Source organism: Lissotriton vulgaris, unplaced genomic scaffold, assembly GCF_964263255.1.
Source record: "Lissotriton vulgaris unplaced genomic scaffold, aLisVul1.2 SCAFFOLD_1366, whole genome shotgun sequence".
Lineage (NCBI taxonomy): Eukaryota > Metazoa > Chordata > Amphibia > Caudata > Salamandridae > Lissotriton > Lissotriton vulgaris.
The window spans coordinates 479,011-623,189 of record NW_028249016.1 but is presented as its reverse complement, the minus strand read 5'-3'; the positions used below and the strand labels follow the sequence as shown (position 1 = coordinate 623,189).

Here is a 144,179-nt window from a genome sequence, read left to right as displayed (position 1 = left end):
GCATGGTGAATTTATATGTGCTTGGGTTTTGACACAGTGATTAGATAAGGACATGGTACAGGCTGGATGATTGGAGGAGTGCACAGAGAGTGACAGTGTGATTTCTGGACTGCATGGGGACTACCTAGATAATTGGAGGAGTGAATCAGTACTGAGGTGGTGGTTAGGGGACTGCATGCATAGTGCAGGAGTCATTGCATAAATGCATGGGTAGTGCTTGCATACTAACTGGGTGATTGTATAATATAGAATCAGTAAATCATTTCTCATGTACTTATAAAATCACATATTCACTACCTTTTCAATCCTGTAATGAGTCAAATCAAATCAAAAAGCTTTATTTGGTACATTTCATATGACCATAAAAGCATGCGAAAAACATGTATAAAAAAGAGATATATATTGTTTTCACGTTCACTATTAATATACAAATACTGTCCATACATCGATAGAGATTCAAGAAAAACAATTAACTCATCAAAATCCTGTAAATTCATAAATCTTAAAAATTATCTCACATGGTACATTAAAGTGCATTCAATTATCCAAATCACACGCATTCAATAATGTGCATTATATTTTCCTTTTTTCAGTTCTCATAGTATTCAAAGTTTTTAAAGCCTCCAAATGAGAATAGGTCTTTCTTTTCCGAATAGACATTTGAGTGAAAATACAAGCAGCAGTCCTAGTTGTTTCATCCTCCAAGCTACATATAACATTAAAAGCTTGTTTATCATGATAGTATGTATTTACTTTGTAAAGAGGTTTCACCGTGAATTTACGAATGTGCCTATAAAAATCACAAAATAATAAAAATGCAGCATGGTTTGGGGATATTTTCCATTACATGGATAATTTGGTATTAAATGGTACTTTCTCCTAGTCTTTGGGAACGCGACTAGATAATGGAGAGTACCAAGTCTTAGTCTAATCAGAAAGAAACTGTGCTGGACGTTTCTTACTGTAACAAGGTAGGGTTGTATGCCCATAAAAAATGGGTGTTTTTAATAAGAAATAATACTTTGTACTATATTCACCCTCCAATACTAAGTCCATGGCGTAGAAAACATTGTTTTCAGTTCTTTCTTGCCATATTCTTGAATGGACATAGGTTCCCTTGGATCTAGATTTAGATTGCAGCTTTTTAATAGAGTTTGTATATGTTTAAGCCACAAGGTTGTCCTACTATTATCTAGAGCCAAGCACCCAAGTATTATATAATGTTAGCCCAGCTGTTTTTATAAAATTGCCAATATACGGGACAGACAATTCTCTGTGAACTAAACAATTTGATGTAGATCTTGGGACTGCTTACAAACGTTTTAAGAATGTATTCTCTTGTGTTTGGGGAATTGCAATATTATCCCTCCCCCATAATGCTGCACCATAACATGCAGTAGAAATCGCTTTACTTCTATAAAGGGTGAGCATTTCCCTTATAGGTTTATTTCCGATTTTTTTTGAGAATCTTAATATGCCCTCTATACATTGTCAGAATTTTAAATTTGATAAGTTGATATGTGAGCCCCATGTACCCTGTTCATTAAACAGTAAACCCAAATAGGTGAAACGTGTAATTCTCTCGATTGCTGTACCATCCACATAATGCTATAGTCCCTTTTCTAATATTGCCACAAGTCATGACAACATTTTTAAATCCTTTGCAGTCTTAAAATGAGAAAACTTTTTCAATCAGGCATTGCATGCCGTTTGCCGTCCTTGAAATAAGGACGGCACTGGTGTTAAGCAAAGTTCTACTTTCGGTGCATCAACTTTTAGATTCTATAGGCAGTAGTCAACATTATTTATATATAGTGAGAATAAGAGGGGTGCTAAAACGCACCCCTGTCTTATCCCACGAGTTACCCTAAAATCAGGCGTGCATTCTCCTTTGAGACCGAAACGAACTCTGGTCAGCAGAAAAGTGTAAATCTGGGACAAATAAACTACAGTATCCTTGGGGGCACCTATCTCAATCAGTGTTTGCCACAATGTTCCATGGTTTACCAGAATAAAAGCACTGGTGAGATCCACAAAACAAAGGTGAAAGACCCCCACAATACCTCTCCAAACCCATACTGGGCCTCTGAGAGAATGTTATTCTCAGATGCCCAGGCCTCTAATCTTCCCAATAAAACTCTCCCCATTAGTTTTGATGTAGAGTCAAGGAGTGATATGGGACGATAACACTTAGCATTTCTTCTATCCACTTTTTTGAATATGGGCAGTATGATACTTTCAACCCAAGATGTAGGCAGTTTTCCATCGAGGGTTGCATTAAGGAAATTCAAAAGTATAGGTGACCAGAATTCAATGTCATGCTTAAATACGTCAATTGGGACCCCACCGGCTGCAAAATTCTTTACTTTGAGCGCCATGAAGCCCTTGGGTGTCCGTGCGCTTTAGAAGTTGTTATTTACATGACATAACATAACATCAGGGCCAGCGGCTTTACCACTGGCACTTTTCTTAAGCGCTTCTTTAATTTCTTCTAAAGTAATCGAGGATAACCCTACGGGTTCAACTGTTGTAACATTACTCCTTTCCATTTGAGGGGTATTTATCCCTCCTGGATTAAAAATACCTCCAAAATGAGTTATCCACTCCTTCATTGGCAGTCGGACATCTATTTATACTGCAGTAATGTCCATAAAAAACGAATAATTAATTGTTTCCTAAAATACAGTAGTATCTCGGGTTGTAGCAGCTTGAGTTAATTTATCCCAGGCCTCTTCTTTTTTTTTTATTCAATTTCCTATTCAGACTTGAACATTCCTGATTAAACCATCTAGGTTATGGACTTTATTCTTCTGTTTTATTTGTAAGTCATGAGATATGTTGGTGATTATATTAGAAAAAGCATCAATAATATCTGAGTTAGTTGATGAGCTATCTAGACAGGTGTCAATATTGTATTGTCTTTTTCCTGTAAGAATTTCCATAAACAAAGAGGGATTCACTCCTGACAATGTTAAGAAGACCCCATTATTACCTTTGGTCAAGATACTTTCATTGGCTACCTTCCCTCTTTTATTCCTGGATGTATTTATCTTTAAAGTCAGCACTAGAGGGTAATGGTCGCTAAATAAGCTTGCACAAACTATAAGGGAGCCCACTTAATCCCCATGTTGTGCTATTGCAATAAAATTGTCAATGGTCGAGGACAATCTTGCACCCATATATGTTAGGGTGGGCGATTGCTCATCTACATCATTTATTTTCAAGATTACTAAAACATATTTGTAGATGATAGAATTTATAGCTTCTCTTAATTTATCATGGGGAAAATGTGAAATTTGATCTCCATAATTATTTACATGACCACATTGTTCCCCAGCCAAAATTCCACATTTTTCAGTGTTAAAATCACCGGCCCATATAAGCATGAAGTCACCCCCTGTCCCTAACAGGAAACCATCAAGATCCTTTTCTAGAGAATTGATTACCTTGGATCTTTTTTTTATCAAAAATATTATTATAGGAATGTATTAAAACAATGGGCGGTTTCCCCTCGAAAAAAAAGTAAATGCTAAAATTGCGATCCAGTGAGTGATTTTTTCAATCAACAAGGGAAGAAGATAATGAAATTGCAACTCTAGGGCCACCTTTTGCACGTCCCATTCTAGATGGTGTGGCATTAGTGCATATAGTTTAATAGCCATTTATAAAAAATGGTTCAGTATGCCACGTTTCTTGAAACATAATTAGGGTAAAGTTCTCACATTTTTTTAGCCATTCTTCATTATTTAATTTCGCTTTTACCCCTGCCACATTCCATGATATTATATTTAAATTATCTTATAAAAGTTGGCATACATCAACCTCTTGTTTAGTGCTCATTTCTTCCCTTTCACAAGCTAAAAGCCACTATTACCGGGGTATCTTTCTTACACAGTCCTCTTCGGTGGACATCCTACTCTCTTTTTCGTGATACGTCTTATTATACTTAGAATTTGCTTCCTGGTCACCTATTTGCCCCTCGGTGACTTCTATTTCTTGTCAATCTATATCACTACAGAGACTTAGTGGGTTAAATCTATTTGGTGTGGGGGTAATTCCCCTTACTTTGAATGTTCCTAGATTGTTAATTTCACTGTAGCAATGCTCATTTATTGGCCTGTAGAAGTATCAGAAAGCAACAGTGGTAATATGACCTGAGCATACAAAGGGTTCTACTATATGATTGTTTAAAAAATTTAACACATTACTGACCAAATCCCTACTACGGAAATTCACTACCACACAGTCTCCTTGACAAGTTTTCCTTAAAATCCCCGCCCAGCTTACTCTTCTCAACATTATAATGTTTTGCTGTATTAGGTTAGTATTAAATAATGATTTATTAGAGATCCAGTGAACCACCTGATTTTTTAGGGTATCATGTAATTCTTTCTTAGCCCCCCTCACTTTGGGAACATTTTTCAAGATTATCACATGTAACACTTCAGCCGAGTTATTTGTTATTGGTTTTTGACCAACTGCCATATCTGAGTTTTTAACTTCGGCTGTGGGTTTGAGGCTGTCTCTATCCGTTCTTGATTGGTGACCTAGTAAAGTTTCAGATTGTTTTGGTGGTACTTGAGGTATGGAACTTCGTATTGCAGTAGTTGGCTTTGTTGTTAATGTTTTTTCCAATGTATTGGGCAATGATAAATCTGAGACCAATTCCTGGAGATAGGTAACATCCTTCTAGATCTATTTCAGACATCAGTCTATGTTCGATGCTGTCCATTTTCTCATGAAGTTTTTTTAAAGGTTTTGCAAATTTAATAATTTTTCATTTGATATACCACCTTCAATTTTTGCTCCTTTATTAGCTTTAGGTTTAGATGTTATCTTTTTTTACTGATTTGATATCAATATTTCTTTTACTTTAGAATGTTGTTGTTTCAGTTTTTTAGCTGGTAGAGAAACCATTTCCAGGGAATCGGACAGTACAGAGATTTAAAGTGGAGTTGTCAATCTGCAGGCATTGGCCAACCCTCTAGTACTCGCCTTAGTACTTTCACAATGATTAAGGGATATAGGTTCGGCCACGGAAGCCTTTTCACTTCCCTTATCAACATCCTTTATTGTATTTTGCGGGAAGACGGGTAGCATACTTCCTGCTTCTAGATGCAACTTTTTATTTTTTACTGCTTCTAGGGCATCTTTCGTGGATGCAAGTTCTTCTTCAACCTGTGTTATTTCACTGTTAATTATCCCCACAGCACTGTTCAGGAAGTCTGTTATAGGCATATTTTTTGTACTGGCCTACCATTATTTAGCACTATTTTCCTTTTGCCCATGATCTGATATTGTACTTCGTAATTCTAATAAATGGCTACTTCTTACCTGTATATTGTTACTCCTAGGGCTAAGGGGGGTAGCCCAGCCCAGCCTTGGTCTGCCACAGACAGGCGCAGATGGGCCCGCCCTTGGTTCAGGATTTGTCCGGGCACGTCCTGTGCATGTCCCGCGTTGCAGGAGTTCTCATTGGCCTTTATGCGCCTCCCGGCGCCGGTCAATGACATCGCGACAATGCGCCCATAGAGCGGGAATAGCTGTGGCAAAATGATGTGGCAAAACAATGTGGATGAAATGAGAACCCGCCAGAATAATATCTGATAACATGTGTAAAAAAAAAGCTCAGTGGTATGTTTCTGTCGCAAGATACTTATTAGCAGCTGATGATCTGTGAGGAGTCAGCATCCTAAAGTGTAATCTTGACGGTCCCAGGCAATTTCCCTGGCTCTGCTCCTCCTCCGTTCCTTGCTATAATGAGTCAAGCACCTCTCAATAATTCAATAAATATACATACAACTATATAAATATCATCTGAACACATAAATGAGTCATTACATACTATCTAGTTAAGTAGATAACTACAACATAGCAGAAAGAGTAACATGTGCTAATTTTCTTTTGATCTACATCTTGACCATTAAATCTAGAAATATGTGACATCATCAAACTATAACTCTCAACAGACTTAAGGAAGAAGACTAATAAACAACACCTTTTATGAACATTTCTAAAACCACACTTTTATTATACATCTTCAGGATTAAATCTAAAATTATGTGACATCATTCAATTATACCTTAGCTCAAACTACAAAAAGAAGACTAATAAACAACACCTTATTTCACCATTCTATCCCAAAAAATATGGCATCATTTACATTTACCTTCGGTACAAACTAATAACAGAAATGTAATTATTAACACCTTAGATGATCATGTTTCAAACAGCACAGTTGTGCTACATTTTACCAAGCTATCTATAGATTATGCAGTATCATTAAACTATACCTTTGTAGAAAGAAGAAAAAAGTATGCCTAATAAACTACACCTTATATAATCATCATTGAAAATACACGTTCAACCAACTATCTAAAAATAAGAAGCATCATTCAGCTATACCTTTGAACAGACTTAAAAATATATATTTATTACTGTACAAACTGTTTGTTAAACAAACTTCAAGTACAATAAACATAATCCCAATATACATCTCTACATTTAATAATATATTTCAAACAATACAGTTTTAGAATAATGTCTAATCTATTTTAAATAAACCTCAAAAATATATAACTCACCTTTTAAATAAATCTGTTGAATAAATAAAAAATCTCGAATACTCAGACAGGATTTTCTTTTACACAAGATTTCTCTCTATTTGGCCACACAAATACACATAAGCAACAAATCACATAGCTTCCCAGAAATTTTCAAACTGAAAAAACACATTTCCATTGGTCATATATAATAACACTTTTCAACTGACTTCTTCACCCCTTCTGCTTAATGCCAGTTTCCATATCAACAATTTATGCAACATTTAACTTAACTGTTAGGTCACATGTTCATCACAGAATGTTGCAAATAAGAACAAGAAGCATGCCCTTATCCTTTCTGCTGTACCTTTCAAACATTGTTAACTAACCCTAGGAAATTTGCTTTTTAAACAAAGTAAAATGTACCCTATTTTTGAATGTATAATCTTCTTAAACAGCCTATCAAATCTCTACTTTCTTAAAAACAGCATCTTCTCCACCATTTTAGATATCTCTTATTCTACTAAATGACTTCCTCAGCTACAAACGTCTTTTGAGTACCTACAGAGATCCCTTAAAGTTGCTTTCAGTGTGGATTTTTGGCCAAAGCTATGTATTATTTTGCAAAAGGTATGCTGAAAGAAGAGGTATTGACAAAGACCTACTTTTGCAAAATGTAGACATTAAACGGATTGGACAGAGAGGATTAAAGTGGCACCAATTGATGCCTTTGGTTAAAAACATTTTGCATCTCCAACCCCATGAGCTCATGATTGTGCACTGTGATGGCAATGACCTAGACAGATTGACTTGGGTCGGTCCGGAAATGCTAATGAAGGACACCTTTGCAGAATTGATGTTGCTTTTCCCCAAAACTGCCTTTGTATACTCTAACATATGCCAAAGACAAAAATGGAAGTGGTCCAAAGATCTGGGTTTAATCCATCAACGTTCTTTAGCCCACTCTGCCACCCCAATTCAGACATGGCTATATGCAAATCAGTCTGACCCTGTGCCTCATGGGAACAGTCCAACCCGAACTGCGAAGCCATGTCTTCCCTGGACCGGAAACAAGCTTCCGAGGACCGGTTTCTGGCATTCCAGCCGTCTTCAGCCGGGCTTGCTTGAATCCAGTGGCAAAGTGAGCAAGGGACTCACGTCTGAGCATACACTGCCACACTTATGGCAGCCAAAAGTGGTAAAAAAGGGGGTGGTGATGGATGGAGCATCTGAATCAATCAAACACTCACACCCAGTAAAAAGATCTGGGTTTAATCCATCACCATTCTTTAGCCCACTCTGCCACCCCAGTTCAGACATGGCTATATGCAAATCAGTCTGACCCTGTGCCTCATGGGAACAGTCCAGCCCGAACTGCCAAGCCATGTCTTCCCTGGACCGGAAACAAGCTTCCGAGGACCAGTTTCTGGCATTCCAGCCGTCTTCAGCCGGGCTTGCTTGAATCCAGTGGCAAAGTGAGCAAGGGACTCAGCATAGGGACTGAGCATACGCTGCCACACTTATGGCAGCCAAAAGCGGTAAAAAAGGGGGTGGTGATGGATGGAGCATCTGAATCAATCAAACACTCACACCCAGTCAAAAGATCTGGGTTTAATCCATCACCGTTCTTTAGCCCACTCTGCACCCCCAGTTCAGATATGGCCCTATGTCAAAACTTCATCAATGAGGCCCATTATTTACACTTTCTTGGAGTATAGAACTTTTGTGGAACACTAAAGAAAATAATACAAAGTAGAAATAAAGCAGATGAGTAGGAGATTAATATTGGTCTTGGACATTATAGAACCTTTGACAAGTAAGTGGACATTGACCACCATACTAGACATTGACCGCCATATTAGTCCTGAAACTGGATGAGTCAGTTCCGTTTTGTTAAATCCTGGGCAACATTTAATTTAAAAGAATACATCAAGAACAATTGATGGACAGAATGTTGAAAAATGCCAAACATTCATCCCAGTAAGGATATATGGGTCTACATCTATTGTTTGTTAGCTCCCCATGCCATTCCAGGTTAGACTCAGCCATATGCAAATCAGCCTCAACCCTGCTATCTATAGGAACAGTCCAGCCCAAACTGCCAGGCCAGGTCCTCCTTGGACTGGAAGCAACCATCCTAGGACCGGTTTTGGGGTTTCACCCCTCATCAGCCTGGCTAGCTTGTTTCCAGTGGCATGGAGTATACAGGAACCACGTCTGGGTTAACTTGATCCACTCGGTTGACAAATGCAAAAAATGTTGAACAATGTCAAGCATTCAACACAATTTAGAGATCTGGGCTTAAATCCATAGTTTGCTCCCCCTGCCATTTCCATTTAGACCCAGCCATATGCAGCCTGAACTGCCAGGCCAGGTCCTCCCTGGACTGGAAACAAGCATCCTAGGATCTGTTTTGGGGTTTCAACACTTAACAGTCAGTCTAGCTTGACTCCAGTGTCATGGAGAGTACTGGGCCCATGTGTGGTCATACCTGTTGCACTGGTGGCGACAAATGCAAATGCAAAAAAACAATGAATAGACAGAATGTTGAACAATGTCAATTATTCAACCCAGTACAGAGACCTGGACTTAATTCCATACTTTTTTTTTGCATGTGCTCCCCATGTCATTCCAGTTTATAGCAAGTCATATGCAAATAAGTATTTTCTCCATATGGGAACAAACCAGCCCACACTGCCATGCCAGGTAATCCGGGGGCCTGGAAACAAGCATCCTAGGATCAGTTGTAGTGTGGTTCTTATATTCCCAATAGGCTCTGTGCATTGGAATAATATATCCTATAGATGTGACGTAGGACTTATGTCTACTGGGTCTCTATCGAAGTATATTAAACTTAATTGTGACTGCCAGCTAGCTCAGAGGTCACTAGAAACTTTCTCGAATTCACAAGAAGGGATTTAGATTCGGACAACCTCATAAACATGGCAACTTTGTTTCGCAAAGATAAAACTGATCTTCAGAGTGGTGGAAACAATGAATAGATATTTCACTCAGTCAATTGTGCATGCTTCGTTTCACCACATGTGCAGAGAGCTAGATAGATGGGCGTTTTCAATAAAAGGATTTATTGAACAGTCTTCTTTCTCAAGCCTAAGAAATGAACTGCTACAATCGTAAAACTGGTTGCAAAATATAATGCATACAGTAGAAAGAGTAGAATAAAATAATACTGTAAGAGCATTGTATGGTTCCTAAACCATAGATAAATACATACATAAATAACAGAGGCTAAAAGTACTCAACTGGTGCTTCTTAAATATGCCTACCCCAATGTACCTAACCAAAGTTTAGTATGAGGGAATAAGTAAGTGAGGTGAAGCATAAATGTAGTATACTTTGCCAAGAATCTGTCCAATATTTCTCTTAGGGTCTAATCAGATCCGTACCTTGATTTGGAACGAAGAAGGTCAGGCTCAGGACCTGATTTCCCAACAACCCGCAAGGGTGGCTTGGAAACACTGGAGCTGGATTTCTCGGCAGTAGAAAAGACAGCATCTCTCTCAGTGCGTCTGCTGGAGGGTCGGCTTCCTTCGGCACTTGCAGTAGCAGGGCGCGTCGGGCAAGTAGATGCTCCAAACCACCGTGTGTTTGCTATGGCAACTGTGGGCATATTTATACCTTGAAGGTGCCGAGATTGACGTACAGGTGGACACCATAACGTCATCAAAGAGTCTCAGTTCTTTGAAAACTTCATGAGCTCTTGGACAAGTCAGTGTTCGAGCAAGGGGAAGTCCCTAGCTGCTGAAGCCGAGTTTTCCAAGAAATCGTTGTAGATTTTCCGAACTAGTGGAAGTAGCCCTGCCGTATTTGGACTGCATGATCTATGTCTAAATATTGTTATGATTCTTATGCCTATATAAGGATATGGTGAATTATACCTATATAAGGGCATGAATCGGGAAATTTACAATAGGGTCCTAAAATGTTACACAGCACCGTTCTGTGTTGTACCAGCTGGTGTGTTTAGTGGGTCTGCCAACACACAGTCCCTACCAGCGAGGAGGGCAATCCATCAGAGGACCAGTGCCCAAGTCGAGTCGTGCACATTGAAGAAAGCACATACTCCATGCACCGGAAAAACACGGAACAAGTTGAAAATAAAACATTGGGCCAGATTTACAAAGCAATTTCTTTTATGACAGCAAATATGAAATTGCAAATAAGGATTTCCTATTTGCACTTTGTAATGCACTTGTACAAAGCATTTCCTAAATGTGATTTGAGCATTTCGGAAATGCAATAAGGCAATTACCATTGACTCAAAGTTGATTATAACCATGTGCAAATTTTCAAAAAGCCCTCCAAAATGCTTTTCTTACAGTATAATAAAGGGCACACATGCCCCTAGAGCATGTGCACCCTTCACCTGTGCACCACTTTTCTTCGGGGTGCAGAGAGGGGGGCTTAGGCAAAATCTTTTGTACCTCCATGCCCATATGAACAAATTCTTTGGTATTAACGTAGTAGGGATTTCCTAATAATGATTTCTACTCTGTAGAAATGGCTATAGGGGAATCTCTATATTTGTGCATACCATTTTACAATCCTAAATCGCGATTTCTTTTGGAGTTGCTATTTAGGAAACACAGTATAAGTATTTCCTACATCTGTCCATTAGTGGCATGAAGTGCCAGATTATTTGTCACAAATTTCACAACCTTTCAATGATGCTTTAGACGACAAGGAAAATTTAGAGTTTCTATAGAAACAATGCTCTTCCTTGGAAGGGTTCTCCAGCCAGTGTCTTCAACAGGTCTTTGTGATTGAGGGGATTAAGGGAGTATTGCCCACATGCATCAATATCGGCTTTTGCGATTTCTAAATTGCAAAAAGTAGCGATTCGCAATTTAGAAATCGCAAAAGCCTATGCATGATTATTTTTTAATTTTTTATGCAATTCGGTAAAAATCGCAATTTTTACCGAATCGCATAAAAAATGTGAATTTCAAATTGCGAATTCGCAATTCCCATTCATTCCTATGGGCTAAAATGCCCATAGGAATGAACGGGAATTGCGAATTCGCAATTTGAAATCGCAATTCATCAATCCATTTCAAGGGTGGAGAGGGGGGTCCAAATGACCCCCCCCGCACCCATGAAATGCACTTTTACCTATAAGTTACATATACACATGTCCTAAGGACATGTGTGTCTGTAACTTAACAGTTTAAAAAATGCATTTTTGTGCATTTTTAAACAATTTCGCAAATTACCACGAGGTTCAACCTCGTGGTAATTTGCACTTGCAATCTTTAAAATCGCAAATTTTTTAAGAATGATGCATTGCATTTAAGGAATCGCAAAATTGTGATTCCTTAAATGCAATTGCATTTTAGAAAATCGCAAAATTAGCGATTTTCAACAGAAACAAATGATGCATCTCAAAAAGCATTTTTGGAATCGCAAACGGCCGATTTTAAGGAATCGCACTGTTTGCGACTCCAAAAATGCTTGATGCATGTGGGCATATTTGTGCTCAGATGGATGAGATTTAATGAGTCAAGCTCCGAAAGAGGCAGATAGTCATCTGACCTATCAAGATTTACAAGGTAATAAGTGGTATATTCTTTCATGAACAAACTCTTACTGTCTTGTCTACACTCACTTTTGACATTCCCCATTCTCTTCTCCACAATGGAGAAAGGAGGATCCAAACCTCTGGTGACAATTTGAAAGTATTTCAACCCTGTGAGTATACTTGTTCTCTCACAAGGAAGATCACATACAAAAATCATTTTCAGGGCACAATCGAGAATGACAAAATCCAGTCTAGATCGAGGTTCATAATTCAATTCATACTCTTTTATTCGGGTGTAATATACAACCATATAAGCATTACATATAATCTTCAGGAAAGCAATAAAAAATAAAACATAATAAAATACAAAACAGGCAACATATACCAACAGGTGAGAGACAATGGAAATACGTAGATCGACAAACAAGATAATACATTTACAATGTTGTTAAAAAGAATGGGGAAAAGTGCATTGTGAAATTAAAATTTCCAGTTTTCCATTGTTTAAACAGTACTATATATGCTAAATGTTAAAGTAAAATGCATCGTGCCGTTTACATTAGTGATGCCGTAACATTTTCCATATTAATGATCAATGGTTTAGGAGCGGTTAGCTGTACCCTCTCAGTTGTCAGACTACAATAGATTTCCTGATAGCAATAGAATGTAATAGATAAAATGCTACATGGAAACATAATCCTGGGTTGTCCAAAGAGATTAACAAGTTCATTGCAGTTGTTGTTGATCTTACATTATGCTTTAAAATGATAGGTTTTAAGTAAAATTTCCTTAAAAAAAGAATTTGCAGAATAATAGAAAATGGCAGCAACTTTGTCGTGATGTATTGTTACAAGGACAGATGGCATAAGAGGCACACATTTATTAACCTTTCATGCATCTTAATGCAAAGCAGTGCAGCGAGGCAACCTGCTCTGCCTTGTTGGGAGAGCAGGAAAGTACCAAACCTCCTATGTTCTTGCAATGCTGCGTTGCGTGGCAGGGAGAGCAGGAATGTACCAAACCTCCTATTATTTGCAATGCTGCGTTGCGCTGCAGGGAGAGCAGGAATGTACCAAACCCCCTGTGGTCTGCAATGCTGCATTGCGCGGCAAGGAGAGCAGGAATGTACCAAACCTCCTATGGTCTGCAATGCTCCGTTGCGCAGTAGGGAGAGCAGGAATGGACCTAACCTCCTATGATCTCCAACGCTGTGTTGCGTAGCGGGAATGTACCAAACCTCCTATGATCTGCAATGTTGCGTTGCGCGGCAGGGAGAGCAGGAATGTACCAAACCTCCTATGGTCTGTAATGCTACGTTGCACGGCAGGGAGAGCAGTAATGTACCAAACCTCCTATGGTCTGCAATGCTGCGTTGTGCGGCAGGGAGAGCAGGAATGTACCAAACCTCCTATGGTCTGCAATGCTTCCTCTCTCCTTGTGCTAGCGGACTTCATGCAGCTACCACCAAACTAGGTACCCTTACGCTTTGGTGCAACAGTACTTCCATTATAAGCTGGATTGACGTTGTACAGGAAGGAACACCTTCCTACACAAAAACAATCCTTCGAGGCATATTCCTCTCAACACATGGGAAGAGGAAGGCACAAGGAGAATTTAAGATATGTATCCTTGTTGTACCTCTCTCGGGTTGGCATACCATTTTGTCCCAAGCCCCTGTGTAGATATATGGGACTACCCATGCTTCACTGATTTGATGCCTACCTGATGCAGTGTAATGCAAAACAAGGAACTGCGATATGTTACTTGTTATTACAGGATGATTCAAGGTGCTGCAAATCAGCCCTAATGTGGCTTTATAAATCTAGACTGGGATTTTTTGATCAAGGCTGCGTCAAAAGTGTTCCACAACCATGATGCAAAACGGTAGCAAATGTGGGTTTTCTGTATGGCTCTCCCAATGTAAAGCAATAGCCTCAGACTGGATACCACAGTCTCACTTCCTTACAACGGAGTCAGCAAGGTCCAGTTGGCACCTATAAGGTGCCTGTAAGAAAGTGTCCTTTTTGTATGGTCACCCTGCAATTTTCTGTCCCAATGCCGCAGGTTATAATTCTGAAAGTGCATTTGAACTTGCTGCCCAAGACCTGTGCCAGTGGTCTCCAACTAAAACAATGTAAGTAAATTGGTAAAACAATTGGCAAGGACTTGAACCCCCTTTTAAGTCTCTAGTAAATTGTACCAGGAGTACCCAGGGCCTGAAGCAATGTCTGTGCCACAGTAAGTGACCCAAGTAAACAGATGAAATTAGGCCTGCCACTGCAGACTGCAGGAGCAGTGCAAACTGCTCCAACTTGAGTTTGCCCTCATCATAAGTGATAAAGTCAAAGAATGTGTTAATAAATGCCAGTCACCCATAAGGTAGGTCTCCTGACTCCTGAGCCCAGAGGGCAGGGTGCATTATATTGAAGTTCTCCCTATGGTAGATTATTTTCATTAAGGGATATTATAAACCATCAAAGGATTGTAGGATAACATGGGATGACACCCAGAGCCCCTAAGGTTGCCAGATCCATTACGGTCTCCCTAAAATATGTCATGTTTGATATCAACCAACATGATTCCCATGTCACAGTTGATGCGGCATGCACCCAAGTGAAGACCTTAGAGGTTGCCTTTCCTGTGCACTAGCTGACAGCCAACAGCTGCTGTCACCAAGACAGTAATCTTACCCACTGCTGGGTGGTGTGAACACTTCCAGGAGTCAGAAACAAAAGCCAGCCTGGGAAGGAGATAACACTTCTCTCCCTGACAGGATGGCGTGTGCAGTGGTACATCAAGCTGCTGAGATTCAAAGCATGCACCACCTCTGCTATGCAATCAGGCTGCCTCCCAATGGAGTAAGCAGCCCCAAGCTTATTTTCACCTGGGCAGGTGGGTACATTGGATAGTCAGAAGGTGCACACCCCTAGAAGTCTAGCCAAACCCTAGGGTGGGCTACCTGGTCTGTGCAGCTAAGGAAGGTTTCTGCCATTTTTAAAAGGGACAGAATAAAGGGTTTTAGGTAGAAAATGTGACACACATTCACCAGATGTATTCAACTCAGTGGTGGATTTTCGCTGTGGCGATCTGTCTATTGGCTACTTGCACCCACACCCCTAACACCCATAAATCTAGATTTTAAGAGGCACTCCTGGCAACAGAACCTTAGATCTGTGATGACTGCAACAAAGGACGAAGAGGAGACCCGAGTCTGCAACTTCAGGACCGGCACAGAGCAAATGTGTGATAATATGTAGCTGTGGTAATCATCCTTTAACTGCACAACTACAGGTTCTACTGGACCAAAGACAGGTTCCTCAAGATAGAGGGAGCCCTTTGAAAGTCAAAGGCAGCCCCGGACTCCCATGTACTAGTGCCTTGCAAGAGCGGGTAAAACACGCTCCCTGTACCAAAGAATCACTGAACATAAGGCCCTCTGAGGGATCACCCCAAAGGTAAATGGCCAAGGCATTCTGGAAAATGTAGTTCTGACCTCCAGCAAGTTTAATGAGGCTAGAATTTTCCATTGGAACATTGAAGTCAAATTAACTTCATGCTGACCTTACCGTTGCCTAGGCTTGTTGGTGGTTAAACCTGGCTAGTACTCCACAACGTCTTCGACCGACCTCAACAGTGGCCCTGTTAACAACTTTGTACATCTGTTTCCTCAGCACCATTGTCTAAGCTGTATACCAGCTTCCTTGTGGTACCCAATTCAGCACCAAGGACAACAAGACCATCTCAGCACCCTGGCTCCTCAAGCCAAGTAAAATTGAACTGAGTGTAGTGGCTTGGTCCTGGGACCCGCATCACCTTAACTCCTAGTGGGTTCCATTCAACTTGACCTACAAGTGACTGATTGCCACTTTTTCTCACTGACCGCAATGTTAAAGTTTTGCAGTAGTGAAACGCAATGATTTATTTTTCCTTCTAAAATCCATAACTCCCTTTATACTTATTCGAGGTTGTTCATTTTGATGTCTAAAGTTATAAAAAATCTGATTTATTTTGATAAATTGGTGTTGGATTTCCTTAAAGTTGTGTCAATTATGTGTCACCCATGTTGTTACTCTGAAATGATTAACACATGTTTCTCTAGTAAAGTCTGACTACTCTTGCATATTACCAGGACTGACCTAAGGATTAATTATTGTAAATGGAATGGAAAGGAATAGGATTTATAGAGCGCGTGGCTACCCATGGGCGTCCCAGGGCTAATCCAAAGTACTTATCTTTGGCGTACTGCTCAGGAAGGGCTAACCAACATCACTGCATGGTTTTCAGCCACTACATCTACATTTTCAGTAGAACAGTCACTTGTTGACATATGGACAAGTGAGTTTTGTTATTTCCTGAAACCCCTAAACAGGTCTTAAAACTGGAATGGCATGTTAAGCAAAAGGAAAAACAATGGATTTAGGCCCAGATCTCTCTACTGCGGTGAATGTATGACATTGTTCTGCATTCTGTCCATCAATTGTTCTTTTTGCATTTGTCACCCCGAGTGGGACGGGTAGGTTCAGACGTGGGTCCCGTGCTCTCCATGCTACTGGAGTCAAGCTATCCTGGCTGATGAGTGGTGAATCCCTGAAACCAGTCCTAGGATGCTTGTTTCCAGTCCAGGGAGGTCCTGGCCTGGCAGTTTGGGCTGGACTGTTCCCATGAGGCACAGAGGTGGTCAAACATGCTCTAGAGGTTAATCTCCCTATTGCAGGTACCCTGGCAGGGAGCCATGTCAGAGTATACTGACTGCTCCACTGAGACCTCTCGGTCCTCCAGACCATCAGTGTTAGACACCATCTTTGTTTGTGGCCTGCCTACAACTTCCAAGTGACTTTTGCTATCAGCATTACTGTTAGACCTGTCAGCCCTAGGGTGGTCTTTGCCTGTTTTTTTTCGCCTTTGCCTTATTTTTTCCACCGTCATTTTGTTGGCCTTAGGTCTCTGGGCACCTTCCCATTGCTAATCAATGCTAAGGTACAGGTGCTCTCTTTCCCCAACATGGCTGCCACTGACCCCTGCTACCGCAACGTGGTCTTGTTAGACAAACTATAGTAGCCAGGAACTGGCTGAAACCCCTAAACATTGTACCAATGCCAGCCTGCCTGCCGATAGCTAGAGTGAGGGAGCTCCTGGAACTTTACAGAATAGGGGTGTGGTCACCAACTGCCAACTGCCACTATAAAAGAAAAGGGAAGGAAACTTTCTAGTCAGTTGAGGCATCATTGACCTGGGGGACCCTACGCAGGAGATTTAGGCGGTAGGACCTAGTCAGGAACCTATACCACTGGGGGTGACAGGGTTTAGGCACTGCCCACCAAGCTGTGTGAGGAACACTGAACTAGCCCAATGATCTGGCCCGGCGGGAGGGGAACCCAGGGAACATCTGAAGTGACCTGCTGAGGAAAGCCTTCAACTCAAAACCCCCCTCCTCAGGAAACCAATATTCTACTGCACAAGGGCGCAGTAACCATCTAGCGCCAAAGAAGAAAGCCACCTGACTGCCACAGGACTACTAGGGATCAACCAGGTACAGGGCTGTGTCCACTTTGCACCCCTCTACTTCAGCCTGGGCCCCTGCACTGTCCTGTATCATCCCCTCTACCGAACTGCCTTGACTATACTGCCTGAACTGTGAAGCGCTCGGACTCTAGAGACAGTGGCTGCCCCAAAGCGCTTTACTCCTGAAGCGCCATTGCTGCGAAGAGCTGTGAGTCCAGAGCCCCTTGCTGCCCTGAATCACGATGTCCTGAAGCGCTGAGGTGCTAGATATTATTGTGCCCTGAAGAGCTGTGGCCCCAAGCGCTATCTCTGGTAAGCCCTGGCTCCCGGTATCTTGATGCCGCTGAAGCGGTATTGCCCTTCGAGCGCTCTGCTCCTCACGGCACTACAATCATCAGCCTGTTGCCAGTGCCGCGCTGTGGTGGATCTCGGAACCTTGCAATTCCCACCCCGCGCTATGCATGAAGAGCGCTAGCGGCTCCACTCACCGCCGCGGCCCTTGCCGCCTCACCGGAGCCCCAAAGGCTGGTTGTGGCCGCTTCTGAAGCGCCGACCTCATCACCTCCCTCAGCGGGCCCGGAGTGGGCTGAAGAGTGAGATAAACCCCCGGGGAGGAGGGCGGAAGGCCCAGAGTTCGCCCCTCCCTGGGGAAGACTTAAGACTGGGCCCGTTGGCCCTTTTTGGCCCCTCTGGAGTGCTGGACCGGGGCCAGGGCCCCTAGACACTATGAGGGACCTATGGGAAAAGAGTTAACCCCTGCCTAGAGTACAGTTAAGTGCCAGTCACGTTAGCCTTTTGCATAACTTAGTTTGAATAAGATGAAATGCTCAACTCTGCTGGATGCCTTGATTATCATAAAAGGTTTACTGAAGGGTAAAGCAGCATTTATCCTTACCTGCTGCGCTGGTTATTACTGATGTGATGTTCTCCGTGGTTAAAGAGATGTTTACCCTGGCCTGAGGAAGTGCTGAGCTCTACTCAAAGTGATTACTGAGAGGTTTACTGCTAATTAATGAACCGTTTTACTCCAGCCACATAAAAGGTTAAGTTCTTGTTTAATAACCTGCGGATTTCTGACACAAGAAAATGTGTATTGCTAAGCAATGAAATGCTATTACATAATTAAATATTTTGATCCTGTCTAATGCAGTATTATCTGAAGGGCCTACAGTTATTTACTATTTAATATTCATTTATTTATGTATTTATGGCCAAGTAATGAAAAACATGCGCTTTTAAGGAAAGGTAATGAGTTATTACTACTGTGATTTTTGATTGCCCTGATCTTGATTTTAGATAAAACTTATTTATTTGAATCAAGCATATTGGTGTGGTCTCAGTCTTTGCGTGCATTTATCGTCTTAGCGGATGTGTGTGCTGTGTAGTCACTTAACACCTAAGCTTCGGGTGCCTTCCTGCTCGGGCCAAGCTACCCCTAGAGGTCCTAGTGAACCCAGTTCCTACAATTACCAATATATTTATAAAAAACAATAGCTGTTAAATGCAACTCTGAGTAAGTTGATTTGATTCATAATCTTGAGTATGCTTTTTATTTGTATATTTTCTTCTCAATTATCCTTCCTTCTAAAATAAACATCTTAAATATATTCATTTAACTCTGTCTCAGAGACCACAAGGAGGGTCACGTTGGTTATGGTGTGTTTCACGCCAGTTTAATGGAGAACCGGTCATCCAGGGAGGGAGTTGCTCTTTGCCAACTGGTGGGCTGCCAGGTGGAAGTGACCTGCTCTGGATTCTCCTTTGCTTTGAAAAAGCACACTTCCAAGCCATGGGTGTGTTAGTAACAAGGAAAAGACAAGAGTTCCTTACACACATGAGGCTTTCTACACGCATTTCAGGGACTCTATAAAATGCCCTTTCCAAGACCTCTATGTCTTGCATGGTGGCCCTGAACAGGATAAAATAGTGATGGCTACCATGCCCTGCGGCAGGGTGACAGCAACTGTAATTAGGCAGTGTCTTGATGGACAAACCACTGGCTCAAAGGTTTCAGATGTCATTTGTATGTGTTTATTTGGGGAGTTAAGCTATTCTAAACTATACAGCAAAAACGTACTTTGTGTGGCACAGTCAAGAGAAGAACAAATTTGATCCATTTTAGTTAGAAACAATACTTTTCGTGAAATGTCCTATTTCTCAAATTTTGGGGCAAACATGGCAAAAGCTGCAGCCATAGAATTCCCTAATCCCACAAACATGTCATGCAATGTTAAACTAAACATTCAAAACATAAATATTCAAGCAGAGCCCATAGTTAGCTGTGCTTTGAAGAAAGATTGTTTTCAAGTTATGCACCCCAAAATAAATATGTGATACTAAAAACACATTACAGATGATGCTTGATATGATGCTATTGAGGGGGTAGTCTGCTCCAATTTACAAACCACTCTGTTTTGACCTTGAGGTTTATAATTTCTTGAGCAACACCCAATATGAGCTGCAAGTGGTTAAGACTGCAGCACAGAAGATGCAGTTTTTCACCTGGGTAATCAGGTTTGCTGGTGTGGACATCAGACGTCCTTGCAAATAATACACAGAGATGCAATATTTAGCAGACATTGCAGCTAATGTGAATATAGATACTGAGGAGAGTAGCGCTCAAGGCCAAGCGTTGAGGCACCCAGGAATTCAATGCGAAGTTGCCTCTGAGTAGCATCTCTGATCAAGCACTTGAAAGGTCCTACTTTCAAGAAAAGATGTTAGCCATTTTACCATTCTCTCTTCTCTACACTCTTATGAGATTCTCCGGATAAGTACTGCAAGGTCAACAGTGTCAAAGGTGGCAGTGAAATCCCAAAGGATAATTTCTGTGGAGCCTTATTGATATTAGAGCCATCTAAGTTCCTCCACCACCGCGGACAGTGCCATTTCAGTACTGTGCTGCAGACCAAACTCCATTTGGGTAGGATGGAGGATTTTGTTTAACTCTAAAAAAGAGGAAAGGTCTTCCTTTCCATGATTCTCCAGGAGTTTAGACACTCCCTGCAACAGTGAGATGGGCCTGGATTTTTTTTTATTCTCTTTAGTCAAGATTTGCAGTTGTATTAAGCACTACAATGGATATCTGATGCAATGGCAGCAGGTCGGATGATCACACTGCCCCTGCGTACAGCCTTAAGTTTATTCATCACATATGTGCCATTGTATAATCACAGCTAAATCAGCCAATCAGAGGTTCTTCTGCAAATATCAATATTTGTGCACGGTATACCATTTTTAATCCTGTAAGCTAAACAAAAAAAGAAAACGGGAACGCGCCATGTTAACCAATCCAGAGGGAAATAGGAAGGTCATAGGGGAAAGCAAGGGAGGGTAGTTATTCAGGTTCATCAAGTTAGGGACTGGATGTCAGTCCCATTGGTGCCCGCGGCAGGTGTATATTGTGTTATTCCTGGACATCTGGGATCTGGGATTATGAGGCCTCCTTGCCTATTGCATGCAACCTCTTGTAGAGTTGCAGCGGGCCGAATACATCTTTAGTTCAGGACTGTGTGGGCATTAGGTCCCTATATGCGGACAGCTGTTCCTGACAAAATGTTGCATCTCTAAGCCATGCCTCTTGTGGGCTACCCTATATTGGGCAGACACAACAGCCAATCAAAGCGAGGATAGGTCAACACCGGAGTGGGATTAGGAAATCAGTCCAGACAGAGGAGGTGACATCTCGTAGATTTTACAACGTAAAGAATGTCACTGGATCGATAGACTTGATTCTATTAATCATGATGTAAACTCGGCTGATGAATGGAGAGGATATGTGGCAAATATGAGCAACTAACTTGTTCCCTACAGAATCAACATCATACAGACATAATCTGCTTGTAAATACCAATAGAGTCATTATGTAAAATGGATTTCTCATAATAGGTGGGACATAATCTATAATGTATTGACTGCAACAATGTATACTGTACATTATATGTGTTACTTTATACATTATACTGATTTTCATCTGTTGAATATATATGTTTTTGTTTTAATGAGATGATAAAGCAGTGGCATGACCATTGATACAACTACATTGTAGACACAATTTCATAAAGAAAATGCTCTGTAAATTATGATCGCCACTATTATAAGCTGTAATTTCAATGAACTGTACGGGAAGTCATTGTTTATATAAATAATCCTTGGTATGCCCGTAATTGTTATAACGAATGCCTAACTCGGGAAAGTCTCCAATGCTACGGGCGTAAACGACTAGGCATTAGTATCGGTCTCTGCAATTGATTATGAGACCTGACGGTGATCGAGTTCTCTTGACTCTCACGGCCAGGTCTGCTAAGATTCGATATACCGGAAGGGCGGGGAAAGGCTCTAACACACGGATTGAGACGACTGTGAGACGCTATCGGGCTCCACGTAACACAGGTAACACAGGTAACCCTGGGCGTAGAGGGCGTAGTGGGGCTTCGCGGAGCTACGTGAAGTGGGCGAGAAACTATGCCCACCTCCGCACTCCGCGTAGCCCCACTACGCACCGCAGGCCTCCCTCCCGCCCTCCCTAAATACTTTGAATTAAATGTGTAAAAGAATTAAAAGGCACTTACCTTGCCCGCCACTGCCCGCCGCGTCTCCGGGGCACCCTCTCTTAATCGCCTCCGTCTTGGGTACTAATGCGCATGCGCGGGCGGCCGCACATGCGCATTTCTCGTGAGAAATGCGCATGCGCGGCCGCCCGAGCATGCGCATTAGTACCCAAGACGGCAGCGATGAAGAGAGCGAGCCCCGGGGACGCGGCGGGCAGCGGCGGGCAAGGTAAGTGCCTTTTAATTCGTTCACACATTTAAATTAAAGTATTTAGGGAGGGCGGGAGGGAGGCGGGTGGCGGCCAGCTACGCACCGTCTGCGGAGCGTGCGTAGTGCCGAATTCTACGCCTGCTACGCAAAATGCGTAGAAGCCGGCACTATGCACAATCCGTGCACGGAGCGTAGCTGCCCGCCCACCCTTAAACACAGGTAAATGTTTACAATACGGATAACTTAAAGGTTCTCCGATTCATTCTTGGGCGAAAAACGCGCTTTGACACCGTTAATGACGCGTTCCTTTCCTTTTTTAAACAGGCATCGTCCTACAAATATATCGTATTCATTCCGATTTAAGACGCTGATACAATTTAGACTATCCGGCGCAAACTCCTATGGGCTCAGGTAAAACTCCAAACAGAGACTAAAACATTGCAAGATTTTGACTTGAGAAATCAATGTGAATGTAGGCAGTCTACAACGCCGTGCTTTTGTCAACGTTATTATTTTTTAACAGGCATTGTCCTGTGGAAACAATGAAAGTGCCACTGTATGCACACAATTCATCATTGTTCCTTGACCACTACATGTGGTAAGTACCATACCTGGGCAAAATATGGTGCAAAGTCACATATAGAAATAAGACTACGTGATGATAGCAAAAACTCTCAGTCTCACTTAATTAATTTTTCTTCTGCCACTTTTTCTCCTTTTCCACAACAGTACCCGGCTGGGTTACCTGTAAGTGAGTGTTTATTTCTCACCATGCATGGGTGAATACGAGATAATATTCAGGTATTATTGGTCCCTTGTCCACACATTTACAGAATGGTGTTTTTAAAAAATAGTTGTCATACATTATACTCACTTCCACTTCGTCCTTTTAATTATAGATGTCCCTCATTGTCCTGTCCTGACGAGACCCATATCTCTGAGGGTCGAAACGCCATCGACGCAACAAGGAATTGAACCATTAAAATAGTGTCTACGACCGTGTAGAATCACCTTAATAATTAATTATGTCCTCCATGGTCCTTTTCCTTTCTTTATGTATCCAATAAGAAACCATTGCACCCCTATGTAATCTATTTTGTATGTAATGTTATTTTGGTTTCACATGTACACATAGGACACTGTGCACCATTTTATGTGCTTGTATGCACATAATTGTGTGACAATTCAAATATAGTGCTAATACCAATTGCTATTAAGCTACATATCAAATTTATATTATTAGTATTATACCACAGGAACCGTTGTTCTTTGATATAATTGTTGGCCCTGGTTCCTATGTGAGTAGGGTTTCCCTTGTTTTCCTTGAAGCCTCCTAAAAAGAAGGCAAATGGGGAGTTAGCCAAAAAGTCAAGCTTCAAAGGAGAGGCTGATGTTAATGGCCAAATGATAAACACACTTGAGGTGGGCTGCTCTTTAGTTCAGGAAGACAGGCTTGAATCATGGAGAGAGAGAGTTAAACACTGACAAAACTGGCTTTGCAGTGGGCCTGTGGCCCACAGGTAGCCACGCCTCCAGGGTGGGCTACTGAGCTTTTCAGGATGAGTGAGGGGTTCTGTCATCATAACAGAACAGAGTCTTATGGCCTTGCAGATGCCATACTTCACAGGCTCCCCCACTGACCTGATCCCTGCAAAAATGATTTCCCCCTTGGTCGAATCATTAGGCCCCACTATTCGGAAACTTATAAATCTTTCCTTTGCCGAGGGACAACTTCCACAACCTTGGAAAGAGGCGGTAGTGAACCCTATACGAAAAAACACCACTCTTCCCTGGTCTGAACTCTCTAACCTTCGCCCTATCTCCCTTCTCCCGTTTATTAGCAAGCTGGCTGAGAAACACGTCAATACCATCCTTTCCAAATTTATCGAGGCGACAGGGGGCCTGGACCAATCACAATCTGGGTTCAGGCCCAACCACAGCACTGAATCAGCCCTCCTATCTGTGACTGATAACATCAAAATGTCACAGGATAGAGGAGAGTCTATGATATTAGTGCTGTTGGACCTGTCTGCGGCCTTCGATACCGTGTCCCATAATATCCTTCTCAGCCGCTTGCAGGGAGTGGGAATTGGAGGCTCAGCACTGTCTTGGCTGGAGAGTTTCCTTTCCGGGAGATCGCAATCTGTCAGCTTGGGCCCCTACTGTTCCACCTCGAAGGCGCTCACAAAGGGGGTGCCACAAGGCTCATGTCTCAGCCCTACATTGTTTAATGTATATGTGGCCCCCCTTGCTGAGATTGTACGGAAGTATGGGTTCACACCAGTTTCCTACGCTGATGACACCCAGCTCCTCTACCCTTTCAGCTCCCTTGATCCTATGGTCAAGGCAAATTTCGCTGAGGGTATGAGGGCAGTGTCACATTGGATGGCCGCAAATTGCCTCCAATGTAACGTTGCAAAAACTGAAGTTATGCTCTTCGGCAGAGCGAGTCTTCTCTGGTCCCCTGAATGGTGGCCGCTGGACTTGGGTCCAGTCCCCACACCTAAGCCTCATGTCAAAAATCTTGGGGTTAAGATTGACCAAAAACTGACGCTCAAGGAGCATACCAACCATATTGCAGGACTATGCTTTTATACCATTGGCCTCCTAAGACGAGTATTTCCTTATCTTCCTGATACTTACAGGAAGACACTCGTGCAGGCTCTGGTTACCAGCCGCCTAGACTACTGCAACGGCCTGCTGACGCTAGCAAACGCTGACGCAGTAGGTCGCTTGCAGGTGGTCCAGAATACGGCGGCTAGGCTGGTTATGGGTGTGCCAGCTAGAACTCCTTCCAAGCCTTTGTTGATGGAGCTACACTGGCTCCCGATACGGCAGCGTATCAGTTTCAAAATATGCTGCACGGTCCACAAATGCGTATACGGGGATGGCCCTAAATATCTCTCCCAATCTGTTGAACCATACCAACCTAGCCGCTCACTTCGTTCAAGCAACCAAGCACTCCTGAAACCCCCTGCAACAAAAAGAGCGAGACAGGGAGACCGAGCATTTTCGTCGGTTGGGCCTGCCCTATGGAATAAACTTCCCACAGAAATGAGGCTGAACACCAATCATCTGGCCTTTAGAAAGGCCCTGAAAACACTCCTCTTTCAGGAAGCTTTTCAGTCCCATTAATACATCTGAAGATTACGACAATGTTCTGGCTAGCAAAGCGCGGAGATACCCTCATGGGATTGATTCCTGCGCGATATAAGAAATTAAAATAAAATAAATAAAAATATGTTGTCTTCAGATAAGAGGGACCCTAGTAGAAGAGCAAATGTATGAAGTTACAACACATACATTTAAAACTCATGCCTTTACAACACAGTTTTTACATCGCAACATCCTTAACAAAGCGTACATTTACATTGCATGCCAGTACAACACATTTTTTAAAACTACATTTTCAATGCATTCCATTACATTGCATTATAACTTTACAACCCATACCATTACATTGCATTTACAGTAGGGTAAGTGTTGGATAGTGTAGGGGAAAAAACTACTTATCTAGCTCCAGGGGGTGCAACAGTAGGGTAAGTGTTGGATAGGGTATGGCTAAAAATTACTATTCTGAACTGGAGTGGTGGGGTGAGCAGCAAATAAACTATGGATATAGGTCCAGATCTCTGTACTGGGGTGAATGTATGACATTGTTCTGCATTCTGTCCATCAACTGTTATTTTTGCATGAAGAAGTTAGGGCATATTAACAAGAACAGGGAAAATTATTGCCAAGGGTGCTTAGCGTTAATTTTGTTACCGCCCGATATCGCTGGATAATATTGCCTGGTTATCGCATTATTAACAACGCTAACCACCTAGGCAATAAAAAATCCAGCCATAGTGGCATTTTGGGAGGTTATCGCTGATAATTGTAGCGATAAAACTACAAGGATATGGTTATCCTTGCTGGTAGCCCACGGTGGATTTAGCCATGTAATCCACCTCCCTTTGGATTACATGGCTAAATCTGAAAATTAGACGACGTAAAAAAGCAGCATTAACCATGGTTAGCTTAGCGCTGCTTTGTTTGTCTCTAACAAGGTTAGCGTGAAGCTTGATAATATGAGAAATGTCACTTAGCGACATTTCTCCTATTATTTTGCTCCGGAACGCCCACTTTGCATCTTATTAGAGATGGAAAGGGAATCATAGTGAAAAAGGGTGCTAACATGCGATTTTGAATATTAGCACCCTGTTGTTGATAGGGCGATATTTTTATCTCCGCTTCTTTGGCTTTTAAATGCAAAAAAGTCGTGATAAAGCCCTTGTTAATGTTCCCCGTAGTCCCGAAAGCCCAGCTGGAAGCACAGACTATCTAAAGAAGCCTCTCTAGCGTAATGGTGCCCAGATTGCTATATCACCTCCCATCACTGCTTTGCAGCCCAAGCGATTGTGAATCAATGCTCAAAGGGCCACCAGTGTCTGCTGGATCGGGAAAAGTCATCGGAGTGAAGCTTAGTAACCCAGAAGGAGAGCTATTGTCAAAAGAAGCCGGACTACTGGTAGCCCAGAGGCACCCAACTTCTGCTGACCCAGAGGAGACTTAGTGGCGTTTCGATCCCTGTGGTCAGAATCACCTCTCTAGGAAGGTGGATTGAGGGGTAGCACCAGGAAGACCCCCATCAACTCCATATCATCTTTAGCATCCTTGAGCATATTCTGCATCCTGTATCCCTTACAGTGGGACCACTACAAAAAGGTGCATGTCAAGGAGCCACTGGCATCAATGGCTGGACTGAAGTCTACCTGCCTTGCTGATCCCTTCGATTGGCTCTCTGCTGGAGTTGGCCTCCATGAGTAACTCTAAGGAACCGCATTCCACTTGAAATAGTTCCAATGTGTAAAATGTGTTTATTTTGCCATTGCTTATTCACGGTTACATGATGACTTGATTTGTTGTTTCTTGTAAACTCCATCTATCCAGATGTATTCCATTTTGTTCTTCATGAATTCATAAAAATATACTCTATTTAAAAAAAAATCTTTTGTTGAGTTTTTTTCTTCTTTAAATGTGTTCATTCATTAATTGCTAAACACTTTGTGTAAGCCTGAGTGCTCAGATACCCACGGATGAGCTACGGTTTAACAAACATAACATGAATGGTCATAAAGGGGTTGGTAGTGTTGAGGACACACAACGGCACCATACAATATATATTATTTCTTCACAGTCACTCATATTCTGATGTTGCATACGTTCTGAATTATCCATATTACTCCCTTCCTTCATGTTTTAAAAAAAATATTTGGAACTCAAGACAAGTTTCCAAACAGGTAAACTGACAACATTGTCAAAGGTTCTATGATGTCCCCAAACCTAATACTTTCAATTTGGATCCCCAGACATGGTAAAGAGATTTACGATGTGTCTGAAACACTTCATTTTGCCTCTATCAACAAAATATTAGGGTGTATTCAGCGAAGAGTATACCCAGCTTCCCGAGCTGAGACTTAGTTGTCACAACCCCCAATGATTGCTTGGACTTTCATGAAGTGAAATTCATGGCAAAACTAAAGTCCACCATTTAGAAGACAGAGGGCCTGATTGAGATCTTGACGGACAGGTTACTCCGTCACAATGATTATAGTATCCCATCCGCCAATAGATAATTCCCAGAGGATATAATGGAATTTATTTTTCAGCTTTTGGGATATTCGTCACGGTATTGATAGAGTCACCTGTCCGCCGAGATCTTCATCAGGTACATGGTCTTAAACTTCACTCAGTTGCAACCTGTTCTCCATTGGACTCCCCCGTAATATCAGTCAAGGCATCCACCATATCATGACAACAGTGAGGGTTCAATCAGAGGTCTTGAGCATGGGCAGATCTAACTGATAATATCAGACTCTGGGTCTTCATTCTGTTGCCTGCATTGCATTGTAGGTCTTTCTTTGATGCTTCATCCAGACTGAAGTCACTGGTCTATGTTGCTGTGTATTTACCTTCATTTCCTGTACACATCTGCCCTTAAGCACCAAACCCTAGCTAGCCATTAGACACAGAACCATCATAGTTGCAGTGGCGTAAACTAATGTTTATTCATTTGTTTTCAAAGTGCAGTACAAAGGGGGTCTATATTTGTTTTCTATTTTGGGTTATAGCCGTAGCACAAACCATGCTGATTGCTGGATTACACGGCACATATAATTGGAGATATGAACTAATAACCATGTGTTCTTGTATTTTGAAATCATCAACAAAACTGTGCCAGATAATATCCATTGCTTTATGCTAAAAGAGGTATTTGGCCCTAAAACCAAAATGCAAAAGAAAATCAGGAATGGCTGTTTAGGGCTCCTCATGAAGCCAACATGAGTAGCACATCTGGAGAAGCACCTTCTAGAGCCATAAAAAAGCATCATTGGGTGATTGCAAGGCTGGGCTTGGATCACTCAATGCATGAATCTAAGATAACCCTCTGAAATGCCCAGGTGCATAGGATGGCTGAATAGAGAAGCCACTGTTTACCAGCATGCTGGCCTGGATTGTACTGAGCACAAAGGCTACTTGTTCACTGTCTCAGAGAGGCTGACATGAGTTCATATGATTCCTCATCACAAGATCAGACACTGCATTCCACACTCTTGTATAGATTTTAGGAATGTTTCTATTGACAATTACTAAGCTGGAGTAGGAGTGCCTATGGGCAATAAACAAAGGTCTCACACTTTCAGGGCCATGGAACACTTTAAAGCATAATCATAGGCCTGTGTTCCCGCAAGGTGAAAAACTCCAATTTTGCAGTAGTCTGGAGTGGTGCATCCTTTTGCGCTATATGGTCTCACAGCGTCACCTGTACAAAAAACACAAACAATAATCAGCCATTAACATTGCTGTCAGATCAATGTTTTCTGCATTTAGGAAGAACATCACTTCCACTCCAGTGCCCAAGTTCTCACATTGGCCGCTGGCCCACAATAGTAATTCATGGAGGCCACTTGGGCCTGGTTCCAGGGCACCTGAAATGTTTTACAGATGGTCCATACATGTCATCATGATGGGACTTAAGAGCAAGAGCAGGACAAGGACACAGTCAGCCTGACTTGTATGTAATAGTCTCAGCTAATTATTGCGTACAATGATCATCATATTTTTTGACAGAGATTATGTTATACAGTCTTTGGACTCTCACACCTGATTAAACTGAACCCAAGACTGCTCGGTTGTTGTTATACTGGGGAGATTCAAGGTGATGCAGAGCTTAACAACACAGTACACACTGTTCTTCTAGCGTGTTATATTAGTGAGGTGCTAAAGTAGAAAGAATGTAAACCCTGCATCCATGGAGAAACAAAAAAAGAGCATAAGTCTCCTAGCACACAATTTATCATGTAAACAGTTTTATTGTATCCTTATGTTTTATCTGAGGCTGGCAGAGGAAATCAAATAACAATAAAAGACAAAATAATTACTTGGTTGTTGTTAATTAAATGCAACCATGAGGTGTAACACCTTCATGGCAGAAATTATGTTGTATTTTTGTATTATCTCTTTGTGCAAACTCTAATGATGGACTTAATTCCAGGATGCAACTTAAAATGCCTCTGCACCTCAGGGGTGTGTTAATGAGTGTGAATTCTCAAAATAGCTGAAACATCTACACATTCCAAAATGTCAGGTGTGTCATGGCTGCGACTGACACCAGCAGTTAATTACCAAACCTTTACATGGTGAGAATTTGAAGAAGAGTGAAAACTGTTAGTAAGGCTGGATTTTCACCTTCCAGCTCATCTGCCACTCACCACCTTCCATATCTGCGTATTATTTCAGAGGGTATTGTCCTTTTGTGAAGGGCTCCCTTGGAATGTCCTGTATTATGGGTATGCAGTCATAGCATAAAGGTAAGATTTGAAATGAAATGAAATGAAATGAAATGAATGAAATGAAATGAAAAAGAAATTTCTAAAGCGCACTGTGGCCAAGCGGCTTCCTGGCGCTGAGGAGCACATCAGAATCTACAGAGGGTCGCAGGAGAGGTTAGCCGGGGAATGCCTGAAGAAAAAGAAAAGTTCTAAGGGCTTTACGAAAGTGGGAGAAAATGGGGATAGAGCGAATGGAGAGAGGGAGATTGTTCCAAATCTGGGGGGCCAATACAGAAAAACGGGTGCCCCCAGTTCGGGATTTACGGAAGCGGGGGACGTGAAGGAGAGAAAGAGAAGAAGAGCGGAGAGATCGACTGGGGGCGTGGGAGGAGATTAGAGAGTTGATGAAAAGCGGGGCAGAACGAGCATGCGCCCGGAAAGCCAGACAGGCTAATTTGAACCGGGACCTGAAGATAACCGGGAGCCAATGGAGGGATTTGAGGGCCGGGGTGATGTGGGAGGATTTGGGGAGACGAAGGATAAGACGGGCCGCCTGGTTTTGGATGGCCTGGAGACGACGATTTTCGTAGGCAGGAATGCCAACGTACAGGCCATTGCCATAATCCAGGCGGGATGTAATGAGGGCCGTGATAATGGTTTTAAGGGCGTCAACAGAAAAGAACCGGGAGATCTTGCGAATGAGGCGGAGGGAGGAAAAACAAGAAGACACAACGGAGCTGATTTGGGCGTGGATGGACAGATCATTGCTGATCTTGATGCCCAGAGTCCGGACTGAGGAGACAGGAGAGGGGGGAGGACCAAAAGAAAGGGGCCAGTGAGCAGAAGACCAGGGATTAGACGAGCCGCCAGTGAGGACGAGCTCTATTTTATCGGGATTGAGCTTCAAATGGTTGAAGCTCATCCACTGAGAAATGAAAACAAGGGTAGAGCAAAACTTAGGAAGAGAGTCAACTGGGGAGGAAAGATCAAAGACGAGCTGGAGGTCGTCTGCGTAGTTGTACACAGAGACCCCCAGCTCGAGAAGAGAGGAGATGAGGGGGCGAATGTAGAGATTAAAGAGAAGAGGGGAAAGGGAAGAACCTTGAGGGACCCCACAGGTGACCGGGAGTGGGGGAGCAGAAAAATCAGAGAGGTGGACTGCCTGTGATCTGCCCTGAAGAAAGGACGCGATCCAGGAGAAGGCAGTGCCTTGGATGCCCGCTGCGCTGACACGGTCGAGAAGGATGGCATGATCGACCGTGTCAAACGCAGCGGACAAGTCCAAAAGGACCAAGGCCTGGGGGAGGTTGCTATCGGCCTTGCCCTTAAGTTCATCCAGGACCGCGAGGACCACTCTCTCAGTGGAGTGGCCAAGACGAAAACCCGCCTGGTGGGAGGCCAAGAGATGATTCTCCTTAATGTAGGTTGAAAGGCAGGATGTCACGTAGCTTTCAAGAATCTTCCCTAGATAGGGGAGGAGGGAAATCGGCCTGAAGTTGGATGGAAGGGAGGGGTCAAGGCCCGCCTTTTTCAAAATAGGAAAAACAATAGCAGATTTAAAGGAAGGGGGAACACAGCCCGAGACCAAAGAGGTGTTGAGAAAAGTGAGAGGGGGGGTAGGGCAACTAGTATAAAGAGTTCTAAGGATCCGTGCAGGGGCACAATCTGCAGGAGAACCGGACTTGACCTTAACGAGGAGGTCAAGGAAGAGCTCAGAAGAAATAGGTTCAAAATGATCCAGAACAGAGGGAGATAGATAAGAATGGTCAGACAGAGCAGGTTGGGACACAGTGGGAATGTTGGCCTTAATGGTGATGATTTTATTGATGAAATAATCGTTCAAAGAGTGACAGAGGGATTGAGAAGGAGCAGGGGAAAGACAGGCACGATCAGAGGTAGCAAGACTATGGACTAGTTAGAAGATCTCGCGTGACTTGTTGGCCGAAAGGGCCACTCGCTCCGTAAAATATTTGGATTTGGCCGCTAAGATGGCTTTTTTATAGGTGTTAAGAAGGGCTTTGTATTTGAGGCGGAGGGTAGGGCAATAATTTGCGTCGCCAATGACGCTCCGAGCGCCTGAGCTCTAATTGCACAGAAGGAGAGGATGGTAGTATTTGGCATCTATGTATTTATCCTATGATCTCTTCACCCATCAGGCAGAACAACTAAAAGTCTTCTGAAAAGGAATCTTTTCGATTTATTGTGCTTAGGGTTTGTAGTTATTAGGATGAGTATCAACTGGCATTCTGGAGTATTGGGAAAATATAAGACATATCAAACATAGTACTGGATCTATTCACATAATGAGGATTTGAGTTATAGTCCTAAATTTGGCATGGATTTGACATCATGTCACCCTGCAAAAGCAGAATCTCTCCTGCTTGTAAACAGTATCTGGCAGCTACACCTATTGTATTCACCCCTTCAATTACCTTAAATGCTGCGGATGATTGGAGTGGCTGAGTACATTATCAGGTGGGGAAAGATATTGTCCTAACGGCTTGCGTGGTCATCCTTGAATCTGGGAAACTGGGTTTGAGTCTCGGCAATGATCCTGTGATTCTGAGCAAATCACTTAATCTCCGTGTGCCTAAAAATAATGAATGTGTCCCCATGTAACGCAACTGGTGCTATGTATTGGATCTGATACCCGATACCAGGTAATGTTTGTGCTATATAAAAAAACTCTGTGAGTAGGGCTGTGTAACCTGGTTTTCCCAATCAGTCGAATTAATCATTAACATTTTTTATATTGATACTATATAATATGCCTTGAAATTCACATGTTGGGCAATTTCGCATTCAGGCACATTTTTCAAATGGGTTTCTGCTTTTTGAAATGTGTTCATATTTTTTTACCTAACTACTTATGACAACCCTTTGCATAGCACAATGCCACTTTATCAGCACCCAGCAAGGGAGGACTCTATCTCCCAGGGGGCCAAGCAGCAGGAGTCGCTAACACATGTAATTCATGCCTGGAGGTACTTATAAAGATCTCCAGGGTCCTGCAGCGCAAGACGTGTCCTTTGCACAGCACAGTGCCATTTTATCAGCAGCCTTCAAGTGAGGACTCTATCTTCCAGGGGATCAAGTGGCAGGAGCAGCCAACGCATGTAATTTGCCCCAGGAGGTGCTTATAAGGATCTCCAGGATCTAGCAGAGCAGGAGGCATGTTGGAAGCAAGCCAGCATGCCCGGGCCAAGGGGGAGCCCATTTGCCCCCGTCCGAGACAGGAGTAGCTACGCTGGGCCTACACCTTACATCCACCATTGTGGATAACAGTTCTAGGTCAACAATGTACCTTTAAGTCAGAGGCATCTGTTGAAAACACCCGATTGTCTGATAAAACATCCCCCCCTCGCGCCGATGAGATACAGAGCTGGCATGTGGGGGACCGTGAGTCATTCAAATACTTTCTGCAAAATTCGAGAAATTTAAATACAAAACGCTGTTAGAGTGCAAAGTGCGAGTCTTTCTACACAGCAGGGCACGCAATCAGCTTGTCTGTGTGCAAAGCTTATGTCTGCTCTGTGTATGGAAAAGAAAAAGAATTCCGACCATATATTCTGCAGGAAGCGAAAATAACATTCTTTTTTTTTTATAAATATTGTTAGCATTTTAATAGAACTCTCCGTGTCCTCATTCTCCACCGGGTCAATTTTTTCTTTTCTTTTATTCTTAACAAACATATTTTGGCCTCTAAAGAAATGCGGTGGGATGTGCCCATGTAACCAATATACCTCTTCCGTCTACTGTCTGGAATAGACAGAGGGAGACAGACAGAGGTAGGAGGGTGACAGAGGGAGGGAGACAGACAGACAGACAGACTGACAGAGGTAGAAGTGTGACAGAGGGAGGGAAACAGACAGAGGTGGGAGGGCAACAGAGGGAGGGAGACAGACAGACAGAAAGAGGTAGGAGGGCAACAGAGGGAGGGAGACAGACAGACAGAGGTAGTGAGGGACAGAGACAGACAGAGGTAGGAGGGCGACAGGGAGGGAGACAGAGGCTGGGCTACAGACAGAGGTAGGAGGGCAACAGAGGGAGGGAGACAGACAGAGGTAGGAGGGTGACTGAGGGAGGGCGACAGACAGAGGTAGGAGGGTGACAGAGGGAGGGCGACAGACAGACAGAGGTGGGAGGGCGACAGACAGAGGGAAGGAGGGCAGGCAACAGAGGGAGGGCGACAGACAGACAGGTGGGAGGGCGACAGACAGACAGAGGTGGGAGGGATACAGACAGAGGGAGCGATTGACAGACAGAGATGGGAGGGCGACAGACAGAGGGAGTGAGACAGACAGAGGTAGGAGGGCGACAGAGGGAGATAGACAGACAGAGGTAGGAGGGTGACAGAGGGAGGGAGACAGACAGACAGACAGACAGAGGTAGGAGGGCGACAGAGGGAGGGAGACAGACAGACAGAGGTAGCAGGGTGACATAGGGAGGGAGACAGACAGAGGTAGGAGGGCGACAGAGGGAGGGAGACAGAGGGAGGGCGACAGACAGAGAGAGATAGGAAGGCAACTGAGGGAGGGTGACAGAGGAAGGGCAACAGAGGGAGGGTGACAGAGGGAGGGCAACAGAGGGAGGGCGACAGAGGGAGGGAGACAGAGGGAGAGGGATACAGAGGGAGAGGGAGACAGAGAGAGAGGAAGACAGAGGGAGACGGAGACAGAGACAGAGGGAAAGGGAGGTTAACAGAGGGAGGGAGACAGAGGAATGGAGACAGAAGGAGGGAGACAGAGGGATGGAAACAGAGGGAGACAGAGAAAGGGAGACAGTGAGAGGGAGACAGAGAGCGTGAGACAGAAGGAGACAGACAGAGGGAGGAGGACGACAGGGAGCCAGACAGAGGGAGCCAGACAGAGAGAGACAGAGGGAGGTAGACAGACAGAGGGAGACATACGGAGACAGATAGAGGGAGAGATAGGGAGAGAGAGGGAGAGAGAGGGAGACAGAGGGAGAGAGAGAGAGCGAGACGGTTAGAGAGAGTGAGTGAGAATCCCCCAAACCCCCACTTAGGTGGTTTGGGCTCGCTCACTATGATCGCTCGCTACACTGCCTTACTGTGTCACCTACATGAAAAGTTTGGAAAGCTGTGGTTTAAACCAAAAGCTGCCGGATTTGCAGTTAGGCAAGGGTCAGACACAAAATGAACGGGCCAAATTTCTGGGGAAAAGGCCAAAAAATCAAGAACTGATTTGACATCCCAGAAGTCCCCAATCAGTCAAGCAGGTAGATCTGACGTGCATATTATAATCCTTCCAGGACTCCTTCAAGCCTATGATGGACTCCATATTGCTTCGATATTACAATGGCTGACTTTGATTGAAAGGCATGCAGGGGGCAAGCCAGCGTGCCCCGGCCAAGGGGGAGCCCATTTGCCCCCGTCTGAGACTGGAGGAGGCTACGTTGGTCCTACTCTCTTGGTTGCTCTTTTCCACCCTCCTTAACTCCCAGCATCATGTCATAGCAAGTTTGATCTTCTTCCAGCCCCAGTGGCAGAGGAGCAGGTAGGGAGAAAGCTACCCTTATATTCATCTCCATAGACATCTGTAAATTGTTTACTGGTTACAGGGCTGTAGTATTAGGTGATTAAGGGACTTTGTATCCTGTATCCAGAGCCCCCAGGCCTGTGTGCTTAACTGCCTGTGTGTGTAGCAGTGGACCTTCAGTGTGGTTGCTCTTGTGTTAAAGCCCATTACTTGGTACATAGACCTGGTTATACCATAGGGAAACGTAAGGAGACTACAGATCCGGGGAGGGCCATTGTAGGCACTATAGTGATTATGGATTTGTTTTTACAGCGGTCCGCAGTAGTGCTCAATAAGGAGATAGAGCTGGTGAACTGGAGTCTTTCTAGGTCACCCATAAATGGTCCTCTTCCCATGCCTGTAGGTATACTAATGCCTGTGGATAGTGCTGATGGATCACCAAATAACTTTGGGGTGCAAGAACCCGTCAGATTGAACAGTTGCTCAATTGGCCAGCAGTTACACCTTACATCCACCATTGTGGATAACAGTTCTAGGTCAACAATGTACCTTTAAGTCAGAGGCATGTGGTAGACACTCCTGTTAATCATCCGGTTAAACCAACAGCTGCCGGATTTGCTACACATGGGAGCCCGGGAGGTTTTGACTCAGTTAGGCAAGGGTCAGACACAAAAAGAAGGGGCCAAATGTCTGGGGGAAAGGCCAAAAGATCAAGAACTGATTTGACATCCCAGAAGTCCCCAATAAATCAAGCAGGTAGATCTGATGTGCATATTATAATCCTTCCAGAACCCCTACAAGCCTATGATGGACTTCATATTGGCTTCGATAATATAACGGTTGACCTTGATTGAAAAGGAACTTTCTAACCGGAAATGCAGTTTACCCACTAAGTGGTGAAGCTGTCAACCTGGAATCAAGGCCATTAATAGCTCCCCAAGCAATGTGTGGTCCCCCCATGGCAGCCCCACACTCAAGACTAGGGAGTTTCCATCTTCTCCCCCAAGGTCAACGAGGGGCCAGGCACACTCCTGATGGATTTTAGCTTCTTCCTGGTTCCACAGTGTCAAATTCGGGTGCAGACATTTGCTTTGTGGAAGTTTTCTACACGGATCAACCCACTCCTGAGAGTAATATAGCTAAAGAGCCATTTCAGGGGGGAAGGGAGGTCTTTACGCAGAACCTGCCTGACATACATCTGCCAGAAGAGAGAGCGAAACTCTGTTTATTTAGACCGTAGTCTTTAAACAATGAGATCGAAAGTAGAGCTGCGTCACATCAATAAACAAACAAAACTGTACACAATTTTAAAAATTATAAAATCGTTAAAAAAGAATTTAAAACACATGCTATACATAATAAAATTGGAGATTATTACATTTAAAATAGACAATTTTGATATGTTGCTCATTACAGTACTATCTGATGTCTTATGGGCTTGCAATCCAACATACTTTAATTTTTAGCTTCCTGCGCTAAGCGATTTATCTCTTTCAGGTAGTTACCAAGAGCAATTGCTATTTCCAGATTTTCCATTCCTATCAACAAGTTCGTTGCTTGTACACGTTGTCTTATGCCATGTTTTATAAATAAAGGACGTAGGGACCGTTGTCTCACTTTTAGACATGCCAAGCAATGTGTAACATTTCACAATTGGCTCCCAAGCCACATTTACATATACCATCTGGGTATAACATTTCTGCCTTAACTCTCCCCTCCATTTGCCATGGGGTGATGCCAATTCGAATTTGTAGTATCTCCCACCTAAAATCGTAATTTGGCAAGGTTTCTAGGTATGGGTACCCCGTCTCATATTTCCATGCTTCTATCATATTTACCACAGATTTTTTGTTTCTTAGATATCCTATATCCTGGCTTCTGGAGTACTCCCTTCCTTGTGCTCTAAGTGCACTCTTCATGAACTCCACATCTAGGGAATTTTGGTTTACTCCCACTTTTAGGTTCCCAATTATTTCCTTTATTTTTCTTTTCGCATCTAATGCCCATCTTAGGTTACTGTGGCGGATTTCCTCACTACACCAAAGTGAGACCTTTTCCTCTACCCCCTGTGATTGGCGTTTCCAGAATCTTATCATCGCCATTTTGGCCAAGGTATTCCATCCAATCATATCTGTTTCCAGTCTAAGAGCCTGTATCATTGATGACTTTGACAGTGACAATAATGTTTTCAGGGCCCTACCTTCCTCCCGATCCCAGCCTCCCTTTCCGCTTAGAAGGAGCACTTCTGCACCATAATGTACATGGGGTGGTATCATGGCCTCATATGCTTTTAATAGCAGTTTTTGTGGCATGTCCCCATAGTTTTTATTGAATTTATTCAGGCCACAGATAGAGGAAGATGCTTTTGCGTTTTGGTGTCCCAGATGTACGTCCCATTTTAAGGAGGATTCAAACAAAAGGCCTAGATATTTATATTCTATTGCTGTTTCTAGTTTTGTTCTATCTAGGTGCCAACTAAAGTTCTTGGTCCTTTTGCCGAAGCACATGATCTTTGTTTTTTCCATGTGCACTGTAAGTCAAGTCAAGTCAAGTCAAGAGATTTGTATAGCGCGCTACATACCCAGAGGGTCTCAAGGCGCTTGAGGAAGGGTGTGGAATTACTTGTTGAAAATCCAGGTTTTAAGTTGTTTTCTGAATCTAAGGTGGTTCTGAGTGAGGCGGAGGTGAGTGGGAAGTGAGTTCCAGGTTTTAGCTGCCAGGTAGGAGAAGGATCTGCCTCCCATGGTATTTTTGTTAATGGGAGGTACAGTTGCAAGGGCTTGGTTGGAGGATCGTAGGTGGCGGGAAGGGGTGTGGAAGGAAAGTCGTGAGTTGAGGCATTCGGGTCCAAGTTCGTAGAGTGCTTTGTGTGCGTGGGTTAGGAGGCGGAAAGTAATCCTCTTGTTAATGGGGAGCCAGTGGAGGTTTTTCAGGTGTCCAGAGATGTGGTCTTTACGCGGGATGTTTAGTATGAGTCTGGCTGAGGCGTTCTTGATGCGTTGGAGTTTTTTGGGGAGTTTTGCGGTGGTACCAGCGTATAGGGTGTTTCCGTAGTCCAGGCGGCTCGTGACCAGTGCGTGGGTGACCGTTTTTCTAGTTTCGGTGGGGATCCAGCGAAATGTTTTTTTGAGCATGCGAAGAATGTTGAAGCAGGATGAAGAAACGGCGTTGACTTGACTGTTCATAGAGAGTGAGGAGTCCAGGATGACACCTAAGTTCCGCGCGTGGTCTGTCGGGATGGGTGCTTTTCCAAGGGCCTCTGGCCACCAGGAGTCGTCCCAGGCGGAGGGGGAGGTACCAAGGATGAGGACTTCAGTTTTGTCGGAGTTCAGCTTTAGACGGCTGTGCTTCATCCACTCGGCTACTTCTTTCATTCCTTCATGTAGATTGGTTTTGGCGGTGTTGGGGTCTTTGGTGAGTGATAGTATCAGTTGAGTGTCATCAGCGTAGGAGATGATGTTGAGGTTATGTTGGCTTGCGATGGCCGCAAGGGGGCTCATGTATACGTTGAAGAGGGTGGGACTGAGTGAAGATCCTTGTGGCACGCCGCAGATGACTTCGGTAGGTTCTTTTTTGAATGGTGGGAGGCGGACTCTCTGAGTTCTTCCGGCAAGGAACGAGGTGATCCATTCCAGTGCTTTTCCTTGGATTCCAATGTTTCTGAGGCATTGTATTAAGGTGCTATGACAAACTGTGTCAAAGGCTGCGGAGAGGTCAAGGAGGATGAGGGCGACTGTGTCTCCGTTGTCTAGCAGAGTTCGAATGTCGTCAGTTGCTGCGATGAGTGCGATCTCAGTGCTGTATTTGGCTCGGAAGCCGGACTGTGAGGAGTCGAGGGATTTGTTGGTTTCGAGGAAGGTGGCGAGCTGGTTGTTGACTGCTTTCTCGATGACTTTGGCCGGGAATGGGAGGAGCGAGATAGGGCGGTAGTTTTTTAGTTCGGTGGGGTCAGCTGTGGGTTTCTTCAGAAGGGCACTGAGTTCGGCATGTTTCCAACTTTCCGGGAAGGTGGCGGAGTTGAGGGAGCAGTTGATGACGTCTCGGAGGTGCGGTGCTATAATGGCGTCTGCTTTGTTAAAGATGTGGTGAGGGCATGGGTCTGTGGGGGATCCTGAGTGGATGGAGTTCATCAGGCGGATGGTGTCCTCAGTGGAGATTGGGTTCCAGTCATTGAGGATGTTCGAGGGTGGTGGGGGTTCTGCAGAGGGTTGGGTGGGTTGGACTTCGGGTCGGTTGTCGAAGCTGTTGTGGATGTCTGCAATCTTGTTGTGGAAGAATGAAGCTAGGGAGTTGCAGAGGGCTTGAGAGGGGGTGATGTCGTTGGAGTTGGCTGAGGGGTTGGTAAATTCCTTGACGATGTTGAATATTTCCTCGCTGTTGTGGGCGTTGTTATCTAGTCGGTCCTTGAAAGCGGCTTTCTTGGCATTCCTGATCAGTTGGTGGTGTATACGGGTGGCGTTTTTGAAGGCGTCCTTGGTGCTGGTGTTAGGGGCTTTTTTCCAGGCCTTCTCAAGGGAGCGACAGAGTTTCTTAGATTTCTTAAGATCATCGTTGAACCAGGAGGCCTTCTTGTTGCCTAGTTTGATTTGATGTTTTTTCAACGGTGCTAGGATGTCGGCGCTGTTGGATAGCCATTGGGTGAGGTTAATGGCTGCTTGGTCGGGGTTTGAGGAGTGGGCAGGGGGGTTTTGAAGAAGCGATGAGGAGATCTGGTTGATGGTGATTTTGTTCCAGTTTCTTCGCAGAGTGGGTTGAGGATGGTTGTTGGTTGTGGTCTTGTTGTAGATAAAGTGAACGCAGCTGTGGTCCGTCCAAAGGAGAGCTGTGGTGTGACAGAATGAGACATGTTTGCTGGAGGTGAAGATAGGGTCGAGTGTGTGACCTGCAATGTGGGTGGGGGTAGTGACAAGTTGATTGAGTCCGAGGTTGGCGAGATTGTCCAGAAGGGTGGTGGCGCTACTGTCGTTGCTCTTTTCCAGGTGAAAATTGAGGTCTCCCAATAGGATGTAGTCCTCGGAGGGGGGCGTGTGGGGTGATAAAGTCAATGATGTCGTCATTGAATTGTGCACGGGGTCCTGGGGGCCGGTAGAGGAGGGTGCCTCTGAGTGTGGTCTTGGGGTCGGTGTGGATCTGGAAGTGGAGGTGTTCGGCGCTGGCAAGGTTGACGTCTGAACTGGTTGAGATGCGGATGGAGTTCTTATGGACGATAGCGATGCCTCCTCCTGTTTGCTTGATGCGGTTCTGACGGATGATCTTGTATCCTTCCGGGATGGCAATGGTGATGTCTGGGGCTGAAGAGGCATTCATCCATGTTTCTGTTAGGAAGGCGACGTCCGGTGAGATGGTGTCTAGTAGATTCCAGAGGTCGATGGCGTGTCTGTGGATCGAGCGGGTGTTGAGCAGGATGCATTTAAGGTGGTTGGTGTCGGGTCTCTGGTTGGTTTTGGTGGATGAGGAGTTGGTTTTGGTGCCATCGAACTTGCAGGAGTTGCAAGAGAAGGGTCCATGGGTGTGTCCAGGAGCGGCTAGGGCGCAGTTGGGGAGTCGGCCGGGGTTAAGGGCTAGGAGGGTGGTGGCATCGTAAGTAATGCGGGAGGGGTGGGAGGGACGGGGGCCAAGGGGTCTGGCGCTGGGCGCGGTCCAGGCACGGACGGGCGTAGACGGACTTACCTTTGGCGCACCTTCGGCGCGAATGGGGCGCGAACGCTGAACGTGAACGCTGCGCGTAGGTCCTACTGACATAAGTTGGGAAGTGGAGGGGGGCGGAGCGTGGGAGGGTGAGCTGGGGGGCGTTAGCGAAGGGGGAGGGATGGGCTGCAGGCACAACAAAATGGAGGGCTCCCAAACAACAACACAACGCTATGCGAGGGCAAAGTAAATGCACATCAACAAATGCGAGCACTCAAAACAGCAGCGCTATGCACACAGGTAGCAAATAATATTAAAATCCTGAGATGGTCAACTGCAGTAACAGCGCAATACACGTAGGACACAGTATCTGCAATAAACTACGCAAATGCGGAGCGCTACGCTGGGGACTGGGCGCTTAATCACGAGTGAATGAAATGCCAATTATAAAAGATACTGCCAGTGAATAGTCAGCGCGACGATACCACAGTGGCGCTTGTAGGTCGGGAGGTGGGCAGGAGCAACCGCTTCACGAGGAGTTCAGCAATTTATCCTTACAGTAATCATGGAATGCATTTAGTTTTCTTTGTAGCCCGAGTTCTGTCAAGTCAGTAATCACAAGGTCGTCTGCGTATAGCAAACATGAGACCTTTTTACTATTTATTCTCGGGCTCGCGCTTCTTTCCACCTCCAGGGCTGCTGGCAGATCAGTTAGAAATATTGAAAAAAGGAGCGGAGCTAGGACGCAGCCCTGTCTCAGCCCGTTCCCTATTCCAATTTTCTTTGTCAGCGCCCCTTGTGTGTCTTTAATGACTTGGGCCCAGTTCCCTTTATGTAATTCTTTCAAGATTTCTAGTAAGCACGCCGGGATTTCATATTTGATCAGGCACTCCCATAGTTTTGCCCTGTCCACCAAATCAAAGGCTGCCCGGAAGTCGACGAAACAACAAAACAGGTTCTCCTTTTGTTCTATCGACTTCCGGGCAAGAGCCCACAAGGCATAGCAGTGATCCATGGTGGAGTGCCCTTCTTTAAAGCCCCCCTGTTCCACAGCTACTTCAGAGTTAATGAGTCATGGTACCAACAGCTCACTGGAATGGCCATGGGCAATTCGGCAGCACCCGTGTATGCGAACATATTCATGCAGTGGTACGAAAACCAATATATTCTTACCAGAAGAGAATGGAAGGATAACCTTAAAATGATAATCAGATACATTGACGATCTTTTTATCATCTGGACAAACTCGGAGGAGAAACTACTAACTGAACTGATCAAGTTCAATGAAATAGACCAACAAATTCAATTAACATGGGACATATCAGACACAATGGTTAACTTTCTGGATGTCAAAGTATCAATAACCCCACATGGATTCACAACGGATCTATATGTTAAACCGACAGATAGAAACAATATGTTACTATACTCGAGCTTTCATGAGCCTAACCTAATAAGAAATTTACCATTTTCACAGATGGCCAGAGTGAAAAGAATCACCTCTGATGTACTTACCCTCAACATAAGACTCAAAGAGATGACCAACAAATTCATTGCTAGAGGCTATCCCCTAACTCTAGTTGAAGAATCTAAAGGGAGGATTGACAAAATCGACAGAACAAAGCTTTTAACTCCCAAAGTGAAATCAGACCAAACACGGATCGTGGTGGTTTCTAAATATTCCACAGCCAGTAAAAAATACAAACAAGTCATCTTGAAACATTGGCCAATACTGAATATTGAACCAGATTTTAAACAGTCATTCAGCCAACCACCAATATTCACATTCACTAGAGCAAAGAACTTGGGCGAAATTTTACAGAACAAACCTTTTGAAACCACAGTGCACTCTGGAACTAAACCTTGCCTCAACTGTGGCAATTGCAACAGCATAATCAGAGGAAACACCATTTACCACCCAACGCAAGGTAATCCTATCAAATTAAAGGTAAATGCAACATGTGACTCCAGCAATTTGATTTATGGGATAAGATGCCCATGTGGAAAGATGTACGTGGGCAAGACTGAACGTCGCATCAAGGTGCGACTAACAGAACACAAATCGAACATCCGATTGAAAAACATGAAATCAGCCCTATCATTACACTTCGTAGAGGAACACCACAATGTCTCCCAAATCAAGTTGGTTATACTTGAAACTGTCCAGAAAATTGAGGGGAGAGACAATTCCAAACATCTCCTGAGAAGAGAGAATTATTGGATTCAAAAACTTTCTACTCAAAAGCCGACGGGCTTGAATGAAAGAATCAAATTTTCTTGTTATCTGTAAATGATTGCTCCGATGACTGTACCTTGTCTATACTGTGTTTGTTCACAATTATATCTGACACTTATTTTATCATGTTCACCCTATTCTTCCGTTTCCACACACATCCTCAGCACATTGAATTAGCTCCATCCACAGAGCAGGACTCACGCGTAAACACACACACCGTGTGTTCTAACCCGGATGTGTATTCATCTTCTCCCAACATTTTATATTCCCCCGATCACCTTGATTATTCTCTGAGCAAGCTTGATTATTTTTTGATTTCCATCCCTTCAAAACATAAACTCGATACACCACGTGCCTATTCCTCCATACTTTCACCCATTGGTGATTTTCCCACCCCGATCCCTTTGTCGTCAACCATAGACATCCATAGTCTATCTACCATGTTAGCAGTCACGTGACACATCACATGACCGGCACTGTTTCAAAATAGCAAAGCGCGGCCAGAAATCACTGTGCCGTCGCTTCTGAAGACGAGTAACGGACCCGAGCACGCCAAATTCACATTTCAGGTCAGTTTGAGACAACGGACAGGATTACTTTTTGAGCGCTTCACCGAAGCACTTGTTAACCAAATTCTAACCGAGTTCCCACCGTTTCTTTTTTACAGAACTTAGCAACCCCTTAAAGAAAGGCATGTAAGTGACACCTCATTTACACAGTTCTTGATTATGTTTATGTACACCTTCATTGTACACACACGCTGGAAAACCCTTAGGATCATGCACCCGACCCGATTGCTTTCTCTTACTTTAAGTTTTTGTTCGCACTCTTATGTTCATATTATAGTTAGTATGATGTAATAATATTGTTTATCATGATACCGATTTACACCAAATTAATGGTTATTATATTATGTTCACAGTGTCGATTCCCTGATGAAGGGCATGACAAAAATGCCCGAAATGCATTGGACACGTTGTAATGACATTGCCTGAAGTATAAAGTGTTCAAAAAAATTTCAGATGAAAAAGAAACTATGTTTGAAATCACAAGCTAAACCCTAATGAAATATAAAAACATGTAAACAACAGAATCAATGGAGTGGAAGTCTTTTTTTCTAAGGAAAGACAACAATATGTGTGCCTGTAAAGGGATGATTCTAGATATTCTCTAGCCTCACTTCTTAACTAAAGATTTTACCTGCCATAGAAGATGTGTGCCCAATTCCCTTAGGATTTTTTATGGTTTTTCACCCTGTGCCTGTTCTAGGGGTTCCGGGTCGGGGGTTTGTCTTACTATGTTTGGCATATGTGATTTAATCCCCCACAGCTCCCCTTCTATACTAGCAAGATAAGTTTTCTGAGTTTTTAGAATAGAGTTATTTGACAAAGTGACCTCTAAGAGGCCTTGCAAGGTTCTTTGTAGCATTAACATTAAGTCCAGCATTGAAGTAGCTGTCAAAGATGACAGATCACGGTTAGGTTCATGGTTTAGTTCAGATGTTTTATCCAATTCGGCACAGTGTCTTGAACTGATGTTTCCAGTTTCCACTGTGCATTCATTTTGACTCCTATTCTGACTTGACTTTTTACTCTGGGGTGTTTCTGTTCCTTTCTCCGTTCCAACCCCATGGTTTGGGCTCTTTGATGGGACCGGGCTGTCCAAAAGATCCTCCCTCTGCTTCATAGGAGAAGGATAGACGTGGTGATGATGACAGCCGTAGCGAGATTAGGCCCCCCTGATCTAGTAGAAGCTGTAGCGATTGATTAGCCAAATTGAAAGAGTTGGACACATGTATCTCCAAGGGAAGGGAGCACCTGCATATGTTGTTATCCTGGGGAATGTGCCAACTCTCCCTCAGGGCGTTAAGGAGGATTATTCTCAACTGAAAAATAAAGTCTTATAATTGTTATCTTGTAATACTTCTCTAGGAATGTAGGTAGAGAAAAACATTAAAGTGATGCGAAGGCTCAAATGGGTAGGCAGTTGTTAATATTCCTGTAAGGGCAATTGTGTTATTATCAATTTTAATAGACCCCACATTGTGGAAAGGATTTTGGTTACAACTACAAATAATATTCCTCTTTGTCTCAAGTTGTCCATCATGGTCCTTCCTCTCAGATTTGTAAACCTGAGACAGTTTGGGCAGAGTTACATGACAAACATTCCCAAGACTCTAGCCAACATGCAGTTGTCACCATATTCATCTTTCAGGAACTCAAACTCAAATGTATCTCCTAATCAACCCATATGTATTGGCTAGCACAAGGCCGGCAGCAGTCAGCTCTAGCCCTTATGGAGCAAGCAAACCTTTTCCCACCCTTGGCTGCCATGGACTTTTATGATTGACTCAGTAGTCCTGCTCTCATGGATCCAGTGTTATTTACCTCCCAGCAAGTAACATCATAGCAAAATAATGGGACTTGAGGTGAAAATGATCGCAAATGAAACATTGCTGGTTTAACCAACAAGCACTATGACCATTCGTGGATCGTATTTATAAAACAGTTCTGTTTGGTTTTCTTCCAGGAAACAAGGCAGTCTGAAAGTTTTTTACCATTGGAGGGTTATAATTCCTTTTTTGTTCCGGCTACCCATTCACCTGCAGGAAGATCAAGAGGAGGCCTTGCAATTTATATTTCCCTGGCACTAGAACGTAAGATACGGAGGGGCGTGGCTTGGAGCCCGAGAGGAATGGCAGCGTCTGAGTGAGGCTCTGCGGTGACTCCGGGGAAACTCCTCTCTACAAACATTTATTTCCTGAATGGAGGCTGGTTCTTGTTATCGGAGCTCTCCCGCTATGCTCCACGAAGCCTTGGGATCTTCTTGAGTGCCTGCAGACGGAGCATTTGCCTACAGCGTCGTGGACGGCGTTTACTGAAACTGCGGCTGCCATTTCACATCGGGCGGCATACCGAGTTACTCTGCTGAATTGCGAGCGCTTCACCTTTCGCCTCGCACTGAGAGAATGGCATACCCCATATGTTCCCTCACCCTGCTACATGACGTCTGGAGCCCTTTTTCGCCTAACATTGACCAGACATCTTTAAAAGTGAGTCTGTGGAATTATTATTATTTTTTTTAATTATTATTCTGATGCGGCCTCCATTTTGTGCGTACTCGCGCACCGCCTATTTTCTTTCAGAATAGCACAGTAATGCCTTACAGCTGCTTTTCCACAGTTTAACTTCAAGCATTTCTGATTTATACTATTTCTTCTCCATTAACTTTCAGTTACCAGTGCACCTCATTTGCGCTTGCAGTAGATTACTTACTGCTTTCGTATTATTGTTGCACATTGCCTTCCCAAAGTCTATTGTCTCTCCAAAGCGTCATGGTGTTGACCTCTTGCTAGACGAAGCCTGCATCTGCGGGGGCATATATCTAAGTGCGCAGCTTTTTACCTGTTGATGTTCTCTGACTGCCAACACGCTTTTCGGCGTATTGTTACACCTATGTCCAGCCGCGTACTCTGATGTGATCAGCTATTGTCCATTTATTATGCTTTTTGGCTCACTGACATTTATTTTTCCTCATGATGCCGTTGAAGTGACTCTATTTTATTATCAATGATGCTGCTGGTATCCTGCGCAGTTCATTTCCTACATTTTCTGCAAACGATTTGCTCTTTACCATCCTAGCCTTGCTGAGTCCTACTGATACTGCTTCTCATCATATGGCCTTTGTATGGTTACTTGTCCTCCTCAAAACTCTCGGCTTACGGCTTGTGTTTCTACATAAAGACTGCTATTCTTCCACATTCTGCAATTTTTTGAGCATACTGTGCAGACTTCCTCCTGTTTTTGCCCTTGCAGAAGACCCTCTTCCATTGATGCCAGTGGTCAGTCTATAGACTTGTTTGGACGATTCTTCACCTCATAGAGCACCCTCTCACTCTTCTGTGGGGATAGCAAACGTTGCGCAATTCCATCTTTTCATATCTGTTTAGCTGCTTGAGGCGATTTATATCTATGTCGCGCTCACCCCCCAAATCAACTACAAAGGTGGCCTTCGTGAAAAACTCTAAAGAATTTTCTGCCTTCTCTACGTTAGAAGATTCCCTCAACTCTTCTGGTTCTGATAACATCATGGATCTTCCTCCACCATCTTCAGGAAAATCCACTCCCAAGAGAATAAAAAAAATCCTCCTTCGCCACCCAAGCAATCCACACCTGTTTCCATGGAACTTTCGCTGGAGGAGATACGATCCTTCAGCCCCTTTTTGGAAGAGATTGGGACTCTGCGTCCTTTCATGGAGGAAACTAATGTCAAGATTCAGGCTCTTAACAATAGCTAGTCACAAATTGAGACAAGAGTTTTTACAGTTGAACAGTCAGTCGCTTCTTTCCAAGAAACTAGTACCAAGGTTCTTCATTTATCTGCACAGGTGGACACCCTCCAAAGGAAGGTGGAGGAGTTGGAAAACAGAAATAGACGCAACAACCTCCGTATTTAAGGCCTAGCAGAAGGTCTTGAGGGTGCAGACCTTATTACTTTTTTCAAATCCTTTCTCCCTAAGTTACTCCACTTGCCGGAAGGTACGAATCTTAATATTCAGCGTGCTCATCGTCTGGGTCGCCCTCATACTTCCACTTCCACATCACAGCGTCCACATGGTGTTATCCTCTATTTCTTGGAATATACTGATCTCTTGATGTTTCTTACAACTGCCAAGGCTTCTCCCAAATTGTCATGGTCTGGTTCTTCCTTGTTCTTTGCTCAGGACTATGCTAAAGCAACTGCAAATCGCCGGAAGGCCTTTCTTAGCATGAGAGATGACCTTCGTTCCATGGGTGCTCGATATGACCTGTATCATCCTTGCCTGTTCAAATTCACTTATAACAACAAGACGACCACCTATGAGTATCCAGAGAGACTGCAGAGTTTCATTAATGCACACAAAACTACTGCCATGGATTCCTCTGGTCCTTCTTCTTCCTGCCCTTGCTAAGTCATCAATTTGTTTGTACCTGCGTTGTTCATGTTTGCTCATGTTTCTGTTTTTTCTCTTTCGCGTGATGCTTTCTTGAATGTTACTCATATTTACTTATATAATTGTTGACCGTTTGTTCTCTGGATGTAGATTTGTAACTTTCTCTTTCATCTCCCCTCTTTGCCTTCACAGGATCCCTTCCTCGTTTGATGATGTTTCCCTGCTTTCCCGCCCAGCCGTCCTCGGATGTGTTACCTCACCTTTATGGCTCCCTCCCCCCCGATTCTTCTTCCTCGTCTCCTCCTCTTGTGGGTACGTCCATCCGCTGTTTTTCCCCTTTCCCTTGTTTCTTTATGTTTTTTTGTTTTTTTGGTGTGCTTCAATTCCTTTGGCTGTGCTGTCACTATACCATCCTCCTTCCAGGTTGTACTTTTTTCTTCTTCCCTTCCCTTTTTTTCTTCTTTTTCTTGCATTTCTCGCTGCATTTCATTTCCTTCTTTCTTCATGGTATGTTATCTTGATTTCATTTGTTGTGAATTCATTGCTTTATTGAACAGGTTATGTCTCTGAATATAACCTCTTGGAATGTTAAGGGTATTAATTCCCCAATTAAGCGTCAATGTATCTTATCCCATCTAGCCAAATTGAACGTTGACATTGCATTTCTTCAGGAAACTCACCTTTCTGCTACAGAATCTGCTAAGCTCAAAAGAGGCTGGTGGGTGATGTTTTTTATTCACAGGGTGATGGCAAATGTAATGGTGTTGCAATTCTTTGTCGTAGGTCTCTACCTTTCACAGTTATTTCCAGGAATCTGATACCAATGGCAGATGGACGCATGTTAGACTGTCGCTTAGAGGTGTTCCAATTTCTCTCCTTAATGTTTATGGTCCTACCACTGGTGAACCCCTGTTTTGGGCTGAGTTCTCTCCACGCATTTCCCAATTCATGGATGATAATTTTATTCTCGCTGAGATTGTAATCAGCCTCTTGATCCGTTTATTGACAGGAAATCTGATGCCACTTTTGTCCCTAATAAACCGCACAAACTTTTCACCCAGGCTATTTCCCAAAATAAACTTGTCGACTCTTGGCGACTCTGTAACCCAACTTTGCAAGAATTTACCTTTTACTCACCATATCACCACTCTCAATCACAAATTGATTACATTTTTGTTTCCCATGATCTTGCTCAAACGCTTACTGCAGCAGATATTGGTCCGATTCTGCTTTCGGATCATGCCCCTGTTGTAGTTAGCCTAGATGTACTCCCAAAAGTTGATGGGCCCAGGAAGTAGCGATTTAATATTGCCCTCCTACTGGATCCCAAGTTTTCTACTTCCTTCACTGCATTTTTTGATGAATTTTTTCTATTTAACGATGTTCCACCTACCCCAAAACATACTGTCTGGGATACCTTCAAGGCAGCCTCACGCGACTTCATTATTAATTATGTCGCAAAGAAACGTAATCCACCAAAATTCTCCTTAATAAGATTACGCAATTGGAACACGCCTACTTCACCTCACACTCCAGCGACAGTCTGACAGCTCTAGTTGCTGCTAAGCTTAAATATAATGAAAAGTCAACTGAAGATGCTTCTTTGTATTTACTTAAATCAAGTGCTAAATTCTATGGTGGTAGGAACAAAGCCGGGAAAATCCTTGCCAACTATTTGAAGGTCAAGCATAACAAGATGAATATTGAATCTGTTTACAACTCTAATGCGCATTTACATCACAAAGATGCCGACATCCTCACCACATTCTCCCGCTTCTATGAGACTCTATATACATCTGACACTCAAGCCTCTCCTCGTTCCCTCACCCATTTCTTCTCAACTATTCAACCACCATCTCATTTCCCTTTTGACTTGTCCTCATTGGAAACTGACATCTCACAGAAAGAGCTACTCAGCGCACTCCAACATCTTAAACCTAACAAAACTCCTGGCCCAGACTGTTTCACTGTTGAGTTTTACCTTCATTTCTCCAAATTGTTGATCCCAAAATTGCATTCTCTTCTTCATTCCTTTTCTGACTTAGGTATCTCCTCAGGGTCCTTTTCAGATGCACACATCTGTTTAATCCCCAAGCCTGGCAAAGTTGTGCAACACTGCAAGAATTATAGACCTATCTACCTTGTTAATATTGATTATAAAATCTTCGCCAAGTCTTTGGCGATGAGACTGGACCATTTTTTACCTGACCTTTTAGGAGAAGAACAGTCAGGCTTTGTCAAAGGTCGTTACATCACGGATAATACCAGACTTTTGTTTAATATCCTGTCAAAATCTTCTCATCTTCAACACTCCCTTGCCGCGATAGCCTTGGACGCTGAAAAGGCATTTGACAGGGTTGAATGGCATTATCTTTTCCACACTCTGTTGGTTTGGGTTTGGCTCTAAATTTACTTCCCTTGTCTCATTATTGTACGCTCACCCACGTGCTGTAGTATATGCCAATGGTCAAATCTGCCCCTACTTTGACCTTGGCAGGGGAGTTTTTCAGGGTTGCCCCTTTTCACCCTTTCTTTTTAATTTTGCTTTAGAACCCTTTTCATCCAGGCTGCGCCAAAATACTGACATCCATGGTTTTCAAACTACGGAATCCTCCATTAAACTTGCTGCATATGCAGATGATATTTTACTCTTCATCTTGAATCCTACGGCCTCTATTCCTGCTTTCTTGGAAGAAGTACGACAACATTCTTTAATATCTGGCTACAATCTTAATAATGATAAATGTGAGCTCCTCCCCCTGACAAAATTCAACTTTAAACCTGATTTTAGTGCTTCTAATTTTACCTGGAGCCCTTCCCACATTAAGTACTTAGGATTGTATATTACTCCTTCCATTCCTGACACTGTCTCCCTTTGCCTCACTAAATGCACTCAGAACATTTCTGACCTTACAATCCGGTGGCATCCTCTCTACCTGTCTTGGTGGCATCGTTTAGATACCGTTAAAATGATGTTATCCCCCATTGTTTTATACACAATCTCCAACATCCCTGTCTCTATCCCAGCCAAATTTTTAAAGAAAATTAACTCAATTTTGTCCTCCTTTTTGTGGCATAAAGCAAAACCCAGAATGTCCCTTGCAAGGCTCATTTGCCCCACCTCTGAAGGAGGAGTTAATTTTCCTGACTTTCCAGCTTACCATAAGGCTTTCTTGTTACGCCAGGCTTCCTTCTGGTTACAGGATCCTGATTCCCCTTCTCCCTTATGAACCAAAATTGCGCGCCTTTTCCTTTCCCCTTTTTCTTTTGCTGAATGCATCTCTTTCTCACGTTAATACCCTTTCGATTCCCACTCCCATTCATAAATTCACTGTCAAACTCCTCCTATCCTCTAAACCTTCCCCTCCCACCAGTATTGCTGATTTCCTCTCATCCACTATTTGGCATAATAAATACCTTTTAATCCGAGGTAAACCAATTTATTGGAATTCTTGGAGATCCAAAGGACTGATTTGGGTATCACAACTCTTTTCACAATCCACCTGCCTACCTTTCCACGCCCTACGTTCCACATTTAACTTACCGTCCTCCTTTGCTTCAAAATACCTTCTCCTTAGAGCAGCAGTCATGGAGGTCTTTACGAGACTCCTGTCTGCACCCACTTCTTCTATTCCACCTGACCCTACTCTCCGTCTTCACTCTATTCTGCAACCTCTTTCTAAAGCTTCTGTTATTTACAAGCACCTCCATGCGCATACCCTCCCCAGACCCAAATCCATGGTAGAAGAGCATTGGGAAAATGACCTTTCTACTTCTTGGCCAGTTTCTCTGTGGGACAAAATTTTGACAAAGGTTCGTAAAACCTCTAGATCGGCCTCCTTGACTCAATCTCTATTTTTCATATACAATCATTTGCTCCACACTCCATTCACTCTCCACAAGCGATTCCCTAACACCACTGATGTATGTTGGTCTTGTTCCTCACCTAATGCCACTCTTATTCATATGCTGTTTCTCTGCAAGAATGTACATGCTTTTTGGTTGCAGGTCTGGGAACAAATTAATGTTATTTTCCATACTTCTATCCCTTTTTCTCTCACTCATGTCTTTTTGGGAAGCCTTTCTCCTTGCTGGGATGAGACTGACCTTTATGTTTGTGTTGTTGATTTATTACTGGCTGTTGCATTTCAACAAATAACTATTAATTGGAAATCTTCCTATACTATTACATTCAAAGCATGGTGGTATAATGTTTGCCATAACCATCGACTTGACACTGCTTTTGTTTTTCCTGCCCAGTTGGCCTGCCCATGGTTGCATCTCTCCTGAGGCGGAAGCCGGGAGGCCAAACCCTTGATTTAAAAGTATTACCTGAAACTGACAAGCGCCGCTTTTAATAGCGCTTAGCGCCTTTTAAAAACTCTTACTTGTTGTTTTTATCGTGTCACTGTAATTACCGTGTTAAATTTGTGGCAGAAGCCAAATTGCACCTTCTGACCGGAGCGAGTCGCTTTCTCATGCAGAATAATTGCATGACTTGAAGCTTCTCTAGGCTCCCGGTCTCCCTTAGCAACACCCCTCGAGGCACTCACTCCACGGGCGCCATATTGGAAGGGGGATTGGACAGCGCTCTAGTGGCTGGGCGACTTCGCCCCAACCACTATAAAATGAAGTCCTCATCTCGTCCGCGCAGCGGGCGGGCGCAGCGGGCGCGCCGCTGGCGCGCCGGAGGCGCGCCAGAGGCAAGCCCGTCTGGGCCCGTCCGGGCCAGGCCGGGCACAGGGCCATCCACTATGCCCAATTTCCATCATCATCGAATTGTCCATTCTCGAGACTACCTCTTACAATTCGATACAGCCTCACCTACCGTTACCCCTTCACCCCCGCCATCGTGCCAACCTCCCCAGACAGTCACTTGCCACTCACCTTACATTGTTAGCCTTGCCCTTCTCAATTGCAGATCTGCCTGTAAACACTCTCTAGAAATTAAAATCCTAATCCAAGATATTAATCTGGACATACTTTTCCTTACGGAAACTTGGTTTACTCCCCATTCTGAAGCTGACATGGTGAATATGCTACCCAATGGTTACCTGATACAACATCTTAACAGACCTAAGGGAAAAGGAGGCGGTATAGCGATTGTCTACCGTAACTCCATTAATTGCAGGATACAAGAAGGAGGAATCGATGACTGCGAAAGCACACTCTTTTCCCTCCAAATTACTCCTAACAAATCCCTTTCGGGCTCCCTCATATACCGACCACCTAGTAATTTAGGTAATTTTGCAGGCTCTCTCCTTGAGGTTATGACCTCATCCTGCACTACAACCCCCAATTTTATCCTGCTGGGTGACCTGAATCTCCACTTTGAGGACAGTTCAGACAGCACCGTAAAGGATATTATCTCCGAACTCAAATCACTGGACTTACACCTCTTAAATTCTGAGGTAACCCACATCAAAGGTCATCTGTTAGACCCTATTTTCTCCAACCTGCCGAAAATAGAAATACGACCAACTCTCCCACTACCATGGTCGGATCACTTCCTCATCCCGTTTACCTGGCAAATTGACCCTAATACCCCCCTAACGTCATCAATAAGAGAACATGACAGAATTTGGTCCAAACTCTCATTTGAACGGTGGACTCAAGAATTGATAAGCTCGGCCCCCTCTGCTCTCCCCGATCCCATAAAAGCTGATGAAAACTTTACCAAATGGCTCACATCCACTCTGGATACAGTTGCTCCCAAAAAAATCATAACTAAAAAAACCACCACCTTCAAATCCCCATGGTATTCTCAAGAATTGAAAAACCTTAGAAAAATCTGTAAGATCAAGGAGCGGAATTGGAGGAAAAATTGGGACCCTATCATTAAAGACGAATATAAAAAAGCTATAAGAACCTACAAAGTAGCACGAAAATCAGCACAATCATCCTTCTTCAATGAAAAAATAAAAAATGCATCCAACTCTTCCAGAGAGACCTATAAAATCTTTAAAGAGTTACTCAAAACCCCTAACCCACCCTCCTCTGAGCAACCCACAACCTCCAGATGCAATCAAATTGCATCCTTTTTTCAGAATAAAATCATCAATATTTTACAAACCCTCCCACCCATAACAAACCATGAACCCCCTGAGGAATGGGTGCCCTCCACAACTGGCCCAACCTTAGATAGCGTTCACCTACTGTCCAGTGAAGACTTCTTGAAAACTCTGTCTAGCATGAAAAGTGGCTCACCCACCGATCCTGCCCCCATCCGTATCCTTAAACAAATTGGCCCTGTCATTTCACACCTAGCAACAAATCTTATCAATGCCTCCCTCACCCAAGGAATAGTTCCCCCAAACTGGAAACATGCGATCGTCAAAGCCCTTCAAAAAAAGCCAGGCCAGGACCCTTCAGATTTCTCGAACCTGCGCCCAATCTCTCTCTTACCAGGCGTGAGTAAGATTGCAGAGAAACTAGTCAACCAGCAACTATCTAATTATCTTGAAAGCAACAATCTCCTACGCCCATCACAAACAGGTTTTCGCCCCGGCCAGGGGACAGAGACCGCCCTGGTAAAGGTAGTCGAGGAAGCCAGATGCATCTTGGATTCAGGGGGATCGGTTTTACTGATCCTCCTGGATCTAAGCGCTGCATTTGACACGGTGGACCATAAGATCTTGATCCAGCGACTACTCAACCTGGGAGTGAGAGACAAAGCACTCAGTTGGTTTTCTTCGTTTCTGAAGGACAGAACTTTCCAGGTCTGTGAAGGCAATATAAAATCTGACCCATTTTACCTCCAGTGTGGGGTTCCACAGGGCTCTTCATTGAGCCCTACATTGTTTAACACCTACATGGCCCCCCTGGAGGATGTGGTAACTCCCTTTGGGATAAAAGCGGTAACATATGCCGACGACACCCAAATGGTTGTGTCTTTCTCCCTTGAAGGTGAGAAAATAAAAAACCTCCATGACTGTCTTGAGGGAATCTACGAGTGGATGTCTAAATCAAGGTTAAAACTCAATGGCTCCAAGACCGAGCTTATGCTGCTGGGTCACCAATTGTCACCTCTCCCGTCCGCCATGTGGCCCTCCTGCCTAGGTCCCCTTCCTCAGCCCAAGACGGAACTAAAGAGTTTAGGCTTCTGGATAGAACAGGATCTATCTATGAAGACACAGGCCAAAAAAACTGCTGGCACCTGTGTCGGCCTACTCCGCTCAGCCAGGAAAATTCTCCCTCTACTCCCTGTACAATCTCAAAAACTACTTATACAGGGACTAATACTATCGAGGTTAGATTATAGTAACGCCCTCTTCCTGGCAGCCCCAGAGGCCACCTTTAATGTTCTCCAAAGAACACAGAATGCCGCTGCTCGGATGCTGACAGGAACACCTCGGAGACTCTCTGCCAAACCAGCACTAAAAGCACTCCATTGGCTGCCGATTCGAGAAAGAGTTATATTTAAGGCCCTATGCACCACCCATAGGGCCCTGCAAAACCTAGGTCCACCAATGCTGAAGACCATGATATACCCTTACAAACCCAACAGGTCCCTCCGCTCCTCTCAAAGAAACCTGGCTACGGTCCACAGAGTAAAGAAAGCCCGCACTGGAGGACGCCGATTCTCGGTTACAGCCGCTACTCTTTGGAACGCGCTTCCAACTCAGCTTCGGGCAGAACCCAACCACATGAAGTTCCGAAAATTGCTCAAGACGCACCTCTTCCCACTATAAAACTTCCCTTCTTTCTTTCCCTTTTCCCCTCCCCTTTTCCTCTCCTCAGCTGTATTTGCAATCTCAGCGCTGGGACGCTCACGGGCAGCCATGCGCTATACAAATCCTGCTTTCATTTCATTTCATTTCATTTCATTGGCAGCTAAACGTGCAGATTTATGGCTTCCTGTTACAATGTTTTTAGATAACTGTGCAACTTGTTCCTAATGCCCAAGACCTGCTCAGCAGGAAGTTTCCAAACCCCCCTGAAGCCCATTTTTCATTCCCTTTTCTTTGTTTAACATGATTACCTGCATAATTTCCCTTGAATTTACTTTTTTTTTGTTTTTTTTGTACCCTTTTCTTTACTTTTATTGCCCATGCTAAGTTTCCTGTTGTTACTTTTGTATCTACATTGTACACTGAATTTTTATTCCTAGGTTCCCCTTTCCCTCCCACTCCTGCCCTTTTCTTCCCCTACAATTTTTCTTATTGTATTATGTATTCATGCCTTTTATTATGATCAATAAACCTTTCTTGAACTAAAAAAAAGAACGTAAGATATGGGCTCTGCCAACCGAAAGTCTGTATATACATTCCCTTGTACTTTGCAAGTGGTCTCATTCATTTTTATAATTCAATGTCCTGTGCCGAGGGTGTGTGTAATATTACTATGTTGGGCTCCTTTTTAAGGAAACATCATAGCTGGGGATTTTAATATCTACCCATGTGATAACCCCTAGGTCTCTAACCTGGCTAATCTAGGTTGCCCACGCATAAGGGGAATACATTTTGAACATTCTCTATAAGGAGATACATTAAATGGTTTCCTTCATGAATTTGACTCATTGTCCCTCATGTGTTCAACCGATCCCCGCAAAAAGGCCGCTGTTCCATCTTTTAATGGGAGGGGTGGTGGCACATTTATAGATGTTACACTGGTATTTTCACCCTTACTTGATTTATTTGTAGAATCTGTTTTTCAAATCAGCGTACACAGCAAATGTTAGAGTTAGAGGCCTCTAGTTGTCAAAGGTAGGAACCTTTGACCAAATAGGGAGTCTTGCGTCTAGTCGGGGTAAGTGGCTAAATTCCTAAAAAAAAAAAAACTCACCCCCATGTTAGTTTGGCACAAGCAGGAAGGCTTATCTCAAATGCAGTGTGTGAAGTATTTGTGAACACATACAGTAATACAGTGACTACACTACAGACGATTCAGAAAAGGGCATGGTGATGAACAGAGTGTCTGAATTAAGCAGACCACTCTTACCCAGTCCAAAGATCAGGGCTTGATCCATCACCGTTATTTAGCTCACTGCACCATCCCAGCTCAGAACCTGGCTATATGCAAATTAGTCTGTCCCTGGCCCAGTGCATCATGGGAACAGGGCAGACCAAACTACCAAGCCAAATCTTCACCAGAAAGGAGACAAGCTACCGGGGACCGGTTTCTGGCATTTCAGCCGTCGTCCGCCCGGCTTGCTTGAATCCTGATGGTGCAGTGAGCAAGTGAACCTGCAGACCTCCCGAGGCTTCTCCGGGAGCAACGTTTCTTTTTATTTTGTGACTTTTAGACTTTGCACACCTGCTCATTTGCACTGCCATAAGCGCTCAGGACCCAGCGCTCAGTTCCTCCCTGGCTGCCCTCTCTCCTGCACGCGACCCAGACCGCCAGACCACCTCCGCTGATCGCCCCCTCCTTGCCTGGCTCTCGGAGTGGGACGGGTGGCTCCTCCATCTTGGGCGGGTCTGGGTTCCGCGCGGCAGTTCTCTGGCTCCTCCCCCCCTGGCAATCAGTTAAAGGCTCATTCCTGTCTGCTCACCTTAACCTGCAGACCTCCCGAGGCTTCTCCGGGAGCAACGTTTCTTTTTATTTTGTGACTTTTAGACTTTGCTCACCTGCTCATCTGCACTGCCATAAGTGCTCAGGACCCAGCGCTCAGTTCCTCCCTGGCTGCCCTCTCTCCTGCACGCGACCCAGACCGCCAGACCGCCTCTGCTGATCGCCCCCTCCTTGCCTGGCTCTCGGAGTGGGACGGGCGGCTCCTCCATTTTGGGCGGGTCTGGGCTCGGCGCGGGAGTTCTCTGGCTCCTCCACCCCCTGCCACGCCCCCTTGACCCTCTTTCCTCATGTGTCCCTACATAATGGCTCCTCCTTTCCGGCGGCGAGCGGACGGGCGCAGCGGGCGCGACGAAGGCGCGCCGAAGTTGCGCCTAAGTTAAGCCCGTCTGCGCCCGTCCGCGGCCGACCGGGGCTAGGGGCACGTCACTCTGCTCAAATCATCACTTACACTTCCTCCCAACTCCGCATTCTTCATGGCCCGTGGCCTTTGCCCGCCTCCACTTGCTCTCTCATATCTTCACTTGATCTGTCCCCTGCCTCTTTATCTTCCCGCCCTCTCGCTCCCCCCCCACTCCCTTTCATTTCCCCAGAGAGGATGCCAGCCTAGTATCACTTAGGACTCTCTCGGCCTATTACCCTAACACCCTGTCAGCAGTGGCCCACTCACACGAACTTTCGGTGCTGCTGGACCTTTACGCACCTGATCTCCTCTTCCTAACAGAGACTTGGTTTAGTGATGATTCTCTCCCTGCCTTATTGGCCACTCTCCCTGCTCCATACTATGCTCTACGAGCAGACCGTCCTGCTGGTAGGACCGGGGGTGGCGTAGCGGTCATTACCCGGACTGACCTCCCCTTCCAACTTCTATCTTTGCCAGATATCGCCACAACAGAGTACCTTGCAATTCGTACTACATCTACCACCCCCCCTCTTACTTGTGTTCTCACCTACCGTCCCCCACAGTCACCCTTACTCTTTCTCTCTGATTTTCAGGAGGTATTGGCCACACTTACGGTCAATAACTCCTCCATTTTATTATTGGGAGACTTTAACTTTTGGCCTTCAGATCCAGCGGAATGTTTGTCCTCAAGAGAGTTCTCAGATACACTTCAATCCCTCAATTTTGTGTCACATGTTCATTCTCCCACTCACGTCAAAGGATATATCTTAGATCAGATTTGGTCCTTGAACTGTCCGGTAGACTCCCTGTCCATCTTACCGTGCACCTGGTCTGACCATCACTTGATTTCGTTTACCCTTTCCATTAACCCTACCGTTAGGCCCCCGCTCCCAAAGAATGTTTGGGTCCGCTCATGGAGCCGAGTGGATCCGGAGAATCTAACCGCATTATTAACCTCTTCGTACCCTACCCTACAAGGCCTATCCACTCTTTCTCAGGCCGTGGCCATTGAACATTGGCTCTCCTCAGGCTGTGATTCCATTGCCCCGCTGAAGCGGGTGACTTCAAAGCGGGAGAAGGATGCCAACTTGTGGTTTAATGAGGATCTTAAGACCATCAAACTAGCGGTACGCCGAGCCGAGCGTGCCTGGAGGAGGAATTATTGTCCCTTACTCAGATCTGAGTTCACCACCCTCCTGGCTCAATGTAAGAAGGCCATCTTGGCTGCAAAAACGGCCTACTTCTCCTCAAAGATTCTTGCAGATGAGAATCAATCGAAGGAAATTTTCTCGATTGTCCGCAATTTGGCATTCTCTGATAGGACATCTCTTAAGCCCTCCCCTTCCCAGGACCTTTGTCACTCCTTAAATAATTTCTTTATCGAGAAGATTGCTACTATTAAAGCCAACATTCCCTCACCGCCCCCGACTTTTGTTGACCCTCAGTGTCCTCCACCTAAGGGACAACTCGATGCCCTCCCCCCCCTGACAAAGGAATCCTTGATCTCGATAATTCCCCTTGTTAAATCCGGCTCCCCATTGGACACTTGCCCCGCGCACATCCTTTGCCACATTTATACAACTTGTCCAGATCCCCCTCTTCACTTCCTCAACAGTTCTCTTTCCCAGGGGGTTGTAGCCAATCCACTGAAAACAGCTATTATTGTTCCCATCTTAAAGAAGCCTGGCGCAGACCCTTCGGTCCCCGCCAATTATCGCCCCATCTCCCTCCTACCATTTTTGGCTAAAGTGCTCGAACGCCATGTTACCAGGTCTTTGAGCACTTTTGTGGAGGAGTACGGGGTTTTGGCTCCCCGCCAGTCCTGCTTCTGCCCCGCACACTCTATGGAGTCCGCAGTACTCTCGGTCCTTGACAACATCAGGGAGGGAACGGATACCAACCAGGCCCAGGCTTTGGTCCTCCTCGATCTCTCAGCCGCCTTTGACACGGTTGACCATACCATCTTGCTTTCCCGTGTCGGGGCGGCGGGGATCGGGGGTACCGCCCTGGTATGGTTATAGTCCTTCCTGAGGGACCGCACCCAGGCTGTTCGCCTGGGTGATTTTTCTGCGGACTTCCGGAAAGTTCACGTGCGGGTTCCCCCAAGGTTCCTCCCTTTCACCTCTTTTGTTTAACCTTTATATTGCCCCCCTTATTTTTTTGTTGCAGCAAATGGAGGTCAGCGTATACAATTATGCGGATGACCTCCAACTTGTTTTCAATCTGTCTTCTTCCTCTGCTTCCATCTCAAACTTCCAGTCTATTATGATTTTCATCCGGGACTGGATGAACTACAACCACTTGAAACTTAACCCAGATAAGACCGAGCTGGTGTTGACGGGTGGTTGCTCCAGTCCCTGGTCTTCACTTTTTTGGCCCCCTTCCCTAGGCTCTCCCCCGGTCCCTTCTACCTCAGTTAAAACTTTAGGTATCAAACTTAATTCTCATCTCACTCTTCACTCCCAGGTTAGTTCTGTGGTGTCCTCTTCTTTCCTATCACTACGCACCATCCGCAAGGTATCCCGCTTTTTTTCCTTCAATGCCTTGAAATTGATCATCTTGGCGATGGTTATTTCCCGCCTGGATCATGGCAACGCCCTATATGCAGGTATACCTGCATATAGTTTAAGGCGCTTATAGCTGATCCAGAACCAGGCGGCACGGTTGGTGTTCAATCTTCCAAAATCCCACCACGTAACACCCCTTCTCAAAGCCTTACACTGCTTCCCTGTCCGTGAACGCGACCAGTTTTAGCTTGCTTCTATCATCTTTCAAGCACGACTGGGCGCGGCCCCGGACTTTATTACATCTGAGATCGTTCCCTATGTTCCAACTAGGGAACTACGCTCATCCACGCAATCCCTGTTGTAGGTCTCCCATTTCCGGAGGAAGAAATGGGGAGGATCGAAGTTTGCGACCCTTGCCCCAGTCCTGTGGAATTCCCTGCCTATAGAGCTTAGATCTCTGACTCTTTACCCTCAATTCCGGAAAAAACTCAAAGCTCACTTATTTGCTAAATCTTTTAACTAGATCACTTGCTGTTTTTGTTTTTTTTTCCTATTATTTTCTGTTACTCCTACTCTGGGGATCTGTCTGTGGCAGCGCCATGAAACCGCTGGTGAAAGTGCGCTATATAAATACTTTTAAACTAAAACTCAAGGGACTCATGTCTGAGTATACCCTGCCACACCTATAGTGGCCAAAAACGATTCAGAAAAGGGGGTGGTGATGAACAGAGTGTCTGAATTAAGCAGACCACTCTTACCCAGTCTAAAGATCAGGGCTTGATCTATCACCGTTATTTAGCTCACTGCACCATCCCAGCTCAGAACCTGGCTATATGCAAATTAGTCTGTCCCTGGCCCTGGCCCAGTGCATCATGGGAACAGGGCAGACCAAACTACCAAGCCAATTCATCACACTACAGATGGACACCACACAGGCTGTATTATAAATGTAAGCATTTTTATATAGACTTAACGCCAAACAACAACAAATTCACAATACTGCACTCAGATGTAGACTTGTAAATGGTGGGAAATAGCTCAGTTCTCTTAAGATTGTAAATGCGACACTTTACTCTCAAGGTACCATAGATGCGTAACGCAAAGCAAACAACAGGGTTGCCGGGAAGGTGATGGGTTGGTTCCTTTTACTCAGGGGAGGGGATGCGTTGGTTCTTTACTGCTGCACTGTGTGCAGAGGTGATGCGTTGGGTTCCTACTCCTCCCCAGTATGATGCAAAAAGATGGCGCATTGATGTGAAACTTCTCTCCGGTGCAAGGTGACAAAATGGCATATTTGTTACGATGCAACAACGTTGATGCAATGCACGCATGCCCGATGGCCGTGCAGTGACTCGATCTTATGAGCGACAACCGGCCCTGAGAACAATTACTGCGGTGATGCGACGTCGACCTCTGCTGCTGCGGCATTCTTCTCCAGTGATGCAATGCGCTTTGGTGATGCAATGGCGACAGCGGCGGCATGCTTCCTTGGTGATGCAACGGTAACTGCTGCGGGCGACAATACGCTTTTTCGTCTTTCAGTCATGCTTCCAGATCCCAGTGACACACAGTCTCTCAAAAGGCCCAGCACAACAGCAGGCACTGCAATTTCAGGGAGAACTTGGCTTGGCAGTTCAGGCTGGACTGTTCCCATGAGGCACAGACTAAAGATTGATTTGCATATGGCCAAGTCTTAACTGGGGGTTTCCATGGTGAGCAAAAGAATGATGCATTTAACCCAGATCTTTTGACTGGGGGTGAATGTTTTGATTTGTTCTGCATTCCGTCCATCAATTGTGTGTCTTTTGCTTTCTCACCTAAGTCCGCCAGGTATGCACAGACGTGGATCCTGGGCTCACTGTGCCACTGAAATCAAGCTATTGTGGTTGAAGAGGGGTGAAACCCCCAAACTGGTCCTATGATGCTTGTTTCTAGTCCAGGGAATACCTGGTTTGGCAGTTCGGGCTGGACTGTTCCCATGAGGCACAGGGTCAAGACCTGCATGTGGCCAGGTCTAAACTGGGGTGGCATGGTGAGCAAAAGAATGATGCATTTAACCCAGATCTCTTGACTGGGGGTGAATGTTTTGATTTGTTCTGCATTCCGTCTATCAATTGTGTGTCTTTTGCTTTCTCACCCTAAGTCCGCCAGGTATGCACAGGCGTGGGTCCTGGGCTCACTATGCCACTGAAATCAAGCTATTGTGGTTGAAGAGGGGTGAAACCCCAAAACTGGTCCTATGATGCTTGTTTCTAGTCCAGGGAGTACCTGGTTTGGCAGTTCGGGCTGGACTGTTCCCATGAGGCACAGGGTCAAGACCTGCATGTGGCCAGGTCTAAACTGGGGTGGCAGGGTGAGCAAAAGAATGATGCATTTAACCCAGATCTCTTGACTGGGGGTGAATGTTTTGATTTGTTCTGCATTCCGTCCATCAATTGTGTGTCGTCTGGCACTTCAATTCCCAGCCAGGGAATTCAGGAGGGGAGCAGGTTGGTGAAGTCTTGTATCCCTGTTGCAAGCTCAAAGTTCAAGCCCTTGGAGATTCTTATTCAAGTTGATGAAAAGCACACTCCGTCCTATTCTCCTTTACTTGCCAATGAAGCAACCACTGCAGGCTAAACCCCAAACATACAGCACAGGGGTAGTCTTTCCGGTTCTTCTCCTCAGAAAGGTTCATCTTGATTTGCAGAACTGACCTAAACTTCTGGGGTCTGGGACCCCCTTTTTATTCACCAAAATCCTTTGTCTCTGAATGCAGAGAGTGTTTGTAGCTAGACAAAGCCAGTTATGGGTGCATTCTGCCTTCTTCTTTTTTCAGTGTGGGCCAGGGTCCCCAGACACATCACAGGAGGTGGAGCCAGCATTGTGGAAGGCAGGCACAGCCCTATTCAGGCCTATTCATGCCCAGGTGCTACTCCTCCCACCACTCCTCATGCAGATAGGTCTAGTCAACCTGGCAGCACCAGACTACACAAAGGCTCTGCAATGGCAGGCCTGAGACACATTTCACAAGCTGCTCCTGTGGGTGGCACAATCAGTGCTGCAAGCCCACCAGCAGCATTTGATTTACAAGCCCTGGAAACACGCAGTGCACTGTACTAGGGTCTGATAAATAAACCAAACTAGCCAATCATGGAGTCACTAATCCATATATCAATTTAACATATGAAACACTTGGACTGCGGCACTGAATAGCAGTGGCACAGTGCCCAAAGTATCTAAAACCAGCAAAAACATATGAGGCAACAGCAAAAAGTGGAAGGGAGACCTACGCCAATGGTGTCAGGTCTAACACATGTCTCCTACAGCTGAAATGTGGGGATAAGTACCCTACCTCTTGGTAATTCTCATCACTAAGGCTGAAAAAATCTGGACATACAAACAGCATTGGCATGTTCTGTACCAGGGTGGTGTTCCACCGGGAAGTCCATACCCTGTAGGAAAATGGACCACCTCAACAGCATTAGAATCTCACCCCTCGTCTGCATCAAACATCTGAGGGGCCTGTGGTCTGTCTGAACCCAGAAGTGAGTCCCAAACAAGTATAGTCCCAACTTCTTCAGTTCCCAGACCACAGCAAATGCCTCACACTCAATTGCACTCCACCTCTGCTTCCATTTAAGTAACATCCTACTAATAAAGGCTACAGGTTGGTCTAGGCCATCCTCATTCATCTATGACAGAACGTCCCCCACACAATGCTCTGAAGCATCTGTTTGAATAATAAACTCTTTTGAGAAGTTGGGTGCCAGGAGCACGGGTGTGTGCACATGGCAACATAATCTTTTTTACGGGTGTCAGTCCAGTTCACTTTCTTGGGCTGCTTCCTGGAAGTCAGCTCTGTCAAGGGTGCAACGATACTGCCATACCCCTCAAACCTCCTGTATTTTCCAGTGAGTCCTAAAAAGGCTTTCACATCTGTCTGGGTCTTGGGGGGTTCTCAAGCCAGGATGGTCTCAATCTTGGGCTGTAGGGGCACCACCAGTCAGCTCCCCACCTGGTGTCCTAAGTACTCCACGGAACCCTGCCCGACTGGCACTTACTCACCTTGATCGTTGAGGCCTGCTCTCCACAGCACCATCAAAACTTCCTAAAGGTGGTGCGGATGTTCTTTCCAACGGGCGCTGAACACTACAATGTCATCCAGGTAGGTGCTACTGAACTCTTCCAGTCCAGCAAACACCTGGTTGACCAACCTCTGAAAGTTGGCAGGGTCATTCTTCATACCAAAGGGCATAACCTGGAATTGATAGTGTCTATCTCGTATGGAGATTGATGACTTCTCTCTTGCCCCATCAATCAAGGCGATCTGCCGGTACCCAAATGTTAAATCAAACGTCCTGAGGTACCGGGCAGCCCCTAACTGATCAATGAGCTCATCAATTCTGGGGATGGGGTGCGAGTCAGTCTTGGTGACTGAATTGAGCCCTCGGTAGTCCACACAGAACCACAGTTGCAATGTGACACACGGTGCTGCAGCCTTTGGTACCAAGACCAGTGGGCTGGCTCAAGAACTATTAGAGGACTCAATCAACCCCAATGCAAGCCTCTTGGAGACCTTCTCGTTGATGCAAGCTCTCACCTTGTTAGTCACTCTATGTTTTGTGCTTAACAGGGGGACTGTCCCCAATGTCTACATCATGGACGCACCAATCATTGACACTGGAAATCAGGGAGAATAGGTCAGAAAACTGTCCCAGCAATTGGTGACTGTCATTTTGTTGCTCAGGGGTCAGGGTGGAAGAGAGGTTCACACCATCCAATGACCCATCTTGCTCTGTTGCAGACAGGAGGTCAGGAAGAGGCTCAGTCTCCTCCTTCATCCCAGCATCTGTTGCTAGGAGCATACCCACTTAAGACCTCTCTAAGTGGGGTTTCAGGCGGTTGACATGTAGGACCCGCAAAGTTTTCCTTGGAGACTGCAAGTCCTCCAAGTAACTGACAGGACTTGTGACTCCACCACCTCAAATGGTCCGGTGCACTTATCCTGGAGAGCACAAAGCTCTACTGGGGCCATGACCCACACTTTCTGACCAGGCTGAAGCTCAACCAGAGTCGCATTCTGGTCGTACCACCGCTTCATCTCCTCCTGGCTGACTTCCAGATTCACCTGAGATAGTTGTCTGAATCGCCTAGTCTGGTTCCTAAAGGCCATCATGTAGCTATATGCATCCTGGGAAGGTTTCCTGGGAGCTTGCTCCCAACCTTCCGTGACCAAACTCAGAGATCCTCTCACTGGGTGACCAAGAGAAGTTCAAAGGGGCTGAACCCTAGGGACTTCTGTGGTACCTCATGGTAAGCAAAGAGAAGGCATGGTAAGAGGACATCCGGCTTACGCCTCATATGTTCCTCAAGACCTGTAATCATGCCTTTGAGGGTCCGGTTGAATCTCTCAACCAGCCCATTAATTTGGGGGTGGTAAGGAGTTGGGAACTTGTATGTTACACCCCACTCCTGCTACAGGGACTTCATATACTTGGATGTGAATGTTGTACCGAGGTCTGACATCACCTCTCTGGGGAACCCCATGTGGGAGAAACTACCCATCAGTGAACGTCCCACCACTGGGGCAGTCACAGTCTGGAAAGGGATGGCTTCCGGGTACTGGGTGGCATGGTCCACGAAGACCAGTGTGAACCTGTTGCCCATGGCGGTCTTTGGATCCAGAGACCCCACATAGTCAATGCCCACCCTTTCCAAGGGGGTGCTGACCACAGGGAATGGCTGGAGAGGAGCCTTGTGCTTCCTCCCACTCTTTCCACTTGCCTGGCAAGTCTGAGAGGTCGGGCAAAGAGTGTCTGAATGCTTGCACAATTGGGGCCAATAAAGGTGGGTGAAAAGCCTTTCAAAGGTCTTGTCCTGTCCTAAATGTCCTGCTAAATGCACATCATGAGCCAGCCCCAGTAGGAAGGCTCTGAAGCAATGGGGTACCAGCAGCACATGGGCTGACCCAGGCTCAGCAACCTTAGGCTCATTATACAGGAGACCATTATTCCAGTAGATCCAATGTCATCCAGACTGACCACCTGGAGGGTCCTCCTTCATGCTGCCAATGGGTCAGCTAAGGCAGGTCCCCCAGTTCAGCCACCTTCTCCCCTGTAGGTTCCATGTCATCCCCCTCAAGTTCTGCCTCCTCCTGACCATAGGAACTGTGGGGGCGGGTTTCCAGCGTCCACAGCCTCTTCCCTTTAAGGCAGGCACATGGGCCACTTTTTCAGGCTTCAGGTCATCTTGAACATGCTTACTGGCTGCCATGGACCGAGTGGTCACACATGCCCACTCAGGCAAACCCAACATCTCTAAATGAGCACTTCGCTCCACCTTAGCCCAACGGGAGCTCTCCAAATCATTACCCAACAATCAACAAGCATGGAAGGCCTCACAGCTACTTGAAGAGTCCCTGAGACCCCCCCACTCAAAGGGAACCTGAGCAACATTGCAGTGGCTATCTGTGTTGTGACCGGCAACAGCTGGGTAAAATGCATTAGGAATTACATGCTCTTCAGACACCAGCCGACAACTGACAGTTGTCACACTAGCTCTGGTGTTCCTAAGAGCTTCCACCCTATGGCCATTGATGGTCACCCACTGCCTGTACTTCTTAGTGCTATCAGGCAGCTGGGTCCTTGGGACCATCTCACAGTCTACTAAACAGACTAGGGACATCTCTGCAGGACCCCACCCACCTTGGGCACCCATCTCCCTTCCCAGGGCTATACTACCTATCTGTCAGGGTGGTGCACTAGTGGGTGGTGTCGTCCCATACAAGGGTAATTTATCATCTTAATAACAGTGGCCCACTAGACCACACTTAAAACAGGTCTTGGGCCCCCTGTGAACATGCTTATCTGTCGGCCTCTGCCTTCTTTTCAGGGGGAGGCTGGGAACCCTTCCCTTGGATCCTTTGGGGATTACGTTGGGGTGCTTTCTGGAACTCCCTCTGTTTACCCTTGTCCCCCCACTCCTCTGAAGGGGACCCTGCCCACCTTTGACAAAGTCTCCCACATGACACTTTAGGACACGGGTGCTCACCCAGCGGTTTGCCTCCTCAGCAAGCTACCTAGTGTTAGTCAGATTATACTCAATCAGGTGCTGGAGTAGCTCTGGAAAACAGGGTTCAGAAGAGTGCTCCCATGCAAACAAATCATAGAACTTCTCAAAATGATCCACTTTGCTTCCCTTCACCCAACCCTCCAATGCTCTGCAAAAGAAAGACGCATATTCCACCCAAGTGGTAGACTCCATTGTCTTGCAATTCCTAAACCGTTGTCTGTATAACTCAAGGAGTTGCACAGGTGTTGCGATGGTGGGATGTCGTAGTTGTTGGAACTGGAGTTGGAGAGTTCCTTCACGATGTTGAAGAGCTCTTTGCTGTTGTGTGCACTGTTATCAAGGTGGTCCTTGAAGGAGGTCTTTTTGACCGATCTGATGTGGTGATGTTGTTTGTGCATGGCGTTTGTGTGGGCTGCGTGGTTCTCCAGTGTCTGTTTGCAGTGCCATTTCTTCTCTAGTCTTCGGAAGGATTGTTTGGAGGTCTGGAGGTCCATGGAGAACCAGCTGGCATTCTTATTGGTGTGTCTGTTGGAGGGTTTCTTGATCGGGGCAAGGGTGTTGGGGTAGTCGTTGATCCACCGCCTGAGGTTGATGGAGGCAGGGTCGGTGGGGTCGAAGGGTGGGCTTTGTGCGAGGGCGGTGTTTACCTGGTGTTTGGTGATTTTGTTCCAGCAGCGGCGGGGACCTGTTGGGTGCTGTAGTGCGTAGTGGGTTTCTGGAAGGTGAATTGGATGCAGCGATGGTCGGTCCAGTAGAGTTTGGTGGTGTGACTGAAGGAGATGTGGGGCCTTGCGGAGAAGATGGAATAAAGAGTGTGGCCGGCGAAGTGGGTGGGCATTGTGACGAGCTTTCGGAGTCCGAGGTTGGCAGGCTGTTGTTGTCGAGGTGGAAGTTCAGGTCTCCGAGGAGGATGTATTCTGTGGAGGCGAGGCCATGTGTGCTGGCAAAGTCAGCAATGGAGTCACTGAACTGAGGTCAGGGTCCGGGGGCTCTGTAGACGAGAGTTCCTGTGAGGGTGGTGTTGGGATCAGTGTGGATCTGGAAGTGCAGGTGTTTAGCGGTGCCGAGGGTGTCGTCGGAGTTCATTGAGACCTTGAGGGTGGATTTGTGGATGATGGCGATTCCTCCTCCAACTCCGTTGGTGCGGTCTCTTGGGTGATCTTATTCTTGTAGCCGTTTGCGATGGCTATGGCGATGTCCGGTGCTGAGGAGTGGTTCATCCAGGTTTCTGTCAGGAAGGTGACGTCCGGGGAGGCTGGGTCGAGCAGGTCCCACAGTTCGACGAAGTGTTTGTGTGCGGAGCTGGTGTTCAGGAGTATGCATCTGAGGTGGTTGCGTCCATTCCTGGTTCGCTTCAGGGAGGCCAGGAAGTAGGTGTTTGATCATCTGGTGTTGAGTGCATGGAGGGTGTTGGTGTCGTAGCTGCGTCTGGTGTCGTGGCATTTGCGAGGGCCAGGGGGTCTGGCACTGGGCACGGTCCAGGTGCGGATGGGTGCAGACCGGCTTGCCTTAGGCGCACCACCGGCCGCCATATAAAGGGAGGTGGGAGGGAGGAGCAGCTGGGAGGCAGGAGCAGGGTGGCAAATGGAGGATTCATTTAGGGGGCGGGCTGCAGGGGACTCAGTGGCAGGAAGAAATGAAGGGGAGAGTGGGCGGGAGATCTGGGAGGAAAAAGATGGCACAATCAGCGAAATAAGGGTGAAAATGAAACAATACTTACAACAGAGACAAAGCAGTAAAGCAATACAAAAGAAATGCAGGGAGAAGCAGAACACTGTAAGGGGGCAGAGTGAACAAAGGCTCCAACCTACACAGCGACAGCAGCGTGCTCAAAGGTAGCGACACAGAGGTGGTGCTCTGCGGCGCTGGGAGCGACCTGCCTGATAACATAAAAATGTTTTTGTCTCACTCTAATTGAATTGGTTACATGCCTCCATCCGCTGATTTACATTATCTGACGTTGTGATATGCATCATCACATTTATTAACATGGAGGTTTGCAAGCTATTGTCAAGAAAAGGAACCACCCTTCTACATGTTAGCAAAGCACACCTGCCAGTTGGGTCTCAAATGGAAGCCGTGTTTGTGATTATTCACCCCATCAGCCTTATGTTTCCTTGGATAGCAAACTGGAGTCAATCCCGCACGAGATGCTCTTATTGATCTCAATGTTTATTTTCAAGCATTGGGTGCACTGGACACACCTTTCTCTCATGGTGTGAAAGCTAAAACAATATGTGTCCTGAACAGGCAGCTTGGCAGAAATGATTTACAATCTAAGATTTGATTTGAAATAATTTACTTGACTCTGTTTTTGACTGACTTTGCTTAATCACACCAACAGCATTTTTGAGGCCCTGCTTTAATTATCAGCAAGAAGCCATTAGAGTGTGAATCTCATAACTCATTTTACTGTTGTGCTGTGCCATTCGGCCATGTCATGGTATGTTATAACATGTCATGGAATGTATTTGGATATTACACACAACTGCTCCAATAGGTGGCCTTCTGTAATGAACTGAGCTTTCACAGAACAACAGGTGTCTTACTTAGATTTAGACCTGCAGCACAAATATTAGTGGCACAAAGCTGACCTTGTAATGTATAGATTACATTTTATTCGATGGAAGGGGTGTCCATTTCCATTAAATGTTTTATCAGCTATTGACATAGCCTTTACTGGGAGACATTGACAAGCGCCAACCAATGCAGTGAAGCCCAAGCTGATTAACGTACCAGCTGTGTCACTAGCCTGAGGAGAGCAGTGCACCACCAGAAACTGCGCCGAAGTGGGAGAGAGTACAACTCCCAGGAGTAGTTCTTTGGTCTCGTGCATAAAAGTGTGCAGCAGCCCCGCAGTGCGGGCCGCACACCATCCGCGCCCCACGCCGACATCCACCCCAGGCAAGGGTGGGCCCATCCATGCCTATCAGAGCCCAGATGAAGCTGGACTAGGCCCCCCTCTGACAAGCGACATAAAACACAGGTTAGTCTTGGTTGTTGTCACCGGCCTGAGGATTCCTGTGGGAGCAGAAAGCTAGGCAAGAGGAAAACAGGCATTGATAAAATGGGGGAGGTAATCAACACGTTGGATGCTTTCTTATCAAGAAGGCAAAAGTGCTGTCTCAGGAGCTTGAGCTTACTGAGCGTCATCTCTTTTGGAGGGAGAGAGACAGTGCTCTGAACATACTCTATCTTTGCTTGGTCGAACTTCTGAATTGACTAATTTTTTACGGCCTATACTGGTTAAATTAGATACAACTGAAGCACGCCTATCTATTTGAGTGAATAATGATCATTTTGAGCCTGGTTCAGGAGGGTCTTTGACAAGGGGGGAGCTCAGCTAAATCAGGGGAGTATTGAGCAAAGAGTCCTAGAGACCTGACCAGCAGACTATGTTTAAAGACCAGAGCCATGACATTCTTTAACACCGGTTTAGTTGAGGTTAAACATTGGTCCTTCTACTTAAGACACAGTCGCATCCTAGCAGTATGAATAGTGTTATAACCAAGTGGGGAAAAGGGTTGGAGCCCTTGTACAGGCAACCAAACAAATCCACCAGGCCTACCATCAAGCAAAGAAAAGAAGGAAAGAAAATTGAACGGAGCTATCGGTCCTTGGATCTTCCCCCAGCAGCATCCCCGCTTGTTTTAGTCCTGGGAAAAGTCCTGGCATTAAGAGAGGGGAAAAGGGAATTAACCATACAGTTGATGGATAAATCTCTCTATTGGCTAACCAGCAACCTGGGGTATTATGACAGAAGTCTTGGAGGTCTGTACAATCACATTACTATGGCAAGGAGTGTTGGGTGGGTTCCTCACATAACGCGTTTCCTAGCGATGGAGTTGTATTAAGCTTTTACACCAAAGCAGTAATCAGGCTCCTGTTGGCTCAGTTGACCTAATTGTCACCACTTAGGTTACAGATCTTTGCTTCTTCTCTGGAACTTTTATATAATGACATATCACCCTATATGAAACCTTCAGCTAGAGCTTCTACTGTAAGATCTTGTTTCAACCCATGTCTAACAAATGTAAGAAACATGGCCCAATTAGTTGAGTCAAGAGTAATGGTGGGAAATGCCCCATTCTTTAAAAGTACGACTGACTCCTCTCTAGACTCTCATGCTACTGAAGCCCAATGGGTGGCCCACTTTGAAAAGATGTTGTATTCAAATTACACCTCCGGAGTTGATCACCCAATTGTACGATCATCACAGAGCAAAACCTTGATATCTTCAGTACAGGATGTTAACAGGGGATTGGAAAAGTGCTCTAGTGGAAAGGCAAAGGGGCCCAATGGTGTCCCTATTGACATTTTCCTTGAGAACCAAGATTTATATGCCCCGTTATTAACTAATGTTAGCGATGAAAATGTTAAATCTACCCTTAAGGCCTCATGGAAAATTAGTGTTATTGTTCCTATATACAAAAAGGGTGACCAAAAAAAGCGCCAGAATCAAAGACACATCTCACTGCTGGATACCAAAGCAAGTTAATGGGGTGCCTACTTTTAAATAGGCTGGAAGAGTGGGCAAAAGAAAAGAGTATTTTGATGCAGGTGCAATATGGTTTTCAGAGTGGTAGAGGCACTAAAGACCAGCAGCTCAATTTCCAATGATAATTGATAAATATACCAAAGCCAAAACAGGTCAGATGTTCTGAGCTTTTATGGATCTAAGCGCAGCACTCAACTGCATGATCCACGCCCAACTTTTTAATATAATGGTTGAGATGGGGGTGGAGCCTGCAATAATTAGTTATATTCAGCAACTCTATTCCGATGCTACTCCGAGTATAAGCTATGGTAAATGCACTCTCCCATTTAGGATCCGAAGGGTTGTCAGACAGGGGTGTGTGCTTGCTCCATTTGGGATCCCTTTATATACTAATGGTGTTGAAGCAGCACTCCTTGGATCAACACCATACGTCCCTGTTTTTGAATCTTTAACTGTAATGATACTCACATATGCAGATGGTGCGGTATTATTTGTATGAACAGGGTTGGCCCTTCAACCACTAATAAATGCCTACGCCTCCTTTATGTCTTCACTGGGTCTGATGGTAAACAAAGATAAGTTCTTTGTCCTTATAGTAGGGATGCCTGTGGTAAAGAGAGTGCATTATTTTGAGATAGGACAGAGACCACCAGAAGTGGTAGACTCTTTTTCGTACTTTTTTGACAAAAAACACACTCAGGCAAATATGGTGAATAACAGAGCACTGATGATGGAGAGAAGTAAGGAAGCTATACTGGTTTTTGCTAAAAGGTTGGGCCCAAAACCCTTTACTACTATATACAAGATACATCAAGCAAAGTCACTTTCAGTAGCATCTTATGGGGCAGGCATGTGGGCAATGGTCTCGGTAACCCAATTACAAACTTTGGAGGAGTTTTCATAAGAAAGTACTCACCCTTACCAGATAGTGCTCAAATTATATTTGCCATCTTGAATCAGGAGTACCTTATATAACTGAACAACAGTAAATCTAACTCAGATTATAATTAAAAACTGCCTAGCCAACTATAAAAGATGGAAAATTCCCTGCCTCCAGTATGTGAGATTAAACCTGGCTGCTTTGGGAATTATTTATTACCCCCAGTGTGTATAAAACAATCTTGAAGCATAAGCAGAAGTTCATCTTCTTTTCAAAGGTGGCTTTTGTGCACCACAGATTTTTATTTTAAAGAAAACAGTGATGTTGTACCAACTGTCACCATCAATACTAGAGGGAGTGTAGGAAATGGCCAACATAGATATATTCTGGTGAGATTTTGACTACATTTTATTCCGCTGATGTTAGGTTTCCCTGCTAAGAGGTATAGAAATACTGACCTTTCGCCTTGCCCCTGTAATACGAGATCAGGGCAGTCTGACCTTCATATATTCTTTTTTGTGGTGTTTATGAGAAAAAAACGATCAAGATTTATAATCCCAATTGTAAAGAAACTTAAAATCAGGCAATGCCACCCACTTTATTTTTTTTAAAGAAGAAACTTCATGATCCAGTCATTTGCTTTGCAACAGCCTCCTTTTTATTAGCTTGCCTACGAAGAAGAAATTACTTTGTCATCTGTGCTCTTGAAAAGATTAAAGCCACTCTTTTAGTCCCAAAAACTGTATGTTGTCATTTCAAACATGTATGAATATGTTTGTCTGATGATGTTGTTGTTTCTCCATTTTTGTAATTATATATCACACCTTTCTATATGTTTTTAAATGTTATTTATTTATTTATTAGATTTCATAGGCAGGGATTAGGGTAAAATTTAAATTTAAATTGATACTTGTATAGCACACAACTCACCCGCAAGGGTTTCGAGGCGCTTGTACGAATACCGCTGTGGAACCCATCCTGGCTTTCCCTGTGAGGCGTCCACTCCTGGGCACCCGCAAGGTGGAGGCCAGGCATCCTTAGCGTTGTGGGGGCCGTTGTGGAGATTAAGCAAGCTATTGCCCAGAGTTGCAGAGTGGGTCTCCATGATTGGAATAGGCACCGAGGCGAGAATGATCAGGTCCGTGGAATTTTGAGCCCAAGACCCGCCGAGGCGGGGAATTGAACCCTGGTCCCGGGCTAGACCTCTGCATCAGGGTCTGCCACTCTAACCAAGTTGTGTTTCTTATTTGCTCTGTTTTTAAGACTTATCTGCACAAAACTGTCTTTGTAATATGTTTTATTTCATATTCATTTTATATTCTTTATATTTGTGATCTGTAACTTCTTTTAATTAGGCCTCGGTGGAGTTTCCTGAGTTCTGCAAGAGGTGGAATGCGTTGGATAAATTCTGTCCCCTGTGATTTTCAGTGACAGGTGCTTGTCTGCACTGTGCAATTATCGCAAACAACACCATGCACAGAGCAAGAGGGTGCTTCTTCCTTTCTGCAACTTGAGTAGGTTTTTACTCGAGCAGCAACTTTCTTAATGCGAACAAACTGTTACTAAACGCGAGCAGGCACAAGCATACGCAACCACTACCTTGCTGGTAGGTTGATTTTCCACACTTGCGCTCGCCAAGTTGATGTTCACGATCATGAACGAGGATTAAATCTGAATGGGAGGTGGATTTTCCTTGCTCGCACTCTCCAACTTGAAGTTGATGAACACGAGCACGGAAAAAAACTCTGCTCCGCTTGCGCAGCAGAGTTTTTTAACTCCACAAGCTCTGCTTAATGAAGAGTGCAGACATCTCCGCAAACTCTGTGAGCAGAGCAGAGTTCATGGCCCAGACTTACCTCTAACAGATCGAATGAAGAATTGGTCGATTGATTGAGTCTGATAGACCTATTCTAGTGCAGTGACAGTTAAGTTGACTTAGAATGGATGTAAAAAGACATACACATTATGGGAGCCTTAGACTTGATTTCACAAAAACTGAGGTTTACAAAAAACAACACTTTTTGAAATGACTTTGGCACCATATGAAGACGATCTGATCAGATACCAGGTTATAAACATAACCAAAAAAACCTTAAGGTACATCTACATGATGTGTGCGTTGTACAATTATGATACTTGCTGAAGACATTAAGCCAGTGTCTATGAGTTGCAAATAATTAGCCTGAACATAATTAAAAATCTAAAGAAATAGTTGGAAACCATGAAGAGTAAAGCAGAGGGTTATAAAACTCTTAATTGTAAAAATTAATGTATCTCACCCGGAATGGAGGCAGTTCCAGAGAAGGTGCCACATGCGTTCTGCTTCCCAGTGCACTGAACTACTCCAGTTGCTGTGCAAGGGTCCGCGGACTGGTCATCGAAACAATCTTCACATTTGTATCCGTTGGGTGTGTTGTCTGAAGGAGGCACTGAAATAACCAAGGACAGGTATTGAGAAGCATATTTCTGTTCATAAAATGGTGCTAAGTCATGTCACAATCCCCATGTTCACATAATAACCGCTTTAGATACCCCACGTTGTATGCATTTACAGAAATGTTTGGTTTGCCTCTTGACTCCGAGATTTTTCAGCTGTATGTTTGTCTATAACAGAGTTTTGTTACCAATGAGTGCTGTAGAATCGTGTGTGGTTTGAGTAGCTCACCATCTGATTGTTTGCATCATGTAAGTGAGTAGTAACTGCAACCATAAACACAAATATCCACAATACAAAAATATGCAATGTACTCTTGCCTTTTGAACTACTACATAAAAATGTTTATAATAGTTCAAAATCTAAATAGATATCAATTAATTCTAAAAATCTATATGAATAGTAAATATAAAAAATGAGTTATAAGAAGTTTTAATATACTAATTTGCAACGTACAGATTAAGGTAACAATAAACGTAATGTATATTTATGCGCATTTTTAACTATTTCATAATCAACATTATTTTGTATGGGGTTTTATTTTAATCTCCTATCTCCATTATTTTTTAACGGAGGGTGTTGCAGTGGCAGTGGTTGGCCCTGTGTGGGGCTGCACTTACTAATGTTTTTGTTTTTTGTATTTACTAGTAACTTCCACTCAGATCTTGGGACAGCAAAAAGTAGTACAGTTACTTACAATTTAATTTACCTTTGTGAATCAGACAAATGAAGACTTTCCAATCTAATGTTCCATTTTCATTGATGTTCTCTTAAATGTGTGCACCCTCTTTGTCCTCTTACACCCTTTCTTAATTCAGCCCTCTTGCTCTTCTTCCCTCCAACCCGTGGGTGGCTCCCACCATATTCTAAGCCTCCCCCACTTCTACTTACTACCAGCCACAGAGCAAACCAGTCATGAAGCAGATGCCACCTGACCCCCGCCTGGCTAGCACCTGGGCCCTTGTGGCTGTAACCTTTTAGTGCCCAGCTCTAGAGTTGTTCCAGGCCCCCTGGTCTATGCTCCTTTTCTTTCCCTCCTGCTACTTTACTTCTCTGTTCACTTTTCTGCTCTCTTTTTGCAACTCCAATCTTTGCCTTCCGAATTCCTATTTTCCCTTCATTTCTTCATAACTTGGTACACACTTGTCATGATGGCATTGGTCATTAACATGCTGATATCTGGCCTATTTTGGATTACATTGAAAGTCTTCTCAAAGCAGTTTATAGAGTGTACATCCTATACTTTATTCCATAATAATAGCCATAGCTTGCCTAATCCTTCAATGCATCGGCCTTACAGTCATGATGTCCCTTCAAGGTTGTCATAAATTGCTCTCAACTGCTCTGAAAGTTCTACTTGAGTCACTTGGTCCACTGAGTCACAACTTTCAGGTTTGAACTTGCTACCTCATGTGCGGCATGAGTGTCTGGGTGGCCATGCCTGGGCTACAAGTGCCTTGTCCACCTAGCGGTGTACCTTCAAGTTTCCCTGCTGTGAGGCATCCCAAGGATCTTGTGGGGCACTTTTCCCAAGAATCACAGCAGTGAGACTCCCCAACAATCATATCCAGGCACTTTTATTAAGAGTGCCTGCCATAGGGCATCCCAAGGACCTTGTCCAGGCACTTGTCTCAAGAGTCCCTGCTGTAAGGCATCTCAAGGACCTTGTCTTGAGGCTTCCCAAGAACGTTGTCCGGCACTTGTCTCAACAGTCCTAGCCATGAGACATCCCAAGGACCTCTTCTGGGCACTTGTCTCAAGTGTCTGGTGCCCATGGGAGGAGATAGCATCCCTCCCTCAGGTTCCACTGTGCCTCCCTGTCAGCAGTAACACTCTTCCACAGCCTTTGATCCCACTTGGGCTCCTCGCAATCACTCACCCCTCTCACTCATTCCTTCTTGATGCTCCTCTGTGCCATTTTTGATTTTTCCTCCTAGCTTCTACAAATGTATTTCCTCATATGTCATCTTTGGCCTTTTACCTCCTCTCCACCTTCCCACTCTTGCAAAAATAGGGCCCTTTTCCCCCCTAGGCTTAACATGCATCACCTCATGGCAGAAAACTTTTTTTTTTTATCTCTATGTGCAGACACTGGATGGAGACAATCCTTAATGGTGTGTTCATGAGAGTGAGTTCACAGAAAATACTTCATTCATGTGACGTTTCATGCCATTAGTTCAAAACAACAGAAGAGTATCTAAAACTATAATATATACAAAGCTCTAGAAGGGGGAAAACGGTGAGACAGCCCGTCCGCCACCACCTTTAAGTGCCTTATATCAGAGAGTGAACTGTGTCAAAAGAATAGTGACTTCCCAGTATGGAAAAAAAGGAACCCTCAGGCACCCACATACAGAAGGTAGCCCTGTTTCTTCATCGGGGTCCTGTGGTTAATAGTGTAAGGGTATAATGAACCAAACAGGTGCATGTTAAAATGGGTGTAGACCACTCCCTCGACCAACACTTTTAATAGAGGGGTGATTCGAACCCAATTAAAAACAGTGTGAATGTAAGGACAACCTGGGGTTAAGTAAATTTGAACCCCCTGTCCTAAGAATAGGTCGACATGTTTCAGCTTTAGGGTCCTGTTTGACCCAGCATTCCTCAGGACCAATGGTAATTTCTTTCCCAAATGGGCACGGCCAACCCTAAGTAGCCTACACACGTTGGAAGGAAGATAATCAGCTTTACGTATGTATTTTTACCAACTTGTAATCGCTGTATTGATAAAAACTCAGGTGCTCAACCTCCGTTTTATGAGGGATATGGAATCTGTAATGAGACCAAAAAACAAAACACCCAAATACAAAATAAATCAATATTTTTTCAAGAAATTATGTCTTCAATTCCAGATATATATTACAGCTATGATTATGAACTACCCATCACACACCCAGTGACACAGAAAAAAATGTGCATTTATTTATTTATATTCAAAACAATACCCTATCCGTTATGATCTGGGCAAACTCAAATTTATGCTAATAACTACCATTCATGTAGTAGCACTCTCATTATTGCGTTACATGTAGTCTCGCGCAAAAACCGGGGGTCTTCTATATGCCCCGAATATAAAGATTAAGGCTTTTCTCTCTTATCCAAAATCTGTTTAAAAACAACAGTATTCCTACCAAAAAATTACTGGGGGCCAAATGTATAAAATATCCTATCACGCTTTTCAATCAGGGAGACTCTGGTACATGCATTCAATGATATAGATGGACTCACTCAGTATATGTTCTGAATGTTTCCCAAATATAAGTAAAGGCAATCCTTTTGCCAAAGGATCTATTTGGAAAAAAGACTTGAAATCAAGTTCTTTATCGGTATTTTCACAATGTAGATAATTTCAGCCTAAAGTTTGCGACTATAGTGTATTATGAGTAATGTCTAACTCATTAGAATGATATTGTTATAGTTGACTTACTCAGATGATCCTAAATGTAAGGCTTCATTAGTCCGTGGTGGGGGAATTCTTCACGTCAGCATCTATCAGAATTAGTGCGAAAATAAAGTTTATTCCCATTGACCTGATATATCTGATTCTCCTTATTGGTCTCATTATTTATAAAATTAAGTTATTCTTTTACATGTCAAAATGAAAAAACGCTCGTCCATGTTAAAAATGCCTCATTAATTATTCTGACACAAAGCTGTCTTTCCCAAAACACGGAACCGAGCTGGCAATTTAAGTTTGCACACTGATGTCGTCGCGTTTAGATACTAAATGGCGAGTTGGTGCTATCTTAATGAATGAATCTTCGACGTCGCTTCGCCGAAAGCAAAACGAAAAAACAGGTCTATGCAGAAATCAATTTGCGTGCATTTACATTCGTGACGATTAGCGACTGGTGTTGCACAATGAACTCTCCATGTGTGTTGAAGGTCTGAAAAAATATATCCCACTTACTCGCTAGCTGGCGGCTCCCCGCATGGTACCTATTCCGGTCTCTTCCACGGCTCGAAAGCAACTAGAGCCGCGGAAGTGACATATCTTTAACTTCCCACGACCCAACGTGACGCCCACGTGATCGGAAAGGTCGCGTTGTTTCCAAAAATATTGAAAGTCCCAGTACCATTATTTAGCAGGGGATAGGCAATAGCGGTCTCATTTGCCAGTTAATCTGGAGCATAACAGACTAGTGTATTCACAGGAATCTTAAGGCAAACAGCGCTATGATATTTAACCCCTCCCCTGCTGATGACGGAACCGCTCCGTCATCAGCTACAGTTGAGCTGTGCTGATGACGGAGCGGTTCCGTCATGGCCCGGCCACCGCGCCTGCGCGGCGCTGATTTCGCGCCTGCGCTGCAGTTTTAATGAGCGGGGAGGGTCATGACGGAACCGCTCCGTCACCAGCACAGCTCAACTGTAGCTGGTGACGGAGTGGTTCTGTCACCAGCATGCGGCGGCCGCGCGGCCGCCCCGCCCCTTTAGCGCTGCGGCGGAATAGCCGCCGCAGCGAAAGGGTTAATTACTCCCTGGTCGAAACAAGTGGAATTCTATATTTAAAAACCGAACTCCATTAATTATTATAGAAAAGGCTAGATACAGGTATTATTCAGATGTCGCTAAAAAACCGAATGAAACCTCTGTATGTCTACTTATTGTGTTATGACTGTAAATAGTATTGCAAAATGTAAAACTTTGACCCAGGTAAAAGTAGTCCTAATATTACCGGTTACAGGTAGTTGTCATTTCTCAGAATCTCGTGTTAGGATCAGCCAACATGCTTTGCTGAGATATTCCCTGCAGTTTTTTCAGCTATCCTACACTGATGCCGTTATCCTGTAAGCTGCCAGGCTTGCGAAGTTAGAATAGATATGACCCATTTTTCTTTCCGCAGGGGGTACAGAGGCTCCTTGCAAGCCCATGGTGCCTTCAGCTCCTACATAACACTTGGAGGAGACTGACTGTGTTTATCCACCCTCTGCTTTTCCCATCTCCTGTCTTGCTTCTTCCAAATCTCTAAGTCTTGCCCACCCCCAAAAGCACAGCCTCAAAAGTACTTAATGGTGGACGTAGCACAGAGTGAGGAGGATGCATGGAGCGGGGTTCCACTGGCATGCTAAAGGCAAGCCCACCTGTGCCAGTCTTTGCCCTGCGATCACACAGTGCCAGAAGCCATGGTCATCCTCTCATCCAACGTGCCTCAACCCATCTGCTTGCCTTGAGGGATGGCCAAGGCCCACCATAGAACACCAAAGGGGCTTTCTCCTGTGTTTCTTTCACCCTCTGACAACCTCTACATGTATCATACACAACACACACAGCAAACACCACACACCCGACCACATTCACCTTAGCCCCACCTCTCCCCTGTCCTGCATCCTTGTCAACACAGCCTCACTCACCTTCACAGACTGTCCTTATCCTGCACATCCCCTGTATTACCTAGTCTGCTTCTGCCTCTGCTATAGAAGTCAGAGTGGCAAAGTACATATACCCTTCACTTGCCCTCTCTTATACTTATCGGAGTCATAGGCTGTTCGTACCTTGCATACCCCCTCCGTTACTGTGCCTGCATTGCACAATCTCTCCACCACATATGTCAGTCACAGTCTGCAGGTACCCAGCATACCCCTTTTTTTTTACAGATATCTGACTCACAGACTGCACGTACCCTGAACAACCCTTCTGTTACAGCTTTCAGAGTCACACATTATACATACCCTCTATATCCCCGTTGTCGCAGAAATCAGAGTCACAACATGATCTGCTTGTCCAGAGAGAGGCATCTGAAGTTTTGAACGAGAACTCTCTACCGCAGGCTGCTTTTTGGGATGGATCCAGACAGTCCTTGAACGCAGTTAGAATAACATTACTCCCTGTTGGAAAAATGTATATTTTGATTTAACAAAAAAGAGATCTGAGAATACGTTCCTGCGCGGACATAGCCATATTGAAGGAGTCTGGTGATTCACCAGTGTTGAAACAGGTACAGCCACTACTTGTGCGTTATTAAGGTGGCCGAGCAGGAGTATGTGAGTTAAAAAAATAAATACTTACATCTAGCGCAGCGGTCGCGCCTTCGCTACGCCTGAGTCTCGCCAGAGTCCTGCCCGTCTGCGCTAAGGAAGGGCTAGGGCAGGGGACTCCCTCAGGATGTTATCTGCTGAGAGCTTGCGTTTATTGCGACACGAGGTAAGAGATTGCCATCATGGCACCCTGGATCCTCTTAGTGGGCCTTTTCACTGCCCCACCTGCTCTTTCCAACTCCCTAAGCCGCAGTCTATTTTAAGTCTCCAATCTAGACCGCCCCGTGTTCACAAGCCTGACTCTGTCTTAGGCGGAGCTACCCAAACCACCCTTAAAATCTTTCATCTGAATGTCAGATCTCTGACATGTCACCATCAAGAAGTATATTCGCTGATCACAGATGACAATCCGGATATCTTTTTCTTCACTGAAACCTGGCTGCATGATCCATCCATGGCGGTTATCAACCTAGCCCTCCCTGCGGGCTACACCATGTACTCTCACCACCGTAACGCTAGAGGCGGAGGCATCGCAGTTGCGGTAAAATCTTGTTATCCTTGCGCCTGGAAACCTACCACCATAGCGGGGTGTGAGAGCGCACATTTTAACATCACTGTGAATCCCCACTTTACTTTCTCGGGATTACTAATCTATAGGCCTCCCGGTCCTGAGGGCGCCTTCCGCCACAGCCTTCCGGAGGTAGTCTGCTCTCTAGTTATGAAAACTGTTAATTTTACGATCATTGGCGACCTTAATCTGCACATGGAAGCTCCACTCTCCAACTCGGTCCATTGCTTGTTGGCGGATCTTGAAGCATTCCAACTAAGCCAACTGGTACAATCACTGACTCATATAGGTGGACACTTGTTAGATCCTTTTTTGACGAATCTCGCCACCAATATCTCAGTGCTCCAACCTAGACCCATGGCCTGGACCGATCATTATCTGATCGAAACTCACATTATCACTCTTACTCCTCCCCCTAGAAATAATACTCCTGACATTCTCAAACGCCCTTGGAGAAATTTAGATCTTGAGCATTTTCACCAGCTTTTGATGAAACATCATCCCCAACCCCCTATAGAAGTTTCCCTTGGCTATGACAATTTTTGTGAGTGGTTAAATCACTCATTAGATATTCTTATACCGGCCAGGTGGAGTAAGACTAGATCAAGTCCCTCTAGTCCTTGGTACGACGAATCCCTCAAAAAGCTCAAATATTCCTGCAAAAAAGCGGAACGTGCATGGCGCAAAAATTATGATGCTGACCTTAAGTCGGCCTATAGGGCCTGCACCAGAGTCTACCATCGGGCCATTTGTTCAGCTAGGGCTGCCTTCCATTCTCTGGAGATTAAGAACAGCACCAATCCCACCAAGGTTATCTTCAGGGTATGCAATGACCTCACAAGTAAAAAGACCGATACCACTACTCTTGAAGCCTCGCTGGCTCACTGTGAGGATTTCGCCTCGTTTTTTGTTGAAAAGGTGGAAGCCATTTACAGGTCATTCTCTCAGTCCCCTATCAGGGAGAATATCATTGCATCTACGGTCTCTAAACCACTGCTTATCATCCCCAGTCCTACTCTGGAGGAGTTCAAAGCTTTGACGACAAAAGTCAAATCCGGCTCCCCGGATGATCCTATGAGACCCATTCAATTCCGGGAACTCGCCCAGTGCTGCTACCCTGCAATGCACAGTTTGATGGATTTGTCCTTTAATACCGGCAGGGTTCCCAGGGCATGGAAGCAGGCTACTGTCATTCCTATCCTCAAAAAGCCTGCCCTTGACCCTACCAAATCTGAACACTATCGGCCTATCTCCCTTCTTCCCTGGCTAGCTAAATTAGCAGAATCACATGCTTATCATATTTTATCTTCTCATCTGCAGGAAGCTAATATTCTGGACAATTCCCAGAATGGGTTCCGTGCGGGCCACAGCACCGAGACTGCGCTCTTGGTCGTGGTGGAACATATCAGGAAGATGTTGGACCAGGGTCAGACGGCGGCACTGATCCTATTGGATCTTAGTGCCGCCTTTGATACGGTTTCCCACCAGATCCTCCTGCACCGTCTCATGGAGGCCGGAGTTGAAGAGTTAGCACTTGAGTGGTTCCGATCCTTTCTTACGGATCGAACCTTCAAAGTATCCACACCTCCTTTTGTCTCGGCCCCTCGCTCCATTCATCAGGGTGTCCCGCAGGGATAGGCCCTCAGCCCTACCCTTTTCAATTTGTATGTTCAGCCGTTGGCGGAGGTAGCCCATAGTTTTGGTCTCACCATGGTGTCATACGCCGATGACACGCAGCTGGCGGTGGCACTTAATGGTGATTCCAATATGGATGCCCCTACCTTTCAGTCAGCCCTTAAAGCTGTGGCAGGCTGGATGGCGAATAACCGACTCCAACTTAATGCCTCTAAGACCGAGGTCATTATTTTTGGTAGGGAAAGTGGACTCTGGGGAGATCAATGGTGGCCATCTGAATTGGGCCCTGTTCCCACCCCCGTTGCCGAAGTTAGAAATCTTGGGGTGTGGCTCGACGACAAACTCTCTTTCACCTCCCACACTAAACGTGTAGCTGGTACATGTTTTGGTGCCCTGCAGTGCCTCCGACCCATTTTCAAGTTTTTTGATGCGGATACCAGACAGATCATAGTCCAAGCACTGGTTCTTACCAGATTGGACTATGCCAGCTCTCTGTTTCTGGGTGTGAATCAGGCAGAATAAGCTCACCTTCAGAGGGTGCAAAACGCGGCGGCCAGGATGCTGGTCGGCCTCCCGAAGTTTGTTTCTGCCCGTCGTACTATCCAAGACCTCCACTGGTTGCCTGTGGGGCAAAGAATTAAGTTTAAAGCTCTTTGCTTAACTTTTAAAATTCTTAAGTCTGCCTCCCCCCTATCCTATCGCAGACAATCCAGCACTATGTCCCTTCCAGAGCCCTTCGATCCTCAAGCTTAAATCTTGCCATTGTGCCACGCTTTAAAAGAGCTAGAATGGGTGGACGCTCTTTCTCAGTGTTGGCGGCAGCTCTCTGGAATTCTTTACCTGCTACTCTCCGCTCCATCCCCGATCTGCTCCCTTTTAGGAAGGCACTAAAAACCTTCTTATTCTCCACAGTTTAGTTTCACTCGTTCTGCTTTATTTCTGTTGTGTTGTGTTCTACCATCTCTGGAAAGCACCGGGACGCCTCTTGGCTGCGGCATCTGTGCGCTATACAAACTAAAAAAATAACATATGTTTTTCAGCACCTAACAATTTTAGTTAGGCAATACATTTTTCTGAACATTTTATGAATTTTTTGTCACACTTCCCTCCCCCACAATGATGCTTACTCCATGGCATTCTACCACTGAGTTTTACGTCATACTCCTTGCAAATCAGGCAAGAAAGGGAACCTGGGGTGAAGGACTGAGGAATTTATACCAGACAGCACATATTAGCCAATCACAAGTTGGAGCCATGAGGACACAAGGGAGGGGCTTCTGGATGTCCGACAGGAAGCTTGCAGGAACCTTCAACATTGGCCACAATGTTGCCAATGGGGACACATGTTACAGAAATGCCGCGCGTTGCACTCACCCAGTGTGATGTTCTCTAGGCCTGCCATGCAGTGAGTGACGTCAGGAGGACATTGCTTGAAGATACCTGAGCATTGAGTGGTGCCGGTGCCAAGACACTGCTCGCAAAGTAGACAATCTGAAAGAAAAACACATTCTGTCTCAAGTTCTGTATATAATGTTGTTCTTTATTTAAAAAGAGTGATTCAGGAGGAAAAATATGTCTGGGTACTCAGAGTGGGAAATGTTCACTATTTAGGTTGAAATGTTTTGTGGATAAGGGCAAGATAAGAAAGTACTGCTACGCCACTGTACACAGTATAATGCAAAAAAAATAATAATAATAAATGCTCCAGCGACTAGCGATGAGCAGATAGCTCCATTCTTTGGGGCGCAGAACAGTGATGGAGCGTAAACCCTAAAGGGGACATGAGAAAGAGTTGCATACTAGAGGCAAACAAAGAACTGAGACAAAATGAAGATTACAACAGAAAGAAAGGGTCAGACAGACACAGAGAAATGGGTAGGCAGAGGCAGATACCAAGAGACAGACAAATACACAGAGATAAAGATGAGTAAAAAGGGTAAAACACTTTTGACTCAACAAAAAGCTTCAACCAAAGTTGATGTGCTGCTTTGTGTCAAAGGGAGAGAGCAGAACAGGGCCATATCTACTAAGATCTGATTAAGGGTGGGTGGAACACGCAGAGTTTCATTTTGGAATTGGACGGAGATCCATAAACTCTGCAAGATTCCTGAGAGTTCAGTGAATTAGCCGAATTTGGCACGCTGCACTGCTTGCACTGATTTTTAGAACTGGGAGCTTATTCAGCACTTTAAAATCAGCGTGACTGGCACTACGCAGTGCACTTGAGAGCACAGCTTCTTCCTGCTGTTCAAGTAGTTCTACTCTAGAGGCTCTTTCTTCAATACCAACAGTTGCAACCTGCAGCGGCTACCAACATTAAGAAAATCCCTTTAGGTGGTGGCGAAACGCGTATGAGAAATAATTGTGCCACACAGCTGTTGGCAGAATTTTGCAGAAAGTCAAAAGAGTGACGCAGAAAGGGCAAAATTCTGCGGGCAGAGAGACTTTCTGCCTTAGATATTATCAACCAACCTTAGTATATTGGGCTGCCTACTGCTAGGCACAAACAATTCACCATAGTGCAAAGGTATCCGAATGATGTTTAGTATAGGTTTTGCACTGAACGGCCACATTTCCAGTGCAGAAGAATATGCTGAGCCTTGTCTTCTACATCTGTATGAATGCTGTACATTGAAGCATACATGGAAAGTGGAAAAAGTTTAGAGGAAAGACAACATTTCTCCAATTTTACACCTACCTTGAGGATGTGTAATTTTTTGGGCACAGAGCCTTGTTTACCTTTTTTTAATAAATAGACTGCCTGCATGGGAACACACATCACCATCCATTATGGGTCTCCTTGATGTGAAGAAGCAGTACATAGGGCTACTTTCCAGCACAAAGTAAATCTCAAATCTCAGCTCAAAAAGATGTATGTTGACTAAAAATAGTCATAAAAGCACAAATATTAAAACTACAGGCATTTGAATAAAAACAAGGTTAAGAAAATGCATGTGGTACATTGCATTATCACAACTAAGGCCCTCAGAGCATACCAGCCAAGGAAATAAAAACATGTATTATGAACAAAGTCCATTATCAATTCATTTGGCATTCTGGCTCACCCCCGACCCCACAAGGTTGTTTAGGGGAGTGATTGAGAGTAACTGATAAAGTGCTTGTGGAACATGTAGACACACTGGCGTATTAAAATTCAATTTTCCTTCTGCCTCAGGCCGGAGCCCCTTGATTTAAATGGGGATGTAATAAACTACATAAACTACATATTTATTTATTTATTTATTTATTATAGGTTTGTAACATCCCCCAAGTGGGTATCAGAGCACTTTACACAAGGATTACGAAGAAACAGGAACACAGTTCAAGTAGACAAAACAAGGTACAAGTCGGTCAAAGTGTCACAAGAGTAAAAATACATAGTGGGGGGAAATAGGTAGAAGGCTATTGCGGCAGGATTTTTAGGACAATATACATCAAGAACAAAAGGAACAATATGGCAGGCAACAATAGGTCACAACAGATATTACATCATATACACATTCTACAAATAGATTAGGTGTTTGTCCAATCTATGAACAAACTTAACAGATACTACTTCGTGTAGAATATTATTTTTGTGGAATGCCCTTTAGTAGGAGAAAGATGTACCTAATCTGATCTAACATCAATAAACAATCAAAGACAAAAGTGATACTGAATAACTACTTGGACATTGTATATAAAAAAGTTTTCTGAAAAAGTTCTAAAATATTTGCTTACAATTTACAAAGGTGCCAATGAGAAACAAAAGGCTAAGTTCGTCATGGGAGGTCTAGTACAGTGAATTGGCCCCTATGAAGGTGATGACTTTAAAATGGCATTAGGCACACACCGAATTGAAAATAAAAAATGTATGACAGAAATCAGAATGGGTTGATGTGTATCATATTTCAATATCCTGTAGGCCTCTCTGCAATGTTTAACTCCCAGATTTCTACATACCTGTGATCTGTGTGGCCGCCATGTGGTGGAGAATCAGGGCTGTGGGGACTAAGGGTCCCAGTGAACAGCGCGGCCGGAAGCCGCCTACCGCAAAGGAGCTCCAGGAGGCACATAAATTACACCCTCATCGCCCGGGTCGCGGGTGCGCGCAGGAGTGCGCCGGGCTAAGCCCGGGCAAAGGGCGGGCCGTCTGTGGCCGTCCGAGGACGTACAAGGACGGGACGGCCCACCCCCCTTTCATCTGCAGAAGACATTATCAAGGAAAAGGCTACTCATAAAAACGTACTGTTACTTGGATTCAAAGCCCCCTGGTTACACACATACTATACCAGCAGTTCACTCTGTAATCTTGAGGGCGTTAGTCTAATTTGAAAAATAAGTACATCCAATGGTTGAGCGTAAACGGACCCCTACCCCCAAATGTCTCAGGGGAAATACTGGCAGTTAGAAGAATAGATTGGATAGGGAGGGGGGCCAAAAGCAGTATCAGGAGATGTTGTAATAATAAACTTAAGGGACACCTCTGCTGTGGACCACATCTGTAACGCTCCCTTCTGCAGGTCAAATTCCCAAATATGCCCACTACACTTGTCATTTTTTTACCCTACCCCCAACTTGAGATTAACCCACTCCAATGGGATTCATTACAACAGGGGCATTTATCCTCCATCAAACAGAATGCAACACAGGCCAAAGTTTGGGGAGGATATGTTCCCATATAATTCTACACACCCGCTCCAACCCCATTGGAATAGGTTTAGTGTGCTGGAGGAGGTAGATTGACTCATACTGAAGGAAAATTCCCCATTACAAATTATTAATGAAGCGTCCACTGGAGGACGGGTTTTAGAGGAAAATGTTCCATCTACCTCCACCAGGGATGATTCAGTATTTTCTTCCTCGACGAGGGAGGGGACTAGAGAAAAGGGGAACCTGGACAGCCCCAATGGACGGGGGGACGTACAAGGTTCTGGCAAGGTAGTGGAAGGTTGTTTAAAAATCCTATCCTGGAACATAGCCGGGTTAAAAAACAAACTGCTCACACCAGAGTGCGACTCCTTTATGACTGCTCACGATATCTGCCTGATGCAGGAGACCTGGGCATTGCAGGAGAGCATCAATCTGGCCTTTGCAACTTACAATATCCTTGCCGTATCCACAGGTAGAGGCCGCCCTTCGGGCGGACTAACAATATGGATAGGCACTCATTTGGGCATTCAGGCCAAACAAATGCCAACAAATTCCCGAGACGTCCAGTGTGTCTTACTAACACCCCAAAGTAAACCACTAGTAGCTTTAATAAATATCTACTCAAGGCCAGTCAAGAAGGGGCAGGAATCGAATACAATCAAAGCACTCAATCTTTTTATCCAGGCATTGGACCCCTCAATTGCGATAATTTTTGGCAGTGATTTTAATTTCCAGTTTGAGCATCCAAGTAGTTTGGAGTTGTGCGAACAAGACAAAGTAGACTAACTCTGGCGCATCCCTGACCCCAAGATTACTCCGGTTAGGGCATGGACACCATTGGTGCTCCAGATAAAATCTCTCTACCTTGCAACATCTTTGCGGGCGTGCAACAGGAGATTGGATCTGGACTGTCCAGGGCTTGCCACGTATAATAGGGCAAACCAAACCTCCATCATTGATTACCTCATGATGGAAGCCAAATATTTGGATAGGCTGAAAGAATTTAGGGTTGTACCAAGGCATGATAGTGATCATAATGCCTTGGTCTTAACCCTTAAGCCTGGGTCTTTTGGTCTAACAAACCCCGACCCTAATCCTGCCATGGTGATGACAACTCTCTTGGTAACAAACAATAGGAGAAGTATTAAATGGCCTCATTTTGTGAATTCCCCCACCCGGATTGCAAAAATATATCAGATCGCAATTCTGCACATAAGCGAGATGGGCGATCAGTCCCTTCGCCGACAACCCGTAGAAATACACAGGCAGCTAGTCATGAGATTATGGGAAGTGCTCTATCCAGTAAGTGGAAACAAACGGAGCACCCCTAGGACGCTCCCCTGATTCGAATGTACCTGTAAGAAAGTAAAAAGGGATCTCCTTGCAGCAATCAAATCTAAAGGTAATGCACAAATTAGGGCAATTAGACTGCTGTACACAAAGGAGATCATCAGGGGCAAGATAGAGTGGGAGGAAGCAAGGTGGGAAGAACTGAGACATGCGCTCCTTTTAAAGGATGCCACATCATTTTGGGCTATAGTCAATGCAGGCGTAAAAGGGGGGGAGAGGCTGTTTTACCGAACATTGCTCCCTCAGTATGGGAGGCACATTTTGCAGCCCTTTACACAAGCCCCGAGGCTGGTGCCTATGTGTACCAATGGCAGGTTCAGATGACAGGAGTAGATAGGGCCCTTCAGACTCCCCCGGCCCTAGACCCCCTGCACGAGCATCGACTGCCGGGGGCCTCCGGCTTGGGACATCGATGGAGCGTGCTGGATGACCGGGAGATGATTCCCTTGCAAAACCTCAAGAGTATCTCTCTCAAGGAAGTGGAATCTGCTATCGATAGATTGCTCCCAAACAAAGCCCCAGGCCTTGACAAATTACCTGGTGACCTCTTTCACTCCCAGCCCAAAATGTGGACACCGTATCTTGTAGTTCTGTTCAACGCGGTCCTCGGGGGTTCCAAGTTACCGGAAACCTATTTGGGAGCTGAGATCGTCCCCATTTACAAGAAGGGCTGCCCGTTATCTCCATCTAACTATAGGCCCATTAGTCTTCTAGATACTACGCAAAAACGAATGGTCCAGATCTTACTGAACGGAATATTGTGATGGATAGAGGAACACAAATTACTGACCACTCTCCAAACCGGATTTAGATCTGGCATCTCGACCCTGGACCAAATTTTTAGGCTGCAGGTCCTGCAAGAGTAGAGGGTGGCAGCCTCTACCTTGTCTTTGTGGATCTGCGGGCCGCCATCAACCTTGTGCCCAGGGAGAGAACATGGAAGGTACTGGAAGAATTAGGCCTCCTGTACTGCTTATTAGATGTTTTGATCCGACTCCATGCAGGGAACTACGCCCAGGTGAGGTGCGGAAGGAACAGAGAACTTTCGGACGGCTTCCCCGTAACCAGGGGGGTACGCCAGGGTTGAGCCCTGGCCCCTACACTTTTTAGCCTCTATGTTAACGGCTTGGTGGATGAATTGGGTGGTGTTGGGGATAGTGATGCCCCGTGGTTGGCTACTGGCCGGGTGCCCGCTTTGATGTTCACGGATGACACCTTGTTGTTTTCCCGAACATCAACGGGCATCCAGAGGGTTTTGGATGGGTTTGCAACTTTCTGTGCCTCGCGGGGATTGGAGGTAAACTAGGATAAAACCAAGTTTATGATTTTCAATCCCCGAAGGCACACCCGCCCGAACCCTGTCCTGAATGGCACCCCGCTCGAGAGGGTAAAAACCTTTGTTTACCTTGGTGTCACGCTGACCGAAGATTTTGACTGGGGTCACCAGGTGTCTAGATCCACCCTGACACTTTCACAGATCATAGGGGGTATTGGCAAATTCCACAAAATATCACAATTTAAACCAGCTGCCCCCGTTCTTGAAATGTATAGAACTCAGGCCAGGCCAGCAGATATGTATGGTGGAGAAATTTGGGGACACAAGAATGCACTGAGTTTACTAAAGATCGAGCAGGCCTTTATGAGAAATCTGGTAGGCCTACCCCAAAGCACCCCTCTCATATCGCTGCGGCTAGATATGGGCCTTGAGTCCATTAAAGAACTGATAGCCGCACAACCTCTGCTCTATTGGAGAAGGCTCTGGACAGGTCCAGAGCTTGTTGATTACAGAGCGGAATTTTCTGCAGTTTGGGGAAGGGTTAAGAACAAACATATACCCTGGCTATCCCACATCAAGGTTCTCTCCTACAAAATTGGCTTGCCTCAACTGTGGGAATCCACGGAGGAGATTTGCCTGAGTTTAGAGAGGTCAGAGTTGTTGGCCACTCTGAGAAATTATAGCCTTAATATGTTACATTGCTCGAAAACTCTGGGTAGGCTATCCACTGAATTCTTGCAGGTGAAAACTGTACCCAAGAGTGAGGAATTTTTAGACGTAGTGCAGCCTCCCCTTGCGAGGAAATTATACACCCAACTAAGACATGGCTGCTTGCCCATTAGGGAGCTGACTTCTAAATGGGCCAATTCAGATGAGGGAACCTGCCCAGCCTGCAACAATAGCATAGAAGATACTGCGCATGTTCTGTTTTTCTGCCCGGCGTATAGTAAAATATTGAAATGTTGGTTGTCTCCGTTGTGCAGAAACTTGGGACTTAGACAATGTGCACAGGCTTGTAAAGTTTTAACATACGACACCTCCCCTCCTATTGTTTTCTCGGTTTCCCGCTTCCTACATGGTATGTGGCGGAGAAGGACTACCTTTCTTACACGGAATTAATTGGGGTAATACCCCTCTTTTGATAACCTACTGTTTAATAACCTTTTAAAACTGCTTGTATTTATGGATTTTATCACTGAGCTTGTATCTATTTTATCTGCACTTTTATGGTCAATGACCGAAATAAAGTTATCAAATGAATGATTTTTGATAAACAAATTTGTTTATTTAAAAACAAATAGTTTGCAGACATTTCATTCACGGTGAGAAGTGTTTAAGCAGTGCTTAATTTGTAAAGCATGAAGGGGCAGATTTACAATCCCCTTGTACCACTTTTGCCATGGTAAAAGTGGCGCAAGGGGCTTGTAAATCTGCCCCCAAGTGCTGGTGCTAAACGCACGGCAACAACTGCCACGTTCTTCTCCTCAACACTCTGCAGCCACATACGTCTCAAATGAAGGCCTACAGCTAATGCTTAATTTGTAAAACATAAAGTGCCTGGGAAAAAAGCAAAGCAGCAACTACCACTTTTAACTTTGCAGCCCTCTGCAGCCATATAGCTCAGAAAGAAAAGACTACACTTGGTGCTTAATTTGTAAAGCATGAAGTGCCGGGGATAAAGCAAAGCAGCAACTGCCATGTTTAACTTTCTAGCACTCTGCAGCCACAAAAGTCCCAAATGTATGTATGCTTGTAAAGCGCACTATCACCTGACAGGCATCCTGGTGCTGTATACCGCTGTGGAACCCATCCTGGCTTTCCCTGTGAGATGTCCCCTACTGGGCTCCCCGAGGTGGAGGCCAGGCATCCCAGCGCCAAGGGCGTAGTGGAGATTAAGAAAGCTATTGCCCAGAGTTGCAGCGTGGGACCCAATGATTAGAGTAGGCACCGAGGCGAGACATATCGAGTCCGTTGACATTTGAGCTCAAGACCCTGCCGCGTCGGGAATTGAACCCTGGTCCCGGGCCAGACCTCTGCATCAGGGTGAGCCACAGTCCTCCTAAATAAAGGCCTTTGTGGCAGAGTGCTGGAAAGTAAAACATTTTGTGTTTTTGGGCATTTTCAAAGTTTAGCTTTTTGCCCACAAACTTGTTTTCAAAATAAGTACTGGAGGTTTTCCTTTATTTGGGATTTACATGGCTGCAGAGGACTAGAGAGTTAAAATGGTAGTTACTGCTTTTAATTTAGCCCCGGTACTTCATGTTTTATAAATTAAGCAGTGCTCTACTACACGTTCCCTTGAATAAATTGTCTGCAAACTATTTGTATTCAAATAAACTAACTAGACTATTAAAAATAAACCAAACAGCAAATACCATATTTATCTTTCGACCACTCTGCAGCCACATAAGTCTCAAATGAAGGCCTATAGCTAATGCGTAAATTGTAAAACATGAAGTGCCTGGGCTAAAAGCAAAGCAGAAACTACTGCTTTTAACTTTGCAGCCCTCTGCAGCCATATAGCTCCGAAAGAAAAGTCTACAGCAGGGGCTTAATTTGTAAAACATGAAGTGCCGGGGATAAAAGCAGAGCAGCGACTGGCACATTTAACTTCCCAGCACTTTGCAGCCACAAAAGTCCCAAATAAAGGCCAGAGTAGCTTGATCCTTTGAAACCTATTGGTTATGTCTGGAAGGCCTGAATATCAACTGCAGAAAGGTAACATCTGCTGCTTTAGAGAAGCTCAGGGCCATATTGAATCTGGAAATTTTTGTTTTACTCAGGTAGAAAAACAAAACATAAATTTAATAAATGATGTTTCTCATGAACATACGAAAGCATGTATATCTTCTGATGTCAAATTGGAATGTACACACTGATTTCTCTGAATCATATGAATGTCTCATGTTGCTACAAGTTTTGTTGGAAACGTTTGTGAATTTGTATACATCAGAAATCTTCCAAATGCAGCTACTATGTTTAATTTCTTAATTACTCGGGCTCACTTTTTTAAAATAACATGTTAATGGAAGGTATGAAAAAAATTAAATAAGGACAACAAAGGTTGTTTTTTCCAAGATGGCAGTGTGGGAAGACTGCATCTCTCTTGTTCTGTCCATTTGCTGATCCATTCAGGTCACTTCAAAAGTACACATTTCGAATAATTTACGAATGCACAGTAGATATAGAGAGACCATTGTGTATTCCCCTCTGTGATACACTGGGGACAAAAGAGCACAAGGCAGGATGAAGGTGTTGTGAACCTACAGCATCTGTTGTTTCTCTGCTGGCAGCAGCCATCCTCCATCTTAGGGTCACTTTCATGTAACACTATGTTGGGGATCATCTAATGGGTACCATGACAACAGGTGCCCTGAAGGTGAGTGCACCTATCATTATTCAAAACACAACCCAGATCGTTTTAATGATGATTTATAGTCATTAAAAACAAACAGTGCTCGGTTCTATGAGGTCATTAGACTGTGATGTCTCAGGGAGATAAAGGAGTGGTCTCTGAGTAGTCACTGCAACTCAAAACCTTAGCAAGGACTAACCAGGCACAACCTCTGTAAAGTGGGGTATCCTGTGAGGACTACAAGTCGTTGAGAAAATGTTGAGTCATAGCCTATCCTAGAGTGCATCATGGGTGAGCCCAGACAGCGCTACATTTTAAGTTTGCGGCCAGCGCCACTAGATTGCTTTGAAGGCCACAGGTGGTGCCATCCTTACATCCTCCTTGAATCGCACCAAGATGGCCGCCCGGTGAGGAGCTCCAGACAGGGGCTCCCGGACAGATATTGCCATTTTGGCTAAAATCCCCAGATTCCGACCTCCTCCAGCGATAAATCTACTCACCTGGGTTTTCGTCCTCAACTGCGGTCAACAATGCTCAATTCTTGCGCTTGTGAGCATGAGATTCTCGTCAGAATTTGCACTTGAGGCTTTCTCCCGCAGAGTTCCAGGACCACCATGGCCGATGTCTAGTGGAGTCGCTATGTTCAGCTAAAGGGGAGTCTGGCCCAGGAATCTCGCCGTGGCCGACACCTACCCAGCCGGGCATCAGGCACAGTTCCCCTCTCAACTCCGCTGTTCGTCTCCCTCCTTCCCTACCTTCCTCGCTGAAGTCCTTGGTGACCAACGTTCGGTGGAGCACTTTACAATGCTGACAATGCCTCTCTGATCTCTCTAGATGCAGAGGAGCCGGGCGGAGGTTCTACCCTCCTGACTCTCTCCCTGCCACCGAGCTTGGTTACTGCTGCCTTCCCCTTCAGTTACCTCACCTACTGTGCCTCCCGCAAATCAACTGGGACGATTTGGTATTTAGCAGAGGTAAGAACTATTGGCACTGCTCTACGTGGCATTCTGAGCCTGTCACTTTCCTGTCCCTGCCGGAGAATCTCCCATGCTGGCTCCAACTTTGCTGCTTCCTGTTCTCTTGGTCTGCAGCCCTGGCTCCCATAACAGTTCCTCCCGTGACCTATTAAAAACGGATCAGACACCACTGTCCAGAACATTTGTACATGGACACGGCACAGCTGCGGCTCAATAATAGACTGCTCCCTCCTCCCCTGACTATAATGCCTCTCCATGAAATTAGCTCTTCTTTTTCTTTTTCCTCTGGACTTAGCCCCTCTGGCTTCTGGACTTGGACCCTTATGCTCCCGGCCATTTTGGGACTATCATCCACTGCCTCTCCTATCAATGATCCTCCATTTTAGCAGTCCCTGTCCCATCCTCCATCCCCGCTGGTCTCATGCTGGGCTACATCGAAATTGTCTCTCGTTTGCCACTGACCTGCTCCTCGTTTTTCTGTTTTTGTTGACATCTCTGGTGCCTTTTCCATTTTTGTTTCCCTCTCACCTTCCTGTCCTTATCTTCTTTCCTTACCCTTTCCTTTCTGTGCTCCCCCTTTTTCTTCTCCTGCCCCTTAGGCTGTTTCTTGCCGTCGCTTAACCTTCTCTTTTACTGTTATTCCTCTTGTGGTTTGTTGCCTCATCATGCGTCTTCTTATTGCCATCTTCGAGTATTCTCATATCCTTAACTTGTGTTCTTTTTTTTTCTATTGTGCAACATTGTGTAATTGTTTTTTAACTTTGTGTAACTTGATTCGTACTCATACTTTGTAAAAAGCTCTGATACCTCCGGGTCTAGCCATCGCGATATAAAACTCAAAATAAATAAATAAATACGTTTGGGGACCTACAGTGCAATTAAAGGGTGTTTAAAACTGAGCTAAAGGAGGACAAATACAGGGAAAAACAAGAAGAAAGAAGAAATGGCAACACTGTGACAGTAGTTAGAGGAGATTTCTGAAGAGAATTAGGCCCCATCCTGAGCACTACCCTGTTCATATCAATGTGCACCTTTCAGTGATGACACATTTCAAGAATATAAACAACCCTAAAAAAAAAGAAATGATTCTCCTCGCTCATAAAGGCAACCAGCTCCCCATTCAACACTGGATCTCTGACCTTAAAGCGCTAAACTGCTCTCTTTTCACTTCCAACACAGTTAATTCCCTCGGTATAAGCATCGGTCAGAACCATGGTCTTACTCCCACATAAAAAAATGTGTCCAAAGGACGCTTCACCACCTCAAAAAAATTAAACCCTTCATTCCTGCTGATGACTTTAAAGTAGTTGTTCATTCACTGTTACTGTCTAGATTGGACTATGGTAATGCCATTCTCTCGGGAACACCGAAAGTCCACTTGGCCCCAATCAAATCCGTCCTTAACCTCGCGGCCAGGCTTATCACAGATTGTAAGCAGTTTGACCACATCTCCCCGTCCTCAAAGGTCTCAAATTGATTCACTTCGAAGGCAGATCCACCTACAAGACCGCTTGCATTACGCATAAAGCCCTTTATCAACTCACCCCATTGTATCTCTCAGATAAACTCCACAAAGCGGGCTGCTCAAGAGAGTTGAGGAGCACCAATGCTCTCATGCTAGTCCCTCCCTTTTTAAACAAGAAATCTACACAAACATGTTCTTTCACTGGAAATGCACCTACTATCTGGAACCCACTCCTTAAAGATCTACGTTGCAACCCCTCCTACCTCAGCTTCAAAAAAGACCTCAAGCTGCACCTTCTCAACAAATACTGGGGTCCTTAATCCTTGCCACCCAACACGGTTTCACAATCTGCCCCCAACTTTACTAGGTTCCTGCTACATTATACCTGACTAACTGACTCTAGTTTAACTATTCAATACCGGCAAGGGTCTTATTTATAGTCCTATGTTATAACTGTACTGTGTAGATTGCTCTAATTGTATTTCTTTTTACCTTTTTGAACAAATATTATACTGCAATTTTTGTTTTGTCACCTAATTATTATAAAGCACTCCAATACCCTTGGGTTTAGCCAGCGCTATATAAAACTTTTTAAATACATAAATCTTACCTCCAATTATCAGTGCCTGGAGCATGGAGACAGCTGCAAGGATGGCCCTCATGGTGGTTATAGAGTAAGGAGTTGCGTGATTGAATCTCTGCATCTGATCACCTGCCTGTGTTCTTTGTACGTCTCATGCTCCTGGCATGTCTTTTATACTGTCACAGAAGGAGTAGGGCACATGATACCCGAGATCTGTACACTAGAAAAAACGTGATGTGTCTGAACGTTTCATTTGTGACTGCCTTGTGATTGGGTGCACTTAGAGATGTACTAAATTAAATCGTACGTTAATGGATAATGTGGATTTATTGCATGCCAAATTGAACTGAAGCCACAAACATAAGTGCAAGGCTGAATTATAGTTCATTTACAAACAAAAATGTTTGCAGGAATCATAACTATGAATAAAATCTGTTTTCTTCCAGGGACGGGGTATTGACTACATAGGGAAATTATTGCATCATCAACAGTTTTCCTGCGACACATTTTGGTTTTTTCAAGCATGCTGAAATTTATCAGGGAAAAGTTGCAAGGAAAAAGCAAAACATGAAGAATTCTTTGTGCTAAATACTGCATTATAAAGGCCAAACCTAGAATGATAGGTATTTACACAACATAGAAAATACCGCACCCGGAGAGGTTTACTGGGTGCTCTAAATATCTTATCCAAATACGTCCTACTATGTATTTTAATTTCTGCCAGATATGTTGCAGATATCATTTGACTTTTGTGCATTATCTTATTCATACATTATTAACTGTTAAGTAAATATGGAAACTGGAATACAACCACTTGAATACTGAGGAAAAAGCTTGCTAATTAATTCAACAGGTATGATGGAGATACATACAACATTCATGAAACAGACCTGATTCACTCTTATATGATACATCTATTCTTTTCTATATTCTATTCAGTTTTCCTTGTTCTTTTGTATCTTTTCAACATTATAAATTTCACAACCACCATGAGTAGTGGACAGTCAACACATCTTTTTCCCCTCTACAGTGAGCAGGTCTGTGGCATCTTCAACTCTCTGAACAAATTAAAACACAAATTAAATATATTTATTTTCACTTGGGAATTCAATAAAAAATCTATGAAGGTGATTAACACAAAGGTGTGACAATAACCCACTTCAGAGGCAAGATGGTTCCCTGCAGCACACTGGAGTTGGTCCCCTGAGTTTCCCGCTCACTGGGCAAGATCAGCAGGATGGCATAGTCCCTCATCTAACTTGGGTACAGCAGGGCCTAAGCTCAGTCAGTCCCAGTAGTGTAAGCTCCTCCCCTAGGCCCAACCGCCTATATTCCGGCAGAGGTTCCCCAAAGTTCAGTGGTGCCCCAACTGACTAGTTCAGTTTCCGTCCTTTCCTCTTATACCCCTAGGTCAGGTGACCCTCTTGTAAAGGCGGCAAAGCATAACCCCTCCCAGGGCTGGAAGGTTCCAGAAGGTTCTAACAGATATAATACTGTTATATCTTCTTTAATGGTAAAGTTAGATTTGACGTTACCGTTTTATATATTCCATTTTTAGAAAGTGGAGATTTTGTTGCTCTTATCTATGCTCTCTGTGCCTGCACCCTGTCTCCAATACATGTCTAGGCTGGGTGACAACTACACTTTGTGCATTTCTTCTAGACAGCCACAACAGACGAAGGGATGAATGTGGCAGGGGATTTGTCTGCATTCATCTGAATACTGATAGCCTTCCTGGCCAGGAAGGAGGAGAGGTAGAGCACATCATTTCTGGGGGGTTTATATAGTGCAAAACTCAATCCCAAAGTATCAGAGTGCTTTACATGTGCACTAGTTACATTAAAGAGGGACATATTCTCAAGGACTTATAGCCAAGTTATCAGCACTTTCTCCCAGCCAAAGTGGTTATAAAGTTATCGCCCTATTCACAAGCTGGTGCTTACAGCCGATATCACCAGTTTTCCTGCGATAGCAGCTGCAAAAAACATCGCCACAGATGACAACAGCAACTAACGCTAATGAGATGCATAGTAGACGTTCCCGTGCAAAAAGCTGCGACAACACCACTTTACAACATTCAACACCACTTTACAACATTCTCAACGACCAGCCAGATCGACGGTAAGTGAACAAAACTTGCGATAAGGCGTGTTACCCACAGGGATTTCACACCTGCTCTTACCTGGTGTAAAGTCGGACAACAATCTGCACCATGAAAGGGAGCCCAGCCCAGAGCCAAACCTGAAGAACAACAGATGCCATAGAGCTACTGATCATACAGTTCAGAGCCTCAAGTGGGCCACAGCACCCACCGCCACAACCCTCAGGCCAGACCCTCCGGATCTCTCTGCCCTCCCCCCAGACTAACACAGAGGCAGCGCAGACAAAGACAGCAGACCATCAGAAACGCACCAGCCTCACAGAATTAACACCAGAGGATGTCATTGCCCACTACAGGCTCCAAAGGACAACCATACCCGCATCCTGAACATCACTGGCCACAGTTGCTGGCTGTGCTCCATCTGTTGGCCTCTGGTACCTTCCAACCAACAACTGCCAGAGTCGGAGGAGTCTCACAGCCATCCCTATAAAAGTTCATCACAACTCTCTTGGATGCCATCATCAGCTTGGTACACCAGCAACTTCACTTCCCCCACACTGCACAGGAACAGCTGGAGACCAAGCAAGGCTTCTACGCATCCTGCACGTGTTTGGGGCAATTGACTGCACACATGTCCCACTTGTGTCCCCAGTCAACACTGCACACAATTACCACAACGGTAGGCACACACATTCCATCAATGTGCAGGCAATAGTGGACCATCGGGAACTCTTCACCAATGTTGTCCCCAACTACCCAGGCAGAGTGCATGATTCCTACATCTCCTGACAGTCCATCATCAACCAGCTCTTTCTGGATTGCACCTACAAAAATGCACTGCTCATTGGTGGGTACCAAATGAACACACCACACACCTCAATTCCACAATCATGCAACTCATAACTCTGTGAATGCACATGTTACAAATTCACATACAACATGCCAAACAACATGCCCACCTACCAGACACAACAGCACAACTTACTGTGGTAATATAGGCTAGCCATGTACATAAGCCATCAACAGCATGGTACCTCAGCCACACAATAGAAGATTGTGGGGAGAGGTGGGAACCAGGCATGTGCGAAGGAGGCAAGGGACCCATGAATGAGAATATACACAATGCCAAGTGTGGTGTGGATGTGCTGGCAAGACTACAATATGCAGACCACAGACATATCCATGTCGACATACACTGCTTGAGGACGCAGCCATATTACCTCAGTAGCTGTGTCGTACCCCCTGTAAGCATAAGCGGAGTGGATTGGCATATGACAGTCCAGTGTAGGGGTGTGGTTCATCAATCGGGGCTCTGGGCGTGGTTAAGTTTTGGCCTTTGCCAAGGAAGTAACTAATGCGCGTGTCTCTGTTGTAGTGTCGATGCCACCCGTCCTGGAATGGACAATGTTGCAATGTGCGGGCTCGGCCAAAGCGATAAATAAAGGAGCGCAAGCCTGCTCGGGGTCCGGGATCATAGATGCCAATGGTGTGTGTCGCTATTACCAAAGCATAAGTCAAAGGTCTACCCTAAACCACATTGCGAGTTCAGCCAGCCATGACCTCTACATTGGTGTCTGCCCTATCCTTACCATAGCCCTACACACACATGCCCACCCACCTTCAACGCACAACATCACAGTGTTGTTATCAGGCTTGTCGACATGTGCAGACAGGCATGACAATGGTGTGCCATAGGGGTGAAAGTGATGCAACCGCGCTGCGCACACTAATAAATACGTTTGGAAGAGAGAGGAGCAGCAGTGAGGCTACGTAATACACATTGATGCCGCTCCTTTCTACAAGCAGTACATGTCAAAAAGGAGTTACTCAGTCACACAATCACACACCAATGAATCCAGTGTGCCTGCCAACACATCATGCAGAACCAACTATTGCCTCATGTCTCTCTGCACTGTCACAGGTGATCAAGGATATGCACTCTGTTCTTAGATGATGACACCCCTCCGAGCCCCGCACACACAGGTCCTAGAGGCAGTACAACGCGGCCCACAAACGCACCAGAGGCATCGTGGAACGCACATTTGGCATGTTGAAGTCATGTTTCAGGTGCCTGGACATCACAGATGGAAGGCTTCTGTACAGCCCAGACATAATGTGCAAGATGATTGTTACATGTTTTGTGTTGCACAACATATGTGTACGTACCAATGCCCCATGTGTACAAGTGCCAGATGCACCGGACGATGATGAGGAAGTTGAGGCAGGTGGACCTCACCCCACTGCGGCCACAGCAGATATAGCCCATAGGGACACCATCATTGACAATTTCTTCACATGAGCACGTCACATTGTCAAAGTCCTTAGTAATCATGGGACAGTACATAATGCCCACAGGCACAGCATGTGCAAATAAATTCATTACAACACACATTCCCTAGGTGCATGTCACTCCTCTTTACAAGCACATCACTCTAGCAAGTGTAAATGCAACCTGTAGTGCTAACGTTCTCATATTTTGAAAATAGATGGTGGGTGTGTCACCTCTGTACAAAGAGGCTGTTTAGGGTGTCACGTATTCGAAATTCCATTTCTGTGTGTCACAGATAGAACGGAATCCCACTCATCAGTTCAGCTAGCTACTTCTCGCAGTCTAACACACAGAGTTGGAATGCCATGTGTTTTTCGGTGAGGTGCTTGGAGCCAGATGTGGTGGTGGGTGCTTCCTGCTGTGTTGTCTGTGCAGAGAGTGGGCTGACCTCAATGGTGCTGGGCCGCCGTGCTCCTGGAGGTGGGGTGAGGAGGTTGTCCATGAACTGTTGCAGTTCATCGTAGTCATTGTACTGGGGGTTGTCTCCATCATCACTGCAGTGATGTGGGGTCTGATCTGCAGGAGGTGTTGATTGTCCCTCTGGAATATTTAACGGGGAGATGCAGTTTCAGAGTGTGTTCAATGTATGTTGATGCATCAGTGAAGTTTACATACAGACTGCATGACAATGTACATTGTGACTTTTTGTGAGGAGTTCCCTATTTGATGCGGGACATTGCATATTTCTACTACATCACAGATGTGAGGTTGCCCTCATTCATGTCATCTCACAGGTTTTTTTTCTGCTTTTCTGGTGCATTTTACCGCATGACACGTCGGAATTGCAGGCCTGTCGCTGGTTATCGCTGATTCTTGTATCGCGGGTTGGGTCATCGCTGCTATTTTCGCATTTGTGTTTCGCATTTTTAGGCGTCTTGTAAATTTTATCGAGGTTGAAAGTCATCCTTGTCCACTTCAGTAAACTCCTTTGAAGTCACCACTTACATCAACGGCACTTTTGGGTTTACACACCAGGGCTCTAGCTCTATCAAATCAGTATACCTCTGGACCTAGGATGAACTCTGCTAGAGTAAAGGCTGCTGTGCTGAGTGATTGTAACTCTGCTATGACTGACTGTTCTAAGGTACTGATTCTCTGCTTTGATGAGATGCCCTGTTGATGGCTGATCTCTGCCCTGCTTAGGCTAAGGGCTGAACCCAGAGTGACTCCAAGGGCTTGCTGGCTTGCTTCCTGTATTTTGAAATATCAGGGACACAAAAGAAATCCAATAATTCTGCTGGAACTGCTGGACTCTGCCTTCTGTGAGTCCTACCCTTGCCCGGGGTAGCTAAGCTAAGCAATGGGCCTCATAAATGGGCTCTGCACATGCTCTTATTATCTGCAGCTGCTAGGTCCTTTAAACCAAGTTTTTCATGCTTCAATACTGCAAACACTTCGGGAACTGGGGGGTATGGCCCTGTGGACTGAAGTGGGGTTGGGCCCAATATATCTTTGGAAAAAGAAAATACCCACACTTCCAATTGTTTAGTCTCAACTTATTTAGAGCAAGAAATGAACCAACTTTATCATGTTCATCTCGGCAATTATTTATGCCTTTTATTCGTTATTTTTACAAAAAAGCGATATTTTTTAGAAAGAGAAAAAGGAGTTCTCCACAAAAATAGCCACACGTTTTAGTGAATGATTTTTACAAAAACATATGTGCAAACATAGAACAACCAACAGTTTGAAATGTATTGACTGTTGGTTGTTCTATGTTTGCACATATGTTTTTGTAAAAATCATTCACTAAAACGTGTGGCTATTTTTGTGGAGAACTCCTTTTTCTCTTTCTAAAAAATATCGCTTTTTTGTAAAAATAACGAATAAAAGGCATAAATAATTGCCGAGATGAACATGATAAAGTTGGTTCATTTCTTGCTCTAAATAAGTTGAGACTAAACAATTGGAAGTGTGGGTATTTTCTTTTTTCAATACTGCAAACAGGCATGCTTCCTTCAGAACGGCATCATGAAATGGTGCAACATTTGCTCTTTGCACAGCAGCACTAGAAGTTTGTTAAGCAGATAGTCCAGGTGTCCTAGATATAGGACATTGCTGTAGTCCAGCTGTGACATTATGAGTGCCTGGATGACCACCTTTCCTGCAGACAAGTAGAGAAAGTGTACACATTTTGTTAATGTCCACAGAAGCCCAAAGCATGTTTCGATCACTGACAATATGTGGCTGAAAAGAGAAAGTATTGCCAAATTTAATGCCCACGTCCTTGGCTGTTCAAACCTGGGGATCTAGGATGGGGCATCTTTGGACCACAAAGTCTGCAAATCTTGAGTATTGAGGCAGCAGGATAATTTTGCAGTCTTATCTGCATTGCATTTTAAATAATTTGAGGTCATTCAGTGAAAGACAGAAGGAAGACAGTTTTTTATGAACTCTACTGCATTATCCTCCCCTTTTCCACATGTAAACAACAGCTGGGTGTCTGTTAACTGTGTTAAAAGGGTAAGGTACATATTAAACAACGTGGGAGTCAGAGCTGACCCCTTTGTCACGCCCACTGTTAAATCAAATGCTACAGAAGAGTATGTGGAAAGCCACACTTCCTGCTCTCTGTCCTTCAGAAAAGAAGATAGCCAAGCCAAAGCTAAAATACCTATTCTGATGGATTATAAGCGTGCTAGGGGCATAGATTGAGGGACCATATAGAAGACTGCTGACAGGTCTAACATAATCAGGACAGCCTTCCTCTCGGAATGCAAGGTACCTCTAATATATTCAGTGACCTCAATTAATTCTGCCTCGTTACGTTAGTTAAAAGATTCTGAGACATCTGCTGATTAACAGCTTTATCCAGGACCTTGGACAATGCTTGCACTAGGGAAATTGGCCTATAGCAAGACGGATCTGTGGGGTCCGCTGCAGACTTTTTCAACAGGGACAATATTTTTGCCTCTTCCATGATACAGGAATTGTTGCTGAGGACAATGATGCATTAATTACCCTACTAGTCACTGGATTAATTGCGGCTGCACATTCGCTAATAGATTGGGGGGGCAAAGGCCAGCTGACAATCCTGATTTGATAGGACGTAAGGCTGACAATGATTCCTCCAACGAGATTGGCTGAAAATTTAAAGTGAGAGGGACTAAGCTGGAGCAAACTGTCTCCTCTGACAGGATTCCTGACACTAGGCTGACTTGAATAGTTGTGATCTTATCTTGAAAGTAGGAGACCAACTGGTAGCACCATTCTTACAGTTGGTTGGTGCAATCTAGTGCAGGCCTTAATGGACATTACCTTTTTGATGACTCGGAAGATCTCATTGGCTCTATTACCTGCCTCCTCTATCCTCCCCTCAAAGTATGCTTTTCGCTGTCCTAACCTCCACATAGTATTTTATTAGAGCTGCTTTATAGATAGATGACTTTGACATTAGTCATGTAGTTTTTGTGCCATGGCCTATCTGGAGTTTTACAAAGTTTCTTCGAGATCCTGAGATTATAACCAGGGGTTTATTTCTGCGGCAGGTGCGTGAGGAGATCGGATCTAGTTTATTGCAGGCATTACAAATCCAGCTGTTCAATGTGTTGGTGTCTTCATCCACTAGACTCAAGAGAGAGGTGGTACTCTCTTCAAGTGAGCAAATACATTCTGAAGGTAGACTTTTATGAAATACTCTAGTGACAGATACAATGTTATTAGTCAAGGGTTGGGAACACCAAGGTTTATGTACTGCACTGAAGTGGTTTAAACAGGGCTGTAAGAGAAGGGGGTCCCTCTATGATTAAATCACTGCAGATTAAAGTTTAGTCTGCAGCGTTTTTTTAATCTGAAGGAGATGGCTCCCTCCACCATCACTGTTTATATACCAGCTAGAGAGCTGATTATTTCTGCTGGAAATGTAGCATTACTTTAGAAATGTGGGGTTACTAAGTTCCTCCAAATACGCTGGGGGGATCAAAAATTCTGTCCACCACTGATCGTTTGCTCAGTTCGCATAATAAGAAGCTCTTTCTGCTTCAACCATGCCTAACGCATAATATTCTTAATTCATGCATAATTAATCAGTCAATGGAGCTAGTTGCATTTCATTGTTTTTCTTTTATTTGCTTTCTTGTACTGGTACTTTAAGTGCTCCTAGTGAGTCCTCGGGGTAACAGCTAAGTACTATGCGGGACTGCAGATGGATTCACATTGCAAAAGAACATTTATAGGACATTTTACCACTCACAGCTGGTCCTTGATGCATATCCCCTCATGTGTAAACTTTTAAGTAGGGACTGTACATAGTACACAAAGCCCCAACTAAAAGGATGTGACCATAATTCACTAATTTAAAAAAAACTGCACAAGAAATCCCTACAGCCTGCTCTGACTGAGGGTCTGATCATTTGAATAAATACTGATTAGTGTATGCCTGGGTTTATTCTGAGGTGGCACGGTGGGATAAATATTGATGGATTGGAATGCACTCCAAGCGATTGCCAGTGGTTAAACCCATTGAAAGCATTCCTCCCATCACCTTGTTTGAGTTTGATGTAGCACCCTAAGTGGCCAAGGGTATACCAAGATGTGGGTACTGTGCCCACTGTGCCACTATAACCAAGCTAAACCTGACTGATGAGCCCCTGATGAGCCCAGTCAGGGCATACCTGGTCTTAACTTCCTTGTGCTCCATTTCAGGGATAACCTGGCCCGTGAGGTTGGGCTGGTGTGCTCCTAACAGAGCAGGAACAAGACTGACTGTAGGGGGTGGACTCCAAACTGAGGGGCCGTGGTGGGCAAAATACCGATGGACTGGGATGCAGTCCAAATAACTACCAGTGGCTGAGATTAGTTCAAGCTTTCCACCCTACACATAACTCAGACACCGGGCAATGCTCTTCAAAGCAAATTCAGCAAAAGGGGAATCTTTGCGCCACACCTGCCTGCAGGGTCCTCATGATGCTCTAGCAGGCTCATGCTGCACACAAGCTCCCCTGATGGGAAATATCCTTGAAAAGGACTTTAATGGTGGCCAGGGTTATTAACTTGATGTATAGATTCTTAGGTTAATTCCTGTCACAATGGCTGGCCTCTGACAGTGCTGGGTACTGGGAGGGGGTTGGGGGTACAGGAGTCACTAGAGGAGGAATTGTTAGGCTTTCCCCAGCATTCCTGATCCTTTTTCAATCTGGAGTAGGCAGATGCAAAAAGAGAATAATTCCTCGCAGTTTTCCATCTCCTTACCATGGTTTGAATGAAAGGAATTGCAGTCATCCCTGTTGGTCACTCTATTTTAAAAGTATTGTCTGCCACTTCAATAATGCAACCCAACATCACTCAATGTAAGAGTGGATAATATAGAGGCCTTTACATCACAAAAAGATTGAATCCAAAATTGATGTCAAGAAACATGTGACTCCTAACAATCTTAAATCAAATATATTATATTTTAATTACATTTTTATCTTTCCGTCAAATACATGAATATGCACATTGTCCTTGTGACACCACATGTTTTGCATGTTTTCAAGTTGAAAATCGCTTTGAGCATGTGGTAAATGTAAGCAGGGGCTTCTGTGTGGGGCGGGAGTGAAGAGAAGAGAAGAGGGTAAGGAGAGGAGGGGGGAAATTCCATGCCAGTAAAAAAGCAGGGGGGAGTCCTAATGGAACTAGGAAGGCTATTCCAAGGTTTTGTGGCCCCCACTGTGAAACTTCAATCACCGCAGTTGGCTTTATGAAACCTGGGGATAAGCATCAATTTCTGAGCAGAGGCATCTATTTGGGGAGTACCATTTCAATGTTCGCCTCAAAAACTGATGGCCGGTACCATGGAGAGCTTTATATGTAATACATAAGGCTTTGCAATTGATGCAGTGTCTGACTGAAAACCAATGAAGATTTTTAAGGTTATCCCCTATTGGTTGAAATTTAGGGATCCCTAACAGCAGCCTTGCAGCAGCATTCCGGATCGTATGAAGCTGACTCTCGGGTATGCTAAGATAAACCCTGTTGCAATAATCAAGCTTGGCGAGAACTCAGGATGTAACTAAGATGTAACTAAGATATTTCTACAATTTTCTGGAATAAAAGGTAGGATTTTCTTTAGCACTTTAAGTAGATAGAAGCTGGATGAGGAAACAGCATTAACTTGAGCCTCAAAGTTCAGTTTCTCATCTATGATCACTCCTATATTTTTCGCTTTGGATACTGGAGTGGGTACTACCCCTAGTTTGTCCAGCCACCAGATATGCGACCAGTTGGAGACATAATTGCCAAAAAGGATTATCTCAGTGTGACCTAAGTTCAACTTAAGACAGTGTGAACTCATCCAGTAAGTGACTGCCCTGATAAAGTCCCTGAATCTATTAACCAAAGGCACACTGTTTTTATAAAGGGGCAAGACAATTTGGGTATCATCTGCATAAGATGTTAGTGCCAATCCGAAGGATATGTTAGCGCTGCTAATTCAGACACATACATGTTAAAAATAGTAGGACTCATAGAATAGCCTTGTGGAACCCCACAGGGGAGAGCAAAGGAAGAAGAATCATAGTGCCAAGATCAACCGATTAGGCTCTTACTGATAAAAAGGAGTAGAAGATTATGGTCGACCGTGTCCAACGCTGACGACAGGTCGAGCAAAATAAGACCTGCAGCACCCCCTACATCGAGAATTGCCTGATTTTATCTGTGGCTTTGATTTGGGGACGTTTCAGCACTCTGGCCTGCCCTAAAGCCAAACTGGGGCTCATCCCAAAAATGATTTTCTTGAAGATAGTTTGCTAAATGATCATTCATGACTTTTTCCACCAGTTTTTCTGGAAGTGGAAGACGCGATATAGGTGTATAGTTGTTCAGTTTAGCTGGGTCCAGACTGTATTTTTTTTAAAGAGACAAGATGGATGCCCTTTTTCAAATGGATGGGAAAACTCCTTCCTTAAACATAGAATTAAAAATGGTGGTTAAACTGTATCCAATGATTTCAGGAACCTGTTTAAATATCATGCAGGGGAGAGGGTCTAAAGGAGACCAAGAATAGCCCTAATGTTTTAGAGCTATTATCGGATCATTTGTTAATGGCACAAATTCCCTAAATACTGGAGAACTAGGGAATGGGGTTTATATGACCTAGGCCTATTTTCAAAGGTTGAGTAAATTTACTCTACGTTGTTTTGAAAATTCTGGCCTAGGGAGTTACAACAATCTTGAGAATGTTATATAAAAGCTTTGTCAGAGAGTTTAGTCAATTTAATTAGCACTTGGAACACTTCCTTAGTAAAGATGTTAGCCTCCTCAATTAGCTTAGAATAATATGAGGGTTTTTCCTTAAGAATTAGGTCTTTATATTCAAATAATAAAGTTTTCTACAGGGAGAGCTTGTTCCTATGATAATTTTTTTTTTTTTTTTTTTTTTAAATCTTTATTTCGACCATTCGGTCATAAAAGAAGCATGTGCAATACATTCACATAAATTGTGACACAATCGTAAAAACATCAAAGCATAAATTAAAAATCGGAGCCAGACAATGCAAGTGATTATTTAAAAAAAGTAGCAATTCTACAATCTACCCAGCAGTTTTTAAAAGACGACTACGCGTGTGCCATACATTCGTAAAAAATTTGGAGACTGCAAAGACAATTGGGCTGGAGGCATCACTTTTCAAGATCCTGTACATAGGTCCGTATTCCCTGCCACCCAGGTTCTTAATTACGGGCAGTAGCCAATATTTTCTTGCTGCCTTGTATGCTGGGCAGAAGAAGATCACGTGCAGATCGTTCTCCTCTTTGTCGACACAAAGAGGACAGAACTTAGTGGACGGGACTTTTGACCAAGTACTGCAAAAGGAGCGGAGTGGAAGTGTACTGTATCTCCACTGGAGGAATAACTTTCTAGAAAGTATGGGGAAAACAGGGTCCAAAGTTTTCTCAAAGGCATAAAGGTCCTTGGTTTGCAGGAATATAGAGGATAGGGACCCCTCCGTCTGAGCAGCTATAGCCCTTACCCTCTTGTGCTCGTGGTACTGCTTCGCCAATTGTGTCCTGGAAATTCTAGGTGCTGTGTGTGCTGGTTCAGTCCACAATTCCGGGAGCCCCATTTCAATGCAAACTGACTGGATGTTTTGGACCCAGGGGATGCTGAGCACCTTGGGATGTTTTAATAGTTCGACCAATTCCGCCCTGTAGTCGGCGAGATTATCGCTGCTCCATAGCCTGCGCCAGAAGGCAATGGGTCTTAGGCCTATCTCGTCGGCAAGTGGTTGTAGCCCTAGGTCAAGCCTCAGTGGGAGGAGGGGTGTACTGGGGGGAAGTGCCGTGATTTGCCTTAAAAACCTGTTTTCTGTGTGTGACAAGTTCCGGCATGAGATGTGCCCCCACAATTCAGCCCCATATAAGATTGCCCCCCTTGCCTGTGCTTTATATATCTGGATTAGGGCCCCCAGAGGGCGGTAGGTCGATCCGGTCATCATCCTGGAAATCCCCCCGGTAGTTTGTACTAACTTAAGGTTTGCCCTAATCTGATGGCTCTCCCAGGTCATATTTTCATTGAGTGTCACGCCGAGATATTCGAACGTGTCTACTCGTTCCAGTCTTGTTGGTCCCAGTAGGGGGTTTGGGCGCTGCTTAGTCTTTGGGTTCAATACCATATATTTCGTTTTTGAGGCATTGATTTCCAACCCTCTATCCTGGCAGAAGGTCACAAATGCATCAAGTATCTTTTGAATGCCCATGGATGTTTTGGATACCAACAGTGTATCGTCCGCAAACATTATTGCGGGTACACTATTGCCATTCAGTTTGGGGGCATCTGTGTAGTCGGTGGCATTTAGATGGGCGATTACCCCGTTGACAAAGAGGCAAAACAGGGTCGGCGCCAGCACACATCCCTGTCTCACCCCTCTGCCCACGGGGAATCTATCGGTTAGCTCTCCCGACCTCCCACACCTCACCTGGGCATAATTATTGTGATGCAACCTCTGCAGGGTCAGTAGGATATCTGGTGGAACACCCATCTCTGCAAGGATGGCCCATAGTTTGCCCCTAGGCACAAGGTCGAAGGCGGCTTTTAAGTCCACGAAAATCGTGTACAAACTACCGCCTTCGAACCTCGCTGTCCTCCAGAATATCAAATTTAGTCTGAAGACTTGGTCCACGGTTGATACCCCTTTCCTAAAGCCTGCCTGGAATGGACTGAGGGCGCCCACCTCCTCTATCCATTCCTGAAGCCTGTTCAGAAGGACCCTACCGAACAGCTTCTGCGCTACATCTATCAGGCTGATTGGTCTGTAGTTGGCTGGGAGCAGGGGGGATCCTTTTTTAAAAATCGGGACCACCTCTGCCCCCATCCAAGTACTAGGGATTTCCATCCCACTGAGGACACCATTAAAAAGGGCCGCGAGGTAGGGCGCCCAGACAGTGGGCTCCTGCTTGTACAGGTCTCCCGGCAGACCGTCCAGCCCAGGCGCTTTCCCCGAAGCCAGGCCTGAAATGGCAGCTGTTACCTCACTCAGTGTTATTTGGTCCGCCTGCAAGCCCTGTCTTACTGGTTCAATTGTCACAGGAATTTCTCCAGGCTCGGCACTATATAGCGACTCGAAGTGTGCCTGCCACACTCCAGGCGCTATATTAGGCTCCACTGCCGAGCGAAGACACCCAGATCCCCCATTCACCGTTCTCCAAAACAGTCGTTGGTCTTGTACTGCTAAGGCCTTTGAGAGCTCTTCCCACTGATCTTCCTCCCATTCTATTTTAGCTTGTGTGAGAAGCTTCTTGTAAGTTTGTCTGCATTGCTTAAGGTGGTCACCTCCCCTGCCCTCCTTAATGACTCCAAGGAGTTTTGTTTTGGCCCGTCTGCAGGCTTTGTTATACCATTGTGTTTTACCTAGGGGCCTCACTCTTGGCTTTTGCGTTTTTCGTGTCAGATGGGGAGCCACCACTTTTATGAGTTCTTTATGGGCGTCAGACAATTTACACCTTATGTCTGTTTGGTTTGCCACACTATCGAGTGCCCCAACAGTTTCCAGGATGGGGGTGATCTCTTCATAGAGCAGAGGGATTTTGTCCTTATTTGTGACCATGTGCTCCCACCTAATTCTTCTCCTATTATTATCTATAAGGAGGGGAGGGTGATAATTGGATCTCCGACATCTTTCCTGTCTTTTGTATTCTTGTTTGTTGTTGTGGGGTCTGCTGAGAGCGAGAGGATGAGTTGGGTGTCATCTATGTAGAATATGATGTTGATGTTGTGGATTCTGACGATGTTGGCTAGCTGCATCATGTAGATTTTGAAGGGGATGGAGCTATGGAATGAACCTTTGTGGACATCACAGATGGTGCTCTTGAGTTGTGAGGTGATTCTCTGCGTGCATCCCATGAGGAATGTTGCTATACATACGTCTTTTGATGAGGGTGTGGTGGGACATGGTGTCAAAGGCTGCGAACAAGTCAAGAAGGGTCAGTATGGTCAATTCCCCTCAGTTAAGTGCGGTGTGGATGTCATCTGTGGCAGCGGTCTTTGTGCAGTGATTGGCTCAGAAATCTCATTGAGAGGGGTCTAGCAGGTTGTTTCTCGCAGGTGTTCTGTGAGCCGACGGTTGTTGGAGGTTGTTCTCTAGATCGCTGGGGCCTGCTGAGAGTTTCTTGAGGAGAGGTCTGACCTCTGCGTGTTTCCATGTGTTGGGAAAGAAGGCTATGGCGTTAGATCCATTTTATATGTGAGTCGTGGCTGATCTCGTTGCTTCCTAGGTTGAAGAGGCAGTATAGGCATGGGTCCGTGGGTGCTCCTGAGTGGAGGGAGTTTATTAAAGCTGTGATGATGAGCTGTTCCCATTCTTTGAGATGTCGGTCTTGAGAGGATTCCGTAGAAGTGAGAAGGCCGCGGAGTTTGGAGGGTCAGTGGCTGAAGCTCCAGTAGATAGAAGACATATTTTGTGGAGGTGATTAGCTAGAGCTTTACAGTTTCCTTGTGAGGGAGGGATCATGTTCTCAGTGGCAACTCTCTAACAATGCGGAAGAGTTTCTTGTTGTGGTTGGAGTTAGCCTCAACACGGTCTGCAAGTGCATTGTTTTTGTTGTCTTCGAGTAGCTACTAGTATGTGTTGGGGGCTGACTTGAAGGTGGCTCTATCTGTATCATCCCTGGTGGTGTGCCATCTTCAGGCTCAGAATACGCAGTTTCATCCCTCATGCCAGCAATCCACTGACTGGCAGTGTTCTGGAAGACTAATCAGCAGTGCCTTGCAAATACAAATCCTAATTGCACATCTAAAGGATCTCTGTGCCTACTCACCTAATTTCAATGGCCATGTCTTTTCCTCCCAGCTACACGAATTTCAGAAAAACTTCTGAAGTGCACAGTCCTCAACTCTTGTGCAAAGCCAGACAACAGGGTCCCAAAATTGATCTCAATGGCCTCAATTATTCTGTCTGATTTACTCATACTGTGCATGTACCATGCAGGCTGCACACATTACCACATAAAATGTAAAGGACCAGGTAAGAAGTGGACCTGTACATTGACTGGACTGGTAGGCCTGTACTCCAGTGACTCTCTACTACTTCTCTGCATGCTAAAAACACAAAAGGGACAGTAGTCCACTGTCACTCAAGAGAGCATGCTTAGTTCGCCCGTGAGGTTGCATGAGAAGTTAGGGATCTGCTTAGTCTCAAGGGCAGACTTTTCATTTGAGCACACATTGCACCTGACTGACAGAGGGCCTCTGCACTTGTGGGTAGGCCTTACAGTCGTGGGCGAGTCTCTTCATTCAGAGAGGGATCTGTGCAATGAAATTCCTCATCACCACTGGTGGTGGAGCCCCTTTCTGGACCAGACCTGTGCCAAAAATTGAAAGTCATAATACTAGATGTACATAGCTTGACACCCAGGGCACAGGTATATATCTGTTTACCATGTGGGGCACATTACTGATGGACAATGAAACACTGTACACATGGTAAAATCAGTGCATGATTTTCTCATCCACAGACAGCATTGACACTGATTTTATAACTACACCCACTACGCTAAACCTCAGAGAAGGCCTTCTATCTCTTTCTCCTCAGGAATATCTGTTCGATTATACAAGTTAAACATAGTGTTCCAGAGTGCACCCATAATATATAGTTTTCAAGCAGCTACTTCTAAGCAAATGGCTGGAGGCATGGTCCTTAAAGAACGGTATTTACAAAGATGGAATAACTTCTTCTCCTGCAAGGAAATCAATCACACCAGCCCTCTGGGTGAAATTAAAAAGCACTTTTGTGATTCTTAAGAGAGCTTCATGCAGCCAAGGTCAGGTGGTGTTATATGTTCCCTCCACATTAGAGCTAGATAATGTATTATGCACCATTTACTCAATGTGCATCTAGACTCCTGCCAAGGCACACACTTGGAAATGAAGACATTGGAATGTTAGAGGGCAGAATAAGAGGTAGAAATGTTGATATAAGGTGACCAAATGATACTGGATAGCCAGGAGGTGGAATCTTGCCACTTTTGGGTCTCAATGAGCGGATGGATTTAAATTGTTTCCTGTAAAATTCTGACATTCAAAGGACAGTATCAGTAACGATTGATGGACCGTTTTGATATGTTATATTCATGATAACTGCATAAATGTCATAAGGTGTTGTATACAATGTATATCTGGTAATAATGTATATCCGGAGGGTATACATTTGTATCACAATGTTGAGCACATGCGAGAAAAGCACCCATACCCGTAGAAACGCACCAACACAATTTCTACACATAATTTTTTTTAAATAAGCCAGTAAACAAAGCACGCAACTGACGTAGTCACGTGATCGGGAGAATACCATAGAACCAGGAAGACAGCACGTAGGGATAGATCGACACACGCCGAGTTAGCGAGGAGATGACAAGTACACCAGCATCGGGTAAGGACACGGCTCCTATATATCCAAAATTGGTTAATTTGATACTGATCGAGATGATAGTGATTTACGGCATCATTTTCTTCATTTACAGCCTGAAAGAAAAAGCTAATCTTTCAAGGTCAGTACGAAATGCATGCACATATCTTAATAACGGGTTATAATGTGTAACAGAAACCTCGTTCATACAAACAACATTGTGTAAATACTAGTTTCTTTACAATAGATACCGAGCACAATCATGATACACTAGAGATATATATACCGAAAAACATCAAATATGCATGGATAATACATGAGTGGCAATGTTTTGGTAATTAATTACTATTTGTTATATACTATATGTGGATATGATTTACTGTGTACTCATCAGGATGTATAACGTTTTCAGATAAAATTAATCCCCTGAGGAAGGGCTTTACGCTTGAAATGCATTGGGTCTAAATAATCATGTGAAATGAAATGCAAATAATGACAAGTGAAGAATGAAAAACTCTCTAATAAGCAACGTTTGGAAATGAAAATATATTTGCAAACAACAATTGAAAGAATGGAGTGATAATTGAATGAAAATATAAAGGAGTGCAAGGAAGGAGTGGGTCCTGTGGCACAGGAAACGCATGTCAGAATATTGCTATAACTAACCCTGACAGCTCAGCAGGGTAGCCTACCTATGCACCACCGACAAATGTGAAAGACGATCACCAATTACAAAATAACATCAAACAACAAGTGCGTTACCACACCCCAAATATTTAATCTTATTCACAGTCATGTTTTCTCTCTATAATATTCTGTGTGGACCAGCAGCATTATACCCGGCTGAAAATGGTATATTTTTGTGGGGAATTGGAGTATTTTGTAGAGAGGGTATTTATGTTTTACTATGCAATAATCTCAAAATACTGCAAAATAGGTCCTTTGGATTTACACTAATAAATCCCTAGCAAAGCCCTGGTAGTGTGGCACAGAGAAGTCAGGTTTCACTAGCGGAACATATGTTGAGCATTTCAGGGTACCAACATGGACAGTAAGTAATTGACAGGACCCAAAATAATCAAGCACCAAATGAAGAAGACTTTTATGTAAATTTAGACACTAAAATGAACACAATCGAATGAGTATAACCAGAGTTACGGATTTGAGAAGGATAAATAAATCAGTCCAATTCACTATGGCAGAACGTTGGCACTGTGGTCAGTGGAGTCCAGTGGAAACCTTTGAGTGGGAAGCTGATGAGGGACTAGGTGAGGAATTGTCCAGGCTGCCCCTGCTGTTAAAGCATGAGCCACTGGGGAGCTGAATTTACTGCTCGGTGGAATCTGGGGAAGAAACACTACAAAACTCAACAATGGGGCCACTGACATGGCAGGTTGAAGATGTTGCTGAGTTCCCTCAAGGCACAGTGTCAAACAAAGTTAGTGGTAGCGGAACTGGCCACCGATATGCCTTGGCAGCATTAAGCTCAACTGAAGTTACTTTGACATCTAGAGGAAAACAGTAGCCACTTGGAGTTGCTCGAGTTCAAGGCTACATCTACCCCAATGCTCTAGGGCATATACTTTAGGCCGATCCATCAGTGGGCCCAATCCAGTGGTTGTTTGGTGCTGGGAGTGTGATTTGCCTGTGAGCTGCAGGGGACTTTCTACCTCTAGTCCAATGGAGTTATGGAGTTACCTTTGGCTCTCAGGGGGGTCCTCTTTCCTTGGGGAATCCGTTAGTCATTCAGTTGTAGAGTGGTTGCCACTGGTATCGCTCCTTTGCTTTGTGCAGGTCCTGAAGTCACAGACTCAAGTCTCTTCTTTGTCTGTGGTTGAATAAAAGATGAGGTTGTGGTGCCAGGGATGGCCCTTCAATACTAGATTTAGGGATGTTACTGGCATGGGTGCAAGTTACTAGCCCCTGTGGCTGATTTGCCCCTGAGGTGAACACATCAGGGGTGTATGTCACCTTTTCTACCCAGAACGCTCTTTCACCTCCTTCCCAGGCAGGCTTTGACTCTGACTCATGGGAATTTTATCATCTCCTTGCTGGAGGTCATAATCCTCTAGGCTGTCAGTCAGGGTCCAGGAAAGGCTTGAGAACCCAGTTGGGCAAATTCTAAGATATGTAACACTACCATATTTTAGGGGTCTGGAGGAATAGATTATAGACCTATAGGTGTACGTTCCCTCATGCAAACTAAATATCAAAATAGAACACCTATAGTCTCAGACATGTGTATGTAAGCAAATGTGTAGTATCTCTCTCAAACGTAATTAAGAGCTTGGGCATTTGGTTGGACAGGTCCCTAACGCTAGACCACCAGGCTAGACCACCAGGCTGTTAAGCTGTCTGCCACCTGTTGTGGCCTTATCAGAATGCTGAGGAAGATTCTCCCCCTGCTACCATTCCAAGCCAAACAAATTGTTGTACAGGGATTGATCCACTCTAGGCTGGACTTCGGAAAAGCTCTTTATCTTGGAGCCCCTGACTTCACATTGCAGAAATAGCAAGTGATTCAAAATTGTGCAGTCCGACCCTACTTCAAATTCCCCGTAGGTCTTCTGCTAAACCTGGATTAATAAGATTGCACTGGCTTCCTGTTAGGGACAGGATTACTTTCAAATCCCTTTGTATTGCTCATCAGTCATTCTGGGCAACTGGCCCATTGATCAATCGTCCCTTAATCACCCCCTACCTCCCTAGCAGACAGTTGCGTTCCGCCAGCGCGTTCCTTGCTACGGTGCCCAAAGTTAACTGGGCTAGATCAGGAGGCTGTTCATTTACCCTCAATTCTGCTAGGCTGTGGAACAGCCTACCCCTTCAATTAAGGTCCAATCCAGATTTGACCTCCTTTAGGAAGCTTCTGAAAACTTTGTTGTTCAATAAATACATTCTCCTCCCCTTCTATGTCACTCGCCCTGCTGCTTAGAACACCTCGCAATCTCAGTGCTTGGACGCCTCCGGGCAACTATTTCTCGCTATATAAAACGCATTTTCATTTCATTTCATTTCAATTCTACAAGTGTGAAGTGGCTCGGGGGAGATATCCCTTAAGGATAAGAACCCTCACTCACCCAAGGGTGACATGCTTCATCATATGGGTCCTCCTTACCAGTGTGGAAAACCTAGTCACCACTTTGGTGTTTAAAGAAGGAGCTCAGAGATGTTTTGTCAGGTAAGGGACAGGATGATAATCCCATATGTGAGATGATGGGTGTAGTAAGGTATGCAGGGCTGTTTGGAGGACTGGGTAGGTGAGATTAAAACTGCCTAAGTAGAATCACTACATAACTTTATTAATGTGTTCAACTTGACAGGGTTAAAATGAGACAGCACAGTGGTATGGATATAGAACCACTGTCACTTGATGGTCAACATGTTTCAGCCTGTTGACCTATACCAGAGTATCAGCAGCTTTCTTCAGGACCAGATTTACTATGTGCTAATGCTGCTGCAATTATGTGAGAAAATAATTATAAATTATGTAAATTAGATAAAGTTTTATACAGAACCGGTATTCCTGCTTTCATTTTCTCTGTCAGGTCATACCCAGGTATCTATGGATAAATACCAGTAGCAAGAGAAAGAGAGAGAGAGAGAGAGAGAGAGAGAGAGAGACACACAAAAACAGATATGCTAATTTATCACATGGAACACTTTGCATAGTATATGCATTGATAGATTGTAATTTTCCTGTCGCAGAATGATTTAATGGTGCTGTGAATATGTTAGCCCAATGTGTCTAACCAATATGCAGTTACAGCCTATTATTCATGTGCTGCAACCCACTGAGCTATTTTTGTAATATGCAAGATTCAGATGGTTAGAATTGTTTCTGTAATGTGTAAGCTTTTGTCTTATTTTTGCCTTCTAAGTTAGAAAACCTGATGTGGTACATTGCTTTCCCTTGGTTAGGTTCCCATTATTTATATTTCTGTATACTTTCCTATAAGAGAGAGACGCTTGTCTATGGCAGACTTCTGGTGCTGACATTTGCTCTGCAGCTCCAATGTCTCATGGTACAGTTTTCCCCCTCCCTTATGAGCAGAAAATCCCTGATTCAGCATTTCTTGCCTTGAGTTAGTTTTGCAGAAATGTTTCCATGCCCTGGAGTAGCAGAGCCTCAGCTCTGTGGCCTTGAGGGGAGATAACAGTGTTGCCTTCGCAGGTGCAGATGCCTCATGTATGAGTTCATTGTTCACCCTCTGCTGAGCCCAGTACTTTTCCAGTCTGGGCGTGGTTTTACTCTGCCGTGCTATGTTATAATATGTCTGTGATGAGATGAGGCAGTCCTCTCGGTGCACTCCCTGGGGTGTAGACCTGACGGGGCCCATCTGCAGATGAATATTATGGCCAAATAAATATATTACTAATTCTTCTCCACTGTCTGGCTGGCTTATTATATGGTAATAATATATGAGTGAGGTAAGTCGCTCAGGTGGATTTGAGCCACGCTTTTCAGCATTTGTCACTGTACTGCAAGTATTCTAATGCTTGTACTAGTCATAGGTAACAAGGACTTACCCTCAACTGTAGGATAGTCCTGCCTCACCTCTACCTGGCTGGCTGCTCTGGTAGGAGGCCTGCACTGCGGGAAAGAACACAGGTGTCTAAATAGGTACACCATTTTAGCTTCTAAATACTCTATTGCTCTGTAAAACAGGAGGACCAAAATACCCATAGGTGCAACACAGTGCTGCCCCTTGGCATTACATGAAAAGACTGTGGCATTATAAAATAAAACTACAGAGTGTAGACTATTACCACAAAGGTGACCCGTTTTTAGTGCACCTAACATAGCGATTTGTCCAAAGAGATCAAAAAGTAGTCATAGCTATGTGTCTTACCTGTCCGTCGGTACCTCGATACCCAAGAGAGCTCGCCCCGGGAGGTACCGAACGGAAGGCAGACTAGCGTTTTATACGGGCCGTCCGATTGTTTCCAGCCGTGCGCGAAAAGGGGGCCTGATATTGTAGCTGGCTTTGTGCGCGCCTGTGTTTTAGCTGCGCATGCTTCGGGGAGTGTTATTCAGCCCGCGAATGCGTGCTCGTGTGAGGTGGAATACTACACTTGTGCGCATGCATGAGAACCATCCGTTCGTTATGCGCCAATGCTCGTTGTACAGTGAGCCTCTTTAAATAGCAGTAACTAGGAAACTAGAATTTTTTGAATTTTTGGGCAGCTCGTATGGTGATGAAGAAAATAACGTAACAAAACCACCCTTATTAGTGAAAAGGAACTCAGATAGCACTGCCTTACGCATGCGCTTTCGTTGTAGTTGATGATTGAGGGGTATTGGTATTTGGCAATGATCGGTTATAATAAGCTCGTAAGCCAACTAATTTGTGACTCGTCATGTATGTATGGTGAAATGAGGAGGCAGACCTTCTTCTCATTCTGCAACTCCCGAGTCGCACACCCGATGCGAAACCTACTGCCCTGCGTAGTTACAAAGTTATAAACATTAATGCAAGGTATACATGTGTATTTCAAAAGGTAGGTAAATGAATTAAATGGGTGTGATTGACATATCGGCTTCTAACCCGAATGTGTTTGTACGTATCGACTGCTAAGAAAGCAATAAGCCTTTTAGATAGAGCCCCAGGGTATATCATCATTTAAACCCACATCATCTGTTCTAAGCGTATACACCCACTGTTGTTCTTTGCGGAAGAGAAATATCGTGGGGTCTGCCAAGTGTGGTGGAATCCAGGGTTTTTCTAATACCACCCAACGTAAATCAGTGTCAACATGTCCTTTGTCAAGAAAATGATTGGTCAACTTTGTTGACCGTTTGCCGCATCTAATTGAGCTCTTGTGTTCTTGGATGTGGATCTTAATTTTTCTGGTGGTCATTCCCACATAGCGAAGTTGGCAGGGACACCATATCAAATAGATCAACCGATCGCTATTGCAATTTGTATGCTTCTCAATTTTCCATGGGTGTGACGTGCCTACATCTATGTCGAGGGTTTTCTCAGTTTGAGGACAAACTGTGCATGTCCCACACGGAAAATGCCCGACTACCTGGGGCATATTCCATAATGTGGTCTGTGACCCGGTATTCTTGATACCATGTGGTCAGGTGTAGAACAATTTGTCTCGAAGGTTAGCACTTCATTTATACGCAAACAAAGGGCGCGGGAGGGTGTTGTTTGCTAGGTTCAGAACCCCCCAGTGTTTGTTAATACTCTTTTTCACGGAGTTTGAGAAGCTTGAAAAAGTGTTGACAAACGTTATTCTCTGGTTAGTTTCTTTAGTTGTACTTCTTTCCAGTAGCACTTCTCTGTTATTGTTTGCTGCTCTTTTCTTAGATTTGCAGATGTTATGTTATGTTAATGTTATGTTAATGTTATTTTTATAGCGCACAGCTGCCCCAGCAAAGGGGCGTCCTGGCGCTTAGACAGGTACTATAACATAACACACAAAAGAAGAAGAGGGGAAGCGGCTACTCAGAAACAGGGAACAAAAAAGTTTTAATAGCACGCCTGAAGGTGGACAGGTCGTTCAGAGCTCGGATGTGCACTGGGAGCGAATTCCACAACCCCGCAGCAAGCACCCGGTAGGAGCGGCCACCCATTCTACTGAGTTTAAAACGGGGGCAGACTGCCAGATGATGAGCCTCTGATCTTAACGATCTTGAAGGGATGTAGGGAAGAAGCAAGATGGCAAGAGCCGGCGGCGAGAAAAGTTTCATGATTTTAAAGGCCAGGCAGAGCGCTTAATCCTCTGTCTGACCGATAACCAATGAAGGGCAGAGATGGTGCCCGAAACAGAACAATGCCTGGGAAGACCAACAATAGCCCGCGCCGCGGCGTTTTGTTCCCTTTGAAGCCTGGATGCCTCAGCCTGGTTTACCTCTAACATCAGCGCACTTCCGTAGTCCACCCGGGATAACACCAAGGCTTGGACCACGAGCTGCCGAGTGGGAGGGTCGAAGTATTTCAGGACCGGCCTTATGCCTCGCAAGATACCGTAGCAGGTGGCTGCAACCTTCTTCGTGTGACCTGTGAAGGTGAGCGCAGGATCTAGCCAGATCCCTAGGTTTTTCACTTCGGAAGCTGGGATGGGGGTAATGCCCAGCTCTGGAGGCCACCACTGGTCTCCCCATAGCTCAACATGTTTCCCCAAAACCAACACCTCAGTTTTAGTGGCATTCAACTGTAAGCAATTGGTACGTAACCAACTCGCTACTGCTACAAGACCAGCTCGGAATCTGGGGTCCTCCACTTCAGGGTCTCCAATCAGTGTCACCGCCAGCTGCGTGTCGTCAGCATATGAGGTCATCGTCAAACCCCACTGTTTGACGACTGCAGCTAGCGGTTTCACATAGAGGTTGAACAAGGTGGGGCTCAACGAGGAGCCCTGTGGGACCCCCAGGTCCAAGGGATGAATGGTGGCCACTTTAAAGGTTCGATCTGAAAGAAAAGATCGAAACCACTGAAGAGCGGTTCCTGCTACTCCAGCTTCCTCGAGGCGCTGAATCAGTATACGGTGGGACACAGTGTCGAAAGCAGCGCTCAGATCTAATAACAGGAGCGCTGCTGTACGTCCAGAGTCAAGCACCAGGCGTAAATGCTCGATAATATGGAGCAAAGCAGTCTCGGTACTGTGTCCTGGCCGGAAGCCATTTTGGCTGGAATCCAGTATCTGATTATGGGCAAGGTGATCAGACAAGATCGAGTTGAGATGGGCTTCGGTAACTTTAGCAGTCCAAGGCAGAAGAGATATGGGGCGGTAGTTCTCAGGCAAGAGGGGGTCAGAATTTGCCTTCTTTAAGATAGGGGTGACTACCGCTTGCTTCCATGATGAGGGGACCATCCCAGTTGACAGCAACAAGTTGATAAGAGTGCGTATTGGAACTCTACACAGCGGGGAAAGCGTACTGATAAGAGCTGGCTTCAGCGGGTCCAGAGGAGAGCCTGATTTAACGCTGAGGCTAAGTTTGTCAAAGTCCTCAGTAGTCAGATCAGGTAGAAAGGTCAGAGTTCCATAGCCCATAGAATTAGGGTCAACTAACTCTGGATCCAGCCGGCAAGGGTCAAATCCTCGGTATATCGTCTGCACTTTCTCCAGAAAGAAAACTGCCAGGTTCTCACAGTGGGAGTCAGTGCAGATCTCTGGCGAGGTAGCTCTTTTGTTCACAAGGTCTTTCAAGACCTTGAATATTAGTTTAGAAGGGTTAGTGCTAGCTTGAAATTCCTGAGCATTGAATGTGGCCCGAGTCCTGCAAATTGCCCTATGATAGGACTTGAGTTTGGCAAAGTACACGGTTTTCAAGACGGGATCATAAGATCTTCTCCTGTCCCTCTCCGCTTTCCGGCAGGTTTTTTTAAGCTCGGCAAGGGAGTCATTATAGCACGGTCTGGGTACCTTCGAATGACCTTTTGACCAGCGCAAAGGTATAAGGGAATCAAGAGCGTCTGAAATCCATGTGCAAAACAGTTGGTAACCATGATCCACATTCAGAAAAGCGCTCAGGGGTTTCTGCTCCAGTAGTCTGTAAAACTCCTCAAGGTTAAGCTTATGCCAATGTCTTTTAAGAGTTTAAATGGCTTATCGTGAATATGGCAAAAGACTTCCACCAGCAAATGATCAGTCCATCCCATCGACACCGGGTCAGACACCTTCACCCTCTCAAGAGTGGAAAAAAAGGGATCGAGAATAGGACCTCCAGTATGAGTGGGAAGTGTAACTAGCTGGACAAGTTGAAGTGCTTCGAGATCCGCAAGCAAGGTGTTAATGGCTGTGGACGACCTGTTGTCAAAATGAATGTTAAGGTCACCCATGATGTTAAAGTTCGCACAGCCAGGCGCTAAAGAGCTTACCATATCGGCAAGAGCGGACTTGAAAACTGTATCATTGCCAGGTGGGCGGTAGATGAGAATGCCGCTGAACGTGAAATGATGGCTAAAAGCCACTTTGAAGAGGGCGCTTTCACAAGCAGGCAGCCCAAGAGCTTTCCATTCAGCAGGGAAGCAAGATTTAACAGCCATGGCAATACCACCTCCTCTCGTGGTCCGATTTAAAGTAAACATCGTGTAATCCGATGAGCTGTGTAGGATATTTTTTTTCTTTTAGGTTTAATGACAGTGCCTTCGCGTGTTTCTCATATTGTTCCACTTCGGTACAGTTGCGTCTTATACGTAAAAACCGCCCAAACGGCGAATTTTCACGAAGGGCTCGTGGGTGGTAGCTTTGGAAAGGCAAGAGAGAATTACACGAGGTGGGTTTTCTGTATAATTCTGTCACCAGAACTCCATTGCTTGGTTTTATCAATAGGTCCAGAAACGGTAGGCTAGATCTGGAGAATTCTAGAGTGAACCGTAAGAAGTCATCCTGCTGATTTAACCATTCGTGGAACATTTTTAATGTATCGTCATCACCTTGCCAGATGACAAAGATGTCATCTATGTACCTTTTCCAAGTACATAGATGGCTGAAGAATAGGTTGCTGGGTGTTAATATAGTCCCCTGTTCAACTTTGTGGACATATAGGTTGGCCAAGCTGGGAGCACAAACACTGCCCATACAAGTACCTGAAATTTGAAGGTACAGTTGGTCCTCAAACTTAAAAAAGTTTTCTTTAAGCACTTTCCTAGCACAAAACATCACAAAATCAATTGGTGTTATACTCTCCCAAACCAGGTTTTCAGGTATCAATTTGTTGGTGGTCAATGTCTATTCTTGTGGAATACAAGTAGAAAGAGATTCCACAACAAAGGATACCAGCCAATCCTTACCGAGCAGGATGTAAATCACGCACTGCTGAAAATGAAATATGGAGCACCGGGCGACCCTGCTTCGCCACAAGTCATACACAAAATCTCTCCAGTTTTGATCCCCACCCTGACTAATATTTTTAACCAATCAATACAACATTGCGTTGTCCCTGACCATTGGAAAGAAGCAATAATCAGGCCCATTTTGAAGAAACCAAATGCCGACCCTGAGCAATTTACAAATTATAGGCCTATCTCCCTTCTGCCACTCTTTGGGAAAGTTATGGAGACCCTAATCAATAAACAACTTGTCGCCCACTTGGAATCAAATAAACTCCTTGATCCATCCCAATCCGGTTTCAGGGCATTCCACAGCACCGAAACAGCCCTGCTGGAGGTTGTGGACAATATAAGGTTATCCTTAGACTCAAAAAAATCAGCCATCCTGATATTACTAGATCTATCTGCGGCCTTCGACACCATCTCGCATCGCATACTGTCAGAGCGCCTTGTTGAGATTGGTGTCGAAGGAAACACTCTCAAATGGATATCAAACTACCTTGAAAACAGACGATCAAGGGTCCAAATTGGCGACCATACCTCTGTCTTCTATAATAATGATAAAGGAGTCCCACAGGGATCTATTTTAAGCCCGACCCTTTTCAATATTTATGTTTCCCCTCTGGCCAAAATCATTAGAGAAAGCGGTTTTGGTACAATATCGTATGCTGACGACACTCAAATCCTCGTCACCATCAGTCAAAACCATGAAGACGTTAAACATAGGTTCAAAAATTGTATGACCAATATTCAAGAGTGGATGACCAGAAACTACCTAATGATGAACGCAGGGAAGACCGAGGTCATACTCTTTGGCAAAGCTGACCAAATCTGGTCACCGGACTGGTGGCCTGACGCCCTGGGCACTTGCCCTGTTCCCAAACCATACGTCAGGAACTTGGGTGTAATCTTAGATAACAAGCTCACTATGTCTGAACATATAAAAAAAACAGTTGGAAATAGCTACGGCCAGATACGTAGCTTAAGGAAGATCTTTAAATGGATCCCGCTCTCAGCGCGCATGCCCCTAGTCCAAGGACTGGTTATAAACAGGATGGACTACGGGAACGCCCTGTTTTCAGCCATCAATCAGCCACTACTAAACCGACTCCAGGTTCTTCAAAATACTGCTGCGAGGCTAGTATTAGACCTTCCCCCTCTCACCCCGTCAGCAGCATGTCTCAAAACGTTGCACTGGCTCCCCATTAAAAAACGTATAAAGTTCAAACTCTGCTGTCTGGTTCATAAGGCAGTAAATGGACATCGACCAGCTTACCTGGAAAGGAAACTTAAAGCCCATATCCCAATTAGGACTCTACGTTCCTCCAGTAAAGCCCTTCTATCCATTCCTAGAGTCTGAACGGTCAGAAACGGGGACCGAGCCTTCAGTAAAACCGCCCCAGAAGCATGGAACTCCCTCCCTACATCTCTGAGAGAAGAGCCAGATCACGCTAGATTTCGGAAACTGCTCAAAACCTGTCTCTTTAATCCTTAATATTCCGAACCCTTAAACCCCTCTGAATCTGCTGAAATCTAAGGATCTTGTCTGCTCCCAGCGCTCTGAGACCTTCGGGTGAATTACGCGCTTTACAAGTGAAATAAATGTAAATGTAAATGTAATGTGTCAAAAGGTAACTCTTGAATATCAGAAAGAAGGTGCTTAGTATCTTGGATAAAGGGGGGCATTTGTGATACCATGGGTCGAAGAAAAGAATCCACAAAAGTTGATAATGGTTCGATCAGGGAGCCGATCCCCGAAACAATCCGTCTACCTGGTGGTGGTCTAGTGGCTTTATGTATTTTTGGCAATACTTAAAATGAGGGTATTATTGGAGCAGTGACCACCAAGTAAAGTGCCTCATGGTCTGTGATCCATTTCTTCTCCTTGACTTCTTCCACTTTGCTGATGATTTTGTTAGTCAGTCGTCTTGTTGGATCCAGTTGCAACTTTTGGTAAGATTTTTGATCATTGAGTTGACGTAAGCACTCATCACTGTAAGTCTCTTTATTCAGAAGAACTACCACTCCCCCCTTGTCAGCGGGTTTTATAACTAAATCTGCGTTGTTAGCCAGATTTAGTAAAGAGGTTTTCTCCTTTCTGGTGAGGTTTTGATATTGACTATGATTACTGCTCGTGATGTTCTCAAAATCATAAAGCACAGCTTCTTCAAAAGCGATGATGCGTGCTGGGATCATGTGTGTTGGTGGATTGAAAGTTGATTTCAGGCGTAATCCAGTGTTGGTAATGTTTGTCTCTCCCAGTTCTTTATCCTTAAAGAAGGCATTGAGACAAATTTTTCTAAAGATGGACGCTAGCTCTTGACGTGTTTGGAACGCGTCTCCTTTGTAAGTAGGCACAAAACCGAGCCCTTTCTTCAAGACTTGCAGCTCTAGCACAGAAGGTACATAGGATCTCAGATTGATTATCATTTTTTGTGCCGCTCGTTGTTGCTGTTCCTGGGGGTTGAGCCGTCATTGTTGTCGCCACTGGTGAGTTCCAGCTCACCCTTGTTTTCGGTCCTCTTCTCCTGCCTCTTTGATTGATAGGGCCAAACCCTAAAAAAGGCTGTGGTGGCATCATCTGATTGTAAGGAGGGTACGGAAAAAAAAGAGTTTGATGTTGATTTTTGGGTGGAAATCCAAATGGTGTAGGCTGCCACCATGGATTATATCCTTGCCCAAAGGGAGTACCCCTTCTGGGGCCTCTTCCTCTTCCTCGTCGATTAGATGGTCTACCAGTCTGACCACCATAATTTGTATTGTCATCCATATTAGAGTCATGTTCGCTTGATGATGTTGAATAATTTGACCCATATCTTCCACCTCTCCGGTTGACTTGTGGTGGGACATAGTCATCGCTTGTAGATGGATATACTTTGTCCATAGCGAACTTGTCTAGGTCCTTCTTGAATTTTGTGATTTTTGTGGCAAGAATAGAATCCTTAAAATCTGTGTTATTTTTGTTTGTGTCTTCCACTTGTTTTTTGAAGGATTCCTCAGCTTGTTTTTTGTCTGATTGTTTTTTATACACTAGACTCACAATGGCTAGCTTAACACTGGCCTCTAGTGTTTGTATTTAAATAAGGAGTAGATCTGCTGCCTTCTTTGCAGTTGTGATGATGGGTATTAACCAATCTCTAGTGCATTTCCATGCAATGAGAGACCAGTCACGTAGGAAGGTTTTTGTCATTGAGGAAGAGGCGTGGAGCATTTGTGACTATTAATCCAGATGATGCACAGTTAGCCCTAAAATAGTCTGTCATTACGAGCCCATGTACTTCTGTTCTAGAGTGTGATTTTTTTAGTGTTGTGAGTTTTGCCCAGTCATCATTTGGTTTAGATATTGTGTTAGGAGTAATATCTAAAATACTAGGGGTGCTTAGTATCTCAAGTGTCATTTCTTCATCGAAGGTCGAACCTAGTCTCTCTGCCATTATAATACCTCGGGGCTAAGCACTTGCGCTACCCAGAAGGACAAAAAGTCACCTCGTCTGAGCTAAGCAAAAAGGACAAAGAAGGGTTAAGTCAAAAGATGACTAAATGATGAAAAGACCCACGGCCTGAGGCCGTACTAAGTTATGTAACACTACCGTAGATTAGGGGTCTGGAGGGATAGATTATAGACCTATAGGTGTACGTTCCCTCATGCAAACTAAATACCAAAATAGAACACCTATAGTCTCAGACATGTCTATGTAAGCAAATGTGTAGTGTCTCTCTCAAACGTAATACTACACGTGTGAAGTGGCTGGGGGAGACATCCCTTAAGGATAAGACCCCTCACTCACCTGAGGGTGACATGCTTCATCATATGGGTCCTCCTTACCAGTGTGGAAAACCTAGTCACCACTGGGAGCTACTACTTTGGTGTTTAAAGAAGGAGCTCAGAGATGTTTTGTCAGGCAAGGGACAGGATGATGATCCCATATGTGAGATGATGGGTGTAGTAAGGTATGCAGCACTGTGTGGAGGAGTGGGTAGCTGAGATTAAAACTGCCTAAGTAGAATCACTACATAACTTTATTAATGTGTTCAACTTGACAGGGTTAAAATGAGACAGCACAGTGGTATGGATATAGAACCACTGTCACTCGATGGTCAACATGTTTCAGCCTGTTGATCTATACAAGAGTATCAGCAGCTTTCTTCAGGACCAGATTTACTACGTGCTAATGCTGCTGCAATTATGTGAGAAAATAATTATAAATTATGTAAATAAAGTAAAGTTTTATACAGAACTGGTATTCCTGCTTTTCATTTTCTCTGTCAGGTCATACCCAGGTATCTATGGATAAACACCAGTAGCAAGAGAAAGAGAGAGAGAGAGAGACACACAAAAACAGATATGCTAATTTCTCACATGGAACACTTTGCATAGTATGTGCATTTGTCACTGTATTGCAAGTATTCTAATGCTTGTACTAGTAATAGGTAACAAGGACTTACCCTCAACTTTAGGATAGTCCTGCTTCACCTCTACCTGGCTGGCTGCTCTGGAAGGAGGCCCGCACTGCGGGAAAGAACACAGGTGTCTAAATAGGTACACCATGTTAGCTTCTAAATACTCTATTGCTCTGTCAAACAGGAGGACCAAATGACCCATCGGTGCAACACAATGCTGCCCCTTGCAATAAAGGAAAAGACTGTGGCATTCTAAAATAAAACTACAGAGTGTAGACTATTACCACAAAGAAAGGTTTTTACCACAAAGAAAGGTGACCCATTTTTAGTGCACCTAACATAGCGATTTGTCCAAAGAGATCAAAAAGTAGTCATAGCTATGTGTCTTACCTGTCCGTCGGTACCTCGATACCCAAGAGAGCTCACCCCGGGAGGTACCGAACGGAAGGCAGACTAGCGTTTTTATAGGGGACGTCCGATTATTTCCTGCGGTGCGTGAAAAGGGGGCCTGATATTGTAGCTCGCTTTGTGTGCGCCTGTGTTTTAGCTGCACATGCTTCGGGGAGTGTTATTCAGCCCCGCGCATGCGTGCTCGTGTGAGGTGGAATACTACACTTGTGCGTATGCGTGAGAAACATCCGTTTGTTATGCGCCAATGCTCGTTGTACAGCGAGCCTCTTTAAATAGCAGTAAATAGGAAACTAGAACTGTGACTCGTCATGTATGTATGGTGAAATGACGAGTCACAAATTAGTTGGCTTATGAGCTTATTATAACCGATCATTGCCAAATATCAATACCCCTCAATCATCAACTACAACGAAAGCGCATGCGTAAGGCAGTGCTATCTGAGTTCCTTTTCACTAATAAGGGTGGTTTTGTTATGTTATTTTCACCATACGAGCTGCCAAAAAATTCAAAAAATTCTAGTTTCCTAGTTACTGCTATTTAAAGAGGCTCGCTGTACAACAGAGGGGGAGCCATAGAGTTTGATGCCACAAGCTGCGGGTAGCAGGCCCCCATCACCCAAACTAGCCTTGCCTAGCCCCCTAAGCCTGTTCTGGCTGCTCCAAGCACCCGGCTCCGCAATATCCTCACAGTACCCTGACGCAGTATCCTGCTGTGACACATTACCGGCAAGCACAGAGAGCTTGGAGAGCCAGAGCAGACCTGTAGCTGCAGATCAACTACGCACCTGACAGGGATTCAAGCTTGATCTGCATACTTCTTTAGAACCCCACTCACCTGGTTTTTACAATAATGAATACTGACACTTATGGCTTCTGGTTCCTAACACTTTAATAGTGGTATTGACATTGTCATTCCTGCGATTTGCTTGCCCCTACTTTGCTCTACTCCACCCTGCCCCAATCAGCTTTAACCTCCCTTGCCCTTGTCACCCCTGCAGGGGGGGACCGAGGAAATCACTGTACTTTATTCCTTGTGGCTCGATGCCCCACTAAAGGATTGTAAGGGTTAACAGTAGGAAGATTAAGTTTAATATATTCTTAAAGTGTAAATTGTAACGATTTTAAGTAATGATATGCAATAAACTATATTTGATTTGGTTTGAATACGAACATTCCAGGATAGCAACCCCCCAGTGAAGCACGAGACCTAGTTTTCTGCCTTACGCCGCACAGCAAAATCATAGGAGACAGGGGATAAAATATGGGGTAAGCTCTACAAAACACAGGGTCCTGGAATAAAGGGCAAAAGCTGTATTTTTGGCTGACAACTACAGCAATAACGATGCAATAACAAATCAGACAACCAGGCCAAATGAACCTCTAAGGAGGTAAAAAGAATCCTGGGATATAATGCATCAGTTCTGGCATATAGCTGCACAAATATAGGGGACCTGAAAGGAGGACAAGGTCACCATGCACTCAGGCAGTAGCAGGGGTGAAATGCCATTGGTGCAGCGGAAAAGAAAGGGTCAAAGGACAACCAGCGTCACACCTGTAAGTAAGGGGGAACATCAATCATCAATTAACTCGCAAGTTCAAGTGAAGAGGCTGACAGGGGTCCCCAGCCTCCACTGAGGACACTTTAATTCCCATGTTTACCCCATTTCAGAACTCCATCTTTGCAACATGGCCCATGATTCTGATGTTTCCTTTGAAAATTCACCTTTATGAAGGATGAAGGTGCTGCTTCCCCCTTTAACACCTATTCCAGCACAAACTAGGATGCTTCAAACAGACCTGGACAAAACAGTTCCTAGCACTCAAAACTCTCAACCAGTACAATCATTCTGCCTTAATCCTACCAGAAAAAACATAAACGAAACATGTTCTCCATCACAAGGGAAGGAGGTATAGTTGACAGAGTGGACCAGTATCTCAACAAACCCCAGTGGGCATACTTGCTATTGGCATTCACGGTTCTTTAACTGTGGGATTTTTGCTGTGTGTGGTATTTATATTAGGGAAATTCGATGAGGACTTCCTTGTGTGACCATTAGACTTGATGTTTCTATGAGGAATTTGTACTTGTTGATTAAAACTCTTTTTTCTTTTCTTTATTCTGTCCTATAATCTCCTCTAGGTATAACAAGGTGTTTGTAAGTATCTGTGGCACGTTATTTGTATTATTTTTGAATATGGAGGGTCTACAGACCTTTGGCTTTTCCGATGAGGATTTTAATTCATTGAAGGGTCAGGTGACTGGTAATGTTGGATCGAATTCAACACATCAAGTGGAAAATGGTGAATGGCAGAATTTGTTGAATATGAGGAAAAAGTTAAAACGTATAGAATCTCATGCATTCTATATGTTTGAGTATCTTCAAGTGGGAGTCATTCCATCGGGCCTGCCAATTCGTAATGCCCCTGCACTATTTGTAGAAATCAGAAAGTTCCTGCAGTGATGGTCACTGATTTCGTACCGCTGCTCCAGGGACTGGATGATGCTTATCATTGAAACTGCTACAGAGGTTGCATCTGCCCTTATGCTGGAAATTGCAGATTTGGAAGAGAAACTTAATGCCTCCACAGCTGTGGAGGATGCGAAAACTAAACTAGAGACAATTCAAACAGAGATGAAGGACTCTGACACCTAGCTAACAAATAAAAAAGCAGAGAAATTACGCAAGGACATAAAATGGTACACTAAGGAAAAGGCCTATCGCTATCTTAACCCCAATTATTATCAAGATGGGGGGCAGAATAGTTACAATCCAAATTATAACAGCTATCCACGTAGAAGATTCACTAACTTCTCCGATACAGGTTCATCTGGCTCTGAGGGTGATAATTATCAAGACCCTGGTAATGGCCAATATAACTCAAGACCCTTTAGAGGGAGACCTACACAACAACCATTTCACTGAAGGGGTTTTTTACCCCTGGGCCAGTTCAGGGGCAGGGATGTTTGGTGGCAAGACCAAGGAGCCCAACACCAAATGAGCCCTCAACCTCAGCAATATGTCAAAACACGCAACCAACAGTCTTGGTAGTAGATAATGCCCCTATGTTGATTAATTGCGTAACGGAGGAGACTTTACCTATTTACAATCTTTCTACAGTGACACTTAAACCAGAGGACTCCCTCATGTTAAGTAGGGGTTTGTCATTCGTGCCTAGCACTCACTTGAATAAATACAAGTTACATGAAGATCTTTTTGCCTTCTTCAGGAAAGTGAGACTAAATAGACTCTTTGCAAATCGTCCACCATTTCAGGAAGATAACAACCTCTCTCAGTGTAAACCACCATCAACGTTTACACCTACATTAGATATGGTAGGGGCAGAGATCCGTATCTTTGAACAAAGTGTTTTACAGGATATTGCTCATATTATCAAACATCCCTATAAACCTCAGTCTAATCTTTCTAAATTAAGTTCAATTCGCTGGAAAAAATGAAAAAAGATTTCAATTTAGTCATTAAACCCTGTGACAAGGGTTGCGGGATCACTGTCTTTAAAAAAGACCAATATGATAAAAAAATGTTATATACACAGATTGGTAGTGGTGTTTCCAAAAAGTTGGAAAAGACAGCACATTCACTAGTATTAGTAGAAAACAGATAACAATACTGGACAGTGAATGGAATCTTTCTTAATATCAGAGACGGAGTGCTACATAGACCAATATCCCCCACTACCAGGAGGGAACACAACTTCTCAAGCCAAAGGATTAACAAGTTAACATATAAGCAACAGTGATCAGGAGAGCACAATCCTACAATGTAAATATATTGTGGACTAATACAGTGTAGAGTCCAGGCAACAGCAAATCCAAATGATGTCAGTAATTCCAAATAGGATGCAGGACAAATAGATAAGTAGAGTTCATGTTTTGTTTAATCTTTTTCCTTATTGATTTCTTAAAAGTGATTATCCAATAGATAAAACGTCAGCCATTTTTCTATTGGATAATCACTTTTGAGAAATCAATAAAGAAAAAGATGAAACAAAACATGAACTCTACTTATCTATTTGTACTTACATCATTTGGATTTGCTGTTGCCTGGACTCTACACTGTTTTAGTCCACAATATATTTACATTGTAGGATTGTGCTCTCCTGATCACTGTTGATGATAAAAAAAATGCTTGACATGCTTGCTGCCACAGATCACTATAGACCAGCACAACGTAGAGAATTGAATAGACTGAATATTCGTACTCTATAATTGACTCAAGCTGCTCTTGCAGAGGGATATATTTGGAATGATGAATATGAATTCTTAAATAAATCATGTCCGTTGACCTCTGCCCTTTATGGTCTGCCGAAAACCCATAAATCAGAAACTGATCCACCTATGCGGCCCAATATTTTAACAATTGGATCAAGTACTGATCCCTTATCCAAATACGTTGATGCCTTCATATGCCCTCTCACACATAAATATGCTTCTTGTATACGAGATACAGGAGATATCATCAACAAGATAGAGGGGACACTATTCAATACAGTGACTGACACCTTGGTAACGCTCGACATTGAGGCTTTATACACCAATATCCCTCATTGTCGAGCGTTACTTGCGGTTGCAGCACTCCTACAGAGATTTCCAGACAACCGCCCAGATATATTTATTCTGCAATGTCTTGAAGTGGTCTTATTGAACAATTTCTTTGAATATAATGGTTCCCTTTACAAATAAATTAAAGGTACTTCAATGGGGGCATCTTGTGCCCCTAGCGTGGCTAATACCTTCATGGGAGAATGGGAGCCACTTAACATCTATAATGAAGCTGCACCATTTTTTGAAAATGTGTCTTTATGGAAACGCCTCATAGATGATATTTTTTCTATTTGGAGCGGTCCCACAGATACATTGGAGAATTTTATCCTCTAGCTCAATGCCAGTGACACCAACCTAAAGTTCACAGCTAATCAAAGTCACTCCATGGTAGAGTTTCTGGACATCAGGATTGATAGCACCAGTGGTCAACTGAAGGTAAGTCTCTTCAGGAAACAAACTGCCAATAATACCATTTTACAATTTAATAGTTACCACCCGAATTGCCAAAGGGAAGCACTATTTGTAGAAATCAGAAAGTTCCTGGAGTGATGGTCACTGATTTCGTACCGCTGCTCCAGGGACTGGATGATGCTTATCATTGCAACTGCTACAGAGGTTGCATCTGCCCTTATGCAGGAAATTGCAGATTTGGAAGAGAAACTTAATGCCTCCACAGCTGTGGAGAATGCGAAAACCAAACTAGAGACAATTCAAACAGAGATGAAGGACTTTGACACCTACCTAACAAATAAAAAAGCAGAGAAATTACGCAAGGACATAAAATGGTACACTAAGGAAAAGGCCTATCCTTATCTTAACCCCAATTATTATCAAGATGGGGGGCAGAATAGTTACAATCCAAATTATAACAGCTATCCACGTAGAAGATTCACTAACTTCTCCGATACAGATTCATCTGGCTCTGAGGGTGATAATTATCAAGACCCTGGTAATGGCCAATATAACTCAAGACCCTTTAGAGGGAGACCTACACAACAACCATTTCACGGAAGGGTTTTTTTACCCCCTGGGCCAGTTCAGGGGCAGGAATGTTTGGTGGTAAGACCAAGGAGCCCAACACCAAATGAGCCCTCAACCTCAGCAATATGTCAAAACACGCAACCAACAGTATTGGTGGTAGATAATGCCCCTATGTTGATTAATTGCGTAACGGAGGAGACTTTACCTGTTTACAATCTTTCTACAGTGACACTTAAACCAGAGGACTCCCTCATGTTAAGTAGGGGTTTGTCATTCGTGCCTAGCACTCACTTGAATAAATACAAGTTACATGAAGATCTTTTTGCCTTCTTCAGGAAAGTGAGACTAAATAGATTCTTTGCAAATCGTCCACCATTTCAGGAAGATAACAACCTCTCTCAGTGTAAACCACCATCAACGTTTACACCTACATTAGATATGGTAGGGGCAGAGATCCGTATCTTTGAACAAAGTGTTTTACAGGATATTGCTCATATTATCAAACATCCCTATAAACCTCAGTCTAATCTTTCTAAATTAGAGTTCAATTCGCTGGAAAAAAAGAAAAAAAGATTGCAATTTAGTCAATAATCCCTGTGACAAGGGTGGCAGGATCACCATCTTTAATAAAGACCAATATGATAAAAAAAATTTATATACACAGATTGGTAGTGGTGTTTCCAAAAAGTTGGAAAAGACCGCACATTCACTAGTATTAGTAGAAAACAGATAACAATACTGGACAGTGAATGGAATCTTTCTTAATATCAGAGACGGAGTGCTACATAGACCAATATCCCCCACTACCAGGAGGGAACACAACTTCTCAAGCCAAAGGATTAACAAGTTAACATATAAGCAACAGTGATCAGGAGAGCACAATCCTACAATGTAAATATATTGTGGACTAATACAGTGTAGAGTCCAGGCAACAGCAAATCCAAATGATGTCAGTAATTCCAAATAGGATGCAGGACAAATAGATAAGTAGAGTTCATGTTTTGTTTAATCTTTTTCCTTATTGATTTCTTAAAAGTGATTATCCAATAGATAAAACAACAGCCATTTTTCTATTGGATAATCACTTTTGAGAAATCAATAAAGAAAAAGATGAAACAAAACATGAACTCTACTTATCTATTTGTACTTACATCATTTGGATTTGCTGTTGCCTGGACTCTACACTGTTTTAGTCCACAATATATTTACATTGTAGGATTGTGCTCTCCTGATCACTGTTGATGATAAAAAAATGTTTGACATGCTTGCTGTCACAGATCACTATAGACCAGCACAACGTAGAGAATTGAATAGACTGAATATTCGTACTCTATAATTGACTCAAGCTGCTCTTGCAGAGGGATATATTTGGAATGATGAATATGAATTCTTAAATAAATCATGTCCGTTGACCTCTGCCCTTTATGGTCTGCCGAAAACCCATAAATCAGAAACTGATCCACCTATGCGGCCCATTATTTCAACAATTGGGTCAAGTACTGATCCCTTATCCAAATACGTTGATGCCTTCATATGCCCTCTCACACATAAATATGCTTCTTGTATACGAGATACAGGAGATATCATCAACAAGATAGAGGGGACACTATTCAATACAGTGACTGACACCTTGGTAACGCTCTACATTGAGGCTTTATACACCAATATCCCTCAATGTCGAGTGTTACTTGTGGTTGCAGCACTCCTACATAGATTTCCAGACAACCACCCAGATATATTTATTCTGCAATGTCTTGGAGTGGTCTTATTGAACAATTTCTTTGAATATAATGGTTCCCTTTACAAATAAATTAAAGGTACTTCAATGGGGGCATCTTATGCCCCTAGCGTGGCTAATACCTTCATGGGAGAATGGGAGCTACTTAACATCTATAATGAAGCGGCACCGTTTTTTGAAAATGTGTCTTTATGGAAACGCTTCATAGATGATATTTTTTCTATTTGGAGCGGTCCCACAGATACATTGGAGACTTTTATCCTCTGGCTCAATGCCAGTGACACCAACCTAAAGTTTACAGCTAATCAAAGTCACTCCATGGTAGAGTTTCTGGACATCAGGATTGATAGCACCAGTGGTCAACTGAAGGTAAGTCTCTTCAGGAAAGCAACTGCCAAGAATACCATTTTACAATTTAATAGTTACCCCCCGAATTGCCAAAGGGAAGCTTTTCCCTCTGGAGAATTTCTACGCATTCGGCGTAAATGTACGGACTTAGCCTCCTTTCATGTGCATGGAGATGCCCTGAAGGATAGATTGTTGAGTAGAGGCTACCCTCATCGTCTTGTACCCCAGGCTTACAAGAGAGCCAAGTATTATGACAGAGAGGCACTTTTACAAGGTTCTAAGCGTCCAAGTCAAAATCTCATCACATGCGTCATAAATCACTCCACTCTCAATTTTAAAATCAGGAATGTCATAAATATAAACTGGAGAATTTTAAATTCTGATGAAAGTGTCCCTTCTATTCCACTCCCCTTGGTGGCCTATTGAATAAATAAGAACCTTAAGGACATGTTGGTCCACACTCGACATCTGAAAAAACATAATTTAGATGGTCAAAAATCAGTCACAGGTTTGCCGATCATAATGGGTAACCACAGATGTGGCTCTTGTCACGCCTGGGACTCGGCTCTAGTATCGCAGGTAGTCAACTATAACGATATGGAAATTAAATTACGTCATATTACAAACTGTCGTAGTAGTAATGTGGTATATATTCTTTTCTGCCCCTGTGGCTTAGCCTATGTAGGGGTTTCACAACCTATGGGCAGATTGCGAGCGTGGAGGTGATATGTCTAATGTTTACCTTGAGTAGACATACCCATACACAGACTTTGAGCACTTTTCGGTAGCGTCGGAATTCGCTATTTATGTTTTTCTGCTTTCCTGTTTTTCTTTATTTTGGTGTGCTGGTAAATAAACTTCGTTATAAGTTAGACTGCATTTTTGTTTACTTTTTTTATCTCAATATTCCGGGGTATTCTATGTAGCTTGATATTTTCTCATGAAATATGGCCGTGACGTTGTCCCTTGTTTTTTTTTTTCAACATATATATGTCCAAACACGAGTCAGTAAATATTGCGAGGTTTTGGACTAATTGGATTGGGTTTAAATATGGCAGTATCTCGGTTGCTCCTTACTTCGATAGATACCGTCGAGTTGGTGGACATGACGACCCGCGACAACCTTTGACTTAGGTTCGTCCCCTTTTGGCCCTCCAGTAATTTTCGGGACAGTCGAATTGGGGTTTTCTATTTCCAGTGGGTAGTATTCCCCCCTCTCCTTTCTCTGCTAATAATTGGACCAGTAGGAGCTTTGTCTTAATCGGAGTCTGAATCATGAGTGGTTAGCGGTCCCCCCTCTTTTTTACTAATGATTGGACTGGTAGGAGCATTGTTTTAATCTAGCTGGCGGTTAAATTGGAATCTCCCCCCCTTTTTTTATCGTATATAGGGTTTATCAAGAATTAGCATAAACAAAATAATGGGATACGGATAATGTTGAATCTTTACGCCCTCTCTTGTGGGATTATACCCGATCTATTACGTTTAAATATAAACAATATTGGGAGCAGGGATGCCATCCATCTCTTATGCAGCTTCGTGGACCCCCTGTACCTATATCACACTGACTATTATGTGAGTGTTTGTGTATCTCGCCAATGCTCGAGCATTTGGTATATCTTATGCATTATGCTTTGGGGACATTAGGTTATCTCCGTACCCATGTAGGGTGTGTGTTTAATCATATGTACACTATCCCACGGGGTTGATATCCTTTCACATGGTGATTAGCAGAATGTCTCTAATGCGCGACTTCGTTCTCCCTCTTAGGTACCTTTGAGGTGTAGATGCTAACCATATATTGGGCGGTAGGCTGAGAAGTGCATTATTTTGAGGCTGTTAAAAAATACGTATGCATAACAGATATAAAACAAGGTAGGTCGAATTCTCGGAAGTAGCTACTGGATTACTCTCTTTTTAAAAAAAAAAATGTGTGAACTCTTTGTCCTTACTTTCTCGTGACTGTTTCCTTTCAGCCATTGAGACGGATGCTTGTATCTTGAATTCTTTATCGATCTGGTGACATATTTAGTAGAGCACATCGTGATATTTGGGGTAAGTTACGTTTTCTCTACTATTAAATAATACCTTGTCCAACTGTGAAGCATCTTGGGACTAATGGTCTACATTTTGGTCTTCCAATCTTTAGGTAGTCCTCTCTACACTTTATATGTTTATGAACTGTATACTACAGCGGGATCAAATAATTGAACGTCATGTCTTTCAATAAAGATCGCTGTCTTTTACTTGAAGTAAGTATTCTAGTGTTCATTAACTACACAGGTTTTGTGATATATAGAAGATTAAACCAACACCGTCTGGGCATATGATTGTTATATGTATTCTACTGTTTTTGTTCTTTTTCCCTTCTGAAGGTTTTTATATACAATTCCTATGGAGTTTATGAAATTCATGTTGATTTGTCACATAGGGAAGCTTGTGTTGGTTTAAATGCTCTTTAAGATGTTCTAATTCCTCCTTGTTGGAGATCATATGTGGTGACATATACTTTATGTATTTATAGGTCCCCTGGGCAATTGTTGTTGTGTAAATCTGGAAGAGGTCCTGAGGAAGGTGGCTTTGCACCACCGAAACGCGCGTCGACCAAGTGCGGAATCTAATACTGTGATCTGAGATTTGTCTATAGGCAAAAATCTTTCTGCTGATGAGCTCTAATCCCTTTACAGATTTTTGGTTGTGTGAATGTAGTGAGGGTATGACTGTGAGAAGATGATTGATGATGAGTGTTGTTATCCAGGGGGTATAAAGTTGCTTCATGCTCTGTGTTTTGTATTTTGACTTTTATTATATGTGTATTTGATTGTTAGAAATGGATTTCTTTTTGGTATAAATCATTAATGAAATTCCATGTGTCAAATTTATGAAATGTTTATGAACTTGTATATATAGTAATATAAACTCTTGTTAAAAAAAAGGAAAAAAGAAAAATAAGGAAAATAAGAAATACATTTTATATGGAAAAGAATATGTTGCAAAGAAATAAAAAAGTAACATTGTGTGTTTGTCACACATGTTTCTTGTGCATGTATATTAAAAAGTATATTTGAATTATATCTTTAATAAGTCACAATGGTCTATGAGGGAAGCGTGTTTTTCTTGTGTTCTCATAATTTTAATACTAACACATCTCGAGACAATCAAGTAATAACACAACCGATCAACTCACTGGTAAAAGGGTATTGTTCCCCAAAACTGGGAACTTACATAGAGGATGCAGAAAGTCAATTGGTAGCTTAAGCTCCGATGCATGGCTCAACATCTAGTTTAACTTCCAGCACTCCACATACAGTCATCACTGAGACCTTAGAAAACAATCAGCAGGCCCCCCAAACTTTGATAGTCAGCCTCCATTTAAATAAGGGGACATAGAAGCAACTCCTCAGAAACCGAGATACCACCGCCAAAGCACTAAAATACCAATCTAATAATTTTGATATCCAAATATCACTGCTTAAGACCTTAGCCCAGTACATTACCACCATAGACTCGCTCTTCGACAGACTGAAATCAACTATAAGATGTTCACTTCTGTCAGCTCCAGTGCAAAGGCCTCAAATGCACTCAGGCATCTTGTCAACTGAAACCAACAAAGGCTGTATTTGTGCTATTGTTGCAAGGTTTCTGCAATTACACAGAACTATGCACAGGAAACCAGGACTTTGGTGTGTAGTGTTGTACCAGAAAACCCACCTTAGTGCCCAGAACCCCAATCTGACTAGCTATAGTGTCTCATTCATTCTCCGTACTACATCGCTTCCAATGATTAGAATTCCTAGAACATGTCACTCGGTCCCTCTAAGGAATCACGGGAAGAAGAAAAATATTTTGTTCAAACACTCATACTTGTCTACAATGTGGGTAAACAGTGACACAGTATATTTTAAAATGTTTATTTTAACTAACGTGCTCTATAATGCAGTACACGGGCCAATACTAGAAGCAAAATGCATAAGAACAATATAATCAACATGGTTACAATTCCATAAAGCACAAAAGGGGAAACCATATTATAATGACAGTGGAAACAGGGCTACAGCACCTTACCACCCTCCCGAGCTATAAGCTAGTTTATTATAAATATAGAACACCTCTGGGCTTTATCAGAGGGACCCCATAACTCCAAGCTTAGATGCAAGGAATTACATCTCAGGACAAGGACAGCTCTTCTTCGGTGGAATGAATCACTCAAAGTGCCTTTTCATGCATGTAATGCCATATTAAAAGTACCCGACATTCAGTAGTACAGCTGTGTTCTATGTTGTGTCTATGGGCGTGGGACTGACCAAAGTGAAGTAACAACATACATTGTTTTTTTACCTTGAACACGATGTGCGGATGAGGAGCACAGTGTAAAGCTAAATATGTGAAAGGCAGACAGTTCTCATGCACAAATGCACCAGCATTCTATCCACGAGAATAAAGCAATATTGTAACACACCCAAAAGCGGCAAGCATATACTAACTAGTGCTAACTTTCCAATGACTGTAGTTAATCCCATGACCTCACTACACCCTCTCCTGGTCAGTCCATCAGACAGAGGTTTATGGAGAACACAGAGTTCAAGAAGTCTGAGCAAGAAGTCAGAGTATTGATCTTTAACTGATTAGAGGTTTTGGCAGAGAAAATCAATTTGAAATCAAGCATAACAATTTGGGGAAGGAAGAAAATCTTTGTCTTTCAACAAGGTTGACATACACAAAATATCAACAAAAAAAATCCTGCAGATTATCGGTGCCAGCCAGGTTAATCCATCAAAGTGTATGAGCAGTAAGTTGCAATCGCCTCCAAGAGGAAGTCATTGTTATCGTCAGAAAAAAGTGACACCATAAACTCAAGCAAACTGAAAGAAAAAAAATGTTCCTCAATAAGTGGTGCCTCCTGCACCATCAGTGGACAACTTGGGTGATACTCAATGTAACTTCATTGTAGGAAATCCTGTGCCGCTGCACAGACTTCCCACTGTGCCAAAACTCCGAGCGCCGCTGCGCATGCCATAATTTCAACACCCGAATACTCTTGCTCATGGGACACAAAGGGACACAAAGGGACTCATCAGCAGATCAAAATCTGGTGCAGGAGACAACGTATTGGAGACGCTAAGGTCCAATACCCATTCAAATGAACATTGCAAGCAGGTGAAGACAGGTTGCATGCAAGGACAATCTGTAAGCCACGCTGAGTGTGACCAGGGGCAGAGTACCATAGCATTCAAGCAAACGGCTACGAAGCATCTGCCGGTCTTGGCTGTGTAGGGCCACAGCAAAAGCAGCCATTGTGCAGCAGGCAAATTAACAGCAGTACTCCATCAGCTGAGGCAAGTAATAGTGGCAAACCACCAAAGACACCAGAAAAAATAAAATGAAGAAATGTTGGAATCACACCAAATATTGCCGAGAGCCCACAACTTTAAAAAAATGGGCCAAGCCGGTAGTATGAGAGGCATTGAAAATGATATGAATTAAAGCACCAAAATGCAGTGGGAGGTCATTATAAGAAGGGCTTGCACCTCTGATTGTGTATTAGCCACATGAAGGACGAATGTTTCACGTGCAGATGTGAGAGAAACTTCTTTTTGGGGTAACAATGCCCTAATTCTGCTCAATTTATCGTAGTCTGCCCTCAAGGTAGGAAAGGAAGGACAGACGAGTTATCTAGTCTCCCGTGTGGGGGCGGAGACAGTGCATTTTTAACAGCAAACTACACGTTGCAAGACTGTCACAATGTATGGGATGCCCGTAAGCATTCCGCAGCATTCCTCATCATTCAAAAGCAGAAAACTACAGTTTGCAAGCAGAGTGAAAGTAGATGTAATAACTGGCACTGGAATACCTTTCAGAATGGTTGCGAGATTCAGGGCCTTAAGCTTACAGGCTCAGTGCAACTGTATATTTTTGCAAACCAGAGAATGACCTATGGTTGAATCGCATGATTCCCTAGTTGGGTAAACTTTTTTGTCATCCCGCAAGCATCTGTAAGCAAATGGTAATGACCACACCTCCTAAATTTAGTTCCTGCATTAAGCATTACCCCCTAGGCTGCTACGAACCCTTAGGCAGTCTGAGGCTTCAGTGTCAGCCACAGAAAAATTAAAAGGTTCTAATTTTTCAATATGTAAAACAGTGTATGTAGCATCTTTCATGGACATAAATCACTGTTTGTCTGTTAAGTGAAAAAGCAAAAACAAAGATGACGTGTTCTAATAATCCCCAGGAACTTTTCCCATTTTAAGAGCTTTGTAGTGTGCATGCAAACTGCATTACTAATCACAATTGATTCTGTCATTGATACAAAACAAAACATCTTGTACAATATCATCAACAGATGAAACAATACTATCTAACGTGTAAATGTAGGAAGAAAGTGTGTTAATACTATTACCAACGACAGCAAGGGCTTTTTTTAAAGTAGCCTGGTCTAGTGCCCTCAAACACGAAGCAGCCTCAATTTGAGACAGCTTCCATGATCTAGCACCAGCAGGCCCCTTTATAAAATATGTCAATTCAATGTCACCTGATAATAACGACAAATGTTGTTTTACTTACGACAGTGTTTAGTCAGTGGTAACCGAATGGGAGTTAGAAAAACGTGGAACAGGCCTATCCTGTTTATAGCCAGGGGTCTTGTCATGGAAACAGAGTTGGCAAGCATCTGAGCTGGTCTGCCAAACCAACCAACATAGGGTGGTGTAAGGTAGAATTATTAAAAGTAACATTTTGAAACAAGGACTGCAAGTTGTCAATGGAATAATCAGTATGATTGGTCCAGTGCAGATATCTAGCCAGAGCAGGGATGGCAGGGGCATTCATTTGCTTTGAAGTAGCCAATCCAAAAGACGTAGACTGAATCATTAAAAAATAAAATATGAGTCGGGATGAGGCACGCAGAATGTAAAGCTTTAGTGCCCCGCACCTGCCAGGGTCTAGAACCCCACACAGATTTAAGATCAACTGTGGCCTTCCAGATCATTGCCATCCACTAACAATTCAATAATAAAGGATTGGGAATACACTAATTTGGTGTGGGTGAGCATCACTTTAAGATTGGATAAACATTTAATTTAATATAAAATGATTCTGGTTTTTAGGATTCCTAGATATATTAGTCGTGCCAATGTAAGACTAG

At 44.2% G+C, this 144,179-nt stretch overlaps 1 protein-coding gene across 1 annotated transcript; it reads right to left on the bottom strand.

Moving 5' to 3' along the window:
- Positions 1-29,018: 29,018 nt before the first annotated feature.
- LOC147663739 (phospholipase A2 inhibitor and Ly6/PLAUR domain-containing protein-like) lies at positions 29,019-97,660 on the bottom strand. The gene is made up of 5 exons (XM_086950240.1): positions 97,585-97,660; positions 85,294-85,410; positions 81,411-81,566; positions 75,584-75,733; positions 29,019-29,149 (listed from the first exon to the last, which is right to left on the bottom strand). Exons 1-5 carry the CDS (start codon positions 97,634-97,636, stop codon positions 29,019-29,021), a joined length of 606 nt encoding a protein of 201 aa, XP_086806366.1. The 5' UTR covers positions 97,637-97,660.
- Positions 97,661-144,179: the final 46,519 nt, after the last annotated feature.

Coding starts and splice junctions, on each gene's coding strand:
- LOC147663739 (XM_086950240.1), bottom strand. CDS start 97,636: ATGAGGGCCATCCTTGCAGCTGTCTCCATGCTCCAGGCACTGATAATT. Junction 85,411..97,584: donor CCAGGCACTGATAATTGGAG/GTAAGATTTATG, acceptor TTTTTCTTTCAG/ATTGTCTACTTTGCGAGCAG. Junction 29,150..75,583: donor TGGAACTGCCTCCATTCCGG/GTGAGATACATT, acceptor TTTTTTGTACAG/GTGACGCTGTGAGACCATAT.